Genomic DNA, 124,693 nt, shown 5'->3' with positions numbered 1-124,693 from the left:
AAGAAGCCTGTTATTTTTACAATAGTATATTTACATTAGCCCATTAGAAACAGTGGTCACCATTGATGGATCCTAATTGCAAAGGTTATAACCTTTTACTCAAGTACTAAATCTCCTATTTTGTAGCTTCTAATCAAATGATGGTAAACTGTCACTATCTTTCTTTTCAACATTTGATATCCATGTGCCTGGACAATTTAAAACCCGCTCCTGTTTTATCTTGTGGTGAAAAAAACCAAAACGGGACTTGAGGGATTTTGTTAATGAAAGAACAAGCCATTGTATTTGCTCGGAGGGGAAGTCAACAAAGACCGGCTGGGACCACTGTAGTGGTGATGGAGCTATGGGGGATTAAACAGCTCAGTATTGTGTGCTATACAATCCCTTTCAGAGATGTTCATATGTGGCATATTTGTTTCAGAAATTGCTTTGACTGTTCCATACAGGGGTGTAGCTAAAGGCTCATGCGCCCTGTTGCAAAAGTTCTCTTTATGACTGACAGCTTTAAACTAGGTTCTTTAAATAGACATTAACTTTTCAAACCTGCTGACCTAATATATCTGACAACTTTTGTAGTTTACTTACTGTTAAAATTCAGCTGTTATATAAATGCAAAATTTGTATGAAGTTGCTATAATATATATATATATATATATATATATATATATATATATAATTTATTTATTTATTTTTCTTTCAAATGTTGGCGGGCATGCGTGTGTGTGTGTGTGTGTGTGTGTGTGTGTTATAAAATTTAGTGTGTGTAGCAACGTCGGGGGCCACCTCTAGGGGCGGATTCCCTGGCAACGCTCTGGCTGGGGAGTTCTCTCCTGGTAGAGCCCCTGACGTCACTCTCCATATATCGACAGCGAACTCGGCAACTACCTCTAGGAGCGGAATCCCTGGCGAGAGCATCGGCAACTCTCTGGAGGAGTGAACGGCAGAGCCGGAAGCAAATAGTTTTTCCTACTCTGCCATAATAGCCAATTGTATCTGCGTCCTGAGGATGCAGATACAATTTAATGAGGCAGTTGCTGGGATGTGTCTGGGATAGTAATTTGCCGGGACGGTCTCGAATTTACAAACTCTGGACTGTTGGCAACTTTGATAGATATAATTTTTATTTTTTTATTTTTTTTACTGTGCAAAGGTTTTAGGTGGTTGAAAGCATTCTTACTTTGCATTTTGTTAACCTATTCGCACATCTATATTTTCAGAAAAATGCTGCAAAGTGAATAAATAGAGATCAATATTTTTTGTGACCACCATTTGCATTCAAAACCGCATCAATTCTTCTATATGTCTGCACAAAGTGTTCAAATGAATGAAAGTTGGCAGGGAGGTTTTCCATACATCTTGGAGAACTAACCACAGATCTGTGGATGTAGGCCTCCCCAAATCCTTCTATGATGTGATCAGGGCTCTGTGGGGGGGGGGGGGGGGGCCATATCCTCACTTCCAGGGTTACTTGCTCTTAACCCCTTTTGGACGAAGCGCTTTTTTTTTTTTTTTCTGTCAATAGGGTGGTGTGTGGCTTATTTTTTGAGGGAGGATTTTCTTTTGGTACTACTTTATAGTTCCATATAATATACTGGGAAACTGAAAAAATTCTTTGCGGGCTGAAGTTGGGAAAAAAAACTGCGTTTCCTCTGTTTGGGTTTCGTTTTTACGGATTTCACTGTGCCGTAAAAATGCCAACTTAACTTTATTCTGTGGCTCAATACGATTACGGTGATACCAAATTTGATATATTTTTTTTTTTTATTTTTTTTATTAAACTAACAAAGTAAAATAAAATTTGTTGCGATATCCATAAATTTTTATTTTTTTCACCGATCGAGCAGTGTCAACTTATTTTTTGCGGGTCAAGCTGGAGTTTTACTCGGTACAGTTTGTCTTTTTTGGTAGGTAGAACTTTGATCGCTTATTTATTTTTTTGTAATTGAGTGAAGTTGACCAAAAAACTGATTTTGGCGGCTTTTATTTTTTTTTTACGGTGTTCACTGTGACTATGTCTGCATCCTCAGGACTGTGATATGAAATGGTCTTCCACAACCTCACCTTTTGTCGCATAATTTGGCAGTTCTTCACCCAGTTTTAAAAAGACTCTGTCACCAGATTATCAAATCCCTATCTCCTATTGCATGTGATCGGCGCTGCAATGTAGATAACAGTAACGTTTTTGTTTGTTTTTTGGAAAACCGATCATTTTTGGCCAAGTTATGAGCAATTTTATATTTATGCAAATGAGCCTTTCTAATGGACAACTGGGCGTGTATTGTGTTTGTAACATCTGGGTGTGTTTACTTGTTTTACTAGCTGGCCGTTGTGAATAGAAATGTATGACGCTGACATACACTTCTATTCACAACGGCCAGCTAGTAAAACAAGTAAACACGCCCAGATGTTACAAACACAATACACGCCCAGTTGTCCATTAGAAAGGCTCATTTGCATAAATATAAAATCGCTCATCTTGGCCAAAAATGATTGGTCTCCAAAAAACAAAAATAAAACTTATCTACATTGCAGCGCCGATCACATGCAATAGGAGATAGGGATTTGATAATCTGGTGACAGAGCCTCTTTAAGCCTCCTACACTGCTGTTTCTGTTATAGTTAATGACCGTTTCAACCTACAGAGTAAAATAATGATCATTGTTACATGTTTGGTTTAATTAAGCATACACCTGACTATAATCCTACAAAATCCATGACTTGTGCAAGTGTACCTAGAAGAATTTATGCTGTTTGAAGGAGCATAAAATATTGATTTGATTATGGATTTATTTTCTGTTCATTCACTGAATAATTTGCTTTTAGCAATTAAACAAAATAAAGGCCTCGTGCACACTTCCATGGCCAGTTTCACAGCCAGTTTTGACGGAGCCGTGTGCCCGTTTTAGCGGCCATGTGATTTACATGTTGCCGAGCATGGTAGTGTCCAGGGTGCTGAAAGAGCATGGGTGTTCAGCGCTAGTCAATGTCCAGGGTGCTGGAAGAGTTAATGTGCTGCACTGATTGGCGGTAACTCTTTCAGCGACCGTGACTAGTGCTGAAGAATACAATTTTAATTAAATAAAAAATCAAAATCTGTTCATACTTACCCAGTACTCCCTGCATTTTCCTCATGTCTGGCCTCCTGGATGATGTTTCATCCCATGTCACCGCTGCAGCCAATCACAGGCTGTAGTGGCGGTCACGCAAGTCTGGATGACGTCAGAAGGACGGCCTCCAGGGATGACTCTTTATCCCACGTGACCGCCTCTGCAGCCAATCACAGGCTGCAGCAGCCACATGGACTGCTGCGTCATACAGAAAGGTCGGACTGGAGGAAGAAGAGGGACTCGTCACCAAGACAACGACCAGGGTACGTATGAACTGCTTTTTATTTTATCAGCAGCCTCTTTTTCTCTATCAGTGCTGGATAGAGAGAAGTGGCTGCCGATTAGTGTAATATATCTGTAATGTACTTCTGCCCGCCCGGGAGTTGCTAGGCAACGGCTTCCGTGTGACTTCAGTTTTTTTGACGGCCCCATTGACTTGCATGGGCCTCACGGTCACGGAATCTCGGACCAAAGTAGGACATGATCTACTTTTGTCGGAAAGGGAGCAACGAGCCCGTAAAAAAAAAAAAAACCTGAAGTGTGCATGGCCCCCATTGAAATGAATGAATCAATCAGGGTGCTAGCCGTCAGAAAAACGGCTAGCACCCTGAAGAGAAAGACTGAAGTGTGCAGGAGGCCTTACACTTCTATGTTTTCAAAACAGTCTTACTTTGCAGCATTTTTCCACAACTGCCTAAAACTTTTGCACAGTAATGTGTGTATGTACTAGTCCTACTCAATTGATTTAGAATATAATAAAAAAGTTAGTGTAGCTAAACGTTCGACAAACTTCTGACATGTCATAGAGACATGTCAGAAGTTTGTATTGGGGGGGGGTCTGAGTATGGAGATGCCCACCAATCCCTAGAACGAAGTAGCTGAAGTGTTCGTGTGAGCACTCAGCTGCTTCGTGCCTGTTCGGCTTTTTCCGGAAATAAATGTATCGGTGTACGGACTCAATACAAAGTCTATGAGCCTGTACGCTTTGCGGAAAAAGCTGAACAGAAACGAAGCAGCTGAGTGCTTCAGCTGCTTTGTTCTAGCGATTTGGTGGGGGTCTTGGTGCTCGGACCCCCACCAATCCAAACTTTTAACATGTCACTATGACATGTCAGAAGTTTGTCGAGCGTTTAGCTGCACTTTAATTCATTCCAGTGATGCAATTCAAAAAGTGAAACTCGTATATAGATTCATTACACACACTGATCTATTGCCAGCGTTTTTTTTCTTTTAATGTTGATGATTATGGCAAGCCATTAATGAAAAACCAAAATTTAGTGTCTCAGAAAATCAGAATGTTCTATAAGCTGGACTAACGGATTTAGTGAAAGCGGGTCCTGCTAGTCTCTGACATGCGTGCTCCACCTGCTATTCATCACATCTAAGTTAATAGTCCGTGGGACTGACAGATTCAGATATACGGGATGTCTATTCACAATCTCTGCAATTCGTTACTCTGTCTGTGGTAGTTACAGCTGAGGACGCGTAATCTCGTTGTAACCTGTCATTTGCCGCGTAATCTTGCGAGCGTACGCTTCCTGTGCTGTAACTACCACAGACATTGTAACGAAGTGCAGCGTTTGTGAATAGACATTCCGTGGAATGTCTATTCACTGTCAAAACACTTCAGTATTGTTAATGTGTTAGTATAAGGGTATGTGCACACACACTAATTACGTCCGTAATTGACGGACGTATTTCGGCCGCAAGTCCAGGACCGAACACAGTTCAAGGAGCCGGGCTCCTAGCATCATACTTATGTACGATGCTAGAAGTCCCTGCCTCGCTGCAGGACAACTGTCCCGTACTGTAAACATGATTACAGTACGGGACAGTTGTCCTGCAGCGAGGCAGGGACTCCTAGCATCGTACATAACTATGATGCTAGGAGCCCGGCTCCCTGCACTGTGTTCGGTCCGGTACTTGTGGCCGAAATACGTCCGTCAATTACGGACGTAATTAGTGTGTATGCACATACCCTAAGACAGCACATAAGGATCTAGCAGGATCCCTATGCGCTGTGTAAATGAATGGAGAGGAGTGAATGATGCTGATTGGTCAGTGTCATACACCCCCCTGTACAACGCCCACTTGGTCTAAAGTAAAAATACGCCCACTAGGGCATTAAGCAACTCGTTAGCATAAATCTAAAAACGCTAATAGTGTTAAAAATAGATCGTTTTTTTTTTAAATAAAATAAAAAAGCACTGCTGTCACCTACATTATAGCGCCCATCTCCTTATGTAGGAGATGGGGCACTTATGTGGTGACAGAGCCTCTTTAAACTACGTTTTCTTTAAGAGATGTGATTGTGAGACAAGTGCGTTATTATACAGATCTATGCATTTATAAACTATTCAATAATGCTGTATGTTTATGCAACATATCACTGTGTTTAGTGGTTAACATAATGATGTAGAGGTGATTGCATTAAGGGAGCCTGTAAAGTCTGATGTAGGAGACAGGTTTGGTTAACTGTGGTTATAAATAAAGTGTAGTGTCATAGTGACGTATTCTATGATTAAGAATGGCTCTGTTTGAAACGTGTAAGCCTCACACACCCTACCTGCGCTCTGTTCACTTTCTTTTTTTAATGCGTTGCCAATAAAAAGTTATATTTTTATATGGCTGTGCTGGAAAAACTTCGTCTTATGGGTGAGCATACTGTTAGGCCCCATGCACACGGCTATTCCCGCAATCTCGGCCCACGATTGCGGGCACGGCTGCCTGCATTTTTCGGGCCGTGCTCCCATACCAAGTATGGAAGCACGGCGCGAAAACCATAAAAAAAAACAGATATGTTCCATAATTCCTGGCACAATTTTACTGCCAGGACACCCTTCCGTAGCAATACGGAAAGGTGTCTGTGGCCAATAGAACTGAATGGGCCCGTAATTGTGGGCACTTTTACGGTCATGTGCATGGGGCCTAGTTTGCTATATAGGCCCTAGTTACTAAAGTAACTGTAGATAATCATGGTGTGGTGGGCTATGGCTGATCTGGGACTCTGGTTGTAATTGTGAACACTGCAGCCCCTATAGTTACGCCACTGCTTTACAGACTCAGTAGAAGCATATCCGCATAATAGTGCCATACAGGGCCAACATTATACCATCATACACAGTGGTGAATTGTCATAGGGGTGTTTGGTGAAGCTGCCCGAGGCTCCTGGGGGTCCTTGGCTACCAAAGAGTTAAAACACAGTGTTATTGTTGCGATTTTTGCGGTGTGGAGAGGACCTGCAGAACCATGGGGGCAAAGATGTCTGGGCAGGAAAGTCTAAAGTTATCAGGAGAAGTCGCCATGGTGGTCTGGGCCAGATCAAGAAGAAAAGGATAGAGAACGTCTACAACCAGAGAAGACGTCAACGATGAGACACAGGATTTATAGAGAAGCTGTCATCTGTCCTGAGATGTCCACAAAAATGATCTTTGTAGCCCAAGACTAATAGATGACTGGGTGTTATCATTCCCCGTGTCAGAATAATGTGTCCCTTCAGAGTCTAAGGCTGGGTTCACACGACCTATTTTCAGACGTAAACGAGGCGTATTATGCCTCGTTTTACGTCTGAAAATAGGGCTGCAATACGTCTGCAAACATCTGCCCATTCATTTGAATGGTTTTGCCGACGTACTGTGCAGACGACCTGTAATTTACGCGTCGTCGTTTGACAGCTGTCAAACGACGACGCGTAAATGGACTGCCTCGGCAAAGAAGTGCAGGGCACTTCTTTGCCACGTAATTTGAGCTGTTCTTCATTGAACTCGATGAAGCACAGCTCAAGATTTACGAGCGTCTCAGACGCCTCGTAAATTACGAGGAGGAGCATTTAGGGTATGTTCACACGCTAGCTGTGATTTACGGCTGAAATGACAGCCTGTTTTCAGAAGAAAACAGCTGCGTCGTTTTAGCCGTAAATGCTCCTCCTCGTAATATACGAGGCGTCTGTGACGCTCGTATATCTTGAGCTGCTCTTCATTGAGTTCAATGAAGAACAGCTCAAGTTACGTTGCAAAGAAGTGCCCTGCACTTCTTTGCCGAGGCAGTCAATTTACGCATCGTCGTTTGACAGCTGTCAAACGACGACGCATAAATTACAGGTCGTCTGCACAATACGTCGGCAAACCCATTCAAATGAATGGGCAGATGTTTGCCGACGTATTGCAGCCCTATTTAAACAAGGCATAATACGCCTCGTTTACGTCTGAAAATAGGTCGTGTGAACCCAGCCTTACGTGTGAAACGAGGCAGCTGTAAACAGTCTGTCTTTTCACACGTAAATGCCTCTCATCGTGTGAACATACCCTAATACTGTCAGCAAATATTGGAGACTGTCAGTATGCAGCGACACAGTCCTTTGACCAGAGCAATGGTAACATCCAATTGTCAATGCTATCACAAAAAGATCACTATGAAGGGGGGGCCCAAATTTTTCAAACAGCCCAGGGTCTATAGTCTGCATAATCTAAAATAAGACACCCATACAATGCCCAAACTGGTAAGAGTATCTATTCACACTTTGGAGAAATTTGTTCAAATAAAAATCCATACCATAGATTAAAGTGCTGTACTGTGACCAAATGATACCACTACAACGTGATCATCATAAGATGCACAAATAAAATAAAAATACAAAAAAAATAATGTTTTCTTTTTAATAAGAGCTTTCATTTCTCGCAAAACAACATGCCTGGTACGTCGGAATTGCAAGTGATTTAGTGCAAACAGACACATCAGTACTTTAAACTGTTACTGTGTCAAGCGACAAGGTGACAGAATCCGGAACTCAGCTCTAAAGCAGAGTTGCTGGGCAGGAGATGCCGATATGTGACCAATCGGAATGGTCCCATGCCGGCAATCGTTGTGATTTGCCAGTCTATACTGACTGGACAATAACAGCGTGGAAAGAATGTTTTGCCGGCATCTCTGGCTATGCCAAGCTCACTTGTGTCCCGGAGCTTGTCAGAGCCAGGATCCATCTGTCAGGGCACAATTTGTTAAGTAAAGACTAAGAAAAGCTGGCGATCACCAGCTGCTGACACATATAAACCAGTGGCCACTGCCTTTGGTGTTCGCTGGTCATCTGGTTATCAGTGCCACCAGACCTGTTAGTGCTTGTTCCCAGCTGTATACCCCTATCTACCCCTAGAGTGCCCACTGCCCTAGGTCCCGGATAGGTAGCAATGACAACTCTCATCTAGAATTTGGTAGGTAGGGTAGTCCCGCTTTCAAACACTGCAGGATCACTGGCGGCTGGTTCGCTCTCATTGCTCAGTTGAAATGAGCGTATGATATATATATATATATATATATATATTAGTCCTTCTCAATGAATTAGAATATCATCAAAAAGTTAATTTATTTCAGGAATTCAATTCAAAAAGTGAAACTAATATATTATATAGATTCATTACACACAGAGTGATCTACTTCCAGCATTTTTTTCTTTTAATGTTGATGATTATGTTGATGATTATGGCTAACAGTTGAAAACCCCAAATTTATGGACAGCCACCATTACTAAGGCAGTAGTAATATAGTTTAAAAAGAAAACACAGAAAAAATATTTTATTGAAATAAAACCCCCTACACAACCCTCGTTAAAGAAATTTATTGAAAATAAAAACACTGTCATCGAAGTAGTCCTCGAATCCGACGTAGTCCAACAACTGAACCTGTAAAAAATAAAAAATAAAACACAAAAAAAACATTAGTAACATTAAGAAGTACAAAAGCAAATCCATTATCATACTTGCCTTCCTGGGTCTGTGACCGTAAACTAAGCAATGACAGCTCTTAGCTGTCATTGGTTCATTTAGGGTATGTTCACACGTAGTCAACAAAAACGTCTGAAAATCCAGAGCTGTTTTCAAGGGAAAACAGACCCTGCTTTTCAGACGTTTTTTTACCAACTCGCATTTTTCGCGGCGTTTTCACGCCGTTTTCTACGTCCGTTTTTGGAGCTGTTTTCATTGGAGTCTATGAGAAAACAGCTCCAAAAACGTCCAAAGAAGTGTCCTGCACTTCTTTTGACGAGGCTGTATTTTTACGCGTCGTCGTTTGACAGCTGTCAAACGACGACGCGTAAATAACAGGTCGTCTGCACAGTACGTCGGCAAACCCATTCAAATGAATGGGCAGATGTTTGCCGACGTATTTGAGACGTATTTCCAGACATAAAACGAGGCAAAATATGCCTCGTATACGTCTGAAATTTGGCCGTGTGAACATACCCTAACAGCACGTGGTCCCAGGTTACCTTAGTTCATTGGCCTACGTTTAACCCCTTAACGATTGCCAATACGCTTTTTCACAGCGGCCGTTAAGGTTACTTAAGCCAGAGCGCCGCCTTTTCAGGGCCCTGTGTCATAAGCCCGGCACGGGTGTCCTGTGCTGGTTATAGTGGGTGTTGGGCAGTCGAAAGACTGTCGGGCACCTGCTCTAACGGACGCGATCGATTTAAACATCGATCTCACCCATTTAACCCATTAGTGAGCGCTGCATCTAAGTGATTTTAGAGGGAGGGAGCTCCTTCTCTCATCCCACCGGCATCCTGCAATGGCAATCGCAGGGTGCGGATGGCTTCTTTGGCAGCCGGGGGCCTAACAAAGAACCCCAGGTCTGCCTGTACTGGATGCCTACTAGGCCATCCCTGACAGGCAATAATACGCTGCAATACAGAAGTATTGCAGTTTATTAGAAAAGCGATCAGAAGATCGCATAGTTAAGTACCCTAGTGGGACTAAAAATAAAGTTATCAAAATGTTTAATAAAGTTAATAATAAATAAATAAAAATCCCAAATAAAAAAAATAAAAAAACCCACTTTTTCCCTTCTAAACTACTATAATATGAAAAAAATAATTAAAACATTACACATATTTGGTATCACCGCGTCCGTAACGACCCCCACCTATAAAGCTATTTTGTTATTTAACCGGTGAACGTCATAAAAAATAAAATAAAATACAATGTCAGAATTGCTGTTTTCTGTTCATCCTGCCTTCAAAAAAATTTGATAAAGTTGCATGTTCTCCAAAATGGTACCAATAAAAACAAGCCCTCATACAGCTGCATCGGCGGAAAAAGAAAAAAATGATGGCTCTTAAAACATGGCGACACGAAAACAAATAATTTTGAAAAAAAGTGTTTTTACTGTGTAAAAGTAGTAAAACATACAAAATCTATATAAATTTGGTATTGCCACAATCGTAATGACCCACTGAATAAAGTTATTATGTTATTTATACCACACAGTAAATGGCGCAAATCTAAGACGCAAAAAAGTGTGGCAAAATTTATGGCATTCGGCCGAAACGCGCATCGGGTCTGACGTCTCTCTCTGCAGGAGCAACATCATGGGTATGTTTCCATCCTCTTTATGCAGATATGTTTAGGCCCTTTTTTCCATGTTACAGATGATCACACTTGGTTGTCAATTATTCCTATATGTGAGTTCACCCTTTATCTAGGGTCTCCCATGGCCTTTCATATACACACATATGTGTTTTGTCTCCATTTGCTGTGTATTTCATGCCCCTGTTGTATTATTGCTTATACATGCTCTCTGCATAGACAGACGTCTCTTTCATGCTTTGCTCATCTTTTAATTGTTTGTATTCTAATAAAGTTTGCATTTTACTATACCTCTTGTGTTAATTGTACCCCGTGTTTGTAGGTCATATACTTCGAGTACCTGCCTGAACTTCTACCCAGGTACCCATATCCGGGAGACAGTTATTGACTGTTGTTTGGCCAGCTGCTTCTCCGCTACAGCGCAGCAGCCCAGTGGATCCACATACCCCACAGCCGTGACACCAAATTACCACCTGCCTGTCTCTGCCTAGCTTCTGTTTGGACAGCAGCTATTCCGCCGAGGTAGTGACCTGGCTGTCTCCCTGCAGCAAAGACCAGATTCCAGTAGAGGGGTTAAAGGGGGAAGATCGGGGAGGCTGCTTAGACAACACCTTATTGGTGGCCCTACGCCAATTCGGCAGAGTAGTCCAGTGGGTCGTTATAGTTTTCTCAGGCCATTGACCCCACTGGCAAACCCAAGACAGCGTTTCAAGTCATGCAAGACGATATGCGAGACCTCTGATTAAGCCAGGATCAGCTATTGCAGGCAGTTAACACCATAGCCAGTCGCATGGACATTGCTCCTGTTCCTACTCCGGCAGCTCCACAACCTGTAGCTCAATCTACTCCTCAGCCTGTAGTAGCTCCAGTCAGCTTCGGAGTTCATTCAATACCTCTGATTCGTCATGCCCCACCTCCAGTGTCTCAGTCACTCCCTGCTCTACCACCGCAATATGCTTGCTATTCTGACGTGTTCAGCAAGGAGGTCGAAAACTTGCCTCCACATCGTCCTCCACGACTTATCGAGTTGCTTCCTGGGACTTTACCTCCACGTGGATGGATATCCCCTCTCTTCCTGAGACCCAATCCATGTCGGCACATGTCAAGGAGAACCTCGAGAGGGGGTTTATTAGGAAGTCAACTTCTCCAGCCAGAGCTGAATTTTTCTTTGTAGGAAAAAAAGATGGTTCCCTCTGGTCCTCCATCGACTATAGTGGTCTGGAAAAGATCACTGCCAAAAACAGGTATTCCTTGCCGCTGATCTCTGAACTCTTTGACCGTATTCGTGGAACCAAGATTTTCACTAAGCTGAATCTCCGCGGGGCTTATAACTTGATCCGTATCCGAGGGTGACAAGTGGAAAACTGCATTTAACACCCAAGACGGTCACTATGGATATCTCGTGATGCCCTTCGGATTGTATAACGCTCCAGTTGTGTTTCAGGAATTCGTGAATTATATATTCCAGGATCTGTTGTATGTCAGCGTGGTGGTTTGTCTGGACGACATCTTGATCTACTCACCTGATATGACGACACACCGGAAGAATGTTCGCCAAGTCCTGTCGCGGTTAAGAGGGAACTACCTTTATGCTAAATTGGAGAAATACATCTTTGAAAATAATTCCTTGCCCTTCCTGTGCTATATTGTCTCTGATCATGAACTACAGATGGATCCAGAAAAAGTAAAGTCTGTTCTTGATTGACCTAATCCTCAAGATCTTCGTGCTATACAGAGGTTTTTGGATTTTGTATTCTGGGAGCTTAAAAAGTCCTTCACATCTGCCTCCATTCTACACCATCCAAATGTCTCCCATCAGTTCTCGTTGGAGGTTGACGCCTCTTTCATTGGTGCTGTAGTACTCCTTTTCCAAAAAAACTCAAGGGGAAAAGCTGTCTACTGTGGGTCACGATCCGTGGGTATGTGGACCCACTAGGCCGCACCGCCATAGCCGAGTAGCAGCTGGCCAAACAACAGTGTGCCAAGTCTATACAAAGGCCAAGCACAAGGGTACCTGTAATAGCCCAGACAGTAGCAGAGGCTTAGGCACAAATGGAACTTTGATGGTAGATTACGCCAAACATGGCGGATGGTGCCAGGCGTGGCAGATTACACCAGACGTGGTGTATGACAGCAGGCGTAGCAGATGGCACAACACGACTCCAACACTAGAAAGGGCACAGGAACAAACACAGCACGGGATACAGGATACAGGAAGCAGGGCACGGGTACACTGGGAACAGGATTCGACTAAGGGACCATTTGCAAGACTAACATGGGAATACACAACAATGCTCAGGCAAGGAGTGAAAGGGCAGAGCCCTATTTATAGTCCAGGGTGATCAGGGGCTAATTAGTAAATTTTTTCATGTTCCCTTTAAGGCCGGGAACGAGCCCGCACCCTAGAGAAAACTGCAGGGTGGAGTCTCCTAGGAGGGAAATGCCGGTCCGAACTAGGAAGTCTGCAGTCACAGCCGTCGAGGGGTGAGTAGGGACGACGGCCTGCGGACGTTACACTGTGGCTTTTTCTGTAAACTCTTCTCGACAGCGGAAAGGAACAAGTTTGCCCTAGAAGAGTGGAGACATCTGTTGGAAGGACCTGCACATCCAGTTGCCAATTACACTGACCACAAGAACCTTACCTACTTACAGTCGGCACAACGTTTAAATCCACATCAAGTGAGGTGGTCACTTTCCTTTGCCAGGTTTAATTTTTAACGTACACTACCGTTCAAAAGTTTGGGGTCACCCAGACAATTTTGTGTTTTCCATGAAAACTCACACTTATATTTATCAAATGAGTTGCAAAATGACTAGAAAATATAGTCAAGACATTGACAAGGTTAGAAATAATGATTTTTATTTCAAATAATAATTTTCTCCTTCAAACTTTGCTTTCGTCAAAGAATGCTCCATTTTCAGTAATTACAGCATTGCAGACCTTTGGTGAGGTAATCGGGAGAAATTTCACCCCATGCTTCCAGAAGCTCCTCCCACAAGTTGGATTGGCTTGATGGGTACTTCTTGCGTACCATACGGTCAAGCTGCTTCCACAACAGCTCTATGGGGTTGAGATCTGGTGACTGCGCTGGCCACTCCATTACAGATAGAATACCAGCTGCCTGCTTCTTCCCTAAATAGTTCTTGCATAATTTGGAGGTGTGCTTTGGGTCATTGTCCTGTTGTAGGATGAAATTGGCTCCAATCAAGCGCTGTCCACAGGGTATGGCATGGCGTTGCAAAATGGAGTGATAGCCTTCCTTATTCAAAATACCTTTTACCTTGTACAAATCTCCCACTTTACCAGTACCAAAGCAACCCCAGACCATCACATTACCTCCACCATGCTTGACAGATGGCGTCAGGCACTCTTCCAGCATCTTTTCAGTTGTTCTGCGTCTCACAAATGTTCTTCTGTGTGATCCAAACACCTCAAACTTCGATTCGTCTGTCCATAACACTTTTTTCCAATCTTCCTCTGTCCAATGTCTGGGTGCTTTTGCCCATATTAATCTTTTCCTTTTATTAGCCAGTCTCAGATATGGCTTTTTCTTTGCCACTCTGCCCTGAAGGCCAGCATCCCGGAGTCGCCTCTTCACTGTAGACGTTGACACTGGCGTTTTGCGGGTACTATTTAATGAAGCTGCCAGTTGCGGACCTGTGAGGCGTCTATTTCTCAAACTAGAGACTCTAATGTACTTGTCTTGTTGCTCAGTTGTGCAGCGGGGCCTCCCACTTCTCTTTCTACTCTGGTTAGAGCCTGTTTGTGCTGTCCTCTGAAGGGAGTAGTACACACCGTTGTAGGAAATCTTCAGTTTCTTGGCAATTTCTCACATGGAATAGTCTTCATTTCTAAGAACAAGAATAGACTGTCGAGTTTCACATGAAAGCTCTCTTTTTCTAGCCATTTTGAGAGTTTAATCGAACCCACAAATGTAATGCTTCAGATTCTCAACTAGCTCAAAGAAAGGTCAGTTTTATAGCTCATCTAAACAGCAAAACTATTTACAGCGGTGCTAACATAATTGCACAAGGGTTTTCAAGTGTTTTCTAATCATCCATTAGCCTTCTAGCACAGTTAGCAAACACAATGTACCATTAGAACACTGGAGTGATGGTTGCTGGAAATGGGCCTCTATACACCTATGTAGACATTGCAATAAAAACCAGACGTTTGCAGCTAGAATAGTCAATTAGCACATTAACAATGTATAGAGTGTATTTCTGATTAATTTAATGTTATCTTCATTGAAAAAAACTGTGCTTTTCTTGCAAAAATAAGGAAATTTCTAAGTGACCCCAAACTTTTGAACGGTAGTGTAATTGTCGTCCAGCAGACAAAAACATCAAAGCAGGCGCTCTATCCCACTCGTTTGAGACAACCGACCATGAAGAGGCTCTACAGCACATTATTGACCACTCATGCATAATAGCTCTTTTCCTCTGCAGATAAAAGACATTCCTCAAGGGAAAACTCCAGCAGACAGGAAGAAGATTCTCTCCTGGGGTCACAACTCAAAGTTGGCAGGCCATTCTGGCATTCGAAAAACCATGGATTTTGTCACCCGCCACTATTGGTGGCCCACGCTACCCAAGGATGTCCAAGACTTTGTCTGAACCTGTACCAAGTGTGCCCAAAACAAAATTGCTCATTCCAAGCCTGTGGGCCTACTCCACCCTCTGCCGGTTCCTGATAGTCCATGGCAGCATATTGCCATGGAATTTATTACAGATCTTCCTCCCTCTGCTGGCTGCACAACTGTCTGGGTCGTTGTAGATTGTTTCTCCAAGATAGCACATTTCATTCCTCTGCCTGGTCTTCCCTCAGCTCCTTTCCTGGAAAGTCTTTTCAATCAGCATGTCTTTCGTCTGCACGGATTACCTCTCCACATTGTCTCTGATCGTGGCATTCAGTTCACATCCAAATTCTGGAGAGCTCTGTATAAACTTCTGGACGTAAAACTGGATTTCTCTTCTGCGTACCATCCACAATCCAATAGCCAAGTTGAACGAATTAATCAAGTGCTCGAAAACTATCTCCACAATTTCGCATCAGCTCAACATGAGAACTGGGTACACCTGCTTCCGTGGGCCGAAGTATTGTATAATCATGTGAATCCACTGCTACTTCTCAGTTTTTCATAGTTTACAGCCAACATCCTCGTGTGCCGCTTCCTGTGCCTGCTACCTCCGAAGTTCCCACAGACAACGTTTCTTATGGAAGCTTTCTCCAGATCTGGCAACAAACCAAGTCAGCGATATTGCAGGTGGTGGCACGAATGAACAAATTCGCTGACAGGAAGAAAAGGCCACCTCCTCAATTTCCCCCGAAGCTAAAGTCTAGTTGTCCTCCAAGGGTATTCACTTAAAGGTTCCTTCCTACAAATTTGTTCCTAGAATTCTCAGTCCCTTTGAAGTCTTGCGGCAAATCAATCCTGTGTCTTACAAACTACGTCTGCCTCCTACCCTCAAAATTCCCAACTCCTTCTATGTGTCTCTCCTGAAACCAATAGTTCTCAACCAGTACAGAAAATCATCTAACTCTGCAACTGCCCCCCAGCGGTTCTTCAGATGTCTTTGAGGTCAAGGAGATTCTGCACTACAAGAAAGTAGGAGGGAAGACCTTTTAACTTGTGGATTGGAAGGGTTTTGGTCCTGAGGAGAGATCTTGGGAACCTGAAGAGAATAATGATGCCCCAGATCTCATCAAGAAGTTCCTTCTATGCTATGGACCTAAGAGGACGGGGCGTAAGGGGGGTACTCTATTTACTCTATTGCCTGCAGCTGCTGACTGCCGTCACCCCCCTCTTAACGGCAGCCGTGACCGCAGGACTGTGAATCCCTGCCGGCGTCTAATTTCTCACGGAAGGCATGCTCTGCTCTCTGCCTCCTCTCCCGCACTGTCAAAAAAGGGTGCATTCGCTCGTGCTAGTTCTTAAAGGGCCTGCGTGCGCACCAGTAAAAATGTGCCAGCTTATACTTGCACACCCTGGTTCTTTTAAGTGACCCTGCCCCTTTCCTCAGTGCTTGAGCAAAGTTGGACAAACCTGTTATCCTGCGAAGGTTCTGCATCCTGTATCTGTTACCTATTGGTATGTTGTATCCTGAGTCAGTTACCTGTCGGTATCCCATGCCCTCTGGGTGCTTTCAGCAATCTGGCACCAGTCTGCTTCCAGCGATCTGGCACCAGCGTGCTTCCAGCGATCTGGCACCAGCGTGGTTCCAGCAATCTGGTACCAGCGTGCTTCCAGAAATCCGGCACCAGCATGCTTCCAGCAATCCGGCACCAGTGTGCTTCCAGGAATCCGATTCCTGTCCACTACTACCATGGTACCACCTGCCTGTCTCTGCCTAGCTTCTGTTTGGTCAGCAGCTACTCCCCTGGGACCACAAGAGGTAGCGACCTGGCAGTCTCCCCGCAGCGAAGATCAGATTCCTGTAGAGGGATTAAAGGGTGAAGACTCTCGAGGCTGCTTCGACAACGCCCATAGAGACCCTACACCAATGAAGCGTGTGATTTCCGACCATGAGCTGAGCTACGCTGTTCCGTAAGTCCCATAGAACTGAATGGTAGTTATGGAAACAGCATAGCTCGCATGCTATGCTGCTTCTGTAACTGCCATTCACTACAATGGGAGTTACGGAAACATCGTAGCTCAGCGGACTACGCTGTTTCCGTAATTCATGGTCAAAAATCACATGTTTCAGCCACAACATAGAGCAGTAGAACGGAGTTTAGGGGGCCCCGTTCTAGAGATAGGTGCGGGTCCCAGGTGTGAGAGCCACATCTATCTGACACTTATGAAATATCCTGTGAATATGTGATAAATGTCTCTGATGGGAAAACCCTTTTAAACCATCTTTCACTGCTTTATCAGCAGGTCACTTATCCGCATTAATGTATATTGGAATCACTTACTGCACATTTATCCTATTTGTTTCCCTTATTAGGCACCAGACATCCGTTCTATGTTCATGACTTTCATTGTATCATGTATGTCATTCTTCACAAATATACCAAATCGCCAGGATGTCACTGGTCAAATTTGCCCCTCTGCTGAATGCGCAGGGGGTGCTGACCACCTTTCGGCCCGCGTTCCATATTGGTTGACTTGTCTGGTGCTTGATCACGTCCTCATGTTCCACTACGCATGTGACCTGTGACGCAGGGTGCCGGAAGCATGGTCGCCGCCATCTTGGCTCCGCTATGATGCTAGCTATCCACAGGTGATATGAGGCTGAGAATTGTGGTATGTGGCTTACGATTCGTGCTACCTGATATATAATGAGAGCCCCGCTAGAATGACGTCAACCCCAGATGAAGGCAACGCCGAAACTCCGTCAGGTTTGGTGTCATCCCGGTGGTTGAGGACACACGTCATTTACTTTGCCATGGGTATGTAGTCTTCCTATAGCCTACCGCAATGTACTCAACATGATTTTCTGTTTCGGTAACTTATCTGGCTGTCATCTAACTGTAATTTAAGGAATGTACCTAGTCTTCCTACTCTATACATATTGAGCACACTTATTGCATTCTTTGATAGTTTACCTATAGTATGTAGTTTTTCCCCATTGTGGGGTTTTGTATGTACTGTACAAGATATTGCTAGTTTGTTAGCACCCCTGGCATACTTATACCATGTCCTCCCCCGGGTTTATGACACAGATTTCTTGCACTGTATGATCCACTTTTAAACATTGTTATGTGTTGTATATTTTGTACCATATTGAGTGTGGTTACAGACCTTTTATCTATTGTTATTGTGTCTACACCCCCTTCGGATGTATTATTAGTGCCCCGCCTACTGGTATACTTACTCAGGGGACAATTACCTGATGCTATTTGGTTTTGGTTGTCAAGTTCAGACGTAGCTGATTGCATCGGTAATCCGCAGAAAAGTACAATACATAAAAATGGGGTTTTCAAAACCCCATGCACATGTAGCAGAAAAAAATTGGTGCAAAATCAAGGTCATCTCAAGCATGTCGCAGATTTGTTGCATGTTTTCACAGTGGATTTCACCCTGTCACTGTATGTAGTGAAATGCATGGTGAACCTGGAGCACATTTCGCATGGACCACAAATTTTCTTCCAATAAGTGTGTAGATCTCTACCCAATACAAAAACTAGTGCAGAACAAAATGTGGACTAGTTGCCTGTAGCAACCATTGAGATGCTTGCTGATAAAAATGAAAGCAGAAATCTGATTGGATAATTTCTCCACTGAACTTGAGGCTCTCTATACCAACACCGACAGCAGTAATACCATAGTTGTAGCACAAGGTGGCGCTGGTAAGCACAACAGTGACAGGACCGCCTGTGTGTGGGAGGAGCTTTGCAGATCACTGCATCCAGCAGGACGAGACAGTATAACCAGAGACATGGACTTCCCATGCCCGGGACTCCAGGAAGCGCTCTAACAATAGCCTGGTGCCCTGAGCTCCGTGCAGCCTCCCAATGCCAGCGTTTAGCCCTCGGCCGCCATTCTACCTTCCCCACAGCACTGCACGCTGCAAGCATCCCCTGCATTTGTGACTAGCGCTCCCCGTGTGTGATCCTGGTCGGTGGTACAAGCCATGTCTGGCAAACACCAGCATTTCAAGGGACCCGAAGTCAGCTGCTGCGTCAAGTATTTCTTGTTCGGCTTCAACATAGTGTTCTGGGTGAGTTTCCCGCTGGAGACTTCAGGAGGGGTAGATGTGGGAAGACTGAGGCTTTTGTTTGCTGCCTGAGGGACTCATGTATTGTGAGTGGGAGCGCTGGCCTTTCCATTGTTTGTCAATGCTGGGGCTAATGATCTGAGAGGAGCGCTATTATCCGGCTCTGCTTCTGGCACCTCCGTGTATAATCTGCCAGAGATGTCTCCAGTGCTTGGCAATGATGGGGTTAACGTGGCCAGGATGTCTGTTTGTGTGGGTGGCAATGTTTTCCTTTCCCAGCGGTAAATCGATGCTGAGTCTCACTGTGGAGCGATTGCAGGAGCCCCCCTTGTATATGGTGGGAGGAGTGTGCACTGGGGTGAGTGGTCCCTGCGTTATGGGGGGGGGCGGTGGGAGGAGTGTGCACTGGCGTGAGTGGTCCCTGTGTTATGGGGGGGGGTCCCTGTGTTATGGGGGGCTTTTGTCTTTATATGAGTGTTTTGTTGTCCTCTGCTGAGCGTGTTCTCCACCGCTTGTCCCGTTACTGCGGCTTTAAGTGCCATCTGATCACTTTGTGTGGCGCAATACTGGTCGTATACCATGGATGAAAGTCGTCTGGTGGTCTGTGAAATATCTACATGAGTGCCCACTTATAAACTGGACCGGTCGGGCTGTTTTTGAGCCATGGCGCGTGTCCTGCCGCTATTGCGTGGCTTCCGTGGTTAGTAAGTCTACCACCTGGGAGATGCCATTTAAATGCCTGGTTATCTTTGAGGTGACCGACAAAACGTACATCTATGGATGGAGTTACAGGTGATGATTGTGTACATAAAAAAAAAAAAAAGTATATAAATGTATACAGTAACGTTTCCATAGTTTCCGATGTGGCAGACCTGCTAAGACAGTCATTATGTGATGTTTACACTGAATACAGTAGCCCGCTATACTATTTGTTATTCTAAAAATAGAATAAAAAATCCCCCCCCCCTCCTTGGGTATTTGCCCCAAGCTGTGTACCAGGCTTCTCCTGTCTAGTAGCTTTCATCGCAGCTAATCACGTCCTCTTGCGGATTTTGGTTTTGTCAATTATTTTCTCCGTTTTTAAACTGTATCTGCAACTTCAGGACGCAGATACAGTTGAATGCAATGGTAGAGCAGGGGACCGTAAGGTTCCTGCTCTACCGTTCACTATGTATCTCTGGACGTGAGGCAGTGACTTCATTGCACCTGTCTGTACAGACCAGAGGAACAGAGGGATCTCCTCCATTCATCATTGAAATGCGGTTAGGTGAGTGGACAAAATACGGAGCTTTGGCCTGTGTGAAAGCACGCTTAGGGTAGGGACACACTAGGCGTGAACACTTTGGATTTTCCGCAACTTATTTCATTGCTGAAAATCTGCAGCCTAAGGCCTCGTTTACACGAACGTATTATACGCGCGTGCGACGCGCGTGCTTTGCACGCATGTCGTACGCACCTATATTAGTCAATGGGGCTGTTTAGACGATGCGTGAATTGCGCTCAGCGCGTGTGCGCAGAAAAAAACTCACGACATGTTCTATAATCGTGCGTTTTTCGCGCACTCACGCACCCATTGAAGTCAATGGGTGCGTGAAAACCACGCATGCCGCACGGAAGCACTTCCGTGCGAACTGCGTGATTCGCGCAAGAGCTGTCAAACTCCTGAATGTAAACAGAAAAGCACCACGTGCTTTTCTGTTTACAAACATCCAAACGGAGTGTCAAATTCGAGATGAGCGCACCGAACTTCACCGGGTTCGGCCAAACTCGTTTTGACCGAAACCGGTAAAAAATGTTCGGGTACGCGACGTCAGGAGACAGTCACTGTCCACGGTGCTGAAAGCGTTAAACTGGTTCAGCACCATGGACAGTGACTTCCGCTCCGAAAATCCATGAACCTGTAAAAAAAAAAAGACGTTCTGACTTACCGATAACTCCGGTCCGACCTCCCGGGATGACAGTTCAGTCCAAATGACAGCTGCAGCCAATCACAGGCCAAGCACAGGCTGCAGCCAATCACAGGCTGCAGCGGTCTCATGGACTGCGGCGTCATCCTGGGAGGTGGGGCCGGATGGCAAGAGAGGGACGCGTCACCAAGGCAACGGCCGGGAGCCCGGACTGGGGGAAGCAGGAAGTTCTTGGTAAGTATGAAAGTCTTTTTATTTTCACAGGTTGGTGTATATTGTGATCGGCATTCACTGTCGAGGGTGCTGAAAGAGTTACTGCCGATCAGTTAGCTCTTTCAGCACCTTGGACAGTGACGGGCCTCGACTAGCCTCATCTCTATGATGGCGGCTGCGCGAAAATCACGCAGCCGCGCATCATGACACACGGAGCTGTCAAATGCCTTTTGCGCGTTTAAAACGCAACAAGGCTGCGTATACGCAGTGCATACGCCATGCATACGCGCGCAAAACGCAGCGTTTTTTGCGCGCGCAAAACGCACACGCTCGTGTAAATGAGGCCTAATACAGTAGCAGTGTGGTGAGATTTTAGCAATCCTCACCCACACACAGCGGAAAAAATGGTAATGTGCAGAAGAGTGGCTACGCCCGGGGTAAGTATAAACAGTGGACATGCCATCTGTCAAACTGCACTACAATTTGGTGCAGGTTTTTTTTAGACTGCGGATTCCAGGAAGGATATTCTGTCTAGATTAGCGCAGAATATCTGCTTAGTGTGTACCTACCCTTAATGCCTCCCAGCTCTTGACCCATAATGGTTGAGACTTACTGGGTTCACAGGATAGTGTTGTAAAATATTCTACAGATTTATGGGTTGTATATATTAGGCTCTGTTCACATCTGATCTAAGTCCTCCCAGATGCATACGTAGGGAGTCTTGAGATATATATATATATATATATATCATTTTCTAACTTGCACCCCTGTGGGGCTGACCAACTACCAGTGATAACATTGTGACTCGGTGATGTCACTGCTCCCTTATTTTGTCATTTGTTTTTGCTCCTGTGAAACACTGGATGTGAGTGAAGAAGTTGAGCTCTGTGGAGAATGAGGATTTAATTGTAATAGTCCTTCCCCCTCTCCAGGTCACCAGCTTCCATGGTAATGTCACCCCTGTTACCACTAAGAATGCTAGTCCCAGACCCTGCTTTCTTTGTACGTTCACAAAGTAGTTTTACTACCTAGCATTCCTATATTGAATGGTTGAGTGTTCTTGATATTCATTATCATGTGTCGTATTGGAGTGAATTGGATCTATTCAATGAGTTTTGCTCGTATTCTGGAGATGCAGAACAATACAATTTTCTAAAGGTCTTCTCTACCGTAGTGGTTTTTTTTCTGCTATTTTTTTTTGCTTTAAAGGCTTTTCTCACAGTTTTTGTTTTGTCTGGTCCTAAAACACTGATTCTTGGGGCAATGGATGATGGGTCCCCACAGGTCCCAATAAGGCTGAGTTCACACGAGCATGTTCGGTCCGTAATGGACGGAACGTATTTCGGCCGCAAGTCCCGGACCGAACACACTGCAGGGAGCCAGGCTCCTAGCATCATAGTTGTGTACGACGCTAGGAGTCCCTGCCTCTCCGTGGAACTACTGTCCCGTACTGAAAACATGATTACAGTACGGGACAGTTGTCCTGCAGCGAGACAGGGAACCTAGCGTCATACATAACTATGATGCTAGGAAGGAGCTCGGCTCCCTGCAGTGTGTTCGGTCCGGGACTTGCGGCCGAAATACGTCCGTCCATTACGGACGTAACATGCTCGTGTGAACCCAGCCTAACAGGCCGGTTTTAGTACCTGTGAAGGGCAGGGCATAGATTTCCTTCATTGAAATGAATTGATTATGGAAAGTTCTAAATACAACCACGGTTTTACCAGTTCAGAGTTCGGCTCCTTTTAGTCTGGGTTCACATTGTACGTTTTCAAGCAATGTCAAAAGAAACGTATTTAAATATCGCATTCGTTTTTAAACGTTTTAGCGGTAATCTGGTTTTGAATTTAATGGTCATAGGTTTACAGCTGAAACATTTTGTCGAGTTTTACAGGTTTTTTTTTAATTCACTTTTTTGCAGAGTTTTAAAACGCCACAATTGTTCAATGTGAACCCAGCCCTAGGATACATTAACCACAACATGCATTTGATACTGCAGTAAATGAACCCAGCCTCCAGAAGATGAGTGTGAATTTACCCTTATCTATAGTCGTCACTCTGAGTATATGAGTTACCTGATAATCTCATTTTCACTGGTGGATTAAAGGGGTTTGCCTATATTGGATATTCCATAAATGACAGATAGATGTGGATCCCACCTCTGGGACCCGCACCTGACAATTATGGCATATCCTGTGGATATGGCAGAAATGTCCCTGACTGTTTTTTTTTTTCTATATCTCTCTACAGTGGATATAAAGTCTACACACCTCTGTTAAAATGCCAGGTTTTTGTCATGTTACAAAATCAGTCCAAGATGAATAATTTCAGAAATTTTTCCACCTTAACCCCTTAAGGACGCAGCCTAGTTTGGGCCTTAAGGCTCAGAGCCCATTTTTCAAATCTGACATATTTCACTTTATGTGGTAATAACGGCGGAATGCTTAAACCTACCCAAGCGATTCTGAGATTGTTTTCTCGTGACACTTTGGGCTTCATGTTCGTGGTAAAATTTGGTCGATATATTCAGTCTTTATTTGTGAAAAATTGCAAAATTTAGAGAAAATTTACAAAAAATAGCATTTTTCAGAATTTAAATGCATCTGCTTGAAAAACAGACGGTTATACCACCCAAAATAGTTACTAGTTCACATTTCCCATATGTCTACTTTAGATTGGCATCGTTTTTTGAACATTATTTTATTTTTCTTGGACGTTACAAGGCTTAGAACATAAACAGCAATTTCTCATATTCTTAAGAAAATTTCAAAAGCCTTTTTTTGAAGGTACCTCTTGAGTTCTGAAGTGGCTTTGAGGGGCCTATGTATTAGAAACCCCCATAAAACACCCCATTTTAAAAACTAGACCCCTCAAAGTATTCAAAACCGCATATAGAAAGTTTTTTAACCCTTCAGGCATTTCACAGGAATTAAAGCAAAGTGGAAATGAAATTTGCAAATTTCATTTTTTCTGCTGAATTTCAATTTTATTCAATTTTTTTTCTGTAACAGAGAAGGTTTTACCAGAGAAATACTACTAAATATGTATTGTCCAGATTCTGCAGTTTTTAGAAATGTCCCACATGTGGCCCTACTGCGCTCGTGGAATAAAATACAAGCCCTAGAAGCAAAGAAGCACCTAGTGCATTTTGAGGCCTCTTTTTTATTAGAATATATTTTAGGCAGCATGCCAGGTTTGAAGAGGTGTTGAGGTATCAAAACAATGGAAACCCACCAGAAGTGACCCCATTTTGGAAATTACACCCCTCAAGGAATTAATTTATGGTTTTTGTTATCATTTTGACCGCACAGTTTTTTCACAGCACCTATTTGAATTGGGCTGTGAAATGAAAAAAATGATATTTTTTCCAATAAGATGTCATTTTTGATCAAAATTTCTTATTTTCACAGGGAACAACATACCCCATTTTGTTGCCCAATTTGTCCTTAGTGCGGCAATACCCCATTTGTGGTGATAAACTGCCGTTTGGGCCCATGGGAGGGCTCAGAAGGAAAGGACCACCATTTGGCCTACTGGAGCTTTTCTGGTGCTAAGTCATGTATGCAGAAGCCCCTGAGGTACCAGTACAGTTGAAACCCCCGAGAAGTGACCCCATTATAAAAACTACACCCCTTAAGACATTCATCTAGAGGTGTAGTGAGCATTTTGACCCCACAGGTACTGTGTAAAAGATAATGCGCAGCAGATGGTGCAGTGTGAGATTTGCAATTTTATATATATATATATATGGCATGTCAGTGTCCGATATAGTGTGCCCAGCATGCGCCACCGGAGATATACACCCCTTAAATTGTAATGTGGGTTCTCCTGGGTAAGGCAATACCCTACATGTGGCTGTTATCAGCTGCCTGGGCACACGGCAGGGCTTAGAAGGGAAGGACCACCATTTGGCCTACTGGAGCTTTTCTGGTGCTAAGTCATGTATGCAGAAGCCCCTGAGGTACCAGTACAGTTGAAACCCCCGAGAAGTGACCCCATTTTAAAAACTACACCCCTTAAGACATTCATCTAGAGGTGTAGTGAGCATTTTGACCCCACAGGTACTGTGTAAAAGATAATGCGCAGCAGATGGTGCAGTGTGAGATTTGCAATTTTATATATATATATGCCATTTCAGTGTCCAATATAGTGTACCCAGCATGCACCACCGGAGATATACACCCCTTAAATTGTAATGTGGGTTCTCCTGGGTACGGCAATACCCTACATGTGGCTGTTATCAGCTGCCTGGGCATACGGCAGGGCTCAGAAGGGAAAGATGAGGGGGGTAAGCTGTGCGGAGTGCATCAGGGTAAATTAAAAATCAAGGGATGTATGATACATTTTAAAACAATCTTTTATACAGAGCCCTGGTTTTTCGGGACACGTGTCGCATTGGTATATTGTGTTCTTCCTTATCCCCCTCTTATAGCAGACTCTGCACCTCTTTTGACTCTTTCCCTTTCCACCGGTTTGGGGAACTTCTCCTGGAAAGTGTTGCCCTGGTATGATGCGTGTGGCCTCGCTTCCAGAAGTACTGGGTGCCCCCCCTTCCTGGTCCCTAAAGATTAGATCTTGAAATTCCAGGAAAGTTCCCCTCTGGCCTGCACATCGACGTAGCACGTACGCATTGTACAAAGCCATCTGTATGATGTGCCCGGCCAGCTTCTTATACCACACCGCATGGCGCTGTAGGGCTTCAGGACTTGATTTGACAAGTCCACCCCTCCCATGTACCTATTGTAGTCCAGGATGCAGTCTGGTTTGGGGGTGGCCTTTCCTTCATATATCCTAAATCTGTAGGCACAGCTTACACATCTTCACGCCATACCTTGCCCTCTTACCCGGCAGGTACTGGCGGAATTGAACCCTCCCTTTAAAATGTACCAGGGACTCATCAATAGAAAAACACTTCTCGGGGGTGTATGCTTGGGAAAACCGGGCACTGAAACGGTCTAATAGGGGTCTCCGTTTATACAAACGGTCAAAACTGGGGTAATCTCGGGGTGGGCACGGCTCATTATCAGTATAATGTGAGAAGCGAAGTATTGCCTCATTTATTTATTTTTTTAGGTTCCAGTTCAGTTCTGAAGTTGCTTTGAGGGGACTATATATTAGAAACCCCCATCAAACACCCCATTTTAGAAACTAGACCCCTCAAAGTATTCACAACAGCATTTAGAAAGTTTATGAACCCTTTAGGTGTTTCACAGAAATTTAGAGCAAAGTAGAGGTGAAATTTACTTTTTTTTTTTTGTCAGAAAATACTCTTTATACCATTTTTTTTTTTTATAACACAAAAGGATTTATCAGTGAAACGCACTCAATATTTATTGCCCAGATTCTGCAGTTTTGAGAAATATCTCACATGTGGCCCTAGTGCGGTAACGGACTGAAGCACCGGCCTCCGAAACAAAGGAGCACCTAGTGGATTTTGAGCCCTCTTTTTTATTAGGCACCATGACCGGTTTGAAGAGGTCTTGTGGTGCCAAAACATTGGAAACCCCCCAAAAGTGACCCCATTTTGGAAACTAGACCCCTTGAGGAATCCATTGTAGTTTTCTTGGGGTGCATGCGGATTTTTCATCAGTTTTTATTCTATTTTTAGGTGGCGCGGTGACTAATAAACAGCAATTCTACTATTGTTTTTTTATTCTTTTTATTTTACAGCGTTCACCGTGCGCTATAAATGACATATTCACTTTATTCTGCGTGGCGATACGATTACGGCGATACCAGATGTTTATAGTTTTTTTTTAATGTCTTATGGCGTTTGCACAATAAAATAAGTTTTGTAAACAATCATTCACTTTTTGTGTTACCTTATTCTAAGAGCCATAACGTTTTTATTTTTGCGTAACTAACTGTAGTTTCGATCAGGACCATTTTTAGGTACATGCGACTTTTTGATCTCTTTTTATTCCATTTTTTGGGAGGTGAAGTGACCAAACAATTGTGATTGTGGTACGGTTTATTAATATTTTTTTTTACGGCGTTCACCGTGCGGGATAAATAACAAAATAATTTTGTAGTTCAGGCCGTTACGGACGCGGCGATACCAATTATGTATAGTTTATTTGTTTGTTTATATATTTTTATTAATAATAAAGGACTGATAAGGGAAAAAGGGGGACTTTTACTTTTATTACTTTTAAAACTTTTATTTTCTTATTTTTACACATCTTTTTTTAACTTTTTTTTTACTGTATTACTTTGTCCCACTAGGGGACTTGAGGGCAGGAGGCCCTGATCGCTATTCTAATACACTGCACTACATGCGTAGTGCAGTGTATTAGAACTGTCAGCTACTCACTGACAGCAAGCATAGTGGGTCCTGACGTTGTCAGGACCCACTAGGCTTCCGTCTATGGCATAGCCGGACGCCATTGTTTGGTGTCCGGTTGCCATAGTCACCATCGCCGGCCGCTATCGTGTAGCAGGCCGGCGATGGCGGATTAACCCCTAAGAAGCCGCGATCGCTATTGAACGCGGCTTCTGAGGGGTTAATCGGCGGGGGAGCTCCGCGATCGGTCCCGGCACATTGAGCAGTGATAGTCTGCTGTCGGAAACAGCAGCTATCACAGCTCATGAACGCGCCCCGCGCGAACGGCGCCGTGTTTACTCCATGACCTACTATTAGGTCACTGAGCGCGAACGCTACAGTTAGCATGACCTAATAGTAGGTCATGGAGCGTTAAGGGGTTAATGTCTCCTATAAGCTGTCCAATTGTATTGAAAAACAAACTGAAATCTTTAGCGTGAAAAAATAAAGAACAATAATGTGGTTGCATATACACCCTTAGGGCCAGTTCACACAGTTTTTTTTGTTTTGTTTTTGTGTTTTTTTTTACGAGGAAAGCGCCTCGGAAAATGCCTCCCATTGATTTCAATGGGACCCGGAGGCATTTTTTTCCCGCGAGCGGAAAAACCGGCTCGCGGGAAAAAGGGACATGCCCCTATCTTCGGGTGTTTACACTTCTGACCTCGTATTGACATCAATGGGAGGCAGAAGAAGCGTATTACGCAGTGTTTTTTGCCTGCGGATGAAAAACACAGCGAAAATCGGCGTTCCGGAAGAGCAAAATCTGCCTAAAATTTCCAAACGGAATTTTGAGGCAGATTTTCCTCCCACAAAAAACTCAGTGTGAACCCAGCCTTAGGGCTTATTTACACGAGCGTGTTAAGCATCCGTGGGACGGCCGTTGAAACAGTGGCCGTCCCACGGACCTATGTAATTCAATGTGGCCGTTCACATTGCCGTTGTTTCAACGGACCGCGTGAAGGGTCCGCGGGAAAATAGGACATGTGCGTGACATCGCGTTCCGCAGCGCTGAGCACGGATGCACCTCGGTCGTGAAAAACGGTTTGCGCACCATTCTTTGTAAGCGCCATCTTGCGCCCAGCATGTAAGACATACACACATATTTGGTATCGTTGAAGTTGGTAGAAGTTGCCAAATATGTATTCAGGTGTGTTTACCAGATGTAAAAAAAAAAATAATCACACATTCAAATTTGTTTCAACTTTTTTTTTTATTTTCCATTTTTTTTCTACCAGATTTTTAAAAAAAGTAAAATATATCTATTTTTTAACATAATATGGAAGCCCAATATGTTCTGAGAAAAACAAGACCAAATACATGTAGATTGGAAGAGTAATAGAAGAACAATTTGCTTTTAAATTGGCACATGGCTAAAACTTGAAAATGGGCCTGGTCAGGAAGTGGTTAAATAACGGCAGCTGTGTACTGACTACTATTTAAGTATTATTGGAGTTTAAATGTGATTGCCAAATTCTAAACCCAACCACATCCCCATTTATAAGAGGGTGTTCACACTTCTGCAACCACATTATTCTAGTTTTGTTATTTTCCCCATCTAAATGATTTCAGTTTGTTTTTCAATGGAATTGTACAGATTATGGGTCACATTAAGGCTGGGTACACACAGTTTTTTTGCAGGCAGATTTTACTCTGCCTGCACCCTGATTTTCGCGCCGTTTTTCGCCCACGGCCATTGAGCGCCAAGGGCATAAAACGCTGAGAAATACGCTTTCTCTGCCTCCCATTGATGTCAATGGGAGGTAAGAGGCGTAAACGCCTGAAGATAGGGCATGTCCCTTCTTTCTCCCGCGAGCAGTTTTTTTTCGCTCGTGGGAATAAAACTCCTCCGCCTCCCTCTGAAATCAATGGGAGGCATTTTCGGCGCGCTTTCCGACGCAGTTTCCGTGTAAAAAAATAAATAAATAAAACTGTGTGAACTGGCCCTAAAGGTGGAGAAAGTTCAGAAATTATTCATCTTGTACTGATTTTTTGACTTGACAAAAACCTGGCATTTTAACAGGGGTGTGTAAGCTTTTTATATCCGGTGTGTGTGTGTGTGTGTGTGTGTGTGTGTGTGTGTGTGTGTGTGTATATAATATGTGTGTTTTGTGCAACTTTTTCTAAATTTTTATTAACAATAATTTTAGCTTTTTGAGAAGCAGACACTTTGTATCCTATATACAGAGCAGCTGTATCATGCGCTTAGGGTTAGGTGAAAGTGGGTTCTGCGTGTCTGATGCACAAGACCCACCTGTAATCGATCACATCTAAGTTCATAACTCTGAGACGCTGTCACTGACCCCGTCAGTCCCGCTGACCTCACAGATACAGGACTCCGCGCTAGATAAAGCTGCTCTGTATACAGGATACAAAGCAGCTGTGTCTCAGCAGCTTTATCTAGCGCTGAGACCTTTTATCTGTGAGGTCAGCGGCACTGACGGGTTCAGTGACGGCATGTCCTGCGTGTCAGAGTTATGAACTTAGATGTGATAGATTACAGGTGGATCTTGCGTGTCTGACATGCAGGACCCGCTTTCACTTAACAGTCAGTCCTGCGGACCTGACAGATTTAGGTTTTGACTCATGATACAGCTACTCCGTTATGTAGGATACAAAGTGCCTGTTTCTCAAAAAGTAAAAATAATTTTTTAATAGTCATTACAAAGTCGCACCAAAAGCACTAGTAGACCATTTTATTTAGAAAAGAAGATTTCAAAGTTCTACATAGCCGTTAAAAGTAGAGCTTGGCCTGATGAAACTGTCAGACATGCAGGACCCGCTGTCACCTAACCAGTCAGTCCCGCAGACCTTACGGATTCAGGTCTCAGGGCACGATACAGTTGCTCTCTATACAGGATACATAGCAGCTGTATCTCCGTCATAAAATTTATTTTTAATAAAAAGTAATTAGAAAGTTGCACCAAACACACTGATACACATTTTTATAAAAAAAAACTAACGTTTTCAAAGGTGTATATAGCGTTTAATTTTTTTTTTTTTTAAATGTGCGTGTGAATCAATAAGTTCAATAACTGTTCTGTTTTTCCCCTTTGAATCTCATGGGTTTTGGCAACAGACCCCTCCTACCGCCTACTCTCCTACTTTTACAATTTTGTTTGAAACCCAGGGACACGCATTTGCTTCGGTTGTAGTCAAGAAACCTAATAAAATAATTGTAAAAAATATATTTTTTCCATGCTTGCCTCAAAATAAAATACAGGGCAAATTTATGTTGGTGGTGGAAAAATTTCTACAAAAAAAAAGTTTCAAATATTAACAAAATGTGGTGAATATTTAAAGGGGTTTTTCCATGAGGGACATTTGACATATCCACCTCTGGGACCCGCACCCAGCTCTAGAACAGCACCCCCTAAACCCGGTCCTAGGTTTTTGTGCTCGCACTGCCTCCTGACCACTTCCTGATTTATGTGGTCGGGAGTTACAGAAACAGCGGAACTCCCGACCATGTAATCAGGAAGTGGTCAGGAGGCAGCGTGAGCACCAAAAGCTAGAACGAGGTTTAGGGGGTCCCGTTCTAGAGCTGGGTGCGAGACATGCATCTATCTGACATTTATGACCTATCCTGTGGATAGGTCATAAATGTCCCTCATGGAAAAACCCTTTAACCAGTTCAGGACTGGGCTATTTTGCGCCTTCAGGACGTGTTAGTTAAATGGCTATAACTTTTTTATTTGTTGGGCTAACGACATGATTTTTGCGATTATTTTTTCCGTAGACAATGCAGGTTTCTTTTTTCATCGTTTTTATACACATCCTTTTTGCTAGTTTAGAATTTTCATTCATAACGTTTGAAAATAATAGTAAAAAAATAAGCTTTGTTACGTTTCAGCTATTTTTTTTGGTAATAACCTAGTTCTACCCTAAAATAGACCTTTTATTTGTGATCGTCATTGTCTACCGTCAATTTTAATAATATATTACATGTCTATATTAGGGTAATTGGGTCAGTATTAGCGTTACAACAATGATTGGCGGGGGAACGTTTTTTTTTTGGGGGGTGGGTATTTTATGTGTACTTATTCATTATTTTGTTTTTTTTTGCACTTTTACAAGTTTTTTTTTTATTACTATGGTCTGTCCCTCTAAGGTCAAAAAAGACTTTTGGGGAACTTTATATATATTTTTTTTCTTTCTCTTACACCATCTTTTCCACTGTAACACGAGCTGCACATTTGCAGTCCGTCTGTCCGTTTTTCATGGGCGTTAAAAAAAACTGCGTTTCACTGGTCAGGCTTTTTTTTTTTTTTTTTTTTTTTGTCCCAACCCCCTGAAAACACCAAAAGGAAGGTCACATGTACACCTAGACACGATTTACAGCCTCCCTGTATATGATGCAACACAGCTCCGATGTAGATGATGCCACACACCTCCCCTGTATATGATGCCACACGCCTCCCCTGTATATGATGCCACACGCCTCCCCTGTATATGATGCCACACGCCTCCCTGTATATGATGCCACACACCTCCCCTGTATATGATGCCACACACCTCCCCTGTATATGATGCCACACACCTCCCCTGTATATGATGCCACACACCGCCCCTGTATATGATGCCACACACCTCCCCTGTATATGATGCCACACACCTCCCCTGTATATGATGCCACACACCTCCCCTGTATATGATGCCACACACCTCCCCTGTATATGATGCCACACACCTCCCCTGTATATGATGCCACACACCTCCCCTGTATATGATGTCACACACCTCCCCTGTATATGATGCCACACACCTCCCCTGTATATGATGCCACACACCTCCCCTGTATATGATGCCACACACCTCCCCTGTATATGATGCCACACACCTCCCCTGTATATGATGCCACACACCGTCCCTGTATATGATGCCACACCCCTCCCCTGTATATGATGCCACACCCCTCCCCTGTATATGATGCCACACACCTCCCCTGTATATGATGCCACACACCTCCCCTGTATATGATGCCACACACCTCCCCTGTATATGATGCCACACAGCCCCGATGTAGATAATGCCACACAGCCCGACATGAATGCCCTACATATTCACCAATGCAGCGCTGTATTCTTCAGGTAAGGTCTCCCGTCTTCACTGGATCTGCGAAGGCGACACGATGACACTCACTGTTGCAGCTAGTCTTCACGTGTGGTCACTCGTCTGCACGGGATCTATTAAGGCGGAACGATGATGACAAAATTTGAAGATAAATCCATGTGCGATGTGTTGCTGATGTGATGCAGCAAATTGAGAGCCACTGCTATAACGTGACGTTGATGTCACATGCCATGTCTTATGTTTGTCACAAGCGGCATGGTAATGGCATAGAATTAGTAATGCATCTATATTGCAATTTGGTTAGATTAAAACTTCATTAAATATCCCAGAAAACTCCTTTAACCCTTTCAGGACATATCCTGTTTTGGCCTTTAAAGGCAAAGCTGTTTTTTTTCAAATCTGACATGTCTTACTTTGAGATTGTTTTCTCGTGACATATATTACTTTGTTAGTGAAATAATTTGGTCGATAAATTCAATGTTTATTTGTAAAAAAACAGCTTTTCTAAATATAAATGTAACTGCTTGTAAAACAGACAGTAATGCTACACAAAATAGTTACTAGGTCACATATTCCATATGTCTACTTTATATTTGCATCGTTTTTTTGAACGTGCTTTTCTTTTTCTAGGATGTTACAAGGCTTAGAACTTTAGCAGTAATTTCTCATGTATTCAAGAAAGTTTCAAAAGGCTATTTTTTCAGGGACCAGTTCAGTTGGGAAGTGTCTTTGAGGGGCCCATACAATACAAACCCCCATAAATCATCACCCCATTTTAAAAACTGCACCCCTCAAAGTATTCAAAACAGCATTAACAAAGTTTCCCAACCCTTTAGGCTTTTCACAAGAATTAAAGCAAAGTAGGAGTGAAATTTAAAAAATGACATTTTTTTGCAGATATTCATATTTAATCCTTTTTTTTTTTTTTTTTTCCTGTAACAGTGTTTTACCAGAGAAATGCAACTCCAATATTTATTGCCCAGATTCTAATAGCTTTTAGAAATATCCCACATGTGGCCCTAGCGTGCTAATGGACTGAAACACAGGCCTCATAAGCAAAGGTGTACCTAGTGGATTTTGGGGCCTTTTTTTTTCTTTTTTTTAGAATATATTTCAGGCACCATGTCCGGTTTGAAGAGGTCTTGTGGGGCCAAAACAGCGGAAACCCTCAAAAAGACACCATCTGGCAAACTATACCCCTCGAGGAATTTATCAAGGGCTATAGTGGACATTTTGACTCCAGTTTTTTCCTGAATTTAGTGGAATGAGGCTGTGAAAATAAAGTCTGAATTTTTTCCAATAAGACAGAAATTCTTGATTTTTACAAGGCATAAAGGACAAAAAACACCCCAACGTTTGAAAAGCAATTTCTCCCGATTACGGCAATATGTTGTAATAAACTACTGTTTGGACACATGGCAGAGCTCAGAAGGGAAGGAGCACCATTTGGATTTTGGAGCTCAAGTTTTGCTGCAATGGTTTTTCGGGTGCCATGTCGCATTTGCAAAGCCCCTGAGGGACCAAAACAGTGGAAAACCCCCCAGAAGTGACCCCATTTGGGAAACTACACCCCTCAAGGAATTTACCAAGGGGTATTGTAAGCATTTTGACCCCATAGGTTTTCTGCTGACTTTAGTGGAATTAGGCCGTTAAAAAGAAAATGTAAGTTTTTATTTTTGTTTTTTTTTTTTAGTTTTTTTTTCTAATAAAATTTAGTTTTACCTCAGATTTTTTACATTTTCACACATAAAGGGGAAAAAGCACCCCAGAATTTGTAAAGCAACCGCTTCTGAGCACAGCAATACCCAATATGAGGCAATAAACTGCTGTTTGGACCCACAGCAGGGCTTAGAAGGGAAGGAGCATCATTTGGCTCTTGGATCTCAAATTTTGCTGGAATGGTTTGCAGCGCCACGTCACATTTGCAAATCCCCTGTGGGACCAAATCAGTGGAAGCCCCGCCAAAAGTGACCCCATTTGGGAAACTACACCTCTGAAGGAATTTATCGAGGGGTATAGTGAGCATTTTAACCCCACAGGTTTTTTTGCTGAATTTAGTGGAATTAGGCCATGAAATTTAAAAGCTTTTCAGATAAAACGTGGACAGTTTTAATTTTTACAAGGAATAAAGGAGATAAAGCCGCCCGACATTTGTAAAGCAATTTCTCCCGGGTACGGCAATATCCCATATGTGGTAATAAACTGCTATTTGGACACACAGCAAGGCTCTAAAGGGAAAGGAGCGCAATTTGGTTTTTCGAGTGGACATTTTACAAAACTAGTTTTCTGACACCATTTTGCATTGAGCCCCGAAAAATTACCCCATTTTGAAAAGTACATCCCGGAAGAAATTTATCTAGAGGTATTGTGAGCATTTTGACCCCACAAGTGTTTTGCAGAACTTAGTGCACAGTGGATGTTGCAGATTGGAAATTGCCATTTTTCCACTGATATGCCATTTCAGTGACCAATATGTTGTGCCACTGGAGACACACCCCATAAATTGTTAAGCAGGTTCTCCAGAATACAGTAATACCCCATATGTGGCCTAGAAGGAGCGCCATTTGGCTTTTGGAGTGCATATTTTGCTTGGTAGTTTAGTTTGGTGTGTTACTGGTATTTCAGCTTATAATGTAGTTGTATATGTAAGCTGTGCGGAGTACATCGGGGGAAAATTGCAAGCTGGGCGGAGTACATCGGGCTATATGCAAGCTGGGCGGAGTACATCGGGCTATATGCAAGCTGGGCGGAGTACATCGGGCTATATGCAAGCTGGGCAGAGTACATCGGGGTATATGCATAATGGGATGATGCAATAATGGGGTGAATGAATAATCCATGGATGTTGTGGTACGCTTTGAGCCATTCCTTTATGCACAGGTCGGTTTTTTTGGGTATTATACAAAATATCTTCGCTCTAGTGTTGCCTAATCTTTGACTTCTTCACTAGCCCTATAAGCAGCACAAGGCTCTGTTTCCTCATCTACGGGGTCCACCTGTGCGGTCTAGCAAATAATGATGTGGGGTTTTTAGTGATAAACTACTGGACCTCAAAAATTAGTCTGGGCCATCATCTTACCATCATTGCGTTCTGAGAGTCATAACGTTTAATTTTGCCATTGACGGAGCTGTGTGAGGGTGTGTTTTTTGTGGAACGAGCTGTAACTTTTATTGGCTCCATTTTGGGGTACATGTTTTTTTTTTTTTTTGGGTGTTTTAGTCATTATTCCATCTTTTTGGGAGACGAGGAAACCAAATACAGCAATTCTAGCACTGGTTTTTTTTTCTTGTTTTTTTTTCCCGTTATTACAGTGTTCGCTGTGCAGTATAAACAACATGTTCACTTCATTCTGCGGGTCAATACGATTACAGCAATACCAAATTTACGTTTTACTACTATCCCACAATATACTCTTTTCTAAAAAAACAAACATTTCGTGTCGCCATTTTCTGACAGCCATAACTTTATTTTTCAGTTGACCTCGCTGTGGGAGGGCATGACTAACTAGTTTTTGTGGTTAGCGTTTTTGGGTTCTTGCGACTTTTTGATTACCTTTTATTACTTATTTTCTGTGACCAAAAAAAAAAGAAATTCTGTCATTCTTTTTTTATTGAATCCTTTTTACGGTGATCACCGTGCGGTAAATAGAACGTGATATTTTTATAGTTCAGGCCGTTACGAACGCGACGATAATTATTATTATTATTATTATTATTATTATTATTATTATGTATAGTAGGTTTTTTTTCATTTTTTTTTTTTTTTTCTAATTCTAAAAGACTTGATCAGGGAAACAGGGCGGTTATTAGTATTACGTAAAGAGGCTCTGTCATCATATTATAAGGGCCCCATCTCTTACACTTCTCTCTACAACGCCCACTTGGTCAAAAAGTAAAAACACGCCCAGTTGTCTATTAAGAAAGTAATTAGCATAAATCTAAAATCGCTCATAACTTGGTGAAAATAGATTGTTTTTCTAAATAAAACCACTGCTGTTCTCTACATTACAGCGCCAATCTCATTATGTAAGAGATAGGGCACTTATAATGTGGTGACAGAGCCTCTTTGAAGCTTTTATTTAATTTTACTTACTTTTTTTTTTTTACACTGACCTGGGGACTTGAAGATCTGATCTTCTGATCCCCTGTACAATACACTGCACTACGTATGAAGTAGTGTATTGTAACTGTGATTTTTAATTTTACAGTTAAGCCTACTAGGTCCTGCCTTAGGCAGGACCTAATAGGCTTCCGTACCTGATCCCGCTCGTTTAACTCATTAAATGCCATGGTCCATAGCGACTTCAGCGTTTAAATCATTGGAAAGAGGGGGCGACCCCCACTAACAACTCATAGCGCCCCCGGCGATGGTTGCTATGGCTGCCTGGGGGCCTAATGAAACATTAGTATTGCAGTATATCGTGCAAGCGATCTAACGATCGCTGGTTGAAGTCCGCTATGGGGACTAATAAAAAGTAAAAATGAGTTAAAGTTTTGTCCCACACAAACGTTACCGAAGTGTCAGGATTGTGAATAGACATCACGTCCCGGCTGGAGGTGATGTCTATTAACTCTCGACACTCCAGTAACGTTAGTGTATGTGTCCGCACATAGTGATCTAGTAAGATCACTATGTGCAGAGTAAATGAATGGAGAGAAGTGTATCAAGCTGATTGGTCAGTGTCATACACTTCTCTCCGCAACGCCCACTTGGTCTAAAGTAAAACACGCCCAGTTGTCAATTAAGAAAGTCATTAGCATAAAGCTAAAATAGGTCATAACTCCGTCAAAAATGATAGTTTTTCTAAATAAAAAACCACTGCTGTTATCTACATTACAGCGCCGATCACATCATGTACAATATAGGCCACTTATAATGTGGTGACAGAGCCTCTTTAAATACTAGTACCATACAATTAGTTCCACGCATAGTGAGCTAAAAAATAATTGCACCCAGCAAATAATGCCTCGGTCAGTAAGTGCCACAGAAAGTGTCCATCAAAAATAATTATGCCTAGCTGATAGTGCTCCTAAAAATAATGCCCACTGTGGCCCTAAAATAAATGCGCAAAGCAAAGTGCCTCCATTAGTAATACTTTCCCCATTCGTAATCGTTCTCCCTTTATAGTACCCCAGTTTATGTCCTAATAGTAAGAGTGCTCTACATAGGGCTGGGCAATTAATAAATAAAAAAAATAGGAAACTAAATTTAACGCAATTACCCAACGTCCTCTTGCACGTTTTTGTTTAAGTAATTTATTTTTTTTCCGCTGGTTTTAAACTATCTGCATCTTCAGGACGCAGATACAGTTGAATCCAATAGTAGAGCAGGGGGCCGTAAGGTCCCTGCTCTACAACTTACTATATATCGCTAGACGCGAGGCAGTGATCTCATCGGGCCTGTCTGCGCCAAGCAGCACGCGTCAGGAGGAGCAGAGGGATCTTTTCCACTCGTTGGAACGGGGTTACGTGTGTATGTATATTATCATTTTTATGAGGCACAATTGGGCTGTGAGGGGGCAGCTATGGGGTCATTATACTGTGTGAAGGAAAGTTATAGGGGCATTATAAGGTGTAGGGAGCACTGTGGGGGCATTATAATGTGTAGGGAGCATTATAATGTGTGGGGGCAGTGTCAAGGGGTATATTGTATACAGCAGGCTCGGGATAAATATTAATTCACTGGGTTAGCATGCAAGTAGGGGATGCAAAAAGAGGTGTGTCCTAAATCGTTCAATAATGGTAATCCAGGTTACGTGTTCATTAAATCGTGATTTTGTTTTCGGTCATAATCGCCCAGCCCTAGCTCTACAGAGTGCCCCTAATAGTAATAATTCCTCTCCAATAGTAATAATCTTCTCAGAGTGCCCCATTAGTAATTTTTGTTACCAGTAATCTGTGCTTCTGGTTTCAGATGTAGATCTCTTCTCTCAGACTACAGGTTTTAAGTAGCCTGCGGATTCTATGGATCCGGGTGATGTGAACTGGCGCTAGAGCGGGGTATTTCTCCTTTTCCCAAGGTCCTTTGCTTTACTGTTAATGCGTAGGAGCATAGCACCTGGTTCTATGTCAACTGGTAAGCCAGACGGTGTTAAATTAGTACTGCAAAATAAAGTTTATTCTGCAGTACTGACTGACCTAATGCCTGTGATCTACTCGGTACCTGTCCGTGATCAACGGGTTGCTATGACCTGTAAGGTCATAAATACTCGTAATGTTCGTCAAAGGAACTGTTCATATGGACAAAGTGTTTCTGTGTTTTAAGGCGTGTTCACATCAGCGTTCGGTTCCGTCTGAGTTTTCCGTCGGGTTAACACCTCAGCGCAAAGGTAAATGGAAATTTCCATTGAACTCAATGGTGACGGAAACCTAGCTAATGGTTTTTGTCTGTCACCGTTGACAGGGTTCCTTTGTTTCGGACGGAATCAATAGCGCAGTCGAGTGCGCTATTCCGTCAAAACGACCGAGCCCTGTCACAAAAGTTAGTTAGGTTTCCGTCACCTTGTTGTTCAATGGTGAGGGAAACTGAAGCTGAGGTTTCCGATTGCCTTTCTGTTGAGGGGTTAACCCGACGGAACACTTTAACGGAAGGGCAACGGTGATGTGAACAGGCCCTTAACTTTCTTGTTTAATAATATATAAAAAGCGTAGCCAACAGTCGTAGTCTCCCCATAGGCAATGGAGTTTAAAAATGCTGATCTGTATTTTATATCTTTTTATTACTTCTGAATTTGACTAGAATTTTGTATCTGTAATATCGGAATAAACACAGATGGGGGGAAAAAATGCCTTCTAACCACATGGAGCTGGGAAACTGAATTGACACAATAGTAATATAAATACATGGCATAATGCAGACAAAACCATCTGTCCCCAACTGGTGTGATAAAGATGGATGTCTCTGATGTATATACAGATCAAAAAGCCGCCTTTTTCCATTGCTATGCACCTTTTGGTTTCCTCCCGTTTTTCCTGCTTTTGTTCGGTATAACAATTTGATTTAGAAAGTTCATCCTGGCTGGTGTACACAGGATGCCTTTCACAAGGAAAAACACTTTTGTATAGAATTGTACAGTGTAGACCTTTGTTCTTTATCCTGAATGTCTATTATTACTTGGTTTCGGATATGTATGCCTCAAGTTTAAGTCATAAATACAAACTTTTCAGTAAAAGTAGTTATAAGAGCTTTTAAAGGATATCTCTACTTTCTAAAAATAAATAAAAATTTATACCTCAAATGCATTTAAAGCCAAAAAGTATTGATTACAAATATCCTGGTTTTGTGCCTGCAGCCATTATGCAGATCTGTGTTTCCATTCTTACAGACTCCAAACCCTGTGTGTGTAGTCTGATCTTGCAGTCCTGTATTACGGTCATTTTTTAATTTTTTCGGTGCTAATTTTAACGCGGAAACCGCACCAGAATCCGTGCCAAAAAATTGCCAAAATCGCCCTGCCTTTGATTTCAATGGGAGGTGTACTTTTTATTTTATTTTTTCCCGGGCAGTTAATGGCGCTTGCAGCAAAAAAATAAATAAATGGCATGTTCTTTATTTCCGCAGTTTCCACCCCTGACCTCCCATTGAAATCAATTGGAGGCAGAAAAAAACCTGCGCTGCTCGTTTATCAGCGTTTTTTGCTACGTTTTTTTTTTTTTGCCCATGGTCATTGCATTCGAGTCAATGGCCGCGGGAAAAAATACTCTGCGTGAACAGGGCCTTAGGGTGGATTTGCAAGCGGCAGATTTTGTTTCAGAAAGTTTTGTTACTGAAAATCCGTTCCATTCATCTGAATATGAATACTGACAAATGGCATTGAGGGTTATAATTAATTAATCAAGCAATGAATGACCAGTAATTTATTGAGATATGTCCTTTTTTTTTCAATCTATGTAAGATTTTTATCTGCAGCAGTTGCATGGATTTCTGCGAGTTCCATTTAGTCGCTGAATCTCAGCGACTAAATGGAACCTAATCTGCTGCATGTGACTGCACGCTAACCCTCTTCCTTAGGCCTCATTTACACGAACGTATTATACGCGCGTGCGACGCGCGTGCTTTGCACGCATGTCGTACGCACCTATATTAGTCAATGGGGCTGTTTAGACGATGCGTGAATTGCGCTCATTGCGTGTGCGCAGAAAAAAACTCACGACATGTTCTATAATCGTGCGTTTTTCGCGCACTCACGCACCCATTGAAGTCAATGGGTGCGTGAAAACCACGCATGCCGCACGGAAGCACTTTTTGACCGAAACCGGTAAAAAATGTTCGGGTACGCGACGTCAGGAGACAGTCACTGTCCACGGTGCTGAAAGCGTAAAACTGGTTCAGCACCATGGACAGTGACTTCCGCTCCGAAAATCCATGAACCTGTAAAAAAAAAAAGACGTTCTGACTTACCGATAACTCCGGTCCGACCTCCCGTGATGACAGTTAAGTCCAAGTGACAGCTGCAGCCAATCACAGGCCAAGCACAGGCTGCAGCCAATCACAGGCTGCAGCGGTCTCATGGACTGCGGCGTCATCCTGGGAGGTGGGGCCGGATGACAAGAGTGGGACGCGTCACCAAGGCAACGGCCGGGAGCCCGGACTGGGGGAAGCAGGAAGTTCTTGGTAAGTATGAAAGTCTTTTTTTATTCACAGGTTGGTGTATATTGTGTTCGGCATTCACTGTCGAGGGTGCTGAAAGAGTTACTGCCGATCAGTTAGCTCTTTCAGCACCTTGGACAGTGACGGCCGTCGACTAGCCTCATCTCTATGATGGCGGCTGCGCGAAAATCACGCAGCCGCGCATCATACACGGATGACACACGGAGCTGCCAAGTGCCTTTTGCGCGCGCAAAACGCAGCGTTTTTTGCGCGCGCAAAACGCACACGCTCGTGTAAATGAGGCCTTAGGGTATGTTCACACGAGGGCGTCCGTAACGGCTGAAATTACGGGGATGTTTCAGCCTGAAAACATCCCCGTAATTTCAGCCGTAACGGCATGTGCAGGCGCTTGAACGCCACGTCCATTACGGACGTAATTGGCGCTGCTATTCATTGGAGTCAATGAATAACGGCTCCAATTACGGCCAAAGAAGTGACAGGTCACTTCTTTGACGTGGGCGTCTATTTACGCGTCGTCATTTGACAGCGGCGCGTAAATTACGCCTCGTGTGAACAGACAAACGTCTGCCCATTGCTTTCAATGGGCAGATGTTTGTCAGCGCTATTGAGGCGCTATTTTCGGACGTAATTCGGGGCAAAAACGCCCGAATTACGTCCTTAATTAGTGCGTGTGAACATACCCTTATTCCCCCTGCTAACAGACCGATGCAGGAGGAATATATAGTGGTGTCATTATATGCTTTCTCTGCCCAGCAGGAGCGTTCTGTGATCCCTTCTGCTGGGAGAGATGGAGCTTGATGTTCTCATTCACAGCACCTGTCCGCTAAATGCATGCAGGGCCAAAAGCATCACCATATGCTTTCAAGCTGTGTCGTAGAAGCTTTTTAATTTCATCTGCAGAGGTTAATGTACTACTACTGTAGTAGGATTTTTTTTCTTTAGGTCTTGTCCAGGAACATATTATTCCCACAGCTCTTCTCCTGGAATTCTTAGTCATGCTCCTCCCCCTTTTTTCCCATTAAACTGAGACCATGTCAGTTAATAGATGACGGGTTACCTAAGCGTAGCATCTGTCCCCCGTAGACTATTATAGGATCTGTTTAACATAAGTCATGAACGTATACGTTAAACGTGGTCCAAGAACTTGATGTGAATGGGGGATCCAAAAATATTAATAAATTCTGTGGTGACCTACTGACCATACTAAAGAACTTTTGTTTCATCAGTGTACCTCGAATTTGTCTCAACATTATTGAAGCCACTATCTTTGACCTATCCATACCAGGCTCCTTTTTTGTCTTTGTTGGAAAAGGCCTCTTCCTACAAACCACATGTCCCATCTGATATTACCAGACACCTGTTTGTTTTATGATTATGTCTAGTTGCTATTTCAGTTGAGTCTGTACACAAAATTTTATTGAAGAGAGAAACTAGAAGTGATCGGGCTCAAAGGGGCTTTCTACTTCGCCGGAGTGAGATGCGACAGATTTTTTAAGAGGCGCGCGCTTCCTAATATATCTGTATCTTTTGACTCACCATGATTGTGGGTGTAATGTCTGCGGCCATGCACCATCCACCCCTCTCCCCTCATCGAACATGAAATAAAAATAAATTTACACTCCCCTCACCGCTCCTCATTTCTCCACCGGCCCCGTCCGAGTCCCTGCATGCTCATACAGCGTCCTGATGCCGAGCAGTGTTACATATAACGTGCTGACACAAAAGTCCGTACATTGTATGTATTGCATTATGCTGAAGTGGACCTTGCAGTGAGAAGAGGTGAGGTGAGCATACATGTATTTTTATTTTATTGTCTAACGGGGAAGGGAAAGGTAGTCTGATCGGTAGAGGCAAGGTTTGGGGCCCGGCACAGGACTTTATCTTGCTATGTCCCACATAGTAAAATCTACACCAGCTAGGAGCTGAGGTAGATTTCTGCCATCATTTTAAGCCAGGCCCCCTTCCCCAAAAATTGAGGCATGAATGCATTGAAATTGTCAATTTTTTGGGGCCTTTTTGCATTTTTTCAACGCTGGAAAACTGGCTCAGAAGGGATGATAGATTCCCCCTTAAACTTTTTCAAAACTTTCAACCGTAGGAACCTTAAACGAAAAATATTTTGTTTGTGAAGTTGGTAGCTGGATTGTGTTTCATAGATTAAAGATAATCCCTATCTAAACATCAGATGGCTAGGACTACACGATGTATAACTCAAAGGAAAGACTGCGACCTATGCCGCTATACAGTGACATATGTCACTAATGAGCTTCCACAGAAAAAAATATACCGTATATTTCGCAATACATTTCTAAATGTGTCAACTTTTTGTTTTGTATAAAACATCTAAAATAATACAGTAAAATACAAAGATGGGATAAACCTTTTTACATCATAACCAGTAAAAGTTTGTGCATATTAAACAGAGAAAAAAAAAAAAAAAAGAACTCACTAAAAAAAACCTGCCCAGGTGTTCAACTTGCATATCTCACCCCTTCCGCCCCCGTGGCCCTATACCATTATCACCCAAGTTGCTGTACCAGTCTCACGTGTAGTTTAACGCCTGATCCCTACAAGACCTGGTAAAGTAACCCATTTACTCCACATCTTCTCAAATTTCTGTGGACTGTTACGCTTAAAGTGAATCTTCCTTTCCATCAGAATCATGCTATTAAGAGCAGCTATCCATTCTGCCTCTGATGGCGGATAGTCTTGCAGCCAGTATTTGGCCACCGATCTAATATAAAATCTTATCAACCCCTAAAATTTCTCGCATCTCCCCCAATATCTCCTGTTCTCCTCAGGTACATCAGGATCCCCTGAAATGGAAGTCCCATATACTCTAGGTATCGGGTATCCCCCATAGCCTTCCAATATGTGCCCAACATCGCACACATCCAAAACCTATGTTTAAGATCCGCCACTTTTTCACGGCATCGGGGACAGTTGGCATTAGCACGCATTCCCATTTTACAGAGTATGATAGACTATGAATTAGAAACAATTGTGACCTTCGTTGTGCCACATTCATAGAATCTGCAGGGACCAGATAACCTCTTCCCATTCTGCCTGCGAGAGAGAACCAACCTCACCCACCAAAGTTTCTTTCAAGTTTCCCATATGCCAGAGATCTAAGCCCTTTAGTGTGTTTAGAGGTTAAGATATTCTCAATCTCCCCAGATGAATGAATAAGTAAGATCCGGTAACTCAGCTTGAGCCTGTAAGGCGTGTCGAGTCTGTGAATACTGATAAAATATATGATGATCTATACCAAATTAGCTTTTGAGCTGTTGACCGGTTTTGATGGTTACCTCGGTAAATAACTGGACATATCTTACCCCTTTCAGGTCCCAAGGACGGAAGCCCTCCAGAATTTGTAATTACCATAAATAATTATTATTCCACAATGGCATATAATGTGAGCATCCTGGTATCCTCCTCAGTTGCTTACATTCCCAACCACACTGTATGTAAAGGGAGGAGAGTTGGTCGAACACCCCGCTGCTCCCTTCAGCTGACATGCTACCAATGCCTCAGTCAACGAATTGTTACTAGTGAAAAAACCTCACAATTTTACCGCTGGCATCCTACATAGTCCTATCGCCTCTACCTACTCAAGTGCTGAAGTTGGGCAGCTAAATAATCGACCCAAGCATTAGGAAGGGCAAAACCTCCCTCTTCTTTAGGAAGCTGTAACTTAATGAGGCTCCGTCACCACATTATAAATGCCCTATCTTCTACATAATATGATCGTAATGTAGTGTGTATTGTAATGTAGTGTAGTAGTGTGTAATGTAGATTACAGCAGTGTTTTTTTATTTAGAAACAATCATTTTTGACGGTGTTATGACCTATTTTAGCTTTATGCTAATGAGTTTCTTAATGTCCAACTGGGCGTGTTTTACTTTTTGACCAAGTGGGCGTTTTGGAGAGACGTGTATGACGCTGACCAATCAGCATCATACACTTCTCTCCATTCATTTACACAGCACATAGTGATCTTACTAGATTATGATGTGCAGTCACATACACACACATTAACGTTACTGAAGTGTCCTGAGAGTTAATAGACATCACTACCAACCAGAACATGTCTATTCAGAATCCTGACACTTTGCTAACGTCTGTGTGTGATTTACAGCACCTCAAGCGTAATCTCGCGAGATTACGCTGTAAATGACAGTTCAGCGTGATCTTGATGTGCTGTAAATCACAGACAAACGTTAGCGAAGTGTCAGGATTCTGAATGGACATCGCGTCCTGGCTGGTAGTGATATCTATTCACTGTCAGGACACTTTTTAGTAACGTTAATGTGTGTGTATGTGGCTGCACATAGTGATCTAGTAAGAACACTATGTGCTGTGTAAATGAATGGAGAGAAGTGTATGACGCTGATTGGTCAGCGTCATACACTACTCTCCACCACCCACTTGGTCAAAAAGTAAAAACACGCCTAGTTGGGCATTAAGAAAGTCATTAGCATAAAGCTAAAATAGGTCATATCTCCGTCAAATTATCGTTTTTCTAAATAAAAAACACTGCTGTAATCTACATTACAGCACCGTTCACATTATGTAGAAGATAGGGCACTTATAATGTGGTGACAGAGCCTCTTTAACCAGACTAATCAGAGTGACCCCTCCCTTCCACACCAAATCTCTGCAGATGTTATGCGTTCTGCGAAACCAATATTTAGGTATCCAAATCGGGGCATTATGGATTATATATGACACTTGAGGCAGAAGCCTAATTTTTATCAAGTTTGCCCGTTTAAGGGCCAAAAGGGGTTAACTTGGGCCAGGTCTCCATGCACTTCTTCATTCAGATTAATAAGGGTTGAATATCCAACCAAACGAAGTCTTTGAGCTTGCTAGTTTTCCAAATCCCTATATAATTTATCTCACTCACTCCGCTCCTCAAAATCACTAACAAAATCCTATAAAAAGGCTCTGTCACTAGTTTAGTAATGCCCTATCTCCTAGCTAATCTAATAGGCGCTGTCACATTGATAATTCTAGTGAAAATTGTGTCCCAAAACGTTTATTATTTTAAGTTATGAGCTTTTTTTTCTAAATATGCAAATGAGCCTATACTAGACAAGTGGGTTTCAACACCAGCGATTCTCCTGAGGTGGAGCTACATCACAACCTCTGACGCTGTCCTATCAGGATGAAGCTGCTTCACACCTTGTGAGAGTCTCAAGTTGGAGGGAAGGTGGATCACTTCAAACAGCCATATCTCAGGCTGTGGAACACCTAGAACAGCATCATATGAACGATGATTCTAATCTTTCATATGACCCCATGATCGCAGTTCTATCTCTGAAACAATCAGAGGTATCACCAGCTGAAACAGTTGGGAATGGTAGCTGTATACTATATATGATCACAAGGTGTTGCTGGGCTGGGAAGCAGAGAACTGTATGACAATTGGACAGCGTCATACAGAAAACGTTACACTGCCCAGAGTGAAAAGAATGTCCCCTCCCATTTGGCAAGTTTAGCCAAATTAGCATATTTAGAAAAATACACATAACTTTGCAAATAATTTTTTTGTAAAAATACACCAGTTATCAGCATCTTAGCGCCTATTAGATTAGTTAGGAGAGAGGGAATTATTAAACTAGTGACAGATCCTCTTTAATAGCGGAGTGTTGCCAAACAATACATGCCAAGGACTCCACTGCCAGGGCAAACAACAAAGATGACAAAGGGCACCCCTGTCGCGTTCCCCTGGCTAATGGGAAGCTATCTGAGTAGAACAGCGTAGTCTACTACACCATTTTATACAGAAAAAAAACTTTTTCTAGGGGAACAAGTAATAAGCGTGATTGAATTGTTCGGTTGATCCCTATTGTTTCTCCTCGCCTATACCCTCTTCTTCCAGGGCAACCTGAAGTTACAGGTTAATAGAAAGATCTTCCATGATCAGAACAAACTACCAACATAAATCTATGGCATCTTCAAGTCATTCATCTGTATGTGAAATGTGCTTTATGAACCAAGCTTGTATGGTTTACTTTGTATGATTAATTTACTATGTAATTCATTCAACTGTAAAAACTGTACACCCTGGGGCAGAGCCACTATACTTGGCTCACACAATCTGTCCGACTATAACCTTATTCGAGCACAGTAGTGAGACTATGCTATTGAGAGGGTGGTGAGGACCTCATCACTAAACCGTAAAAAGAGATGAGTCCTCCTCGTGTACTTTAACCCCGGTTTAATCAGGAAGAATATCACATGAAGATAAATTTGTGTCTTTGGTGTTGGGGAGGAATATTACAACTTTTCCTGTATAATTAAATGTTCATTCCAGCTAAAGCTTCTGTAAACACGCTCTCTCTCGTTATAAGGTTCTTTGGAACCGGATACATTATAACACGAGGAGGTGGTAGTACTGTATTGTATAGTTAAAAGGGGTTTCATTTCTTATTTATTACCTATCATGTGGATAGGTGAAAAATATCTGATCGGTCAAGGTCTGACCGCTGGGACCCCCACGATCATGGGAACAGGCTTACCCTGACATTCCTGAGTGCCATAGTAATGAAGCGGTAATGCACATGTTTGGCCACCGCTCCATTCGTTTCTATGGGGCTGCCGAACACTATCTTTGGCAGCCCCATAGAAATGAATAAATGGAGGTGTGGCCAAGCATGCCCACTACCACTCCATTCCTTTGGGGCTGTCCGGAACGGCAAAGTAAGCCTGTTCTCGTGATAGTGGGGGTGCCAGCGGTCGGACCCCCACAGATTCTGGGGAAAACCCCTTTTAATGCACTTATTTATTAACTTTTACTTTTGTTATACTTATTTACATCCCACCATGACATTGTAAATATTTAACGCGGTTTAGGGCCTGTTCACATCTGTGTTATAGGCTTTGTTAGATCCAACCGAAATTACCGGAAACAATAGCGCAGCACGATGCAATATTCTTTTCGGCAAAACCTAGGACACCCCAATTGAAGGCAATGTGTTCTGTCAGCTGGTGGTGTCAGTGGTACAACGGAAACACCGCTTCAAGGATCTTCACTGTTTTGCACCTCTTACGGAGAAGAACATAAAAATCAACGCAGGTGTAAACCTGTCCCAAGGGCCTGTTCACAATGCCAGAAGCGCTGTTTGCGTTGAAAGATTTAGACAACCGGCGTCCGATGAAACCCATTGGCTATAATGGGTTCCGGCGGGTTGTCTGATTTTACCGAATTAATAGCTCAATCTCTTTTATTTTTTTATTTTTTATTATTACGGTTAGGCATTATTCACACGAACGTGTGCGTTTTGCGCGCGCAAAAAATGCAGCGTTTTGCGCCCGTTTTAGTTCCATGTGTCATCAGTGAATGGTGTGTGGCTGCGTGATTTTCACGCATATGCCATCCTTATGACACGCGGTTTTGATGTTTAGAAAAAGAAATGAAGGAAGTGCTTTTATTTTTTCCTTCCTTTCTTTATCTACTGTTGCGCGATCACGCACGTCACACGGAAGTGCTTTCGTGTGCCGTGCGCGATTTTCACGCACCCATCGAATTCAATGGGTGCGCGATGCGCGAAAAACGGCCAAGTATAAGACATGTCGTGAGTTTTACGCAGCGGACATACGCTGCGTGAAAATCACGGACTGTCTGAACGGCCCCATTGACTAACATAGGTCCGTGCGACGTGCGTGATTCTCACGCGCGGATCACGGGCGTTAAACACGTTTGTGTGAATAAGGCCTTAAACTGAAAAAAATACCAGAAGAAAATGTAATATATTTCTTTATATTTAGTTATTTATATTTCTTTGTATAAATAACTTTTTAACATATTACTATAATAATTGTACGTAGCTTCACAACTTTTAAACTGCAAATACTATTTTATCGAAAATAAAATTGGAAAAATGTATATCGAATTGATTCTAACTTCTGTTCACCTGTGCCCCAGCATAGAACAGGTTAACAATCTATAATCAATTATGCACTGCGTGCACGAACATCCCTCAATGCCCGTCACCACCTCAGCCGGTCTCCGACATTGCAGAAGAGAGAACACAAGAGAGAATTCTAAATTTCAGCAGGGCCAGGCAGGTAGCGCAGAGCGGGCACTCTGGGGAGAGATTATAGTGTCTGAAGTGTGAGCAGGACCCTGTGCAGTACCGGCCCCACCATGGGGTGTTACATAAATGACATTAAGGCCCGATTCACACGACCGTAATTGGACCGTGGAAAACGGTCCCTGTGTCAGACGGATTTCCCAGCCTGACCACGGTAGATGTGAACGGGTTTCCTGGCATCAGTCATTTAGGCTATATTCACACAAAAATGGCCATTAATAACTAATTCGCTGTGTGTGTCTCCAAATTTTCATCCATTTCCGGTCCGTCTGTCTGGTTTTAATGGCCGTTTGCCATCCGTTTATCATGGCCGTTAAAAACCCCCCAAAAAAACTTATCGAATTAATTTGTCAGGTTTTTTTTTTTTTTTTCCCAACCCTCAGTAAACCCTGTAGTGCCACAGTACCCACTGTAGATAGAGCCCACTGTGGATTCTTCTCCTAAAGGCAGCTACAGTGGTGATTGCCTGGTCTCAAACCAAACTAGATCAGATTGCCAAAAAAGGCTATTGAAGTCTATGATTATGTACACAGCTTTTCAGTGTCCAAAACAGTAATGAGCTAGCGATCCATAGCTGGTAGATAATTAGTATTTCTCTTCTGTGGTGACCAACTTAATCTAGTTCTGATTTCTTAATATAAGCAAAGACTAAAAAAAAAAAAAAAAAAGTTAAATTATTCTCAAAGTTGATTAAGATACTAACTGTCCTTTGTCCTTTATCAACTCCTTTTGCAATTGACTTCGACTCTTACTTATGGTTTCCGTTTGTTTCAATTTGGATTCTGTTCACGGATTCCCCTGACGCAAAGCTCTGACGGGATTCGTGAATGGAGTCCCGACGCAGGTGTGAACAAAGCCGAACACCTTTTTCATTAAAGCATACACTCGTGCATTTTTTTTTTTTTCTTTTGGCATTAATAATTCCCTTTTGTGTAGTAGGGATTATATGATAGGTGTTGTTCCTTCATTCCTCTATATAAAGATATCTAATTATCTACCAGCTATGGACCGCTAGCTCATTACTGTATTGGACACTGTATTGGATTTCAATAGCCTTTTTTGGCAATCTGATCTAGTTTGGTTTGAGACCAGGAAACTAACTATCTAGTTTCCTTTTAGATGATGGGTACAGGTGCGCTGCCCCACCCCCCCTCCCGTGACTGACACGATGTCCTGTATATGGCTGTATACATGGCAGCCATCAATCAATGCTCAGAGAGGAGGGAGCGCTCCCCTCATGAATACAGTGGCCCCATTACTGTATTCAGTGTTAGGGTCTATTAGCCAAACTGTACAATATTTATTTTTTTCTGCCGTTTGGGCTAACCGTGCAGTGAACCAGTCTACATATTATGCTGCCCTTAAACATGAGTATGGTAGGATGACAGATCCACTTTAATGTAAATATGCAGATTGTGAAGGGTTTGGAGATATTCGTTACGGTGTACGTTTTTGCCCCAAGAAAATTCAGTGCATTTCGGTGTTCTAAAACAATGCATATTCCCTTAGGATATTCCGTTACCCCTCCAATGAAGCTAGCATTGAGCAATAATTCCTATAAACGTTCCTTAAGATTAAGTTACTGATCTGGACGTGGTTTCTCTGTTCGCTGTACTAGATTATGTGCAGAGGTGTTGAATTTATTTTGTATACATGTGATATGGAGCACACTTAGGCCTGATTGAGACAAAACGTAAATTCCGTCAGTGTGCTGTCCGTTGAAATAACTACGGACTATTCACACATGCGTGATTTTTCACGCAGCGTGTGCATGTGTCCGTTGCATGAAACTCACCATGTCTGATTTTGGTCCATTTTTGTGGACCACGTCGCTCATTGACTTAAATGGGTGAGTGAAAAACACGGACAGCACAAGGACGACATCTGTGTGCTGTCTGTGTTTTTCACGCACCAGTTGCTTTCTTTATTTTCCCCTTGCCAACACGAGGCTGGCCTCCTGGTCAAAATTAGCACCTTGTTACTATTGTCACTCCTGTCATTCCATTTACATTGGTAAATTCTTAGTCTGGGTTCACATGTCGCGGTCAAAATGCGTTTTTTTGTTGTTTTTTTACATGAACCGTAGCAAAAGCGTACCATTTTGCTGTGGTCTATGGAAAAAATGCAGTTTGAGCCTCGGCCCTAGACGGGGTCCTCTTCTTCTTCTTCTCTTTTTTTTTTTTTTTTTTTGTTTGTTTGTCTAGATTATTTATTATTTAACCAATTGTAAAGCACTGCAGAATTTTCTGTCGCTATATAAATAAATCTTAATAATAATATAATATAATATTACTTTTAAAAAAGTTACAGAAGTTAAACATTTGTCAAACCCTTAGGGTATGTTCACACACACACACACACACACTAATTACGGACGTAATTCGGGCGTTTTTGCCCCGAATTACGTCCGAAATTGCGGCTTGAAAGCGTTGACAAACATCTGCCCATTGAAAGCAATTGGCTGACGTTTGTCTGTTCACACGAGGCGTATATTTACGCGCCGCTGTCAAAAGACGGCGCGTAAATAGACGCCCGCGTCAAAGAAGTAACCTGTCACTTCTTGGGGCGTAATTGGAGCCGTTATTCATTGACTCCAATGAAAAGCAGCGCCAATTACGTCTGTAATGGACGTGGCGTTCAAGCGCCTGCACGTGCCATTTCGGCTGAAATGACGGGGCTGTTTTCTCCTGGAAACAGCCCCGTAATTTCAGCCGTTACGGACGCTGTCGTGTGAACATACCCTTAGGCTGCATGTACACGTCCGTCGGCCGTTGTACGGGCGCTAATGACAGTTCCGTGAAACACGGGCAGCACACTGCTGACTTCCGTGTGCAGTCCATTGTTTAACGGACCAAAGCAATGAAAAGGCCGAGACTGTTCCGTCAAAAACGGACAGGAGTAGGACCTGTCATATTTTTGACGGAACGGCCGCACGGATCTGTTAAAACAACGGAAGTGTGCACGGCCCCTTTGAAATGAATGTGTCCGGGTGCTATCAGTTAAAACAACGGATAGCACCCTGACAAAGAAAACTGAAGTGGGCATGATGCCTTACTATGTTACAAAAATAAATAAAATGCGGCCATTTAATCACTTACCATTGTTGAAAACTTAAAAGGAAAAGGAGGAAAAAAAGCCTGATTTTTAGATATGACAACTATCTTTGTAGAAACCCTCGTGTTCCATAACCGTATAGTGAAATAACTGCCGCAGGCCATGGGATCTGTTTCACACTAATCATCACTCCTGGAGGGCCGTGTCTTTTCTTTTGGGAACACCTGTACTATCTGCTGTCGGATAGATTCAGTGGAATGTGTTTCCTGAGGCCTCCCTGCCTGGAACAAGTGTTGGGAACGGCTATGAGCAGATGCCCTTCCGGTCTCTAAACCTGAGAGATGGCAAATTCATATATGAGGGGGCTTAAAATGCAGACCGATCATATGTAACAAACCTTGACCTGCATTGTGTTAGTTTATTACATTTCCCAGATTATAAGAAGAATTAAAGACGTCCTTCTCATGCTGACTCTTTACAGATGCTCTCCTGGCATCCAGTCCTTTCTACATCTCCATTTTCTGACATCAGGACTGCGGGCACCCCCGTGGTCCTCAGAATTAAAGAGTAGCAGCGCTGGTATAGGTTTTGCTTGCACAGTGATGTTCTCTGCACACGAGTTGTATGGAAACGCTGGTGCGCTGGGAATAAACCAAAGGGAACCTGGTCCTTTTGACCTTGTGATCGACAGGGGTCCCAGAAGTCAGACCCCCACCGATCATAATGTTTTGGCATATACTAATGATATGCCATAAAAAAAATTAAAGGGGTAAATCCATGTAATAATGGTAACAAAAAACTGTAACGCGAACACTATATCAGGGCTGGACAAATTCCAGGAGTCGGGTAGCCAATTTGCCTAGAATTCTGCTGCCAGACTGGACATCCTGTTTTATTTTGTAATAACACCAGGGTGATAAAGAAATGGCGTAGGTATATACTACGGCAATGAATGACCTTGTCTGCAGTAACAATTGGTGTGATTCCTGTTGTGCATTTGATCTTTAGACTAAGCGCATGGCCTGGGTTGAACGTTTCGGAAACGGAAAGGCATGCAGGTGTTTGGCAACGCTTTTAATATCTACACAGCAATTTGATGTTCCATAGTTAGTACGGTTGAAAAAAAGACGCGTCCATCAAGTTCAACCAAGGAATGGGAAAAATGTCTACACATTGACAAAGGGGCTGTTGTTGTTTTTTTCGTTCTAGGAAATTATCTAAGCCTTTTTTAACCGCTTAATGACCAGCCTATTTTAGACCTTAATGACCAAGCCATTTTTTTTTTACATAGTCTCATTCAAAGAGCTATAACCTTTTTATTTTTGCGTCGATATAGCTGTATAAGGTCTTGTTTTCTGCGGGACAAGTTGTAATTTTTAATAGCACCATTTTTGGGTACGTAGAATTTATTGATTACCAGCAATTTCGCCACACTTTTTTGCATCCTAAATTTACGCCGTTTACCTTGTAGTATAAATAACACAAAAACTTTATTCAGTGGGTTGTTGCAATTGCAAAGATACCAAATTTGTATAGTTTTTGTATGTTTTGCCGGCAGGCGGCGGCGGCCTTCCCGGCAGGCGGCGGCCTTCCCGGCAGCCGGCGGCGGCGGCCTTCCCGGCAGCAGGCGGCGGCGGCGGCCTTCCCGGCAGCAGGCGGCGGCGGCCTTCCCGGCAGCAGGCGGCGGTGGCCTACCCGGCAGCAGGCGGCGGTGGCCTACCCAGCAGGCGGCGACTACGGGAGTGTGGTGGCATATTAGGGGGCAGACTTTTCTAGAGCCAATTGCATTTTTTCCTACAACGGGCTTTATTGCTAATATCTAGACTCGACATTCTCTATCGAATCCAACCACAATCCTAAATCTCAGGAGTATTTTGTAAAGAAGTAATTGAGAAAACAGCATAATTTTTCAATGAATTTCTTTTATCGTTCCCATGATCATCATCGTACAAAAAAATAGAAGCAACAGTTGGCCTAAAACAGTGGTAGGGTCTTTTTCGAGCTCAGACGCTACCACTTTAGCGGATCGAAACATTGCTTCTATTTTTGTACGATGACGATGATGGGCTCAATGGAAGGAATGCATTGAAAAATGATGCTGTTTTCTCAACTACTACTTTAGCCATTTTTTGGAAGCAGAGAGCATCCCATGTGAGTACCTGCACCCGAACAACATATCAAGTCTGTTGCTGTCAATTGGAAAGTTATTCTCAGGAGTGTTTTGTAAGTCCGGCATTATTCTATTGGTAAAATAAGTTTATGGTTTCCCAAATTCTCCTGTGTTGTGTATTATAGTCTGTCATTTAATCTACAACACCCAGTCTGTGTCCTCGGCTCATTCATGTTCTTTCCTTGGATATTTAGCCTTGGGAAGGGCTTTTGAAGACTATTCTGGTTTGATGTGGGCACCTGTATACCTGCATTATGTGTTGTGTAACGTATGGAAGCATTATTAGTACAGTAAAAACAATGCTATTTTCTATTATTGGCGAGTCAACCCTGCAGAAAGTAGAAATGTGTTTTTTTTTGTTTTTTTTTTTTAAATCAAGAAGTAATTCCCGAGAGTACAGTGACCAGGACCTTTGAGACCAAGCACCATGCTGTCTGCTATCTGGACTGTATATGTTGTGTATGATTTAGAGGTGATCTATGGAATGTTTGCTCTTTTTTAAGGGATCTCTTCCAGTATTTGACTACTACTAGTCACTGATGTTTTCTTATCTTTACTGTGTGGTTTAGATAACATGACTGGACACGATTTACTACTGGCAGTTTGCATAGATTCTATATAAAAGACTCTTCCCTAACAGAGCAAATGGTTTTCTAACTTCATAATATACTTTTATTTCTGTTATAAATCAGCCCTTAAGTGCTGATCTTTGGGACCGTGTTCACAGGGGTGCAGGTGTTTACTTGCACAAGTCCATATTAAGGGGGTTGTCTCAAAGACAGTCCCTGTCTCTGTCCTAGTGTGGTATATGGACACTCAGTACCCTATGAGCCAGAATGGCGAGCTGATGGTGAATGTAGGCCGTCTATGTACTGCATGGACTACTGTTCTTTTGAATGGCCACCAAGAAATGCTACATTACAAGTGTGACCAGACTCGGCCCCCAGGATAACCGCAGATTAGAGAATTTGGACCTACTGACTGCTGCATCGACTCCTTTGAAAAGGGATTGTCTTCATGAAAAAAACTTATAACCACTCTATGGATGTGACGTACAAGTATTATATGATTTCTTAATAAGAAACGAGAGATTTATCATAACTAGTGCAAAGAAAGAATAGCGTACTTACTCATGGCAACCAATCAGATTCTTCTTTTTACTTTTCAGGGGCCATTTAGAAAATAAAAGCAGCAACCTGAGATGTTGCCATGGGCCTCCACTTTCTACTCTGTACCAATTTTGATTAATCTCCCCCCAGTGCCTTCTCTTACAGCCCTGCACAACTTCTGTTCAATCCATTTATAGAACACAGGCTGCGGTAAACAGCACCTGTATTCTTCTGCTGGTGGCTGCAGGACCACATCTATGCTGCCTTATTACAATTGTTGGCCAGTCTGCTCTCTATGGGACTCCTACAGAACTGTTAGGCTGTGTTCACACTTTGAGGTAAATTTCCATTTTTTTCCTCAATCACAATTTTACGGCAATTTAGCAAAAAACGAAATAAGTGAACCCAACCTTAAAGAGGCTCTGTCACCAGATTTTGCAACCCCTATCTCCTATTGCAGCAGATCGGCGCTGCAATGTAGATTACAGTAACGTGTTTGTTTTTAAAAAACGTGCATTTTTGGCCAAGTTATGACCATTTTTGGATTTATGCAAATGAGGCTTGCTAAAGTCCAACTGGGCGTGTATTATGTGCGTACATCGGGGCGTGTTTACTTCTTTTACTAGCTGGGCGTTCTGACGAGAAGTATCATCCACTTCTCTTCAGAACGCCCAGCTTCTGGCAGTGCAGACACAGCGTGTTCTCGAGAGATCACGCTGTGTCGTCACTCACTTCCTGCCCCAGGTCCTGCATCGTGTCGGCCACATCGGCACCAGAGGCTACAGTTGATTCTGCAGCAGCATCGGCGTTTGCAGGTAAGTCGATGTAGCTACTTACCTGCTGATGCTGCTGCAGAATCAACTGTAGCCTCTGGTGCCGATGTGGCCGACACGATGCAGGACCTGGGGCAGGAAGTGAGTGACGTCACAGCGTGATCTCTCGAGAACACGCTGTGTCTGTGCACTGCCAGAAGCTGGGTGTTAACGAACAGAAGTGGATGATGCTGATTCGTCAGCATCATACACTCCCATTCCTAACGACCAGCTAGTAAAAGTAGTAAACACGCCCAGATGTAACACATAATACACGCCCAGTTGTACTTTTACTGTAAACACGCCCAGTTGTACTTTAGAAAGCCTCATTTGCATAAATACAAAAATGGTCATAACTTGGCCAAAAATGCTCGGTTTTTAAAAATAAAAACGTTCCTGTAATCTACATTGCAGCGCCGATCTGCTGCAATAGCAGATAGGGGTTGCAAAATCTAGGTTTTTTTTTTAGTTTTTTTTTTATTACTCTATAGAGAATAAAAGTAGCTACAATTTTTATATAAATCCCAGCATGTAGCAATTACCAAAAAAATAAAATAAATTGGTAGCGGCTCACTTGACCAGTTTTTGAAGAGGTTATCCAGCTACTCAATGCATTTTCTGGAGAGATTTTAGAGTGTCTTTTTAATGAGCGATAAGTCGAAGTTTAGCCTTAGTCAATAGCGGACATATGTAAAGCTAAGTTGTGTGACACAAGGATTGCAATGTCACATTCGCACATCACAATTAGGGTATGTTCACACGGCCAAATTTCAGACGTATACGAGGCGTATTATGCCTCGTTTTACGTCTGAAAATACGGCTCCAATACGTCGGCAAACATCTGCCCATTCATTTGAATGGGTTTGCCGACGTACTGTGCAGACGACCTGTTATTTACGCATCGGCGTTTGACAGCTGTCAAACGACGACGCGTAAAAATACAGCCTCGTCAAAAGAAGTGCAGGACACTTCTTTGGACGTTTTTGGAGCTGTTTTCTCATAGACTCCAATGAAAACAGCTCCAAAAACGGACGTAAAAAACGCTGCGAAAACGGCGCGAAAAACGCAGCGAAAAAAGCGAGTTGGTAAAAAAACGTCTGAAAAGCAGGGTCTGTTTTCCCTTGAAAACAGCTCTGGATTTTCAGACGTTTTTGTTGACTACGTGTGAACATACCCTTAATGCTTGCAAATGTGGTCATGTTAATTGATGCGACCACAATAGTTGCAAAAAATCTCTATGTGGATGCAGATTGCAAATCGCTTGCGACTTTTTCCAGCATAGAGTTCAATGTAAGTCTCGTGCGAATACGTCCCATTTGCGGCATGTCAGGGATTGTATTTTTTTTAAATTGTATTTCTTTTTTAAAATTGCTTAAAGAGGCTCTATCACCACATTATAAGTGCCCTATCTCCTATATAAGAAGATCGGCGCTATAATGTAGGTGACAGTAATGCTTTTTATTTAGAAAACCGATTTCTGAATAATCATCACGTCCAGGCTGATAGTGATGTATATTCATTATCAGGACACTGCAGTAATGTCTGTGTATGTGGCTGCACATAGTGTTCTAGCTATATCGCTAGTGCAGTGTAAATGAATGGAGAGAAGTGCATGACGCTGATTGGTCAGCGTCATACACTGCTCTGTACAACGCCCACTTGGTCTAAAGTAAAAACACGCCCACTTGGGCATTAAGATACTCATTAGCATAAAGCAAAAACATAGCTCATAAAGTGGTTTAAAATAGATTGTTTTTCTAAATAAAAAGCATTACTGTCACCTACATTACAGTGCCCATCTCCTTATATAGGAGACAGGGCACTTATAATGTGGTGACAGAGTCTCTTTAAGTTGTGCAACAGAAAGTCACAGATCTATCGCTTATCTCCTGTGGGAACAAAAGATTCTCTTTTCCTGCCTTCGCTGGGGGAAAGTTGGAAGGCCCCCATACGGCTATTATCTAATGCGTATAGCCGGCTTTAGTCAAGACATATCACCCCCCTCCTTTTTATTTTTTTTTATTTTTTTTTCCCCTCTCACACGGATTTGTCAAAAAGGTTTTTCTTTTTGTGATACTGTATATCCCTCAACCCTCTGTGGATCTACTAAACCAAGCTTGTATCACCATAGAACCCTATGGGGTATGTAGAGTTAAGTGGCATTGTGGAGGGTCCAGGTGTTAGAGGGTAAAGTGAAGCTCTTACGGCCATCCAAAACTGGCCTTACTCTGTACTCTGCGATAGAAAATGTATTATTACTATATCCTGAAAGCCTGTAAGAATGGCTGCCGTATGAGGCTCCATGTTTGGGTGTGTTCAACTCAGCGTTGTCTTTCCATTGAGGGGTTCCTTCTGAGCTCTCAATCGGGGGACCCCCTCAATGGAAAGACAAATGGAAACCACAGCTTCCGTTTGCATCACCATTGATCTCAATGGTTTCCGTTTGTCACCGTTGTGAAAGGTTTCCGTTTTCTTTGACTGAATCAATAGTGCAGTCTATTGAAAGGAAAGTCTACGCTGATGTGAACAGGCCCTAACCTGTTTGTATAATCCTGGAGAATAGGGTACACTAAGGGAATAGGCCCATTCTGTGTTGTTGGAGGACCTAGACGGTTCTTATCCAAGTTTTAAGCATGCCATGGCCACTTGTATTCACTTTCTTGGAAAATACCTTTTCAAGTACCATCCCACATAGTGCCGTCCGCATGCAGCCGAAACCATGCTGACAAACAGTGGTAAATGGCCGCCCAATTTTACTGGTAGAACTTGGCAAAATCGGGATACCATTGTCCACCGGAAGAGCTCAACATGAAGCCATGTCCATAAAAGTGATGTCCTGCTGGTCATAATCTGGAGCTATTCCCTTGTTCTTCTAGGTGTAGCATACAAGTCATGGGCTACAACCACCTTTTTGCTGGAGGTATAAGGGGTCGCCGTGGTTACTGTCTGGACGGCATGGGAGGACATTTGTTTCTATGGCAACCAACTCAATCGCCGTGGGAAATCTTTTCCCACGATCCCTTGTGTGAAAGTCTATATAGCTTGTCTGCTTCCACCCCTCCTCCATCTCCTGTAACACCCTTTTGCCTTCACGCACCCACCAGTCCTCTCTGCACTGTTTTTCGACCAGTATTTATAAGGATGCAGGCTCTCCGTACAATGTAGCACGCGTGTTATTACTTTTACGACCCTCCCTCACAGAAGCGGCTATGTTTTTCTATTGCAATTATGTCCACTTCTTATCTGTTGTTTGTGTATGCAGTTTTTTGCAGGTCTGTAGTGCGGAAATGGTAGACTCCTCTGAGAAAAGACCTTGATCTGATGAAATGCTCAGCCGTAATACATTGGCACAAAGTAATATTGCGGATGTTCAAACGTAACACACTTGCAGCAAATGTCACGTAAGAACTTGAGTGTCGGTAAATAAATCACACCAGAAGTTCCCTGATAGATACCAGGAAATAGGATGTTTATATAAGTATACTGATATGGCAAGTGTCCCTACATTGTATGCACATACAGCACCTGTAATTGGGAGATTAGATTGTGAGTGCTTTACACCCTATTATTCAGATATATTAGAAATCGAAGCAGCGTGCCTTCTAAAAAGCTAGGTTTGTCCTGTCCGCAGAGCTATAGATCAGCTGCTCATATAGGTACATGCAATTATTTGACTGTGGTTTCTTTTGTGGAGAGGAAGTCCTATATGGGTAACACCTTGTGCGTTTTCCATGTGGTGTGTTTTTTGTTTTTTTTCCTTTTTTAATTTTTTATATACTCTATTAAAATATTTACATTAGAAACACCACTACTATGAAAATTTAACCTGGGTCGGTTGTGAATAGGAATTTTTTAGCATTGGGAACACTAGCATTGGTTGTATACCTCAACACTAGGAGCTTCCGGTGCGGTTTTCACGGACTCTAGTGTGAATTAGGGTCAAGACTATTGTTATGCCCATTTTTCAAATGCTGATTCCGTATTGATATTCTTGTTGAACACTGAGCTATAGGAGGTTCACAATTGAATTAGAACTCAGTGTTTATTATTTAATACGTTTTTATACACACGGTGGGGCTTTTTCACAGTGGTGATTGTACCCCTGTTTTTAGAGAGTTATAAATAAATGTTATATTTTACTCATATATTACACCAGTGAATCCTTTTAAATTGTTATGTTGTGGGAGCACAATTGAATATATCTTTGAAATACAGTGAATTTGTCCCGTAGAAATGATCTGCAAATTATAGAACATGTCCTATTCTTGTCTGCAATTGCGACACTGACTCGCCCATAAAAGTCTACTGGCGCTTCCACAATTGCGGACGGCTGCGGATGTGTATCCATAGCCGTCTGATCCTTATTTGCGGAAAATAAAAACCCTTACGCCTCGTGCACACTTCCATCACCGTTTTCACGGCCATTTTTGACGGGTCCGTGAACCTGTTTTAGCGGCCGTGTGATTTCCGTGTGTACTCCGTGTTTCCTTTTTTCAGAGCGCCGAGCATGGTACTGTCCAGGGTGTTGAACGAGCAGGGTTGTTCAGCGCTAGTCTCTGTACAGGGTGCTGAAAGAGTTAATGGGCTGCACTGATCGGCGGTAACTCTTTCAGCACCCTGGACAGTGACTAGCGCTGAAGAATGACCATGCTCGGCGCTCGCAAAATACAATTTATGAAATACAAAATAAAAAAATCAGATAATACTTACCCAGTACGCCTTGCATTTTCTTCCTGTCCGGCCTCCTGGGATGAGGTTTCATCCCATGTCACCGCTGCAGCCAATCACAGGCTGTAGTGGCGGTCACGCAAGTCTGGATGACGTCAGAAGGCCGGCCTCAAGGGATGACTCTTCATCCCACGTGACCGCCTCTGCAGCCAATCATAGGCTGCAGTGGCCACATGGACTGCCGCGTCATACAGGAAGGTCGGACTGGAGGAAGAAGAGGGACTCGTCACCAAGACAACGACCGGGGTACGTATGAACTGCTTTTTATTTTTATCAGCAGCCTCTTCTCTCTATCAGTGATGGATAGAGACAAGTGACTGCCGATTAGTGTAATATATCTGTAATGTACTTCTGCCCACCCGGCCGTTGCTAGGCAACGGCTCCGTCACACAAGGACGGCACACGGATGCCTTCCGTGTGCCTTCAGTTTTTTTGACGGCCCCATTGACTTGCATGGGCCTCACAGTCACAGAATCTCGGACAAAAGTAGGACATGCTCTACTTTTGTCAGAACGGAGCAATGGGACCGTCAAAAAAAAACGGAAGTGTGCATGGCCCCATTGAAATGAATGGGTCAGGGTGCTAGCCGTCAGAAAAACGGCTAACACCCTGAAGAAAAAGACTGAAGTGTGCACTATACCTTAGGCTGTATTCACATCAGCGTTGCCCTTCCTTTCGAGGGGTTCTGTCTGAGGTTTCCATCGGGCTGACCCCTCAACGGAAAGGCAAACGGAAACCTTAGTTCCGTTTGCATCACCATTGAGCTCAATTGTTTGTTCCTTGTTTTGACGGAATCAATAGCGCAGTCAACGGAACCCTGTCACAACGGTGACAAACGGAAGCCTTTAGCAACGTTTCCGTCACCATTGAGATCAAGGTTTCTGTTTTGCCTTTCTGTTGAGCGGTTAACTCCACAAAAACCACAGACGGAACCCCTCAATGGAAGGGCAACACTGATGTGAACAGGCCCTTAGTTGTGTGCATGAGGCCTTACAGTTTCTATACGTATGTTGGATTTGACACTGATTTTTATTCAGAGTCCGCGTCAAATCTGATGACAATCAAATCTGATGACAATCAATGTGAATGAGGTTACCGCAGTTCATATGCAGCGGAAAATTTCTGCACAGAATTTCTGTGCCACTATAATGGAGCTAATCCTCATGCGAATCTGTATCAAAAATCCAAGGCTCAGCCTTGGACTTCTGCCACAGAAATGTGTGGTGGCTTTCAGTCCGACGTGTCATAGATATAATGGAAACAAAGTTGGGTAACTTTCCTAATACATGGTATTATCTTGCATTGGACTGTTTGGGTAGTGGACAAGAAGCTCGTTGACCGGGACACCCCTAACCGCTTAGCTGAGCCCCCATAACACAGTGGGAAAAGTTTTATTTCCTAGGTCAGATTACATCCAGTGTAAACACGACACTTCCCAGTATGCAAATCACCAGAGCAAACTGTGTAGATATTAAACGCCAAGAAATGCTGGCAGATTTCAGCTCTTTAGCATGCAGAATTGTGAATACAGCTCTGTACTATAGTACTGGCTAAAATTTGAGTATTACTTTACAAAGCCGTGTTCAAAGGTCAACCGATTCTTTACAAGGTTTCTAATAATGCAACTACATATGTCACTCCCAGAACACTACAATCCCTCTCGCCAGCCTGAAATGGTTACATGAGAGAGGCTTTAGTTTGTGTCCTTTTCGTTTACTGAGACTTCTCCTTTCTCGTCAGACTATGTTCACATCGGTGTTGGAGTCTCCAGTGCAGATTCCATCACATTTGACGGAAAAAATAGCACAATTACGGCATACGCTCTGATTTACCGTAACCATTTTTGTCTGTGCATTTATTGGTCATCCGATGCTGGAAGAATTTTTGTTCCAGTGAAATAAAGCGGTGTTGACACAGGGTATTTGTCTGGTACAGTATTTTATGTATAACGGACACCTCAACCCATCATTATTCCTCCCCAGTCACTGTACAGAATGTGCTATACGCTGACTAGTAACACGAGGCTACCAGGTACCTTGTCCCAGCACCTGATCTTATACAATGTTACGGCATTATAGTTCTATTTTTTAACTTTAATTTTTTTGTCATTGTGATCCCTGATGCCTTTCTGAACTACATTTAGTGTCCCTGCATGAACCTGGTCTGATGGGACTGGTGCAGAGAAATTGTCGTCGTTAATCCGATGTCTTATAGGAAAGCTTTTTATAAAATACCAACTACCCTTGGTTTATAAACCCATAAGAACAGTTTACAGTATGAGTTACATGTAGCAGAGTCGGCTGAAAACCGAGCTGCGTTTTTTCAGCAAATGTCCGCACTTTTTTTTTTTTTCTCTCTCTGCATGTAAAACTGCTGTTTGCCCTAAACCCTTGATTAACCACTTCTGTACCACACTGATAAGATACTAAGAATGTTTTCAGTGCTCCTCTGTTTTCTTTGGACAACTGTAAAAAAAAGATCCTGAGAATGTGATAGTGTTGTGGGAGTAAATTCTTTGTGCCTTGCTGAATAATGTTCTGTGTGAGAACTATGGCCTTTTGTTCACTAAAGGTCGGCTTTTACCATGCTATTCATTATTCTCAGAATGAGCAGGCACTAACCTTTTCAAGTGCTTTTTGGAACCTGTGGCTTTATGTGAAGGTATGATTTTTATTTGTGAGACTGTATTCAAGTTCTAAATAAAAAGTGTGTGTGTGTATATATATTATATATCTATCAAAAATGGCGGCAGCACTCTGCGAACACTAATGCCACCTAAACTCTATAAATAAATATGCATTGCTGTTTGGGGGTCCCAGTTTTGGAGGGTATGAGCAGTGTAGGTACCCACCTTTTTATAGAGGTCACCTTGTCATGGCAGGTGGGCTCACACAATTTGATCAAAATGTGCGCTAAGATCTTCACTATTATAAGTAGATTCAGCAGTGATGCATATTTATTTATTTATAGTGTTTAGGTGGCATTAGTGATCGCAGATTGCTGTCGCCATTTTTGAGTATTGTATTGTTTTGCAGTCTTGGGCTTCCTTGCACCTGTATACAAGTTTTGTTGAATTTTGTTCGAATGTGCTGATCAAATTTTGGTGTGTGTGTGTGTGTATATATGTGTGTGTATATATATATATATATATATATATATATATATATATTACTTTGACACACATTTATTTCTCTGTAACTTGTTGTCCATTAATACCTTGTGACTAATCTTCTATTTCTCATCGTTCCCTTACAGTTGTTGGGAGCCGCTTTCCTGGCTATTGGCTTGTGGGCATGGGCAGAAAAGGTAAATTCTACTTTCTGCTGTTAAGTTCTTGTCCGTTTCATAGATTCGCACTTCGACCTAACTGTTTCTGGTTTACTTTCCAGCTGCTTATCTAGCTCTGTGCATAGATCACTTCTGATGCAAGTTATAATAAAGGATTTATCAGGGTTGGTTTATTGGAAACCCTTGCATAATACAGAGCATGAGTACAGCTTTGTTTTCTCTTCAATAAACTTTATTCAATCCCAAAGGAACAATCTATAACTATTCCTAACAATTCTAAGGCCTCATGCACAAGACTGTAGCCATGTGCACGGCCGTGATTTTCGTGTGACACCCGCGAGCCGCCCGCAAATCGCGGGCTGTGTACATGGCCGCGTCCATTATTTTCTATGAGCCTGGACTGCAGAACACGGCCGTAATAAGACATGCCCGTTCTATCTACGGTCCAGGCTCCTGGGCCATGCACGGACCGTGGAAACCAGGATGGGCCACTCAAGGACATTCACAGAGTTGTCCCTAAGCCACTCCTGTGTTGTCTTGACTGTCTTCTTAGGGTCATTGTCTTGTTGGAAGGTGAACCTTCGGCCCAGTCTGAGGTCCAGAGCACTATGGATCAATCAGGTTTTCATTAAGAATGTCTCTGACAAAGGAATTCAAGCTGATAGCATTCCAGTCATTGACACAAGGCCTCATTCTAGCACCTGGATTTGCGCCATTACATGGATTCACTTCATACCCCTATGAGTCGGACTCCAGATCCCTCAACACCTATGTCCTCGCCCCTATAACCTCAGTTTTATTGTTTGTTTTAATATCCCTCCTACGTGTTTTGTGGATTTTCTGATTAATAAATGGGTTTCATTATCTGCAATTACTGACATCCTCGTATTGTTTTATAGAACGTCGGCTGCAAGTGGTAGATCCGGTCATTGATCCTCCATCCAGCTCTTCACATTAGCAGCGTGCGGTGTACATGCTGTTCTGTGGGATTTATTGCTTCAGTTTTGACAGTACTTAAACTGTGCAAGATGCATTAAAGATGTGCGACTAGACTGAAGGGTTTAACTTTATTACAGATTCATTATGGGTTGCTGATGGGGATTGAGGTTAGAAAAACACTGGTCTGCAATGCAATCAAACTGGATTACAATTCCAGGATATTGTCCGCTATAAACATGTAGCGTGTTCCCTGAGAATGTAAAGTCACTAATGCTGGCAAAATAAATACATGTGAATCCTATAGCGGACTTCCTGCCTTCCATCCCCTTCCTTTCTAGACTCATTGGCATAGAAAGTAAGGAACGGGAACCGTTTAAATATATGAAGATGATGGACAAATGATCCTTGCAGATCTATGTATCATTATGGCAAGATGTTAGGTGCCTGTCTAGCCCTGAATGAACATAATTTGGGTCATCAGCCTGTAGTCCATTGACCGGTGTGCAGGGCAATGGCGGTCTGTTCTGCTCCTGTATAATCTGAACGTTCCCATTTTGCTACGTCGATAATATTGTATGATGAAATTGCTGCTTTAGCTATTCCTTAGTAAATCTTTATAGCAATGCTTTATACTTTGAACAGTGTTTCTTAAACCCGATATCCAGTAGATCTAGCAAAATGGTACATGACGTGAGCAGGGAACACAGTCTTCTCTATGTAATATAGTGAAATACTGGCAAGGACAAATACGACATCCCTGGGCTCATGCATTCGGCACTGGGTGGTGGCACCTGGCTGCCGAATGAATGGAGGACAGGAAGCAAAAGCTTGTTAATTTTTATTGTCACCATGTAGGTAAATCTGGTGACCAGATTTTGCCCAGATGAATTATTTTTCCGTTTTCTTTTTATTGGGGCACAACTTGAGCTGTATATGTATAGAAATGTATTGTCTTAAAATCTAGAACAGGATTCCTGAACTCCCATGTTCCTCCTCACTACTCGACCGCAGTGAGGAGGACATTGGATGAAGCGGTGGTCGAGCAGCTCCATTCAAGGTCTATGGGAATGACTGAAACAGCCGAGTACAGCGCTTGGCTGTTTCAGCTAGTCCCGTGGGCATTAAATGGTGGGATTCCCGGCGATCAGACAATTATCCTGTGGATAGGAGATACGGTAATGATCGATTTTTGAGACTACCCCTTCTAATAAAGTGCCCATTAACGTTAGATGGAAGGTGAGAGAATCTGATGTTTATGGGGGTCTTCCGACTCTGGTAAGTTTGATTTCAAAATGCCTGATGCTTTGTTTCCAAATGAGATAAGCCGCTGCCAGAGGTGTCTTGCAGCGGCTAATCCCCCTATCCCCATGAGCTGAATAGCTGTCAGCCATCTAAAGTGTAGGAGGACCTTTTTAATGTTTGTCAACAAGGTGTCAAGGGATTCCAATAGCAAACGGCAGAAATTTGAATGCTGCCCTGAACAGGCTGTAACTCCGGATCAGTACGAGATAAGGCCCCATGCACGCGACCGTAGTTTTCATCCGTAATTACAGATAAAATTGCATACCCATTGATTATTATTGACCATGGACACCTTTCCATATATTTGTGGATGTGTGTCCGGGTCGTTGAAATGATCCGCAAAACATACAACGTGTCTACTTGTCCGCAATTGTGGCGTTGACTCGCCCATAGAAGTCTACGGGCGCTTCCGCAATTAAGGATGGCTATGGATGTGTATTCGTAAATGTCGGATCCGTATTTGCAGACCGCAAAATCCCTTACGGTCGTGTGCATGAGGCCTAAGTAATGCAATGTTTTTACAAGGTTTCTATTTTTTTTTGTGTAAAATGGTGTTCAAAGGTGAACATAAACTTTAAGAGCAAGAGAGATTTGGTAGGTAGATTTCGAGCTTTATCAATGGTATTTTTTTTTTACTACTTATTGGCTTATTTAATGTTTGATTGTATGTAGTATAGGTGAACTGTCTCATGATACTGTTGTATTATCCACAGGGTGTCCTTTCCAACATCACATCCATCACGGACCTGGGCGGCTTTGACCCTGTCTGGCTCTTCATGGTCACCGGGGCTGTTATGTTTGTGCTGGGCTTCGCTGGCTGCATTGGAGCACTACGGGAGAACACCACTCTTCTAAAATTTGTATGTAATTTAAGGGAAAACTATTGTTGCTGCATGCATTTACATTCACAAATGTATTCAGATTTTTTCTTTCTCCGTAAGGGACTAGAATTTGGACTTTTGTACTAAATGTACCTTTAAAGGCCTTTGATCTGCATGAATAGGCACATTTATTTAACTTGCTTGAATAATATTTTACTTTGTACTTCCTTCCAAAAATAAAAGGATCAGTTGTTTGCATATAACATGAATCAGTCAGCAGTGTTTTTATGAAGTGAATGATTGAATGGGTTGTATTAGAATAAGAAATGATCAGCTACCCACAGGATAGGTTATTTCTAATCGCTGGGACCCCCACCGATCGTGAGAAAGAGGTCCTGAACCCTCCCCCCCCCCCCCTTTTTTTTTTTCTAACTAAAAAAAAGTGTCATTATTTCAGGTCCAACTTTCACCTTCTTATCTCAGGAGATAATTTTTATTTTTTTTTATCATCCGAATGTGACTCAGTAGACGTGGAGTTAAATATCAACAGCTTACAGGTTAATACATAACATTGTTTCTCATACCAATGGCTTTAAATGATTGTTTACTAAGATACAATTCTGTTATGGCTCTGTTGCTATGTCTGCCACACCCATTGCCCATTCATTGACTCATTTCCTCTCTGCCCTTTTATTAAATAGATGGTTACTATTTTTGCAGCTGTAGATCAACCCTCTTCCCCTGAACTTGCTGAAGACTTTTAGGGTCTCCAGTTATAGTTTCCTTTTTGTTCATCTTGGATATTGAGAAATTAAACTTATAACGTAGTATGTTTTATTTAAAGCGCACCTCCAATCATACTGACATTTAGAAAAACTATTATAATACAGGAATGTGCATAATATTTTTTTTCGAAATAACTGGTGTTCGCAATTTTTGCTTCTAACTACATCATGGACTTTGTATAGTCCGTGCTGCCGGGGGCTCGTAACTGCAGTAGGGGAGAGCGCGTCCCGCTCGTCTCCATGGCTCCCGTCTCCTGGATGACTGTTAGCGCTGTAGGTTCACATGACATTCTACAGCACTGGCGGCAGTACTGCATACAGGAGGCATGGAGACTGTAGACTGGCGGCAGTACTGCATACAGGAGGCATAGAGACTGTAGACTGGCGGCAGTACTGCATACAGGAGGCATGTAGACTGGCGGCAGTACTGCATACAGGAGGCATGTAGACTGGCGGCAGTACTGCATACAGGATGCATGTAGACTGGCGGCAGTACTGCATACAGGAGGCATGGAGACTAGACTGGCGGCAGTACTGCATACAGGAGGCATGGAGACTGTAGACTGGCGGCAGTACTGCATACAGGAGGCATGGAGACTGTAGACTGGCGGCAGTACTGCATACAGGAGGCATGGAGACTGTAGACTGGCGGCAGTACTGCATACAGGAGGCATGGAGACTGTAGACTGGCGGCAGTACTGCATACAGGAGGCATGGAGACTGTAGACTGGCGGCAGTACTGCATACAGGAGGCATGGAGACTGTAGACTGGCGGCAGTACTGCATACAGGAGGCATGGAGACTGTAGACTGGCGGCAGTACTGCGTACAGGAGGCATGTTGACTAGACTGGCGGCAGTACTGCATACAGGAGGCATGGAGACTGTAGACTGGCGGCAGTACTGCATACAGGAGGCATGGAGACTGTAGACTGGCGGCAGTACTGCATACAGGAGGCATGGGGACTGTAGACTGGCGGCAGTACTGCATACAGGAGGCATGGAGACTGTAGACTGGCGGCAGTACTGCATACAGGAGGCATGGAGACTGTAGACTGGCGGCAGTACTGCATACAGGAGGCATGTAGACTGGCGGCAGTACTGTATACAGGAGGCATGGAGACTGTAGACGGCTGTAGTAAGAAGCTTATTGTGCACACTCTGAGCCTATAATAGTTTTTCAAAATATTCCAATATTCCCAAAAAAAACGCAACTGACAAAAAAGTGTTTTTTTATTTTATTCCATATTAATAAAAAAAGTTTATACTTACCCCCTGCCGTTGTCCTTGCAGCGCGATCCCCTATTCTGAGCGCAGCCCCGTCCTCCTGGGATGATGTTTCATCAAAGGCTTCAGCAGTCACATGGTCATTCCTGGAGGTCGGGCTACTCTCAGAAATGGGGGACGTGTCGCCAGAACTACGACCATGATGAGTATAAGATTGGCGCGGTTTTTCGTACGGAATTCCCTGCGGTATCCTGGACGGATAAGCTGTGTAGTTTTATGCAGCGTATCCACCCAGTGTGTTCCTATCCTTAAGGTAGCTGGGCAGTGAGAAATGCAATCTGGTCCCAGGTCTTAGAAGTGTCTTATGATTTGTCTTTGTTCCTTTATTGCAGTTCTCGGTCTTCCTTGGGCTGATCTTTTTCCTTGAGCTGACAGCAGGGATCTTGGCTTTCGTATTTAAGGACTGGATCAAAGATCAACTTAACTTCTTCATTAATAACAATGTTAAGGCATATCGAGATGATATAGATCTGCAGAACCTCATTGATTTTGCTCAGGAATACGTAAGTCTGGTTGTAATGTAATATTTCATATTCCCATTTGTTGCCGTCCACATAGTACAGTACTGTTCATGGTCCCTTATATACTGGAGATTACGGTCTTAGACCACATGCACACGACCGTGCTTTCAGCTATCTGTAAATACGGATTTGTAGTCATCCGTTACTTTTTCGTTTATACGGAAGGGTGTCCGTAAATACGGTCTGCATTGCGTCCTTATATACGGATCCGTAAAAAATAAAAGGGAAGCTGTAAATGATGTTGCATAGCAACTCTTCCGTAAATACGAACTGTTTATGGATGCACATCTGTAGCCGTCAGTATTTACGGAAGTGCCCATAGGCTTCTATGGGAGAGTCCATGCTGTAATTACGGACAAGAATAGGACAGGCTCTATAGTTTTTTTTTCAGCACGGACACCCATTCGTAAAAATACTGAAAGGTGTCCGTGACCAATAGAAATTAATGGGTCCGTAATTACGGATTAAATATATGTTCGTGTGCACACCACCGTAAAATCGACCGTAACTGCAGACCGCAATTACGGGCCCATTGAGTTCCATTGGCCGCAGACACCTTTCTGTATCGCTATGGATGAGTGTCCGTGCCATACAACTGTGCCGGGATTATGGCGCATGTCCGTCTTTTTGTGTTTTACGGGCTGTTCTCCCATACCTTGTTTGGGACCGCGGCCTGAAATTGCAGGCGGCCGACAGCACACTCGCGGGCCGTGATTACTGGCACGGCTGTGTGCATGGGGCCTTAGAGGTATTGTTGCTGTGTATTGTCTGGCGTTGGGACAGACTAAGATAGGTTCACACCGTGTATTTGTTACTAAATTCGCAACAAAGTTCTGCAACAAAGTACAGTTCTATGCAAGTGAATAGGGTTTTAAGAAACCACATTCGCAAATGGTAGACAGAAATCTGCCTCAAATACTATGCCCTGTCTATAATGCATAGAGTGCCCTAACTCCTGTAAACGAAGGTCCCTGAAAACATTAGATCAGCGGCCCAGTGCTTGCATGACTTTCCTACAACCGTTCCTATGCACAATGCTTTGTTGGCAAATTCAGAACATTTCTCTAAAAATTCTGTTCTTTGTCTGCGTACTTGTTTTTATTTATAGTGGTCCTGCTGTGGTGCTCATGGACCCAATGACTGGAACCTCAACATTTACTTCAATTGCACAGATTCTAATCCAAGCCGAGAGCGTTGTGGGGTGCCGTTCTCTTGTTGTGTGAAGGATCCTGCAGTAAGTTTCTTGCACAAGGCTGTTTTTTGTATTCTCCTATTTTGGGTCTTCGACATGCCTCTTTTGGCATATCTACAAGGGATAAAAATAATTGTTATATGTAGGTCTCCCTTTTGGGTTGGGATTTTCAATCTCTCTAAGGGTATGTTCACATGCGACAGATTTTTTTTCTTAAATTTCTGCGACTGAAAATCTGATGTACATCTGCATGGAGTCGTTTCTGCAGCTTGTGAATGGGTTTTTGCAAGCCCTATTCAAGTGAATAGGACCGAGCTGCAGTACCAGGCACAGCCACTACTGAATGTACAGAGCTATGCCCCGTAACCAATGAAGAGGCTGCAGCGCTCACCAGATCAGCAGATTGTTGGGGTTGCTGGGATTCAGACTTCCACCGATAGATCATCAATTTCAAAGTTCCTGGAAACCCCCTTTAAACTTCTCCTCTCTGTTCTTAGCAGTTGCTGGCTGTTCTCCTCATCTATGTCAGACTAGGGAGAGGGTGACGTAGTGTTTTTCATGGGAGTACTGATGGAAGGAAGCTCTTTTTTTTTTTCCCCTCCATTAGTATTATTATTCTTAAACACAAGTGTTGGACGTTTACCGTATAGTCTCTATTTGAGGCACAGAAGTGTTTCTAAAGTAAGTTGTCTTTCTTTCCCACAGGAAGATGTTCAGAACACACAGTGTGGATATGACGTGAGACTAAAGCTGGTAAGGCCTGTATCTTTATTTAGTGCCTTTTAGGTCTCTGGGATGATGTCGTAAGACATTTGAACAGTTATTTCACTTTTGGTTGTCAGATTGTGTGAGCTATTTTGCCTGTCGTTTTGTAAGATTTAATTTCCAAGATATGTCGTGTGTTTACTGCACTTTCTGTGGCTCGCTTTCCATGTGATAAATGACAGGGTACACAGTTGGGCATACAGTAAATCCTAGTAAAAGGCTGGTATGGTCTGAACAATTTGCTGCCACTCACTGCTCATGGTTTTATGTATTGCTCATCTTAATAAAGAAGGGGCTTCTTCTTTCTTCCATCTAGATATGACGAAATTGAATCTCCTTTGATGCTGGTAGTTCAGGAACATCAAGACGAAGGGTGAATCTAGTTTTCCAGTTCACATTCTGCCTTCTCTAATATAGTACGAGATATGGGGGTTTTCAGCCCAATGAATGTGTTTTTATAGAGATCTTCTCGGTCAGGAAGGGACAATATTCAGCATTGAGGGTTAACTATGACTGACTGTTCCGATTTTAAAGCTAATATTAAACACTTAAAGAAAAAAAATTCTCCAAAATGGAACTTTGGACTCATGTGGGAAGATTCGTGAAAAACGGTCTTTGTTGCCAATAGCAACCAATCACAGTGTAGCTTTCATTTCTTATAACTGCGCTGTGATAGGCTTCTATGGACAACAGACCATTTTCTGTGAGACCATTTTCATGAATCTCAATGATGCTGCAATAGGCATTATTAGAACTGTGTACAAAGTAGAAAATACACAATATGGCCACAAAAGCATGTGGACACCTGACCGTCACACATATATGTGTATATATAGGAGCTTGTTGGACATCCCATTCCAAAACCATGGCTTTTAATATGGAGTTGGGCCCCCTTGCAGCTATAACAGCCTCCGCTCTTCTAGGAAAGTTTTTCACAAGATTTTGGAGTTTGTGGGAATTTTTGCCCATTTATCAGGCAGGTAGGTAATCTCCTGGCATTCACCAAACCCAGACTTGTCCATCAGACTGCCAGATAGAGAAGCGTCACTCCAGAGAAGACATTGCCACTTCTCTAGAGGCCAGTGGCGGCGTGCTTTACATCCCTCCAGCCGACGCTGAGCATTGCGCTTGGGGATCTTAGGCTTGTGTTCATCTGCTCGCCATGGAAACCCATTTAAGGGTATGTTGACGCGGCTCATTTTCGGCCGTTTTTCAGGCCGTAAACAGCCTAAAAACGTCCGAAGAATCGGAAGCAGAACGCCTCCAAACATCTGCCCATTCATTTCAATAAAAAAAAACGGCGTTCTGTACCGATGGGCTGTTTTTTTTACGCGGCCGTTTTGAAAAACGGCTGCGTAAAAAAACGGCTGCGAAAATGAAGTGCATGTCACTTCTTGAGACTTTTTTGGAGCCGTTTGTCATTGACTCTATAGAAAAACGGCTCGAAAAACACTACTTTGAATAAAAAACGGCTGAAAATCAGGAACTGTTTTCCCTTGAAAACAGCCCTGTATTTTCAGACGTTTTTGATTTTGCGTGTGCTCATACCCTCATGAAGCTCCGAACGCAAAGTTCTTGGACTGATATTTCCAGAGGCAGTTTGGAACTCTGAAGCGGCCTACATCCAGCGGTACTAGGGTTGTCCTTTTCAGGGCGGGTGCTCCGACATAGTACCAATAGCGCTCAAAAACAGGGCTACAAAGTGTACGGTGAGAAGAGGTGCAAACTAATTTAGTCAGACCAAGTAGCCGCTGGAACGAGAATGATCAAGTCTCCATTACGAATCATCAGACCCATGAATCGCCATCTGGATCTTGTTGGTTTTTAAATATCAATAATTTTCTTAATAATCTTAAATAGAAGTGAGGTTTTAGGAATTTTTTCCCCCCTAATTTTTTGTTTGTATTTGGATATGGGAGGAAATATTGTGGGTGTCCAACCCATATAGGAACAAGTATCTTGGAAATACACTATTTACCCTCTGTTGCATAACTCGCTGCACTCCGTTTCGGTCTACCACTTCATGGCCAAGCTGTTGCTCCTAGACTCCTCCATTTCACATTGGTAGCATTTTATGACAGTGCCACGTTTAAAGCCACTGAGATCTTCATTACTCCCCATAAGGCTGGATTCATGTTGCGTTTCTTCACAATATCCACACTTAACAGGTGCAGGTTTCATCCCTTCTACATTGAAAAGGGTGAAATCCAGAATAGAATTATCATGCTGTGGATTTTCACTGGATAGGTCATCAGTATATAATCGGTGTGGGTCCAACACCCAGACCCCTCACCGATCAGCTGCTTCGACTGCCTGCGGGCACCGAATGTCATTGCACAGTATGCAATGTACAGAGCCGGAAGCAGTTGGCTCTGTACATTGCGTAGCGGTTGTGCTGCAGCACTGCAGTTCTGCTATTTTCTTCACTTGAATAGGAGCAGAGCTGCAGTACCGCATCTTGGCCAGTATTCCGTGAGAAGCTGATCGGAGTCGGATCCCCACTGATCATATACTGATGACCTATCTGGTGGATCGGTCATTAGTTGTCAACCCCTTTAAGAGAGATGTCCACATACGTTAGCCAATGCATGCTTACACACAGCTGGGAGTGCGTTTTTCTGTGACTTCTAATACTTTAGCTGTTACAGTACAGGGTCAGGGCTTAATCTATATTTTCAGATTAAAGTGTATTTACAATAACCCACTACTTACAAAGAGGCTCGCTTATCTATGCGATTTTTATTACTGGATTAGACTAGTTCTTGTAGCCGGTCGTTTTAGTCCGTGCTGCCTTCTGTGGTAACTGCTGACCTCTGTAGGGTACATTCCCATGTTAAGGTGCGGGTAGAACCACCTTAGAAATACGCATCCAACCACGGCATGCATTTCTGCTTGGACTTGGTGTGTTTTCTATGCAGCTAGGGTAAAGAAAAATGCAAATTAATAAAAAAATAAAAAAAACATTAAATCGTGCTAAAGACACATGCGGTTTTTAGATGCAGTTCTAACCGCATCTCAACCGCAACGTGTGAATGGACCCTACAGGCTATCTTTTGGGTTACCATATTCATTGCAGGCAGCATTGCTGTTCGGTTCCTATTAGAATGATCGCTTTATCGCTCCGTGTATTGTATCGTGTAAATTGTCTCACAGGCTTCTTTTCTTTACACCAGGAGCTGGAGCAGCAGAGTTATATATACACCAAGGGATGTGTGGGTCAGTTTGAGAAATGGCTACAAGACAACTTAATAATAGTTGCTGGAGTGTTTGTTGCAGTTGCGTTATTGCAGGTATGTATGTACGGGATGCTCACAGGACTGTCAATAAACTATTATTTTTCAATTGTAATTTACCTTGTAAAGTACTGCATGTATTAAACAGATTGCATATTACCACCCAGAATCTAATCCTGTAAGGTAAGATTTACCATTAAAGGGGTTATCCAGGATTTATCCGTAGGATATGCCTTCAATATTAGGTAGGTTTTCGACTCATTGTTTACATCGGTTTCCGTGTGTATGGTATGCACTGCAATACTGTGTACAGCCGCCATGAAAGTAACCGCATGTTCAAGTATGAAGCGCACTGAAACCCATGTAAATGCCACGTGGGTGGTTGTGGGTCTGGGTGTGAAAACCGCTTCATTTCATTAAGCATATTATAACAAATGGGAGATTTTGTGTTTATTTTTTTTAATCTTTTTCTTTATTTTTTTTTTGCTGGTTTTTCCCCTATTTTTTTTTTCTTTTGTTTTTTTTGTATGCTCACTGATATGATACTGTGCGACTGTATAATCATGTTTTATATTTTCAATAAAAAAAAAAGCGATGTATGGCTAATCTCGGTAATCTCGGCTGATCTGCGATGGAGGCCCCTAACAAAGCCTCTAACGCAGATGTGAACAAGGTCTAAACAATGAAGAGGCTTCGACGGGCGCCGCGGCCCCTTTTGAACAGCTGATCTGGACGAGTATGGAGAGTCAGACCCACAGCGATCTAACATTGATGGCTTATCCTAAGGAGAGCAGGGTCAGTAGAATGTGAAACTAATGCTACTTCCAAGTCCCTCCAATTCTCAGACTAAGGGCATGTTCACACAGCTTATTTTCAGACTTTTTTGGGTGCGTAAAACGCTTGTATTATGCTTTCAAATGCACCTGAAAATGGTTTCCCATTGACTCCAATTGGAAATATGCCGTGGTGTTCGTATGAGGCGTGTTTTTATGCTGCTGAAATAAAAAAAAAGCCTGGTAAAAATCAGTTTTCCAAAAAAGAAGTGACTTGTCACTTCTTGAAACGTTTTACGAGCTGATTTTCCATTGACACTATAAAAAATGCTTTGAGTATACACCTCAAAATACGCTTCAAAAATCAAACACGCTTTGAAGAGCAGCTCCAAAAAAGCCTCGCTTCTCCGCCTCGTATTTTTCTGCTTCACATATGTCGTGTGAACACCGCCTAGCAAATCTAAATGAAATTGCTGTATGTTGAACACATGATTTTATTGACTAGATATGTGTCAAAATAGTATTCATAGGTTTTCTTGTAGCAGGTTGTTTCACCAGCCCTTTTACGTTCACAGTAGATAATGGATTGTTGTGAAGAGCATTGCTGCCCTCTGCTGGACTAAATGTATATCTCTGTTAGGACTGCTGCTCCTTTGGGGTCTAGCAACGAAATGCTCATTTGACAGTTAGTTTATTTATACCGAGAGACATTCTGCATGTTATATCTGTAGATCATGGCTAGTAGCTTATAAGCTGGAAGGTGTTTGCCTTGCTAAAAGAATGTAACTGTATTTAGTTGTGGATGTATGATGGCCCGAGATGTAGTGGAGGGAAATACTATAGGATCACGGAAGGTCTCGGCCATGTGTTTAACCCCTTAATGACCTAATACATGTTTTTACAGCTGTCATCAAGGGGCTTTATGTAGTTGGACGTTGTGTGCTCAGGTGTCAGACGCTCAGTAGAGATGTTTCCGCCATCTCAATTGTTAAATGTTCAGCACTGTATATGCAATGCGAGCACCAATGCCACTTTCTGTGTTGGTCCTGGGAGACTTGTCCTGGGACAGAGCCGTCCGCACTAGACCCTGCACGGCTTTCATTATGACTGACTGTAATAAAAAATAAAAATAATCACCCCTGCTAGCTAGATCTATAAGACCTAGGAAATGTTGTATATCAAAGTATACATTGGAGTCAAACCTAAATCCTTCGGATTATCACTCGCACACTATACATATAATCATATATGTGTATATATAGCTTTATTTTTTTTTCTTTAAACAATTACGTGCAAGTTAGGCCTCTTTCACACGACAGTGAAAAACGGCCATGTGATGGCCGTCCTTTTAACGGCTTTCACATGGCCGTTTTCAGAACAATGATATTCTATGGGTGCATTCACACGGCCGTTTTTTTAACGGCCCGTGAATAATGGCCGTCAAAAAATAGGACATGTCCTATTTTTGGCCGTTTTAACGGCCTGACGGCCCCCATAGAAGTCAATGGATCCGTTTTTAACGGCTGTCAATACATGTAACAACCATTAAAAACGGATCTGTTACATGGGGATTGGCAAGGGAACTACTAGTTCCCTTGCTGGCTATCGTTGGCATACTCACGTTTGCGGCGCTTCTTCAGGTGTGGTCACTCGTCTGTGGTCACTCGGGTTTGAAGGCGCCTCGATGACGTCATCGCCCCGTCGCGCTGCCTTGCCAGATCCCGTGCAGACGAGTGACCACAAGTGAAGAAGAGGAGAGGCGGCGCTGCTCTCATGAGTATGTTGCATGATCTATAGGCAGGTTGGTGTGGCATCTACAGGGAGGCTGGTGTGGCATCTACAGGGAGGCTGGTGTGGCATCTACAGGGAGGCTGGTGTGGCATCTACAGGGAGGCTGGTGTGGCACTATCTACAGGGAGGCTGGTGTGGCACGATCTACAGGGAGGCTGGTGTGGCACGATCTACAGGGAGGCTGGTGTGGCACGATCTACAGGGAGGCTGGTGTGGCACGATCTACAGGGAGGCTGGTGTGGCACGATCTACAGGGAGGCTGGTGTGGCACGATCTACAGGGAGGCTGGTGTGGCATCATCTACAGGGAGGCGTGTGGCATCATCTACAGGGAGGCGTGTGGCATCATCTACAGGGAGGCGTGTGGCATCTACAGGGAGGCGTGTGGCATCATCTACAGGGAGGCGTGTGGCATCATCTACAGGGAGGCGTGTGGCATCATCTACAGGGAGGCGTGTGGCATCATCTACAGGGAGGCGTGTGGCATCATCTACAGGGAGGCGTGTGGCATCATATACAGGGGGGCTGTAAATAGTGTCTAGGTGAACATGTGACCTTCCTTTGGTTGTTTTCAGGGGGTTGGGACAAAAAAAGCCTGACCAATGAAATTCATCCGTTTTTTTAACGGCCATGAAAAACTGATGCAAAATGGATGTCAAACGGCCATTAAAAACGGACAGATGGACTTGAAATGGATGAAAATTTAGAGTCAAACTGATGCAAAATGGCCATGAAAAACTGACAGTTGATCAGTTTTAAATGGACATTTTTTTTCACTGTCGTGTGAATAAGGCCTTAGTGTCTGATTTTAAAGGCTGACCAATACAGACCCTTAATGGAGGGACAGAAAAAACGGACTGATCAAAAAAAAAAACGACACTAAGGTTACATTCACACGACCGTGAGAAAAAAATGTCCATTAGAAACTGATCAACTTGTCAGTTTTTCATGGCCGTTTTGCATCAGTGTGTCTCTAAATTTTCCCCCATTTCCAGTCCGTCTGTCCGTTTTTAATGGCCGTTTGACATCTGTTTTGCATCAGTTTTTCATGGGAATTAAAAAAAAAAACTGATGAATTTCATTGGTCAGGCTATTTTTGTCCCAACCCCCTGAAAACACCCAAAGGAAGGTCACATGTTCACCTAGACACTATTTACAGCCTCCCTGTGGATGATGCCACCCAGCCTCCCTGTGGATGATGCCACCCCCCCACCCCCTGTGGATGATGCCACACAGCCTCCGCAGAACCCGCGAGACTAACGACCAGACCAGGAGAAGTCGGCGCTGAATCGGCGAGTGTGTCGAGCCGCCGATAGCCAGCAAGGGAACTAGTAGTTCCCTTGCAAATCCTCATGTCACAGATACGTTTTTAATGGTTGCTGCATGTATTGACAGCCGTTAAAAACTGATCCATTGACCTCTATGGGGGCCGTCAAGCTATTTAAAACGGCCAAAAATAGGACGTCCTATTTTTTTGACGGCCATTATTCACGGGCCGTTAAAAAACCGGCCGTGTGAATACACCCATACAACATCATTGTTCTGAAAATGGCCATGTGACTGCTATTAAAAGAATGGCCGTCACACGGCCATTTATCACGGTCGTGTGAATAAGGCCTAAATCGTAACTTTTACTTTATTATTGATGAAAAAAAGGAGGTAGTCCTGTAAAAAAATGGGTGGGTCAAAGAAATGCTATAGGGGAAACAAATCACCCTGCCTAAACAGAGCAACGCCGCTACCGCCGCCCCGACCTCTGACATATACCCTAGACGCCCTGTTAATGGCCTATCCGATTTGATAGTCTAGAGAATGGGTGGGGTGTAAACACACAGTGAGATTTAGTGTAATACCAATAGGTCAAAAAAAAGAAGAAAGAAGCAGCAGTGCAGTATTCCGATAAATAACATACTGGCCTATATCCCTCAAGGATGTAGAAGGTGTATTGTAGAAAGTAATCCTACACACATTCTACCTTCCTGATTTCATTGGCCTTATGTTTCTCTAATAGGAGGTACTGCACATAAAAAAAGAATCTAAGTAGGTACAGATGATAATCACCGTTCCAACGCGTTGCCCCATGTAAAATGACAGGTTCATCAGGGAACCACACAATCAAAATAACAACAGGTTGCCACCAGGATAACTGGTGCAACCGGACAGAAAAGCTGGATCAAGGAGCTGTTATAATGTATAAGCTGCCCAATATACTTGACAGGTGAACAGGGAAAAATAGAAAACACTTCAGTAGTCATAGTGTTGTCTGTGTTATTTGTATGTTGCTACTCCCGACCCCTGTCACCATGTCAAGTCTGCCCCAGATCGCTGGTAGGTCTGATCATGTCCAGTGGAGATAGTCCAGAGATGAGGATGGAGATCCCTCACTGTGGATGGTAATGGATGTGCTGATGATAAGGAATAAGGGACAACACAGACCCTTAACCACAAAAACCTTGTAGAAATATAAACTACTATATATGTACGACTATTATAATGGAGATGGTTTAATCATCCTGTTAATGTACGTGTAACTGGCAGGATGGGGTTAATTAAAATGTCTTCTGGTGTAACTTGACTGCACTTCGGATATTGTAAAACATTAGGTTGTGGTGTCGAGGAGCATCCGGATTAGGCAGCGGGGGCGTGACATGTTCATCCTGACTCCTTGCGGCGTGACGCTGGTCATTGATTGGGATTCATGTTCATCATAGACCACCCCTTACAGATTGGCGCTCATCGCCGTGGGTCCGGCTCTCGGCACACTGCTGATTTTGCTGGAGGAAGCTGTGGCCTCCCTCCAGCAATGCACTCAAACTATCCATGTACCAGAGTGGGAGCCACTTTTTCAGAGGGTCCTGGGCCTAATAGGGCATACTCTTGACATTGGTTACACTGTAACGCCGTTAAGCAAAACCGTTTTGTTTTTGGCTCTTGGCGCAGTGGAAAAGTTTAGTATAAATCTGTATCCCCAGATGTAAAGCACATAAATTATAAAATAAAAGTTAAAGATAAATGCACGATTACCAGAAAAAAAAGCTTGACATATCCTACCTAAGGCATTTAAACATTATAAATGTGATTTGTGGTTTGCAGAACTCTTACAAGAAATAATAAAAGTCGCCGTATGAAGTGACATACTTTTTTTTTTTTTTCTTTCCTCTCCAGATTTTCGGAATCTGCTTGGCTCAGAATCTAGTTAGTGATATTAAAGCTGTGAAGGCAAACTGGTGACATACTGCCCTGTGTGCTGCTCAGCCTGGCACCTCTGGACACTGGAGCCCGCCTTACGGGACTGCACTGTAACCTCACAGAGACTCGGCATTGGACTTTTCCAGGAATGCCCCCTCCTCCTAATAGTATTTTGTGGCAAGTTGGTGGATGAAGGTGGTCAAACGGCTTTTATTTTTCCTTCTGCTGTGTTCTGGTTGGAGGTTGATGCCATATTCTGTGACATGAGTTCCCAGTTCCTGTCTGGGCTTCCTTCCCTCCCTGGGCATGGAGGGGCTGGCATTGGAAGCCATAGTGTAAATAAGTGCATGTACGATAAAAACGGGCAGTGTGACGGTGATTTATATTTATAAATATAGTATATATATCTATATAACAAAGTGAAAAGACTCGACACACCGTTTCCGCCAACTTCTGATGAAGGGACCTCTCATGGCACATGATTACTTTATGGTGTGGGGTGCCAGAAACCTTCCCCCTGTATTGTCCGACACTGGAGCCCGTGCAGCTTAATGAATCATTCAGTGCCCAGAGCTGCCCATGCAAATTTTTATTAAAGGGCATTTTTTTTATTTTATCCTATATTAAAGATGGGTTTAACATGAGGGTATTGGACATGCCGGCTGTGGCAGAAGCACATCAAAGAAGGCTGTGGAACGAGTCTTCAAAATAAAGGTTGGCGTACCTGTGGCAGAACTGCCAAGTAGCTGTTGGCGCAGACTGATATGGAGAGTATTATTTGTCACGTGAGGTGACCTTTTTAACCGTCATATATTTTAAAGCCACAGCCCCAATACCCGCTTCAGAGAGAACCCCGGTTGTACATGACATTTGAATGTGCATTGATCAATACACCCACATGACAGCCATGAACACTGTGGCTATCCCGTCCAGTTTATATGCCATGGTAGATGCTAATGTATGAATTGTTTACTGAAGTCTTAATAGATTATTGTTTTTATTAAAGTGCCCACAGCCTGCTGCATTCTCACTACAATGTCAAAACGGGATGACTGCACAAGAACGGAACGTCTAGGTTGTGTTCCGCACCCTTCAATAGCGATGTCTGGTTTTTATATCGGGGGTGTTTTGAATGACCTTGCCATTATTAATTATTGTTAACGTCTTATTGTCTGTTTTTGTGGCAATGTTTTTTTTTTTTTCAACCTTTGGGCATAAAACACAAACGTCCATTTAACCCCTTGCAGCCCACGTGTGATGATGATGACTATATGTGTATTGCACACTTTTGCCTTTTGATAAATGTACTGCACAGCCATGTGGTTCCCTTCTTAGGCTACATGGAGAAACCGGCATTCCAAATCGTAAACTCCTTGTACAGGAAAAAGTCTGGACCGCAAGATGGAGATTGGAGTCCCTATTTTATTTTTCCGCTTTATATTTATTCAGGGACATTTACTTCTAGTTAGGTCAAATAGACTTCTTGAAAGTGATAACGGTGCAGATTGATCGGGGGATGGGGTGGGATCATCATTCGATCATAGGTATATATGATCAGATAGAATAGTACTCTAGCTTTGGGGATAAATATTAGCCTCTATAAAGCGATCACAGTGATGTATACTAAAAAACAGTAGCAAAAACTGAATCTTATTATTATTCGACATTCTCACCCTGCGGTTTTTCTGATATCTATGCACTGCAGCGTAAACTGTATAGCTTGTATGTAAACCGATGGAAAGTTCCATGCCACCTACCTCTATACACAGCTTGTCTACTGAAGAATATGGACACCGAGGAGTTAATAGTGCCATATGGAATGAATTCACACATTGCCCCTATTTAACATAAATTACTTGAGTATAATCTAGAAAATCTGTACGGGTTTTCAATATTCTCTTTCGGATCTGCCACTCGAGAGTCTTCACATTTGTGAATAGTGAACATTTCTCCCCGACAGTCACTACTTTTATTTTATTCTGTTGCCCCGGAACGTGTGTTTCTAGCTAGACAAAATGTTAGGCGAGCGATGCCTTTTACTTTTCTAGAGGTAGATGTCTGGTAAAGTGCTGCTTTTTTATTTTAACTGGTGTCCCTTAAAATTGTGAATGTTTTCAGAATGTGTGAGTTGCAGTTCTGAAATGACAAGTCATCTCTCCGATCGTCCACACGTCACACTGCTGCAGCGGAATTCAGGGGATAATCAGGAATTCACGGTGCAATGTTACTGTATAAATTGTTTATGAAAAATAAAGTTCACAAAGCTTGTCTTCTGGTCTTCTTGTCCATTCTTAAATTTAGCATGCTATCGCCACTAGAGGGAGCTAATCGCTTGCATTAAAATATATACAGAACATTCACTCACTAGCAGCAATCTTCTACAATTTTTAAAAAAAATCCTGATATTTGCTACAGAAAATTGGTAATCCTATTAATTAATTAATGGATGATGATACGGACAATTAGCGGATGACTAATTTATAGATTCCTAGGAGTAGAGTTTGCCTTGGGGTTGTGCGACCTGAGTGCCTTAGCCGCCCTTGCTGATGGGCGTGTCTTAGACAGCCTGCCATCTGAGGTTTGTGACCATCATGAATCTTAATCTTAATATTAATTTATATCATTATTACAAACATACAGTGACTAAACAGCTCTATACCTGTAGACCATGATCTATAATAAAATAGTATTATTTGATTAGTATATTTGCTTAAATGTGTATTCCCATCTTGGACATTTATGGCATATCTAGAGGATATGCCAAAAATTTCTGATAGATTCGGGTCCCACCTCTGGGACCCACACAGAACCCCCTAAACCCCGTTCTAGCTTACTCTGCTCCCACTGCCTCCCGGACACTTCCTGCTTAGGTGGTCGGGTGTTATGGAAACAGCTGAGCTATGCTGCTTCCGTAACTCCCATAGAAGTGCATGGGAGTCCCGGAAACAGTGTAGCACGGCGATCAATGCAAGTTCTGGAACTCAGGAGATCTGGAAACAGCATAGTTTGCCATGCTATGCTGTTTCCATGACTCCTATTCACTTCTATTGGAGTTCCGGAAACAGCGTAGGTCAGTGAGCTTGGCTGTTTCTGTAACTTACTAATAGAGCTGTGCTGGGTCTAGTTGGGCCCAGCTGCAGTCTGCTGATAATGCCATCCCGGTGATCATGTGACCAGTCACATGATCACTGGGACGATTAGAGGCAGTGGTCGCGATCCAATTAGGTATACTCCCAAACTGTTATTCTCTTGGAGCGTTATAGAAAGCTCAAACTGTCCTAGTTGTAGATCATCTTCGGCTGATTTTATGCACCTACTGTGGCGGTGCCAGAGACTACACCGTTTTTGCCAGGAAATTTTGTCCCATCTGTCTCTGTGTTTTGATATCGATGCGCCTGCTCCCGTGTTATGTATTCTAGGGTCAGATGTAGGTCTTGTTGGTCAACCTAAGTTAAAAAATATTGTCGTCTTGGGCCTTCTTTTGGCAAAAAAACCCCCCACTAATCCTGAATAAAGTTGCTATTGTAGATAAGCGCCGGGACCCATTTCTTTCCATTGAAAATGAAAGACTTGGACGACACTAATTATGAAATAGATGGAAGAAATGCTAATCCAAATTATTATTTATTTTTGTTTGTTTTTTTTGCTCCGGATGCTGAAATGGGGGCTGTAGGGGGCTGATATGGATGTTGTTTTTATACTCTGTTTTCATGTGTGTTTGCATAATCTGTTAACTTTTGCTGTATGTTATATTGAAAAAAAAAAATTAATTAAAAAATCCTGCTGAAGTACATCTGGTGCAGCTGCCCATAAATCCAACCCTTCTATCTATAATCTGCTATCGTATAATCTGCTCCACGCAAAAGGGACAGGACTCCATTTATATTGCACTCAAAACCATAGGCTGTTTGTATTTTTAACTCATGACTCTCAATGGGAGTTCATAAACTAAAACAAAAAAGTCAAAGCGCACAGTGTGAACCCAGCCATAATCCCAGACCCATTGACAACGATGAAAAGTGTGTTGCTTTAAAATCTTATAGTAGCCACCGAACAAATTATGCAACTATTTTTTGTAAATCACGACCCTCTTTCACAAGCCTAATGGGTAGACCCTATGAAGCACATCATGAGAATGGTGTAGGGACTATGATCTGCAATAAGACGAACACCACTTTAGCATTTGACAGGATCTGGCTATCATGGTTCCAACTTGGACCCCTCACAGGAGATCCCCAGTTGGATACTAGCCAGGTAACTTCTACATATGGACTTGCCTCTCCAGGGCACTTGGGCCTCCATCCCCAATACCCCTCCTTTCTCTTTATCCCCTTTTGTTCAATTCCTATTTTGATTTGTTTGAGGCCATTTATATACCACTGGTTTTGCTCATCAGTGTGTGACTAAGGCCTTGGTCAGACGAGCGTGTCTTGCGTCCATGAATAACGGGCCGTATTTAACGCATTTCAGTTCAATTTGCCATCAGTGTGCATTTTGTGTGGCACCAGATTTTAATGTCTGTTTTGGTGCACATTTACTAAGGTATTTTGTGTGATCAAATCTTTGTTTTCCCTGTGCACTGAATAACTGCAAACACCTGAGTACCCACACACACCCACGTAGCAGATTTTCTACAACGAATTGGCAGCAAACTGTTGTAACTTTTTGCAGATTTTGCTGCCAATTTACTGTGTATTTCACCCCTTCTACATTGAAATCCGTTTAAAATCCACCATGAACTATGAGAATTGGAAAATCTGCAGCATGTGGATGAGATTTATTCAAATCTCATCCACACGGCTAGTACTGTACTGCGCTCTGAATTTTCTGCCCTGTGTGCAGGAGGCCACCGAAGTCAACAATAAGTCACACAGAAATATGTGTCGTGTCTGACTGTGGCTAATGGATGTGAGTTTGTCTCCGCTTGTTAATGGTTCTAAACCTGTCCCAACTGTAGGCTAACCTGTATAGCTTCAGCTTTGCCTTCACACTTTTAGTAGACGACCACTGAAATCTATAGGAGTAATGTATCAACGGTTTTGCGTGATTTTTGTGCCATTAAAATCGCAAATTTTGGTGACTTTCTCTCGCCACTTTTCAAAGTAATGGAAAAAGTGGGTGGAGTTAGCAAAAGGGAACGGGTCCACCAACACATTGACAGATTTACTATAATTAAAGCCAGAAACTGGTATAAATTATAACGCAAATCTACGCCAGCTCATAGTGTAGATTTCAATGTGTGTCGCATGGACAGCCAAAGATGCGCTCAATTTTGAAAAAACACAACCTCACATCCATTGGCTACAGCCAGTCACATGACACACATAATTCATGTGACATCAGACATATCTTAGACTTCTAAGGCACACAGGACGGAAATGCTGCTGTTTTCTGTGAGAGAAATCCGCAGCAAATTACAGTCTCAACCAGGTTGATAAGATTAGAACAAATCTCAACCACATGCTGCAGAATGTTTTCTGCACGTATATCCGAGCATGCTGTGGATCTTTAGATCTGTGGCATGCTCCGTGGATGTTCAAGCGGATTTCTCTTTTAGGCTGACTCCACATGAGGTGGATACGCTACATAATAGAATTCAACATATCCGCCCTCTGCGCCGCAGGGAATTCCGGACTAAAAACTGCACCAAATTACTGCGGTTTTTCGCCCGGAATGTCCACTGCGGAAAACTGCATCACTTTTCATCACAGGAGACCGCTGAAGCCTGTGATTGGCTGCAGCGGTGGTCACATGGAATGAAGAGTCATCCAGGCCGGCCTCCTGGGATGAGGTTTCATCCCATGTGACTGCTGCTACAGCCTGTGATTGGCTGCAGTGGTCGCTTCAAACGAAATGTCATCCCAGGAGGCTGTGCTGGAGGGAAGAACACAGACTTCTGGGTAAGTATGAGATTTTTATTTCTTTTTTCTAGAGTTGCATCTTTTTGCGGTGGAATTGCTGCGAACCTGCGGCAAAAAAAACGCAACAACCGCTACTTGTTTTACCTCCCCTTTAAATTTAATGGGGAAATCCCACAAAAAAATAAGCAGCATTTACGCAAATACAATTAACATACTGCAAAATAAAATTCCGCACTACATGTCAATCTGAGAGGTTTTTCCGCTCAGTATTTACAGTGTGTGGATGAGATTTGTTTTATCTCATCCACTTTGCTGTTACTGCATTTGCTGCAGATTTTCTGCAACAAATTCCGTTGCAAAAAAACCTCAATATTTCCGTTGCGTGTGAACTGACCCTTAATATGGAAGGGGTGAAATCCGCTGTGAATCTGCAGTCGAAAAACCTACAAAAATCCGTCACATGTGTGCCATAAGTCTAAGTAAATTTGCTCTCATGAGTTTTTCAAGATATTGTTTATAACAGGCATGATAGTGATATATGTGCATTTAGTGAATGTTGTCTACTAGCCCCAAGTTTATTGCTGCAGAAGAGACTGAAGAGAATTTCTAGTTACGCCTCATGCACACGACCGTGTGTGCCGTCTGAGTCCCGTCAGTGATCCGAGTTAAGTTAGGACATGTTCTATCTTTTCTCGGATCGGAGACTCGGACCGTTTTTCACGGACCGATTCACCCGATAGAGTGGCACAATGGTCGAATGCATGAGGCATTAGAGGTTTTACTTTGTATCTAAAGCATACACCGTTGTTGAAACTTTTGACAACTTTTTCTGTTCATACACGTTTTGTAGTGTGACAGGTGTTAACTTGCTGCAATTATTTCCATATTTTTTTTTGTCACTTCTATTGATGATACTGCACATGTTTTTTGTACAAATTTCAATTGTTCTCCCTGATATTCGTGAGGTTTTGCTAATTTTTTTCATCTTGCTAAAGCATTGTACGAACGTGTGAAGCTGAAGACGAAATATCAAGATTGTAAGATAAAAATAAAACAAACAAAAAGCTGTAACTTATATTAGTCATATACTAACTAATCAAAGAAACTCAAACATGGTGGTAAAATGTACCCACTGACCTCTAAACGAGTAGAAAAACAAAATCTTGTTTTTCTCACTGGAGTAATGGCTATTTCAACTAAACTTCCCTTTAGGGCTCATGCACACGACTGTTGTTTTGCAAGCCGAATAACACGGGTCCTAGTGACTTTGACCGCGGCATCTAAGTGGTTAAATGGCCAAGATCCAAGTTATCTTCAATCCTGGCTGTTACATTGAAGTGTCAGCTGTAACATACAGCCAGCACCCACCGAGTATTGAGCTGGCTCATCCTGTGAGCCCGCTCTATACTCTTCCTTCCCGGCCATAATGTGCAGTTACATCAAATATCGGGAAGGGGTTAAACATCCTTGGACTCTACTTAGTAGAGATGAGCGAATTGTTTCTAATCAAATTTCATTTCAATACGATTCAGTACGAATTTCCCAAATGTTTCAGATTTGCCAAAATCCGAAACGTTTTCTGGTGCATGAATCCGCAAAAAAGATTATTAGGAAATAGATGAGAGGTGATAAAAATAAATAAATACCATTCTCATCTGGTTTTCTGTACCGACGCATCCCTGCCAGCCTCCTGGAAATGTCAATTTGTCCCACATGCCAAACGCAGGCTGCAGCGGTCACATGGGACAAAACGACGTAATCTCAGGAGGCCGCCAGGGACGTGTCGCGGCAGCGATCACATGGGACAAAACAATGTTGTCTCAGGAGCCCGGAAGAAACACGTTGCTACGGGAGACCAGGGGAGATGGTTAGGGTATTTTTTTAGGAGTGGAATCGCAAGTGTCCTGATTGTCCTATTTGATGTCTTCTAGGGCTGGATCCAACTTGGATACATACAGGCCAATTAGGGTACTTGCGATTTGCGCAAAATTTATTCGGATTCAATTGGACAGCCGATTCAAGAGAATCAGCCCTGAAGTTTCAGAAAATTAGCTCATCTCCACTACTCAGAAATAAAGAATAGAAAAAAAAAATATTAGAAGGGTGCTATTTTTTTGATGACTGTTTCTCTTTTAAAAAAATATATAGAATGTGTTAATTAGGCCAATAATATATAGATACAAAAGCTGTAAGCAGAGAAAACACTGAAACAAAATAATGCATAGAAGCAGGGGCGTAGCTAAAGGCTCATGGGCCCCGATGCAAAAATTCTTACTGGCCCCCTCCCCGCAAACTTCTCATGGCCGACGGTCCGCAGCTTACAGCTGCATCGCTGGGTCTCCTAAGTGACCCAACAATGCAGCACTAGCAGCCGGGGGCGTCACTAAGGCTGGGTTCACACACCCTATTTACGGACGTAATTCGGGCGTTTTAGAATTGAATTACGTCCGAAAATGCGGCTCAAAAGCGTCGGCAAACATCTGCCCATTCATTTGAATGGGTCTTACGATGTTCTGTGCCGGCGGTCATTTTTTTTACGCGCCGCTGTCAAAAGGCGGCGCGTAAAAAAGACGCCCGCGTCAAAGAAGTGCCTGTCACTTCTTCAGACGTAAATGGAGCCGTTTTCCATGGACTCCATAGCATAACGGCTCCAATTACGTCCGTAATGGACGCAGCGAAAAACGCATGCACATGCCATTACGGCTGAAATTACGGTGCTGTTTTCTCCTGAAAACAGCACCGTAATTTCAGCCGTAACAGACGCTGCCGTGTGAACATACCTTCAGGGCTTAAAATGTCAGGGGAAATAGCCCCAATACATATGTGTCCGCCCAAAAAAAATGTGTGTATATGAGACAGCATAGCATAACTATAGCACTACGACCCTATAAACTATGGATAGGATTAGATACATTGGCTCAACAGACAGTATCACACATGATAGGATTAGATGCAGTGGCCCAGCAGACAGTATCACACATGATAGGATTAGATACAATGACTCAGCAGACAGTATCACGCATTATAGGATTAGATACAGTGGCTCAGCAGACAGTATCACACATGATAGGATTAGATGCAGTGGCCCAGCAGACAGTATCACACATGATAGGATTAGATACAATGACTCAGCAGACAGTATCACGCATTATAGGATTAGATACAGTGGCTCAGCAGACAGTATCACACATGATTGGATTAGATACAGGACTCAGCTCGCTGACATTTAGTCTCCAGCGCTAGACCCAGGATAGGTAAGAATAATAATTTTGCTTCTTTATGTGTTACTGATTATTTTTGTGTGTTTGTGTTTTTTTACAGGTTCGGTTGTTGGACTTCAGATTCGAGGACTTCAATGACGGCGTTTTTTTTATTCTCAATAAAATGGTTAATGAGGGTTGTGCTTTTTTATTTCAATAAAATATTTTTTCTATGTGCTTGTATCTTTTTAAACTTTATCATCACCACCTTAGTAATGGCCGCTGGCTGATTGACAACCTCCATTACTAAGGCGAGGCTTAATGTTAGCAGGTGCAGAGGCTACACTAACCCCCATTATTACCCCGGTACCCACCGCCACCAGGAGTATTTGGAAGAGCCGGGTACGAACCAGTACCCGACCATCTGTAGTGACGGGCAGGCACCGGGGTGGCCGCAGGCTGGTAGTATTAGGCTGGGGAAGGCCAAAAACAGTGGCCCTTCCCACCCTTGTAATGCTGCCTGCTGCTGCTGTGTTGTATATGGCTGGTTATGAAAATTGGGGGGACCCCACATCGTTCTTTCCAATTATTTTTTTTTTAAATGACGTGGGGTCCCCCTATTTTTCATAACCAGCCAGATACAATAAAGCAGCAGCAGCCTAGCATCACCAGGGTGGGAAGGGCCACTGTTTTTGGCCTTTCCCCTCCTGATAATACCAGCCTGCGGCCACCCCAGTGGCCGACCATCACTACAGATGGTCAAGTACTGGATGGTACCCGGCTCTTCCCAGCACCCCTGGTGGCGGTGGGTACCGGGGTAATAAAGGAGGTTAGTGTTAGCCTCTGCATCGGCTAACACTAAGCCCCGCCTTAGCAATGGATGCTGTCAATCAGCCGGTGGCCATTACTAAGGCGGTAGTAATATAGTTTAAAAAAAACACAAAGACATAGAAAAAATATTTTATTGAAATAAAAAAGAAAACACACAACCCTCATTAACCATTTTATTGATAATGAAAAAAGCTGTCATCGAAGTAGTCCTGGAATCTGCAGTAGTCCAACGACCGAACCTGTAAGAAAACACACAAAAAATTATTAGTAACACGTGTTAGGCTTAGATACAGGGCCCATGTGCGATACTGTCTGTGGGACCCTGTATCTAAGCCTACCACAAGGTAGGCGTAGATACAGGGTCCAGCAGACAGTAATCTTATACAGTATAAGATTACTGTGTGCTGGGGCCCTGTATCTAAACCTACAGTGTGGTAGGCTTATATACAGGGCCCATCAGACAGGATCACACATGGGCCATGTATCTAAGCCTACCATGTGATTGGCTTAGATACAGGGCCCAGCAGACAGGATCACGCATGGGCCATGTATCTAAGCCTACCATGTGATTGGCTTAGATACAGGGCCCAGCAGACAGGATCACGCATGGGCCATGTATCTAAGCCTACCATGTGATTGGCTTAGATACAGGGCCCAGCAGACAGGATCACACAATCTGTGATCCTGTCTCATGGGCCCCCTAAGCCTGCTACATCGTAGGCTTAGGGGTTGTGCAGTCCCTAAACATTGATGGCCTATCCTCAGGATAGGCCATCAATAGCTGATGTGTCTCTCGGGACCTGCAAATCAGCTGTTTTGAAGGGGCCGCAGCACTCGTACGAGAGCTGCTCCCCTTTCATTTCACTACTCGCCCACACTGTGAATCGCCGACACGGATTCACAGTGTGACCGGAATGAAGGGGAGCAGCTGTCGTACGAGTGCTGCGGCCCCTTCAAAACAGCTGATTGGCGGGTCCCGGGAGTCGGACCCCGCCAGTCAGGGCTAACCTTACCTTCCTCTTCGGCCGCGGCGGGAGTTCTGTCGTCTCGATGCTGTGCGCGGTGCATAGCACTGTGACGTCATGCGCTGCGTACAGCGCTTGACGTCAGGACCTCCGCTGCAATCCGGAACCAGGAAGGTAAGTAAAGTATGTTACTATAGTAATAGGGGCTCGCGGCCCGAGTTACTATAGTAACTTTTTATTGATGTGGTGCGGGGGGCTGTAGGCCCCCCTGGCTTCGGGGCCCGGTCGCAATTGCGACCGCTGCGACCCCTATAGCTACGCCAGTGCCTTGTTTTTTGATAGAATGTGAAAGTTCAGTAGCCTTCAGCTACACTCCTGTGGATGCAGTTGTATAATTAAACAGACTGCAGTTCCACAGATAAGCCTGTCAGAGTTCTAATACAGTCACAGCTCTTTCTGCTTCCCCTGACTGCCATTCATGTCCTCTCTTCCCAGCCTCATACAGGTCCTACCTTTTCCTCTCCTGCCTGTACAGCAATAAGTTACAGCAGCCAGAGATTCTTTGGCTATTGCAACTGCATACAAACTCTGCTCGGCAGCGGGGATGGACAAGAGAGGGACGGAGGGAGGGGGGTCTTCAGGTAGCAGGAGAGGACAATAAAGGAGGAGGCTCAGTCCTTTCCTCTGGTCACCTGAGGCAGTCCTTATGGCAACCCAACTGTTGTCCTAGGCTGTTTGCATGATGTCCAAACTTGGTAAGTGCATGTGTGATGTATGTGTAATGTCTGTGTGTAATGTGTACATATGTATGCGTGGTGTGTGCTATGTGTTTATATATGCGTGTAACGTATGTGTGTATGTATGTATATATATATATATATATATATATGTGTGTGTGTGTGTGTGTTTGTGTATAAACATGTATGTAGTATGTACTCACTCTCCTGTTTATGCATATAGTAAGCAGTAATTTTGTGTATGATTAGCAGCATTCATGTTTACAGTATATCCCCGCATTATTTATGTGTATAGTTAGTGGTACTATTTCTGTATACCGCTAGCGTTACTATATATGTGAATAATTAGCAGTACTATTTTGTGTATGGTTAGAAACATTATTCACTTGTACAGTATATCACAGCATTATTTATACTGTCAATACACAGTATATAGCGGTAACGTTGGTAGTATTGTATGTTATAAGTGCTTTGAATGCATCTAGCAGTGGCATATACTGTACATATAAATAATGCTGCCATTTACTGCACATATAGCTAATTCAACTATATACTGTACATATAAATAATACTGCTTTATACAAAAATAATAGCAGCATAATACAAGCATCTTAATATACAAGGCCATATAGTGTGTTAACTATGATTCTCCCATGCTTAGAGGAATAAGGGGAATCGCATAACCTTATGTGTCAGCGTAAAGCACAGGATAATCTTCCAAATGTCATATACAAATAGCAATAACACAACCACATTCACCCCTCATATACAGATGTGCACTCTTGCCCTCAAATACAGATATATCATAGGGCAAACCAAAAGCAGTAAACATTTTACAGATTTCCTAATTGTCATATATAGTACAGGGTTACAAGCCGGTGACCTCTTTCTAACCAATGTGACCATCTATTATAAAATGTGCAAAGTAATTTCCTACTTAAAGAGGCTCTGTCACCACATTATAAGTGCCCTATCTCCTATATAATCTGATCGGCGCTGTAATGTAGAGAACAACAGTGGTTTTTATTTTGAAAAACGATCATTTTTGAGCAAATTATGAGCAATTTTAGATTTATGCTAATAAGTTTCTTAATGACCAACTGGGCGTGGTTTTACTTTTGACCAAGTGGGCGTTGTACAGAGGAGTGTATGACGCTGACCAATCAGTGACCAATCAGTGTCATACACTTCTCATTGTTCCAGCTCAGCATGATCCACAGCACAGTGTGATTGTGCAGTCAATGAAGCTGGGCTGGAACAATAGGAAGTGTATGACACTGATTGGTCACTGATTGGTCAGCGTCATACACTTCTCTGTACAACACCCACTTGGACAAAAGTAAAAACACGCCCAGTTGGTCATTAAGAAACTCATTAGCATAAATCTAAAATTGCTCATGACGTGCTCAAAAATGATAGTTTTTCAAAATAAAAACCACTGCTGTTCTCTACATTACAGCGCCGATCAGATTATGTAGGAGATAGGGCACTTATAATGTGGTGACAGAGCCTCTTTAAATACTGATTGTTGTACATAGGCACATTTATTGATCAGCTTTACCCAATGTGCCAGAGCAGGAGTATCCGTGGATTTCTACAACATAATGCCAATCTTTCTTGCACAAAAGAGCAAAAATCAAAAAAATAGCCTATTATGGAAATTTTGGATGATTTCATCTGTAATGCCTAAAAGACAGACCTGTACAGTAAGTATTTTAGGAAGTTCAAAGTAATCATTCAGATATTGAGGACTGCAGACCAAAAGGGAAGAACTTCAGGGCAGGACCGTACAGACGGCAAAAATGAACCAGGAGCAGCTAAGCATCTGAAGTGTTCGACTCTTTATAAACTTACTCTAAATAAAATGTTTGTTCAGACTGGCATATGAAACGCCAGTCTTAATAAATCTCCCCCAAATTAGTTGTTCAAGATATTGATCATAACAGGCATGCTATTGATGTATGTGCATTAAGGGAATATTGTCTCCCAGCCGCCAGCTCATCGCTACAGAAGAGTCTGTAGACTGAGTTCTCGTTAGAGTTATTATTTTGTATCTACACAGTTGGTGAAAATTTTAACAACTTTTTAAGTTCATTCCACTTTTCTTGATCTATTTTAGTAGCGTTTACAAGTGTGACAGGTGTTAACTTGCTGCAATTGCTTCCTTATTTTTTGTCACTTGTATTGATGAAACTGCAGTCTACACATGTTTTAGTAACAAATTTCAATTGTACTCCCTGATATTCATGAGCATTTGCTATTTTTTTTCATCTTTCCAAAGCATTGTACGTACGTGTAGAGCTCAAGATGAAATATCAAGACTGTAAGATTAAATTAAAGCTGCAAACAAACAAAAAGCTGTAACTCATAGTAGTCATATACTAACTAATCAAAGAAACTCAAACATGGTGGTAAAATGTACCCCGTACCCACTGGCCTCATCTAAACGGACAAAAAAAAAAATCTTGTATTTCTCACTGGAGTAATGAATACTTCAAATAAACTTCCTTTTAAAGTGATTCTAGACATTGCATTTTACTCAGCGAGTAACAAAGACAAACTAATGTCTATGAGGACTGACCATTGGAGTCCCCAAATTTCTTATGGGGTAACAAGGATCGTACAGCTTGGCTTTTGTCATGTCTTAGGCCTCATTCACACGAACATGTTAAACGTCTGTGTGACTTCCGTTGAAACAACGGCTCTCACACGGACATATAATTCAATCTGGCTGTTTGTTAGAAAGGTTGTTCGTGAGAAAATAGTACATGTCCTATTTGTTCACGCTTCATGCATCCCTCCATAGACTAGTCTATGGGGGATGCGTGATATTGCGTCCCGCAGCGCAGAACATGAATGCACCTCGGACGTGAAAAACACCAGTTTTTCACGTCCGAGATGCGCAACGCTTGTGTGAATCTAGCCTCATACCACAGTGGAAATGCAACTTTTTCCCTCATAGGGAAATATTGAGGATTATTGCGAGACGTCGTAATTTTAATGTCAATTGCAAGCAACCTGTGTCCATGCGGAACCTTAACATAAGGGCTATGTAACTTTGCAACTATATATATATATATATATATATATATATATATATATATATATATAAAATTATATATTAGTGTCTAAAGGGTGATCACTGTTTTTTGGGGGGAGATGCCCTTTAAAAGCTGTAAATATAGAAAACACTGAAACAAAAGAATGTATAGAGAAGCTTTTTTTTTTTCTTTTTTTTTTATAGAATGTGAAGGTTCAATAGCCTTTTGCTACACGGTGAAATGCCCATTTCCCACTCCTGTGGATGCAGTTGTATAATTGAATAGACTGCAGTGTCAACTATCTCATATCATGCTGTGCCGGATACTACACTGCAACGTTCTAAATTGTATTTATAATCATCATTAATCTTGATTTCTAATTTTGTTAATTTTTTTTAATGAAGGTAACATCACTTTAGATTAGATTCATTACTCATTGTCGGTGCTCTATATTTGGTAAGACCAACATGTGCTCCTGGCTTTGCTCATGAGCTCATCCAAATTTTTATGGATGCAAAGGGCACTGACGGTGTGCAGGATAATATATTTCTGCAGCTCTAGAAGAGCCTAACACATCAACGTGGGCGGTGCTGACATTTTGATCTTCTCCCCAGATCCGACAACACATCGGAGGCAGCTCCGTCAGGTTCTGTTGCGACAAAGAGAGAATCGCAAGTATGCCAAATTGGACAAGTGTACCCCTATATAAAGGGTGAACCCTCAAATGGAGATGTAAGCGTAGCGTATGAAACACAGAAGAACGTAATCATCTGTACCATAGAAAATTCCTAAACAGATCTACATGTGAAAGATAGAAACATACCCATGATGCTGCTCCTGCAAAAAGAGACGTCAGACCCGACGCGCGTTTCGTCAGAATGCCTTCGTCCAGGGGTCCTTAAATCACCATTTGTGGGTCCAACCGTTAAGTATTTGATCCCTTGCTGATTTTGTAAGTTTGCCCACTGTCAAAGACATGAACAGTCTAGAATTTTTAGGCTAGGTTAATTTTACCAGTGAGAGATGGATTATATAAAAAAAAAATAAAAAAAATCACATTGTCAAAATTATATTTATTTGCATTGTGCACAGAGAAATAAGTATTTGATCCCTTTGGCAAACAAGACTTAATACTTGGTGGCAAAACCCTTGTTGGCAAGCACAGCAGTCAGACGTTTTTTTGTAGTTGATGATGAGGTTTGCACACATGTTAGATGGAATTTTGGCCCACTCCTCTTTGCAGATCATCTGTAAATCATTAAGATTTCGAGGCTGTCGCTTGGCAACTCGGATCTTCAGCTCCCTCCATAAGTTTTCGATGGGATTAAGGTCTGGAGACTGGCTAGGCCACTCCATGACCTTAATGTGCTTCTTTTTGAGCCACTCCTTTGTTGCCTTGGCTGTATGTTTCGGGTTATTGTCGTGCTGCAAGACCCAGCCACGAGCCATTTTTAATGTCCTGGTGGAGGGAAGGAGGTTGTCACTCAGGATTTGACGGTACATGGCTCCATCCATTCTCCCATTGATGCAGTGAAGTAGTCCTGTGCCCTTAGCAGAGAAATACCCCCAAAACATAATGTTTCCACCTCCATGTTTGACAGTGGGGACGGTGTTCTTTGGGTCATAGGCAGCATTTCTCTTCCTCCAAACACGGCGAGTTGAGTTAATGCCAAAGAGCTCAATTTTAGTCTCATCTGACCACAGCACCTTCTCCCAATCACTCTCAGAATCATCCAGATGTTCATTTGCAAACTTCAGACGGGCCTGTACATGTGCCTTCTTGAGCAGGGGGACCTTGCGGGCACTGCAGGATTTTAATCCATTACGGCGTAATGTGTTACCAATGGTTTTCTTGGTGACTGTGGTCCCAGCTGCCTTGAGATCATTAACAAGTTCCCCCCGTGTAGTTTTCGGCTGAGCTCTCACCTTCCTCAGGATCAAGGATACCCCACGAGGTGAGATTTTGCATGGAGCCCCAGATCGATGTCGATTGACAGTCATTTTGTATGTCTTACATAGTTACATAGTTACATAGTTAGTACGGCTGAAAAAAGACACATGTCCATCAAGTTCAACCAAGGGAAGGGAAAAGGGAAGGAAAAATTTCTACACATAGGAGCTAATATTTTTTTTGTTCTAGGAAATTATCTAACCCTTTTTTAAAGCCATCTACTGTCCCTGCTGTGACCAGCTCCTGCGGTAGACTATTCCTTAGATTCACAGTTCTCAATGTAAAGAAGCCTTGTCGCCTCTGCAGCTTGAACCTTTTTTTCTCCAGACGGAGGGAGTGCCCCCTTGTTTTTTGAGGGGGTTTTACAAGGAACAGGATTTCACCATATTTTTTGTATGTGCCATTAATATATTTATATAAGTTAATCATGTCCCCCCTTAGTCGTCTTTTTTCAAGGCTAAATAGGTTTAATTCTTTCAATCTTTCCTCATAACTTAAATTCTCCATGCCCCTAATTAGCTTCGTTGCTCTTCTTTGTATTTTTTCCAACTCCAGGGCATCCTTTCTATGAACTGGAGCCCAGAACTGGACTGCATATTCTAGATGAGGCCTCACTAATGCTTTGTAAAGTGGTAATATTACATCCCTGTCCCGCGAGTCCATGCCTCTTTTAATACACCACAATATCCTGCTGGCCTTTGAAGCAGCTGATTGACACTGCATGCTGTTATTGAGTTTATGATTTACAAGTACACCCAGATCCTTCTCAACAAGTGAATCCGCCAGTGTAGCTCCCCCTAGGACATATGATGCATGCAGGTTGTTGGTACCCAGATGCATAACTTTACATTTATCTACATTAAACTTCATCTGCCAAGTGGACGCCCAAACACTTAGTTTGTTTAAATCTGCCTGTAATTCATGAACATCTTCCATAGTCTGAACTATATTACATAGCTTGGTGTCATCTGCAAAAATAGAAATAGTGCTATTAATCCCTTCCTCTATATCATTAATAAATAAGTTGAATAATAGTGGTCCCAGCACTGAACCCTGGGGTACACCACTTATTACCGGGGACCATTCAGAGTAGGAATCATTGACCACAACTCTCTGGATACGGTCCTTGAGCCAATTCTCAATCCAATTACAAACTATATTTTCTAAACCTATAGTCCTTAATTTACCCATTAGGCGTCTATGGGGGACAGTGTCAAATGCCTTTGCAAAGTCCAAAAACACTAAATCCACAGCGGCCCCTCTGTCTAGACTTCTGCTCACCTCTTCATAAAAACAGATTAGGTTAGTTTGACAACTTCTGTCCTTAGTAAAACCGTGCTGGCTGTCACTTATAATGCTATTTATTGTCACATAATCCTGTATATAGTCCCTCAATAGCCCCTCAAACATTTTCCCCACGATGGATGTTAAGCTTACTGGTCTATAATTACCCGGGGAAGACCTAGAGCCCTTTTTGAAAATAGGCACCACATTTGCCCTGCGCCAGTCCCTTGGCACTATACCAGTCACTAGAGATTCTCTGAATATTATGAAAAGGGGGACAGAAATAACTGAACTAAGCTCTTTAAGAATTCCACAAACTGGCCCATAAAATTTTCCTGCAACAGGTTGAGGAAATGTCTCCCCTTTGCAGTTGAAGCCGAACCATGACACCAATTAATATCCCGGAAATTAAAATCTCCCATTATCACTACAGTACCCGCCTGTGCAGCCTGCTCCATCTGTTTATATATCTGACCTTCCATCTCCTCAGTTATATTGGGGGGTCTATAGATTACACCAAAAGTAATTTTTTCAGTGTTTACCTCCCTTTCTAGTTCCACCCACAAGGTTTCAACCTCCTCACAGTATTCACCCACTATTGTCTCTTTCACACTCGCCTTCATATCACTTCTCACATACAGACATACACCACCAGCTTTCCTATTTGTCCTGTCTTTCCGAAAAAGTGTAAAACCCTGTAGATTTACAGCCCAGTCATGTGAAGAGTCCAGCCATGTTTCAGCAACACCAACTATATCTATATTTTCTTCCAGTATCAAGGCCTCCAGCTCCCCCATTTTGCTTGCTAGACTTCTGGCATTTGTGAACATACACTTTAACTTGCCTGTCAGTTTTTCACTTTTATTATCAGAAATGTGATTTGACATTAATCGGGCCTTTTTATTTACACTGATGTTTTGTAACGAAAGGATCTCCTTATCTTGTTGTCTAGTCCTCTCCCCACATTCTGTTTCTCCCACAACCAATATAGTCTGACCCCTCTCTAACCTGGCTACCCCTTTTTTTTCTACATTGACCTTACTATTGCACCAACAGTTGTCTCCTTCTCACCCAGCGTCTTACTTATGGTTTTGTAGCCCATTCCAGCCTTGTGCAGGTCTATGATCTTGTCCCTGACATCCTTAGAAAGCTCTTTGGTCTTGCCCATGTTGTAGAGGTTAGAGTCAGACTGATTAATTGAGTCTGTGGACAGGAGTCTTTTATACAGGTGACCATGTAAGACAGCTGTCTTTAATGCAGGCACCAAGTTGATTTGGAGCGTGTAACTGATCTGGAGGAGGCTGAACTCTTAATGGTTGATAGGGGATCAAATACTTATTTCTCTGTGCACAATGCAAATAAATATATATAATTTTGACAATGTGATTTTCTTTTTTTTATTTTATATAATCTATCTCTCACTGGTAAAATTAACCTAGCCTAAAAATTCTAGACTGTTCATGTCTTTGACAGTGGGCAAACTTACAAAATCAGCAAGGGATCAAATACTTATTTCCTTCACTGTATATATATATACACCTATATGTTCACACGGCTTATTTTCGGCCATTTTTCGGGCCAAGAACTGCCGAAGAATCGCAAACAGAGCGCCTCCAAACATCTGCCCATTGATTTCAATGGGAAAAACGGTGTTCTGTTCCGACGGGCCGTTTTTTTACGCGACCGTTTTTAAAAAAGTGCATGTCACTTCTAGAGCCGTTTTTGGAGCTGTTTTTCATTGACTCAATAGAAAAACTGCTCCAAAAACGGCCATAAGAAACGCAGTGAAAAACGCAAGTGGCTTAAAAACCATCTGAAAATGAGGAGCTGTTTTCCCTTGAAAACAGCTCCGTATTTTCAGACGTTTTTTTAGTAAGCGTATGTAAATACTCTTACAGATGACAAACAGCGTGCAGTCTGATCCTGCAGTCATATTCCCTTTGATCTGTCCTCTACTCCTTGCTAACGCACATTCAGTAGGTTAGCAGAAAGTAGGCGAAAGGTGTAAGAACATATGACTGCTGGATCAGACTACACAGGGTTTGCTTGTAGTCTGTTACCATGAAGACACACAGATCTATATAGGATCTGTAGATACAAACTATAGGAACATTTTAATCAAGACTATACACAAAAATTATGGTGAGTCATTTGCGACAATGTCTTTATATAAGGGATAAAGTTGCAGGGGGATTGTGAAAATCACAAGGAATGTTTAACTTCTTGCTTTGCTTGCACAATTTTTTCTTCTTAGGGAAATAATGAGAGTGCGCATGAGTTGTGGTAATACTACGATTTTACCGTCGCTCACAAATTGTAACCATGGATCCCTAGCCAGAAAGGTATGTTCACACAGAGCGGATACACTTAGTAAAAGTACAGAGCGTATTCACCCTGAGCGCCACAGGGAATTCCGGCCGAAAGGCCGCACCAAATTGTGGTGACGTTTTTCGACCAGTATTCGATTTTTTTTTTTTTCCGGAGTGAGATTTTTGCGGCGGACTCGTATCTTTTATTACAACATCTGCCATTTGTTACGGATTTCTGCAAAACCTGCAACAAAAAGCAGCGATTACACAAATACAGTTGACATGCTGTGGATCAAAAACGGCACCGCAGGTCAATTTTTAAGCATTTTTTTCGCTATTAATTTACACAGCGTGCGGATGAGATTTGTTCAAATCTCTTCCACTCTGCTGCAACGGAAAATCCACAGTATTTTTGCTACGTGTAAACTTACCCTAAAGGCTATGTACACCTTTTATTTAAAAAAAAAATACAATTTCAATAAGTGTGTTTGGTGTAACTTTTTAAATACTGCTTATTCAAAATTATTTTTACTTTTTACGATACAGCTGCTTTGTATACTGTATACAGAGCAGCTGTATCATGTGCTGAGACCGCAAACTGTCAAAATCCGTATTTAGAAAAACACTGAAATTATTTCAAAGGTGTACATAGTAGGACTCTACTTGGCAACCAAATAATGGAAAAATTATATATTCGAGTGTCTGAAGGGTGATCACAATTTTTTTGGGGGGAGATGCCCTTTAAAAATATCTGTAGAATGTGAGGACAATATTATGGTATACAGATATAAAAGCTGTAAATAGAGAAAACACTGAAACAAAATAATGTAGAGAAGCTTTTTTTAAAAAAATTTTTTTTATAGAATGTGAAGGTTCAATAGCCTTTTGCTACACGGTGAAATGCCCATTTCCCACTCCTGTGGATTCAGTTGTAAAATTGAATAGACTGCAGTGTCAACTATCTCATATCATGCTGTGCCGGATACTACACTGCAACGTTCTAAATTGTATTTATAATCATCATTAATCTTGATTTCTATATTCTTTTTTTTTAATGAAGTTAAAGGAAGGGAAAAAATTTTTTTATATCAATTTGCTTTTAGTGTTTTATTCAAAAAAATGTATTTATTTGTGTGTTTGTGTTTTCCTTTTTTTTTTTCTAACTTTTTCTTCACTATGGGGGCTGCCATTTTTTTTTTTTCATCTCTGTATGTGTCGATTAACGACACATACAGAGATGGAATATGGCACATACATCCCCATAGAGAATGCGAACGGGAGCCAAATGGAAGGTCTTCGGCCGAGCGACATCCGGCGCCATTTTCTTGTGGACCGGAAGCCGCGGCCGGACAGTAAGATGTCTACTTCCGGTCGCGGCTTCAGGACATGTGTTCAGAAGCGAGCGGACGGACCGGAGGGAGCGGCGGCAGCAGGAGCAGGTAAGTTATGTTTGTGTATATTCGTGTTTTTGTGTGTGATTACTACTGTATGTAAGCCTACTACACTGTGTATTCGCTCAAAAAAGTGTAGGAGGTTTGAACATTCAATCCCCTCCTTTCTCCTGGCACTAGCCAGGATAAAGGAGGGGGGATTGTTTGAGGATGCTAGAGCGAGTGTGTCTTCTCAAATTTTGCAGCATAAAGCAATGTGGTTGCTTTACCACATGCCAATGCTGTAATTTTGGGAATTGCTCCCTCTCGTGACCAGCACAGGGAAATGTTATAAATTAGAATTTAATTTATAATATTTCCTGACTCATGAAAAAATTAAAAAAATTAGAACAATGTCTAATCATGTATACACTAACTGTTTAACTAAAAAAAAAATTCTAGCGACACATTCCCTTTAACATCACCTTAAATTAGATTCATTACTCATTGTCTGTGCTCTATATTTGGTAAGACCAACATGTGCTCCTGGCTTTGCTCATGAGCTCATCCAAATTTTTATGGATGCAAAAGGCACTGATGGTGTGCAGGAGAATATATTTCTGCAGCTCTGACATTTTGTTCTCCCCAGATCCGACAACACATCGGAGGCATGTCCGTCAGGTTCTGTTATGACTAAGAGAGAATCGCCTGTATGCCAAATTGGACAAGTGTACCCCTATATAAAGGGTGAACCCACAAATGGAGATGTAAGCGTAGCGTATGAAACACAGAAGAACGTAATCATCTGTACCATAGAAAATTCCTAAACAGATCTACATGTGAAAGATAGAAACATACCCATGATGCTGCTCCTGCAAAAAGAGATGTCAGACCCGACGCGCGTTTCGGCAGAATGCCTTAGTCCGGGGGTCCTTACATCTCCATTTGTGGGTTCACCCTTTATATGGGGTCTCCTATGGCCTTGTGTATATATATATATATATATATATATATATACCTTTTCTGTTATTGGTTTTGCCATGCCCGTGTTGCATTATCGCTTGTACATGCTCTCTGCTAAGATAGACGCCTTTTTCAAGCTTTGCATGTCTCATCTTTTAATTGTCTGTATACATTTCCAATAAAGTATTTTTCTATATTCCATGTGTTATTTGTACCCCATGTTTGTAGGTTTAACCTTACCAAGAAAGGTATGAACGTCAAAGCGTAGACTCCAGTGGCAGAATCAGCATTTAATAACCTCAAGAATGCCTTAATTTCAGCCTCGATCCTCCATCATCCTGATGTGTCTCAACAGTTCTCATTGGAGGTGGACTTCTGTTCCAGAGAAGCTTTAAAGGAAAGAATGTAGTGTGTGGCTATTATTCTAGACTTTTCTCTCCCGCAGAAAGCAATTACTTTGTTGGGGATCGGGAGTTACTGGCCATCAAGTTGGCACTAGAGGAGTGGAGACACCTGCTAGTGGGCGCTGCTCACCTCATCCTGTTATACACTGACCACAAGAATCTTACCCATCTCCAGTTGGCTCAACGGTTAAACCCCCATCAAGCCAGGTGGTCGCTGTTCTTCACCCGTTTCAAGTTTGTGCTCCACTACCATCCCGCTGACAAAAATGTGAGGGACGATGCCCTGTCCAGCTCGTTTGAACAAGAGGACACTGGAGATCCCTCCGGGGAGGACTTTTGTTCAGTTGGCAGGCAGGAGAAGAATTCTTCGCTGGGGACACAGTCCCAAACTGGCGGGGCACGCGGGTGTTCGTAAGACTTGATATTTGATGGCTCGTCATTTCTGGTGGCCCACTCTGCCCAAAGATATTGTGAACTTTGTCTCTTCCTGCACTGTCTGTGCATCTAACAAGGTTGCTCACTCCAGGTCTGCCGGTTCTATTCCAACCTCTGCTTGTGCCCAATGCTCCCTGGCAGCATATTGCAATGGACTTTGTCACTTATCTTCCTCTCTCAGCAGAATGCAATGAAGTCTGGGTGGTGGTGGATCGGTGCTCGAAGATAGCACACTTTATCCCACTGACCGCCCTACCTTCTGCTCCTCGACTGGCAAATCTCTTCATTCAGCACATATTCCACTTGCATGACTTGCCCCTCCATATTGTGTCTGATCATATTGTTCAGTTCACTTCAAGATTCTGGAGAGCGAGAGCTCTTTGTAGACTCCTGGATGTGAAATTGGACTTTTCCTCAGCCTACCATCCCCAGTACAATGGACAAGACGAGAGTGTTAATCAAATCGTGGAGAATAATTTTTGCCATTTCATCTCAATGTAACATGATGACTGGGTACAGCTTCTTTCATGGGCTGAGTTCTCATATAACAATCACACAAGTGAGTCCACTTCTTCCACACCGTTCTTCATTGTCTACGGCCAACTTTCTACAAATTTGTCAGCAGACCCGGTCCTCTATTCAGAAGAAATGCTAGCACAGGCTTCCAGTATCCGTAGTTTCAGTTGCTGCACATCTGAAGGCAATTGTCTATGCTGTGAAGATACGAGATGTGCAGCAACTGAAACTACGGATACTGGAAGCCTGTGCTAGCATTTCTTCTGCGGTGTTGCTATCAGTGTGTGAAGAGTGGCAGAAGAGGGTTGCATTGATAATCCAACACAATGGGCAGCACTTTGAACACATTTTAGAAGTGGTCAGAAACTTGTAAATAACTCATGAAAGAATAAAGTAACGTTAAAACCAAGCACACCATTGTTTTCTTGTGAAATTCTCGATAAGTTTGATGTGTCACATGACCCTCTTCCCATTGAAAAAACTAAAGTTGGATACAAAATGGCCGACTTCAAAATGGCTGCCATGGTCAACACCCAGCTTGAAAAGTTTCCCCCCTCCCATATACTAATGTGCCACAAACAGGAAGTTAATATCACCAACCATTCCCATTTTATTTAGGTGTATCCATATAAATGGCCCACCCTGTATATACAGAATCAGAACAAAGCTTAGTACATATATACAGCACCAGAACAAAGCTCAGTACATATGTACAGCACCAGAACAATTACAACTCAATTTAAAAACTATAGTTCCTAGCATGGCTCGAACAATGGTAAGAATATGCTGGAAGATGCTATTTCACAAAGAAAAAAAAATTCATATCATAATCAAACCACCCATCATCTCGCTGCGGATCATACAGTGACTACATTACTGATTAGAGGCAGAATAAACATTTACATTAAGTGACTCACCAGTGATGTCTCAGGCTCTAGTTATTTTTCTCTATTCTTCACCATCCGGTCCACACCTCTATGATGACTTCTCTCCTTTTCTCATTTTCCCTCAAGCATGTAAAAAAATAAAAAATTTACATAACTGGTATCGAAGCGTCAGTAAAAATCTGAACTATTACAATATATCATTATTTAGTCCGCATGGTGAATGGCGTAAAAAATTAAACACATCAGATTTGCTGTTTTGTGGTCACTTCATCTCCCACAAAAAATGTAATGAAAAGTGATCAAAAAGTCTTATGTACCCCAAAATGGAAACAATAGAAACTACAGCTCGTCCCACAAAAAATAAGCCCTCATACCGCCAAATCGACGTGAAAATAAAAAAGTTATGGCTCTCAGAATATGGCGACAAAACACAAATTGTATTTTTAACAATCAATTTTTTCCTTGCAAAAGTAGTAAAACATAACAAAATCATATAAATTTGGTATCGCTGTAATCGTATTGACCCGCAGAATAAAGTTAACATGCCGTTTCTACGGCATGGTGAACGCCGTAAAAACAAAACCACCCAAAATATTAATGGGAAAATAAAAAAGTTACGGCTTTTGGAACGTGGGGAGAAAAAACGAAAGTGAAAATCCGAAAAATAGCTGCAACGGGAGGGATTAATATTTTTTGGGGGGAATGAAAAATAAAACAACAGTTTTGCCATTGTTTTTTGCGGTTTTATTTTCGCAGCGTTCACTGTGCGGTATTCATTACAAGATACGTTTATTCTGCAAGTACCAAATTTATCTAGTTTTTATTATGTTTTACTACATTTGTAGAATAAAAAACACTTTTTTTATTTTTACAGATTAATTTGTTTTTGTGTTGCTACATTCCAAGACCTATACCATTTTTTTTTCCTTCGGCAGAGCTGTATGAGGGCGAATTTACACGAGCGTGTGCGTTTTGCGCGTGCAAAAAATGCTGCGTTTTGCGCGCGCAAAAGGCACTTAACAGCTCCGTGTGTCATCACCATATGATGCGCGGCTGCGTGATTTTCGCGCAGTTGCCATCATTATGACACTGTTTGGATGTTTGTAAACAGAAAAGCACGTGGTGCTTTTCTGTTTGCAATCATAGTTTGCCTGCTGTTGCGCGAATCACGCGCGTCCCATGGAAGTGCTTCCGTGTGGTGGGCGTGATTTTCACGCGCCCATTGACTTCAATGGGTGCGTGATGCGCGAAAAACGCAGAAATATAGGACCTGTCGTGAGTTTTACGCAGCGGACTCACACTGCGCAAAAATCACTTACAGTCTGGACTGCCCCATAGACTAGCATAGGTCCGTGCGACGCGTGTGAAAAGCACGCGCGTTGCACGGATGTATTACACGTTCGTGTAAATCTGCCCTAAGGGTGTATTTTGCAGGATAACTTTTCATTGGTATCATTTTGGGGTACATACATCTTTTTGATAACCTTTTTATTCCGGTTTTTAGTTGTTTTTTTTTATGGCATATACTGTGCAACATAAATAACATTTTAAATATATAGTATTGGGCATTACTGATGTAGCGATATCAATTACTTTTTTAAGTTTTCTATTCTTTTTAATTTATTAAATAAAATAAACATTGCGTAATAGAGAAAGTTTAATTATTTACAGGAGGAATGTTATACGGCTCCGTGAGCCGCATTTGCAGACTGTGGTCATTAAAAAGTATAGAAGCACGGTCCGGAAATTTTCCTATTTTTTTGCGGGCCATTTTTTGGGCTCGGACACACACCCGTATTTATACGGCAAGGTGTCCGTGGCCAAAAGAAATGAGTGGGTCAGTATTTTACGGTCGTGTGCATGAGGCCTAACAGGAATGTTTGCAACAAATCTGCTATGTAAACATTCCCCTTGAGCCCTTGTCCACACCTAATGGATTTGCTGCAGAAAATTTCCACAGCATTTACACATCAACTAGTAGACAATCCGCAGTGGAAAATCCGCACCATTTTATTTGTTTTTTTTTACTGCGGAATAGAGTGCGGATTGTAGCTGCTGATTTTTGGTGATTTTTTTTGTGATGGTGATATTTCTTCTTCCGGTGATGTCATTTCCACCCCCTGTAAGAAATTCTGCAGAGTTTCCACAGCAAATTACGCAGTATATCAGAAAAATGCAGGAATTCAGTCCACTTTCTGCAGCAATAATTGACATGCTGCATGAAATAAAATTGCACCCCGCATGTAAATTTCTGGACTAAATTTTCCTGCAGCATGTGGACTTTATTTGTTAAATCACACCCATTTTGCTGCTACTGTATTCCGCTGCGTATTTTCCAATCCGCGATTCCAGACGAAAAATATGCAGCAATTCCGTTACGTGTGGATAAGCCCTACTAGTCTTGATTTTGATAGTATCCACATTCTCCTAATTTAATAAAAAATTTGAGTATAGGGGAGAGTAAAATAGCATGTGACTTATCAATCTGTACTGCCCTAATCACGCACCACAACTTTTACTTTTTCTCCTCTTCTGCTGCTGGTTTTGTATCTCTCTACGTTTAATATGTTAACATTTTATACTTAAATGTGGCACCCGGCCATCGCTCAAAATTAAATGTAGATCACAACGTTTAAAAGGTTGGGGGCCGCTGGCTGACGTACCTGCTCTGCATGTGGAGAGATAAGCACTGTTTGGGCAGGTGCATAGTACATTCTAAATGTTGTAATTCAATAGTTGACCACTGGAGGCAGTCATGTACCACTACAGGAGAACAGGAGGAGAAGCAGCTGTGACAGTAACCCAGACTTAAGCTGTCCATGCGAACGTGCCTGAAGACAGCTTGGAAGAAGGATCACATCACATATCTGTGACCTTCTACGCTCTGACTTTCATTTTCCATTTTGTTCTCATTTTGCAATTAACAAATTTGGAGAATTTTAGCACTTTGCATCTGTTCCCCTCACCGCTCCTGACACCGCAGCACCCAGCTGACTCAGGCTCACATATATTAGCGCTGCTAATAATTACTGCTACTTAATATTCACAGGCCAAGCTTCCTAACTCCAGAGCAGTGCACAAAAGCTAGAGACAAATATTCTCTCATGAATATACATGTACTCATTAATGCGGCGGGTAATGTAGATTGTAAGCTCTAACGGGCAGGACCCTCCCTCCCTTTGTTTCATTGTTAATAGGTGTTTAATTGTTTCTCAATGCTATTTTTCTATACTGCCTTCCCTGATTGTAAAGCGTTGTGGAATATGTTTGCATCCAATATATACGGGTTATTATTACTATTCGGACCACGGTATGGCTTTATATGTACATATGATGACCAGCTGCAGTGCCACAGTCACTGTGAGAGCAGCATTGGCAATGGATTTATTACCGTTACAACACTGCCATGTACAGGAGGAATGTTATACAGAGTATTTGCATATAACCTCCTTCCCCTTTACACAAAAACATTCTCTATACGAGCTGCTTGTTTTCCTCAAAAGCAATGAAGCTGCATCGCTGCTCTGATTTATATCTCTGCAGCAAGGAAAGCCAGACAAAAACATTCATCTCTGCGCAACGTGGCGATGAGGTTCTGCTGAGCTGCTTCTCTATCTATTCCTGGCTGTCTGTGTGTACAGAACACTATGGCGCTGTCCCCTGACATGGGACCTCAAGTTTCCATTTCTCTTACTGTGTTTATACACCCACTTCATGGTGTACATACAATGGTTTCTTCTCTCATCATGGTAGGATTTCTTTATAAGCAGTTATCAGGTTTGGCCACAGTCAGAAGAGTACGTCCATCTTTTAAGCTGGCCATAAATGGTGTCAATTTTTCGTTCTAATGTTATGAGCCGTTTAACCCCTTCAGGACTGAGCCTGTTTTGGCCTTCAGGACGAAGCCGATTTTTCAAATCTGACATGTGTCACTTTATGTGTTAATAACTCCGGCATGCTTTTACCTATCCAAGCGATTCTGAGATTGTTTTCTCGTGACATATTGTACTTTATGTTAGTGAAAAAATTTGGTTGATAAATTCAATATTTACACCAAGATTTGGAGAAAATGTGCAAAAATTTGCATTTTTCTAAATTTAAATGTATCTGCTTGGAAAACAGATAGTAATACCACACAATATAGTTACTAGTTAACATTTCCCATATGTCTACTTTAGTTTGGCATCGTTTTTTGAACATTCTTTTATTTTTCTAGGACGTTACAAGACTTAGAACTTTAGCAGCGATTTCTCATATTTTCAAGAAAATTTCAAAAGGCGATTTTTACAAGGACCAGTTCAGTTCTGAAGTGGCTTTGAGGGCCCTATATATTAGAAAGTCCCCATAAATCACCCCATTTTGAAAACTGCACCCCTCAAAGTATTCAAAACAGCATTCAGCAAATGTTTTAACCATTTGGGCGTTTCACAGGAATTAAAGCAAAGTAGAGCTGAAAGTTACAAATTTCATTTTTTTTTTACAAAATTCATTTGTAATAAAAAAAATTCTATACCACAGAAGGTTTTACCCGAGAAATTTAACTTATTATTTATTGCCCAGATTCGGCAGTTTTTAGAAATATCCCACATGTGGCCCTAGTGTCCTAATGGACTGAAACACCGGCCTCAGAAGCAAAGGAGCACCTAGTGGATTTTGGGGCCTCCTTTTTGTAGAATATATTTTAGGTACCATGTCAGGTTTGAAGACGTCTTGTGGGGCCAAAACAATAAAGATTCCCCAAAAGTGACCTCATTTTGGAAACTACACCCCTCAGGGAATTTATCTAGGGGTATAGTTAGCATTTTGAACCCACAGTTTTTTTGCTAAATTTATTTGAATTAGTATGTGAAGATGAAAATCTACTTTTTTTCTGAAAAAACATAGAAATGTTTAATTTTTTCAAGGAATAAAAGAGAAAAAACACCCCAACATATGTAAAGCAATTTCTCCCGATTATAGCAATACCCCATATGTGGTAATAAACTGCTGTTTGGACCCACAGCAGGACTCAGAAGGGAAGGAGCACCATTTGGATTTTGAAATTCTGATTTTGCTGGAATAGTTTTCAGCGCCGTGTCGCGTTTGAAATGCACTGGAGGGAACAAAATAGTGGAAACTCTCGGAAAGTGACCCCATTTTGGAAACTACACTCATCAAGGAATTTTTCTATAACCGAAAGACACAGCATGGATCCGATTAGCCCAAGAAAAATATAATGCAGTCGTCAGCAAGCATATGATCAGGTGTGAGCCAGATCCTGGGGCGTGTACCTACAAGGCATCCAAAGCATATATATATATATATATATATATATATATATATAAAACCTAAAGAAAATGATGCCAATAGACTAGGAGTATGAGAAAAATGGAAAAATACTTTATTGAAAATAACACATAAGTATACAATGATTAAAAAGAATCCACAAACCAACAGGTTAAAAAAGACATACAAGCCATGCAACTCACAAAATAAGAAAACTGTATAGAAAAAAAGTAAATGCCTGGTGGCACAACCTATCGCTGTATGCACCTTCAAGCTATGTCATGCCCACAGAAGTTGAACAAAGTTAAATGAACATATGCCATGTAGAGTGGTATGAAGATGAATAACAAGGTACGTATGAAGATAACAGCAAGATGTGAACAGTGCTGACACGGGAAGCAATATTAAAGCAGATTGCAGCAATTAAACATACCCATGATAGGTCCGGAACTGGGTGCACAGCAAGACGTCCGCCCCTAAGGAATTTTTCTAGGAGTAAAGTTAGCATTTTGACCCCACAGTTGTTTTGCTGAATTCATTGGAATTATTCTGTAAAGGTAAAAATCTACTTTTTTTCTGAAAAAAGGTAGCCATTTTTAATTTTTACAAGGAATAAAGGAGAAAAAGCACCCCAACATTTGTAAAACAATTTCTCCCGATTACGGAAATATGCCATATGTGGTAATAAACTGCTGTTTGGACCCACAGCAAGGCTCAGAAGGGAAGGAGCGCTATTTGGCTTTTGGAGCTCAAATTTAGCTGAAATGGGTTTTGGGAGCCATATCGCATTTGCAAAGCCCCTGGGAGGCCAAAACAGTGGAAACCCCCCAAAAGTGGAAATTACACCACTTAAAGAATCTATCTAGGGATATAGTGGGCATTTAGACCCAGGATTTATTAGAATTAGGCCGTGAAAATGAATATCAACATTTCTTCCACTAAAATGTTGCATTTTTTCAATTTCACAAAGGATAAAGGAGGAAAAAGCACCCAAACATTTGTAAAGCAATTTCTCCCGAGTACGACAATACCCCACGTGTGGTCATAAATAGTTTTTCATTAGAAAGTAATTAACCCTTTCTGGACTGATCCATTTTTTTCTTTTCCTTTTTAGTTTTTTCCTTCCCATGTTCCAAGAGCCATCACTTTTTTATTTTTCAGTCAATAGAGCGGTATGAGGGCTTATTTATTGAGGGACGAGCGGTCGTTTTTATTAGTACCATTTTTTGGTACATACAACTTTTTGAGCACTTTTTATTACATTTTTAGATAGAGCGAAGGTGAACAAAAAACAGCGATTTTGCCATTTTAAATTCTTTATTTTTCACGTGAGACGCTCCATACATCACCCCCCACACTAAGACATGCTATGTCGTGGTGCGCGAAGGGGTTAATGTGCAGCGGATGGTGCAGAGTGAAAATTACAATTTTCCACTCATATGCCATTTTAGTGCACTACATGTTATGCCCAGTTTGTGCCACTGAAGACAAATACCTCATAAAATATTAACCGGGTTCTCCCGGGTATGGCGATGCCATATCTGTGGACGTAAACTGGTGTTTAGGCACGCTGCAGGGCTCAGAAGGGAGGGAGCGCCATTTGGATTTTGGGGAGCAGATGTAGCTTGGTAGTTGTTCTGTTTGGGGTTACACTGGTGTTTCAGTTTATAATGTGGGGGCATATGTTATCTGTGCGGGGTACATCAGGGTATAATAAGAGGGTATAATAATGCAGTAAATAAATAATAATCCGCAGATATGTGGCCGGTGTCGCACTGATAAATGGCGCCCAATCTTCTCCGCTTTTTGAACACTCTGCACATTTTGCATCGCCACATTCTGAGAGCCAGAACTTTTTTTATTTTTTCTCCACCGGAGCAGTGTGAGGGTTTATTCGTTGCGGGACAATCTGTAGTTTTCATTGGTACCATTTTGGGGTACCAGAAATTTTTTTGATCACGTTTTATTCCATTTTTTGGCAAGCAAGGTGACCAAAAACCATAAATTCTGACAATGTTTTTTATTCTTTTTTTTATGGCCTTCACCCTAGGCTATAAATGACCATTTTACTTTATTCTGCGGGTCGATACGATTACGGCTATACCATATGTATATAATTGTTTTATGTTTTGCAGTGTTTGTGCAATAAAATCACTTATTTATAAAATAAATTATTTTGTTTCACCATATTCTGAGAGCGATAACTTTTTTGTTTTTCAGTCAAAAAAGCAGTGTAAGGGCTTGTTTTTTGTGGCACGGGTTGTAGTTTGTATCGGTACTATTTTGGCGTACATGCGACTTTTTGATCACTTTTTATTGTATATTTTGGGAGGGTTGGTAACCAAAAAATTGTGATTCGGGCACTGTTTTTCGTTTATTTTTTTCGCAGTGTTCACCGTGCGGGAAAAATAATACTACGGTTTTATGGATGGGGTCGTTACGAACGCGGTGATACCAAATATGTGTACTTTTTTTAACGTGTTAATTTTTTTCCTATAATAAAAGACTTATTATAGGAAAAAAAGCATTCTTTGTTTATGTCACTTCTAACTTTTATTTTTACACTTTTTAAAAACATTTTTATTATCTTTTTTTCACTTGTCCCAGTAGGGGACACTTAGACTTGCAGCTCTGATCGCTGCTAGAACACATTACACTACACAGGTAGTGTAATGTGTTCTAACTGTCATTGTGACGTAACTGTCACACTGACAGGAAGCATCAGAGGACCGGCCGGAGGCTGCTCCTCCGAGGCTTCCGTACATGGCAACCCGGAGGTCATTGTCTGGCCTCTGGTTGCCATGATAAGGATCGCCAGCCCCCGCAAATGCATGTGGGGGGCTGCCGATCCGCTGTAAACTTCTTCAATGTGGTGATCGCAATCGACCACTGCATTGAAGGAGTTAATTGCCGATTTCAGCGGCAACAGGCCGCTGATCGGCAACAGGGAGAGCAGGGCAGACGCCCTGCACAGTTAACCGCCGCTGCGGTGTAGCGCCGCACGGCGGTTAACTGTTAAAGCACAGACGTAACTGCACGCCCAGGTGCTCGAAGTTACTGCTCACCTGGACGTGCATTTACACCAAGGTGCGGGAAGGGGTTAAGAACCGTAGTATTACTGGTCAACTATGGAGTTCCTATAATATTGGACATCACATGGAAATTGTAAACATCTTGGAAAATCCTCATACTATTATTCACTTTTCTCAATATCGGAGGAATAGATATATCGCTGCTGCAATGGGAACATTTTAATATGTCTCAGCAACTGTTAGGGTATGTTCACACGCAGTGAGCAAAAACGTCTGAAAATACGGAGCTGTTTTCAGGCAAAAACAGCTCCTGATTTTCAGAAGTTTTTTTAACAACTCGCGTTTTTTGCGGCTTTTTTTACCGCCGTTTTTGGAGCTGTTTTTCAATGGAGTCAATGAAAAATGCATCCAAAAACGTCCCAAGAAATGTCCTGCACTTCTTTTGACGAGCCGTCATTTTACGCGCCGTATTTTGACAGCGACGCGTAAAATAAAGGCTCATGGGTACAGAACATCGTAATTCCCATTGAAAGCAATGGGCAGATGTTTGTAGGCGTATTAGGGGCGTTTTTCAGGCATAATTCATGGCGTAAAACGCCCGATTTACGTCTGAAAACACTGCGTGTGAACATACCCTAAGCGTCTATGTTTCCAGTGTGCCTTTATGAACTGACCTTAAATGGTCACTGTCGTTTAAACAAACCTTGAATAAATATAGTACAAGCAAATATAAGAAACTATGTAATATATTTTCTTTAGGGGGCCTTCTGCAGTGATCATTCACCCTATATTCAATGCTAAAATGTGCCTTGAGACGGATTATCAGCTCACTGAGAGATCAGGTTACATGTTGCCCAGAGAAGTCTATGGAGAGGTGAGGGGCAGGGAGCTGTTGGAGGGAGACAGAGGTAGAGAGCCACACAGAGACACTGCTGCACCTTCTAGTGAGTGTTCTATCTCACCCCAGTGTTGGATTTACAGCTACACTAATCAATACTACTGTGCAATGCCATCTATACTGCTGTGTGTGTGCATGTGTGTGCGTGTGTGTGCATGTGTGTCTGTGTGTGTGTGTGTGTGTGTGAGAGAAGGGAACAGAATCGCCTCTTCTCTTTGTGTGCTGTGTATGGGAGACATCATATCAGCTAGTCTCCTCTTCCCTTGGAGCAGTGTCCAGGGAAAACTGAGAATTAGAGATAGAGCCTGCAGTCATATATAGTGTTATTCCTGAAAAGGACAGGTATGCTTTAAGGTCATGTTCAGACGTGGCAGAATATTTCCGCTGCAAATGTTGGTGCAGATTTGGGGCAATTACGCAACGAATCTGCACCAACATTTGCATATTTGACAGGTAATTCAGACATTGCAGAAAAAAAAACAGGGGACGTGCCACAGATTTCAGTTTCTGCATTGCAAAGGCTGAAATCCGCAGTGAAATTCCGCTTCTTCTCCGCAACAGACAGTGCATGCTGCGGACTGAAAATTCTGCACCAGAGTCTATGGTCCGCAGCAGAGTTTTCTGCAACATCTGAACTAACTTTCCTAAAAATGTATAGAAAACAAATGTAAAAAACGGCCGATGGAGAATTCCACTGTGGACTGTCCGTAGCGGAATTCCACAGCAATTCCGCCACGTGTGAATGTGCCCTAATAAGCAGATATTTTGCTAGAAGTGAATTTTTTTTCTAAAAAATATTCTTTCCAATAGGTGTCATCATTCTGATGTATTATTTGCATTGGCTAACATGGAAACAATACTGATTGTTTTTGCTAGAAGAAACAACTACCAAATAAGAACTTTTTGAAGCAGGTAAAATATATTTTGAGACTGATGTGCTAAATTTGTATTGGTGTGAAGTAATTGTTTTGGTCCCATAAACACACAGGTTATTGGCCACTTAGTAAGATCGGCTAAATCATTGCCACATCTATGGCCTCTGTTAGGCGTGTTTAGTTTATATGAGAGAATACAAATCTTATATTTTGTGAATGCCACATGTGCCTGGTCATTTAGGGCGGGTTCACACGTGGCGGAATTTCACTTAAATTCCGCTGCGGACACTCCGCAGCGTTAATCCGCAGCGGTGCCGTTTGTCCATTGACTTACACTTTAATTTAGCAGTGTTCGTTTAGACGAGGCGTAAAATTCCGCTGCGGAGCATAGGCTGCGGAGCGGAATTTGGTGTCCGCAGCATGCTCTGTCTGTTGCGGAGCAGTGGCGGACTCATGGCGGAATTTCTCCATTGACTTCAATGGAGAGTCAAAATTCCGCAATGAAGTCCGCAGATATTATGTGTGCTGCGGAGCGTATTGGTTTTACTACCATGACATTTCTTCATTCTGGCTGGACCTATGTCTTTCTAGGTCTACAGCCAGACTGAGGAAGTCAATGGGGCTCCCGTAATGACGGCAGCGTTGCTAGGAGACGTCTGTAAATAGTCACTGTCCAGGGTGCTGAAAGAGTTAAGCGATCGGCAGTAACTGTTTCTGCACCCGGGACAGTGACTACCGATCTCAATATACATGTATCTGTAAAAAAACATATAAGTTCATACTTACCGAGAACTCCCTGCGTCTGTCTCCAGTCCGGCCTCCCAGGATGACGTTTCAGTGTAAGTGACGGCTGCAGCCAATCACAGGCCAAGCACAGGCTGCAGCGGTCACATGGACTGGCGCGTCATCCAGGGAGGTCGGGCTGGATGCCGAAAGAGGGACGCGTCACCAAGACAACGGCCGGTAAGTATGAAAATCGTTTACTTTCACTAGGGAAAGTGCTGTCCCTTCTCTCTATCCTGCACTGATAGGGAGAAGGGAAGCACTTTTCCCGCAGTCCGCAGCAGCTAGTCCGCATCAATGTACTGCACATTTTGTGCAGATCCGCAGCAGAATCTGCAACGCAGATTCTGTGCGGCATTGATGCGGACAGTTGCGGAGGAAATCCGCCACGTGTGGTCATGCCCTTAAAGAGGAAATCCATTAAAAACTGATCTTCTGACAGGTCATAGACATGAGTCAAATAACATCAATGTAGTCCATGGACTCTGACCACCGCTGGTTTAAAAACATGAAGGGGTTGCGGAGCTCCTTAAACTGCCAATGTTGGCTGAACGAGCATTAAGCTATTTCACCCAACTAAAGTATAAACATGCACGCTCAGCTTAGCCAAGCATGCATGTTTATTTCAATGGGAAGTGTGGAATAAGCTGCTGCCATACTACTCTTCAAGCATCTACTCTACTGTGGGAACAAAGGATTGGGCATGTTAAAATACATCATGTTCGATTTCGCTCTCCCTGGCACCTGCCGGAAGGCCCCTATACACAGCGGCCTATCCCTGCAGGTTCGGGCGACTTTTATGTTTTGTGTATGGCCAGCTTCAAAACCCTCAGATACATCATCTAAGCAAAGAGACACTGAAATCATTGACAGTTTGCTTACAATGTTGTCTCAGAGTTTATGGTTGATGGAAATCTCTGAGAGGTGGCTAAAGTGCTTGAATGCTCTATAGATACAAGCTTACAATCCTACTAACACGTCTCTATGGGATGTCAAAACATACATTTTGGGTTGCTTTCCCTTTTACGTTTCCCACGATTCCATACAACCCCTATTTTCTCAGTAATTTTATCATAACGTGAGATATGTTACAATGTGTCAGTCATTTATAAGGTTTAATAACTGTGCGCATAAACCTTCAAATAAAAGTGAAATGATATGGTTACAATAAACACTTTATCAGAGGATAGAATATAATACATACAAATAACTAATATTATCTATAAGCTGGTTGAAGCTGCCATTCTCAGCATTATACATGTCTATACATTTCTATACACAAGTGAATATGTTTTGTGTAAAGAGGAATAAATAACCATTAATTCACTATCATTAATTGCACGATAGCCACATATGCCCATAATGCACTTCTTCTCATCCTTCTCCCTTTTGTCTTTCCATTAATACATCATTTATAACATTATTGATCTCCCAGAGCGCACATTACTTCACTGTGTTTTGTGGACATGTAGTAGAATAACACATCCATCTCCAAAGGTTTTCTGGTGCGTGACTATTCAGGACTGCAGAGGTCCCTACAACCTTTCTCACTGCTCAATCTGCGTTTATAAGCAGTCAGATAGACGCTTCTTTTTTTTAGTCCTGTAACCCAGCAGACACACTTTAGTCTTCCCTTCTACCTTAAAAGGGTCTATTTTCTCTCTCTCGGTGGGTGTTTCTCTACTCTAATAGTCCTTCACAGAAAGCTGTAATGTACAACTGCAAAGAAGCTTTTACAGGCCAGGTAATGCTAGCCGGGTCCCTGCTGTGATACAGGAGGCCATGCAAAGCATTCGGACTGCAGCCCAGAACGCTTTCCATAGAATTACAGCTGTTACAAGGGGTAAGGGGAGGGGTGTCAAAATGTGTAGGCACGTGGGTGGTTTTCTATTCTTCTATTCATAAGCGATTGTTCTAATGATTTGCTCTTTGCGGAAGATCGTTGTTAGATTAACCCATTGTCTGGCACTATGACCTATTGCTAAAATATTTGTCTGATAATTCCACATAAATGGTCAACATTTCCAGGGATAACATTTCAGCAATAGATAATAATGTCATTGTTACAATATTACTTTGGGTATGTATACATAATTATTAAGTGTTATTTACATTTAAGAAAATAAAAATATGAGAAGTCCAAATCTCCGTATTTCCATCCTGAGTCTTGCCGAAGCACCTGCCACTATCAGTTTATGTAATGATTATCTATGCTAAAAAGAAGACTCAAGAATACCGTAGTATTTGTATCCTTGACCCACAGTACCCTGTTCACCATAACAAACACCGCTAAATTACTGCACCCACAAACAGGGCCGCCATCAAGAATTTCTGGGCCCCATACAGCCAAGATGTCTGGGCCCCCCTCCATTACCGGGGGTGGGCAACGGAAAGTGTGACACTCACGTTTGTACGTTATACGCATTAAGTGATTTTGGTGCTGATGTCGATTATAGTGAAGGAAACCACGGAGCAGGCAGTGACCGGTTAATGCCCTGAATTTTGATCTATTTAGCCAAAACGTATCCCACTGTATGGCATATAGTGTGATACATCGCCCGGGGAATGGCCCAGGGGAAACTACTGAAGTCACTGTCCATGAACAGGGCTGGAGCCTTCTACTAGCGCTCTGCCCAGGGACTATGGTGCTGTTCCTGATGTCCATATACGTAAAGTGACGTCCGAAGCTTTGCAAAGCCTGAGTACACGGCCGGAGCGTCGGCAACGCTTCGGCCAGGGATTCTGGCCCTGGGGAATCCCCTGATGTCACTTTACATATATGGACAGTGATGTCAGGAGCTTTCCCAGGTACAAAGTTCACGGGTAGAGCACATGTGATGCTGCCTGGGGACTCCGGAATAGCAATGTCTACTACTCTATTCCATCCTTCAAAAATAAGGTATATCAACGTCTACCAGCCCGACGGAGGCTAAAAGGACATAATGGAGCCCTGTGAATTATCTTCTACGTTGTTTATACTGTACGTTAGGAGATTTCCTGACGTACAGTACACGATAAACTTAGGGCAACAACACGATGTGAAGGGGGCCTTAAGGGAGGAGGAAGCGCTTGTGAGGATGTAAGGAGCCCTAAGCGAGGGGGAAGCGCTTGTGAGGATATAAGGAGCCCTAAGGGAGGGGGAAGCGCTTGTGAGGATGTAAGGAGCCCTAAGGGAGGGGGAAGCGCTTATGAGGATGTAAGGAGCGCTAATGCTCCGTTCTTACGTTGCCATTAAAGTTCAATGTGTTTTTCCACAGCAAAAATCTGAGGCTTTCCCTTTGATTCCTGGCGCAGATGCTACAAGCGTGTAGCAGATCCACACAAGAATAAGGCCCTCTTCACACAGTTTTCTGCTGCATTTTGTGCAGCAGAAACCGCGTTGGAAACTGCGGCAAAAAACAGCCGAAATCGCCTTCTATTAATTTCAACAGGAGGCGAAGGCGTTGTTTTCCCGCGGGGCGGAAAAAAACGCTCACGAGAAAAAGAAGTGACATGCCCTTTCTTTGGTCATTTCCGTCTCTGACCTACCATTGGCATCAATGGAAGGCAGAGAAAGCCTGAAGGAATTTTCTAGGCAGATTTTTCTGCCTGCAAAAAACTGTGTGAACAAGGCCTAAGTCCCATTGTCATTCAAAGTTGGTTATCCTCTTTTTTTTTCATGTAATATAAGTTGCACGCTGCTTATTACTGTGGTGGATTTCTTATCATGGTGCGGACAAAAATACACGTGGAAAATTTTCACAGCAACAGGGTTGCAGAAACCTCATATGCATGGGATGCAGAATCATCGGCATGTCATCGGAATCCGTATCAAATCCAACATGTGTGAATGGGGCCTTAGGGTGACTTAAAAAAACCTCTGTTAGGCCAAATGCACACGATACTTATTACATGCAAATTTGTCGCAGGGATTTAAGTGCAGCAAATCCGCAGTGTAAGGGCTTATTCAGACGAACGTGATATACGTCCGTGCAACGCGTGTGATTTTCACGCGCGTCGCACGGACCTATATTAGTCTATGGGGCCGTGCAGACATGTGCGTGATTTTTACTCAGCGTGAGTCCACTGAAAAAAAGTCACGACGTCCGTTCTTTGGGCGTTTTTCGCCCATCACACACCCATTGAAGTCAATGGGTGCGTGAAAACCACGCATGCCACACGGAGCTGTTAAGTGCATTTTGCGCAGGCAAAACCCTACGTTTTTTGCGTGCGCAAAAAGCACACGCTCGTGTGAACCCAGCCTTAGGTGCAGATTTTACCTGCGGAATTACCTGCGGTTTTGATGCGGATTTTGTGCACCAGATTCCTCAATGTGTGCGTTACAGAATTTGCTAGGGATTTACAGCAAATTAACCCTTTACATTGTAAAGTATGAAATACGTTACAATTCTGCAACATAAAAGGCATGCAGCTGATTTAACCCCTTCCCTCCTCAGCCATTTTTCGGATTTTCGCTTTTGTTTTTCCTCCCCACTTTCCAAAAGCTATCATTTTTTTTATTTTTCTGTCTATATAGCCATATGAGGGCTTGTTTTCTGCGGGACAAGTTGTAGTTTTTCATGGCACCATTTATTGTACTGCATAATGTACTGGGAAGCTGAAAAAAATTATTTGTGGGGTGAAATGGGCAAAAAAACAGCGATTACGCCATTTTTTGGGGGGTTTTGTTTTTACGTCATCCATCAGGCGGTTAAAACGACATATTCACCTTATTCTACAGGTTGATACGATTATGGCAATACCAAATTTATATGTTTCTTGTTTTGTGTTTTACCACTTTTAACAAAATAAAAGTATTTGCTAAATTAAAAAAATGTTTTGTGTCGCCGTGTTCTGAGAGCCATAACTTTTTCATTTTTCCATCAATTTAGAGGTGTGAGGGCTTAAATTTTGTGGGGCGAGCTGTAGGTTTCACCAATACCATTTTGCGGTCTATGCGACTAAGATGACCAAAAACCATCAATTTGCGTGTTTTATATATATATTTATTTACGGCAATCACCCAGCGGGTTAATCAACGCTATATTGTGATAGATGGGACTTTTAAGGACGTGGTGATACTAGTTATGCTAACTTTTATTTTTTTTAACATTGATTTAGGGAAGAAATGTGAAAAGAGTTTTTTTTTTAACTTTTAATACTTTATTATTTATTTATTTTTGGAACATAAAATAAAACTTTATTTAACTGTTTTTTTTAACTTTTTTTTTATTAGTCCCCCTAGAGGACTTGAAGCAGCGATCCACTGCAATGATCATCCACTGCATGATATACTGCAATACTAATGTATTGCAGTATATTGTGATTCTGACAGTCTCCTTTGAAGCCCTGCCGGTGGCATTTAAGGTGTTAAACGGGCGGAATCAAAGTGATCATTGATTCCGCCCGTTGCAGTGAGGTGTCGGCCACGTAACACAGTCGTCACTCTCTGTATGGAGCGATCTCAGCTTGTGAGTCCGCTCCATAGTTCCCATATATACCTAAACCTTATGGCCGACACACGCTCCGTACATCATGGACCAAACACGGCTGTCTGAATAAGGCCTTAATCTAGTTACACAGTGCGGTCAAATCCCATTTTGCCACAATTTTTGCAAAATTGCGGCAAAAACGTGATTTGACCGCACTGTGAGAATATAGCCTAACAGCACTATTTTTTTATGTTTTGTATCCTTTTTTTTTATACAATTTTCATAATAGCGGAACAAATCACGCGCTTTTGGCGCGATTTTAATATAACCGCGGCAAAACTGCGCCATTTTTGCCGCAATTGCGAAATTCGTGGCAAAAAACGCTAGGAAAACGAAAAAATGAACAAAAAACATTTTAACATACTTTAAACATTCTTCAAGTGGGGTCCGGAGGATGCTAATTTCACACGTTCATCTGAATATCGCCTTATATTGTAATTTCTAGTCAATTTTCAGTGCGCAATCCGCACCAAAAATAGGAGGCAAGTAAGTGGCCTTATTCAGACGTCCATGTTCGGTTTGTGATATACAGACCGTGTATCGGCCATATTTCCCGGACCGGCCACAGTTCAGGGAGCCGGGTTTCTAGCATCACAGTTATCTATAATCATAGGAGTCCCTCCCTTCCCGTGGGAGTACTGTCCATGTCCCGCACTGAAAGCATCATTACAGTAAGGGGAGATTCACACGAACGTTGCGTTTTTGCGCGCGCAAACAACGCAGCGTTTTGCGAGCGCAAAAACCATTTGACAGCTGCGTGTGTCATGCGTGTCTGATGCGCGGCTGCGTGATTTTCGCGCAGCCGGCATCATAGAGATGAGGCTTGTCGACGCCCGTCACTGTCCAAGGTGCTGAAAGAGCTAAATCTTTCAGCACCCTCGACAGTGAATGCCGAACACAACAGCGAAAAACCTGTAACAAAAAAAGATAAAGTTCCTACTTACCGAGAACTTCCCGGCCGTTGCCTTGGTGACGCGTCCTTGGTGACGCGTCCTTGGTGACGCGCCTCTCTTGACATCGGGCCCCACCTCCCTGGATGACGCAGCAGTCCAAGTGACCGCTGCAGCCTGTGATTGGCTGCAGCCTGTGCTTGGCCTGTGATTGGCTGGAGCTGTCACTTGAACTGAAGTGTCATCCCGGGAGGTCGGACTGCAGGAAGGAGACAGGAGTAATCGGTAAGTTAGAACTTCGGTTTTTTTTTACAGGTTAATGTATTTTGGGATCGCAAGTCACTGTCCATGGTGCTGAAACAGTTTAACTCTTTCAGCACCATGGACAGTGACTATCTCCTGACGTCGCGTACCGATAATTTTTTTGCCGGGATCGGCCAAAACGAGTTTGGCCGAACCCGGTGAAGTTCGGTACGCTTGTCCGGCTTCGCTCATCGCAAAGACACTCCGTTTGGATGTTCGGAAACAGAAAAGCACGTGGTGCTTTTCGGTTTTCATTCATCCTTTTCACTGCTGTTGCGCGAATCACGCTCGTCCCATGGAAGTGCTTCCGTGTGGTGCGCGTGATTTTCACGCACCCATTGACTTCAATGGGTGCGTGATGCGTGAAATACGCAGAGTTTTTGAACCGGTCGCGTATAGTACGCAGCGAACAAACGCTGCGCAAGAATCACGCACTGTTTGAACTGCCTCATTGACTTCTATAGTGCTGTGCGTGATGCGCAGAAAATACGCGGCCTGCACGCGCGCAAATCGCGCTCGTCTGAATCCCCCCTAAGGGGCAGTATTCCCGCGGAGAGGCAGGGACTCCTAGCAGCATTGATAACTATGATGCTTGGAGTCCGGCTCCATGTATTGTGCTCGGCCTGGGAAATGCGGCCGATACACGCTCCGTACATCACGGACCAAACACGGCTGTCTGAATAAGGCCTTAGTCTAGTTACACAGTGCGGTCAAATCCCATTTTGCTACAATTTTTGCAAAATTGCGTCGAAAACGTGATTTGACCACACTGTGAGAATATAGCCTAACAGCACTGTTTTTTCATGTTTTGTATCCTTTTTTTATGCAATTTTCGTAATCGCGGCACAAATCACGTGGTTTTGCCACGATTTTAATATAATCATGGCAAAACGGCACCATTTTTGCCGCGATTGCGAAAATTCGTGGCAAAAAAAAGCTAGGAAATCGAAAAAACAAACAAAAACATTTTAACATACTTTATACATTCTACAAGTGGGGTCAGGAGGAATGGGAAGCAGGATGGAGAGGGGAGAAAAACTATCCAGCCTGCAGGTCCGGTCGGCCGTGCAGAGGAGCTGGCTGGGGGACGGGATCTCCGCACGGAGCTTCTGCTTACATGCTGCATCTTCCCCATCCAGTTCGGGAAGCAACAGGTATGCAGGGGGAGGGGGGAACGCGAGCATTGCCATGGGAAGCCGACAGTCCGGGGGGGGGGGGGGGGGGGGGGTGATGACAGCCCAGTGGGCCCCTTTTCTTCAGCCATGTGACCGGGCCCCTGACGGGAGTACTACTAGTACTGCCCTGATGGCGGCCATGA

At 42.6% G+C, this 124,693-nt stretch overlaps 1 protein-coding gene across 1 annotated transcript; it reads left to right on the top strand.

Annotated features, from left to right (window-relative positions):
• Positions 1–18,775: 18,775 nt before the first annotated feature.
• Positions 18,776–83,372, top strand: TSPAN17 (tetraspanin 17). The gene is made up of 8 exons (XM_075856632.1): positions 18,776–19,129; positions 64,477–64,527; positions 67,464–67,610; positions 69,974–70,144; positions 71,271–71,396; positions 72,060–72,107; positions 75,293–75,409; positions 81,081–83,372. The coding sequence occupies exons 1-8, from the start codon at positions 19,043–19,045 to the stop codon at positions 81,144–81,146; spliced, it is 813 nt and encodes a 270-aa protein (XP_075712747.1). The 5' UTR covers positions 18,776–19,042; the 3' UTR covers positions 81,147–83,372.
• Positions 83,373–124,693: the final 41,321 nt, after the last annotated feature.

Source organism: Rhinoderma darwinii, chromosome 3, assembly GCF_050947455.1.
Source record: "Rhinoderma darwinii isolate aRhiDar2 chromosome 3, aRhiDar2.hap1, whole genome shotgun sequence".
In the NCBI taxonomy this organism is placed as follows: domain Eukaryota; kingdom Metazoa; phylum Chordata; class Amphibia; order Anura; family Rhinodermatidae; genus Rhinoderma; species Rhinoderma darwinii.
Note: the sequence above shows the minus strand (reverse complement) of the source record. Positions and strands in the feature narration are given on the sequence as shown.

What these genes read in the sequence shown, in the direction of transcription:
- TSPAN17 (XM_075856632.1), top strand. Translation starts at nt 19,043, where the DNA reads ATGTCTGGCAAACACCAGCATTTCAAGGGACCCGAAGTCAGCTGCTGC. An exon ending in TGTGGGCATGGGCAGAAAAG is followed by an intron (nt 64,528 to 67,463) that starts GTAAATTCTACT and finishes TATTATCCACAG; the next exon opens with GGTGTCCTTTCCAACATCAC. An exon ending in TTGATTTTGCTCAGGAATAC is followed by an intron (nt 70,145 to 71,270) that starts GTAAGTCTGGTT and finishes TTTTATTTATAG; the next exon opens with TGGTCCTGCTGTGGTGCTCA.